This window comes from Macaca fascicularis, chromosome 1, assembly GCF_037993035.2.
Source record: "Macaca fascicularis isolate 582-1 chromosome 1, T2T-MFA8v1.1".
NCBI lineage: Eukaryota > Metazoa > Chordata > Mammalia > Primates > Cercopithecidae > Macaca > Macaca fascicularis.
In genome coordinates this window covers 197146331-197287952 of record NC_088375.1, presented here as the reverse complement: position 1 = coordinate 197287952, position 141622 = coordinate 197146331, and the positions used below count along the sequence as shown (strand labels likewise).

Genomic DNA, 141622 nt, shown 5'->3' with positions numbered 1-141622 from the left:
GGTAAGCAGTAATAAAGTATATCATTCCCAAGAACACTGCCCAGCTCCTCCTCTTTCCTCTCTCTCCACCTTCCTCCCAGGGGGCCTGCTGTGTCCTCTGGAGCCCCATACCAGCAGAAACACACCTATCAGATTCTCCACCTTGTTGTGAGTGAGTTCGGGGTCCTCTAACACACACCAGGGATGCCACCCCCTTTGCCCAGCAAAGTCTGGCAAAACCACTCATTCTCCCTCACGAGGGTGTGGCATCTGCCTCATTCCACACCACCCCCCTGCCCTCCCTTTTGTAACTGTTCCTCCTGTTCTACCTTCCTGCTCTCCTCACCTAGGTTATTTCCCTCATGCCCTGCTGTGCTTTCTTTGCTCACACAGGACCTTGGCATCTGTCTTGAGGTCCTCTTCTCTGTGGCAGACTCAAGCATCACGTTGGGGACCTCATTCTCTATGTCAGTGCTACTCCCAACACCTCTGGGACCTCCTGGACTAGGTCGATACTCTTGTCCACTCCACTTTCGTCTCCCATTCACATGACCACCCCCTCTTGACCTCACCAAAACTACTCCATCCCTGAAATCATAGGCTTCAAGATCCTCAGACCCCCAACTCTAACCTTCTGCTCCCAATCTCTCATGCCCTTCCTTCTAATTCAGATTCTTGGCATTTCACCTGCCCGATGACGATTTCTGCACTGGCCTTGCCTCCACATCTTAACTGCCCCACAAACCCCCTGCCAGTTCCTGCTGAGCTCCTCTGGACAGTCCTCCAGCTACCTAGGACAGTGCCACTGCAAATCCACAGCCAGCCTCCACTGGAGCTTCAGCAAGCCCACGATGACCATGCAGACTTCCCCTTCCAGCCCCTCCCAGCCCCTCACCCCCTCCTAGCCCTCATCATCAAGCAGCTAAGATGGCCAAGATTGACCCCTTTCAACTCCCTGCCCCTAAACTTAAACTCTTGAGCCCTGCACAGAACCTCTTTCTCCCCAGATTTTCTCCTTGGAAACAGCGATGAAGCTGATAAAGCAGGAAACTGGGAGTTGTTTTGCATTCTTCTCTCTCTCACCTCCCACATCCATTCTATTGGCAAATTCTGTTGGATCTGCCCCCAGAAACTTTCCTGCTTTAAGCCAAATTTGCTGCTTACCTGGACAATTGTTAGTGTCCCTTCCAGGTTGCCCCATTCCCACTCTATCCCCCACCAACACAGGCTTCACGCAGTAGCCAGAGTACACTAACAATTATAAAGCAGATCCCATCATTTTCTCCCCTGCTTAAACCTTCCAGTGATTTTCCATCACACTTAGAACCAAATTCAAACACCATCCCTTATAAGGCTACATCCCTCCAGCTTCATACATCGCCTCTCTCTCTACTTCAGCCCTATCAGGCTTCTTTCAGTTCTTTGGTAATTCCAGACTCTTTCTCATCCCAGGGCCTTTGCACGGGTTCTCTGCCATCTTGTCCTTCCCATAACTCTTCATATGGGCCATTTCTTTTCTTCCTTTTTTTTTTTTGATTAAAAAAATTTTTTAATAGAGGTGGGGTCTCACTATATTGCCCAGGCTGATCTCAAACTCCTGGGCTCAAGCAATCCTCTCACCTTGGCCTCCCAAAGTACTGGGAGTGGGCATGAGCCGCTGTGCCCAGCCTCTTTTCTTCCTTCCAATCTCCACTTAAAAAATATTTTGTTAGAAGGGCCTCCCCCACTATTTCATATCACAGCTTCCTTTCTGTTGCAGTATATGTTGTATTTGTTTGTTGGTTTTATTTTGATTTTAGAGACAGGGTCTCACTCTGTTACTGAGGCTGGAGTGTAGTGGCACAATCATAGCTCATTCGTCCACCTCAGCCTCCCAAGCAGCTGGGACTACAGGTGCGTGTCACAATGCCCAGCTAATTTTTTACTTTTTTTTTTTTTTTGTAAAGATGGTGTCTCACTGTGTTGCTCAGGCTGGTCTTGAACTCCTGGCCTCAAGTGATCCTCCCACCTTGGCACTGGGATGACAGGCATGAGCCGCCATACCTGGCCCTATTTTGCATTTTGTAGCCATTTACTCGCATGTTCCTGTGCTAGACTCCAGTTCCCAGTCCTTCCATGTGAAAGAGTCCCCTTCCTTTCCACAGTTCTCACTCTCCCGGCATGATCCACGGCTAAGGTCAGCAACAACCTCCTTATCACCGCAGTCTGTGGTTCCTTTGTCTTCTTCCTTCTCTATCCCTGTGTAATTCTTGACACCTCCACCTTCTTGGAATGCTTCTCTCCACTGTCCTGGTTCCTGTTTCCCTGTATATCTGTCCACCTGCCCTCCCAGCCGTTAACTGTGGACAAACCCAGGGTGATTCCCGGCCATCTGCCTTTCTTGTCAACCATGAACTAATATAGCAGAAAGCGAAATTCCCAATAGTAAGAAAAGTAAGTGTCAAGTTGGCTAGGCCATGGGAAAAACATTGTACTTTTTGTTTCTCTGCAAGTATTTTTTCAGTGGGAATAATACTGAAATCGGTAGACTTTGAGTAAAGCAGATTACCTTCCATAATGTAGGTGGGCCTTATCCAATCAGATGAAGGCCATGAGAGGAAAGAATGAACTTCCCTGAGCGAGAAGAAATTCTGGCTTTGGACTTGAACTGCAATACCAGCTCTTCCTTGGGTCTCCAACCTGCCAGCTCATCCTTGCAGATTTTGGATTTGCCAGCCTTTATACTCATGTGAGCCAGTCCTTAAAATTCAGTCTCTCTTTCTCATTGGCTCTGTTTCTCTGGAGAACCCTGACTAATAGAGTAGGTGCTAAATAAATCTTAACTTAAAAAATTCCAAACTCTTTCCTTAGTGAAATCTGTCTCACAGATCCAAATATGAGGTCTGAGAGTCAGGACACCCAAGTTCTAGTTCCAGGTTTGCCACTTGCTGGCTGGATGATCTTATCCAAGTCTCCCGACGTCTGTAAACCTGCCTGTCCCTTAGTCTTTCCCACCTCCATCAACAGCACCTCCAGCTATCCAGATAATCAGATTAAAACCCCAAGAAGTCATTCTTCTAGATTGCTGTCTTTCCTTTATTCCCCGTTCCTGATCATCAGCAAATTGTTTCACTTCCACCTCCAGAGTGGATCCATGTGTCAGACTCCATCACCTGGTCCAAGCACCACTGTCACCTGCTTGGGTGATGCCTCAGACCTGCTGCTTATCTCTCAGCTTCCCTTTTTCCTCCACAATCCACAGCAGCCAGGGTGATTTTTTAGAAATATAGATCAGATCATAGCACTTGTACAGGTTTCCTATTGCTGCTATAACAAATTATAACTTAGTGGCTCCAAATAACACAGGCTTATTATTTTACAGTTCTAGAAGCCAGAAGTCTAAAATAGGTTGTTAGGGCTGCATTCCTTCCAGATACCTTAGGAAGATCTGATTCCTTGCCTTTTCCACCTTCTAGAAGCCACTTGCATTCCCTGGTTCACAGTCCCCTCCTTGCATCCCTTTGACCTCCACTTTTGTTCTCACATCTCCTCTGACTCTGACCCTCTTGCCCGCCTTTTATAAGGACCCTTGTGCTTCCACAGTGCCCACCCAGATAAGCCAAGATATTCTCCCCATCTCAAGCCTTAATAGCATCTGCAAATCTCTTTGTGATGTGAGGTAACATATTCACAGGTTTGGGGGATTAGAATGGAGACATCTTTGGAGAGTTGTCTACCACAGTACTCTTAAATCCTTCCAGTGGTTCCACATTGCTCTTAGAATTAAAGCCAGACATCTCACCTGACTTATAAAACCCTCAGGAACCTACCCCTGCTACCTCATTCTGCCCACCTTGGCCTCCTTGCTGTTCCTTGAGTGCACCAAACCCAATTCTGCCCCAAAGTCTTTCTTTTGCTTTTCCTTCTGCTCTGAGTGCCCCCTCCCAGACCTGCATGTGGCCTGCTCCTTCTTGTCGTTTAGGTCTCAGCTCAAGAGTCACTCCTCAGAGAGGCTTTCTGTTGTCTAAAGTAGCTCTAGTAGATCATCTCATATTGTTTCCTTCATAGTACCTTATCTCTGCTTGACGTTTTCTTGTTCACTGTAGATTGAGCATTCCTTATCCAGAATGCTTGGGACCAGAAGTGTTCCTGATTTCAGATTTGTCTGGATTTTGGAATGTTTGCATTTTGCTGATTCAGAATTCCAAATCCAGAAATCAAAAATCCAAAATGCTCCAAAGAGCATCTCCTTTGAATGTCATGTCTGTGCTCAAAAAGTTTTGGATTTTGCAGCATTTTGGATTTCGGATTTTTGAATTTGTGATGCTCAACCTAAATTTGTTTGTTGTCTGCCTGCTACATAAGAATGCAGGCATCTTCAAAGCTGGGACCTTCAGGAGATTGAGACCATCCTGGCTAACATGGTGAAACCCCGTCTCTACTAAAAAATACAAAAAACTAGCCGGGCGTGGTGGTGGGCGCCTATAGTCCCAGCTACTCCAGAGGCTGAGGCAGGAGAATGGCAAGAACCCGGGAGGCGGAGCTTGCAGTGAGCTGAGATCCGGCCACTGCACTCCAGCCTGGGCGACAGAGCGAGACTCCGTCTCAAAAAAAAAAAAAAAAAAAAAAGCTGGGACCTTGTCTTTCCTGAATCCCCAGCACTGGAACTCAACCAGTATGTGCTGCTATGTCAATGAGTCCCAGTTTTCTCATTTTCACTATGGGTATAATAATACCTTTTGACTCATCAAGTTTCTTTGAGGAGCAAAGGAAATAAAAATAGCTACAGTTTTTAGTGGCCAATGATGAGTTAAGCACTGCACCAGGAACTTTACACTTAAGATGCACTGTTCATGTCTTAGTTCAAGGCCATGTGGTTGCAAGGAACAGAAACCCTCTCAAGCCAGTTCAAGAAAAAGGAGGCTTATTGGAAGGTTGTAACAGACAACCTGGTAAACATCCAAGGAGAGGGTAAAATGTGGGAGAGACAGGCTGCTTATCACCCTGCATCACTCCTTCCGGGGGCAGCATGGTCCCTTATCACCACTTTTTTCTGTGCAGCTGGGCCTTCTCTCTGAAGACTAGCTGCTTCTGCTTCCACATGGTCACTTATGGCTCAAAATGGCCTCAACTCTCTGTGAGCTTATGGCGTAGCTGCTTCGTAGCTACTGTCTCTCAGAGGCCTAAACCTCATTCCAGGGAGAGAGAGTCCAGTTGCCCTGGATTGAACACCTTGTTGACCCCTGGTGCCATCACCTGTGGACAAGATGATGAGGTCATGAGCCCTGTGTGGCTGCCTGGGCATATGCCCTCAGAAGGGACTGTGGATGGGACACCATCCCAAAGAAAGAAATATGACTGGGCAGGCACCCCAAAACATGTCCGCAGTAGTGCAAAGCACTGAGCACACACTCCAGCTCAGCTCTCAACTGACATGAGTTCCGTCTTTTCCAACCACCTTTTCAGCTACTAGTTCAGAGTCCTCTGGCTCCCTAATAAATACATCTCCAGCTTGGTTCTTATCTTCACACCAGTCAATACTTTAAGTTGCCTGCGGCTTATTTCCAGCACATGTATCCTGCTAGTTCTTCAGATTCAACCTAAGAAAAGCTGGATTACTCTTCCTCCAGAAACTGGCTCCTCTCCATTTCCTGCCTCTGACACAGCCTGACTCTTCCAGGCAGCCTCACGCTGAGCCCTTGGATCTGCTATTGGCCATCTCAGCGCCTTGGGAAGAGGTCTTTGCCTCCCTGTCATCTCCCTCCACCGTCGGTCTCCATGTTAACCCATGGCACAGCAGAGCAAGACAGCTGAGGTACTTTGGAGTCAGACAAACCTGGGTCCGATCCCAGCTCTACCTCTTAATCTTGTTTTGTTTTGTTTTTGTTTGTTTGTTTTTGTTTGTTTTGAGACAGGGTCTCGCTCTTTCACCCAGGCTGGAGTTTAGTGTCACCATCATGGCTCACTGCAGCCTTGACTTTCTGGGCTCAAATGATCCTCCCGCCTTGGCCTCCCAAGGAGGTGGGTCTACAGACACATGCCACCAGATGTGGTGACATCTGGTTAATTTGTCTATTTTTTTTTTTTTTTTGGAAAGACAGGGTCTCATATTGCCTAGGCTGGTCTCAAACTCCTGGGCTCAAGCACTCCTCCCTCCTCAGCCTCCCAAAGTGCTGTGATTACAGGTGTGAGACACTGTGCCCTGCTCCTTTTAATTTTGCGATCTTGGCAAATCTCTCTCTCTCTGTCTCTGTCTCTCTCTCTCTCTTTTTTTGAGACTGAATCTTGCTCTGTCGCCCAGGCTGGAGTATAGTGGCGTGATCTTGGCTCACTGCAACCTCCACCTCCCGAGTTCAAGCAATTCTCCTGCCTCAGCTTCCCGAGTAGCTGGGACTACAGGCATGCACCAACACTCCCGGCTAATTTTTTTTGTGTGTATTTTTAGTAGACACAGGGTTTCCCCACATTGGCCAGGCTGTTCTCAAACTCCTGATCTCAGGTGATCCACCTGCCTCAGCCTCCCAAAGTGCTGAGATTATAGGCGTGAGCCACTACTCCTGGCCAAATCTCTTGAACTTGATAGGTTAAGTGTCCTCATGTGTCCAATGGTGATAATTATAATTTCTGCCTTACAGGGTTGTCGTAAGAACTGATATAATGCATGTAAAGCCTGCAGATCCACATTTTCTCAGTGATTGATTGATTAGTTTCCAGCAATGTGCCAAGAAAACAAAGATAAGTAAGATATGTCCCTGGTTTTAATAAACCTGAAGTTTCTTAACAAGTCTGTGTCAAACATGGTAATACCTTTCTTACTCCCTGCCTGACAAGGCCCTTCTGGCAATACATTATTAAAATTAATGGTTAACTGTGTTATATAACATTAATTATATGTAAGTATACATTATATATAATATGTAAATGTATATTATACATAATATGTAATTATATATAACTAGTCTCCAGTTATAAGAGCAATTTGTGATTTTTTAGAAAACATAAGGGAGGGTTAGAGTTACCCTAATCCCTCCATTGTGGTAGAATTCATTCCTTCCAGATATGCTGCTTGGCAACAATTGTATCACACGTCACATACGTCTGGATCAAGTGTTACTTTGCAAGTATTCAGCTATGGCATTAAAGATCCTTTCAAGAACCCTTTTGAATGGCTTCTCTAGGTGACACAGCAAATGGTGAGTAGCGACACACATTTATCCTCTCCTCCATTATTAGAGATGTGGGTGGGTTTTTCTCTCAGTGATAAATAATGCAAAATAAACATTATTATTCAGGGGTTCACTTTTTATTTATTTATTTTATTATTATTGTTATTTTAGATATGTTATCTTGCTCTGTTGTCCAAGCTGGAGTGCAGTGGCAAAATGTCAGCTCACTGCAACCTCCACCTCCCAGGTTCAAGCCATTATCCTTCTGCCTCAGCCTCCCAAATAGCTGGAATTGCAGGCGCCCACCACCACACCTGGCTAATTTTTGTATTTTTAGTAGAGACAGGGTTTCCCCATGTTGGCCCAGCTGGTCTCGAACTCCTGACCTCAGGTGATCCACCTGCCTCGGCCTCCCAGAGTGCTGGCATTACAGGCGTGAGTCACCACACCTGGCCAAGGATTCACTTTAGTCCAGATCTTTTATACCTGTTGTTTTACTTTGTGCTCACGACAACTCTGTGAGCACTGGGGTACATTATTATCCCCATTGTACAGACAAGGAGATAGAGGGCTTGGCCAATTAGGCAGCTCCCCTAAGGTGGCCCAGTGGCAGCCTCTGGGTTTGGATCCACGTCTGTGTGAACTGTTTTTTTTTTTTTTTTGGAAATGGAGTCTCACTCTCTCGCCCAGGCTAGAGTGCAGTGGCTCGATCTCAGCTCACTGCAAGCTCCACCTCCCGGGTTCATGCCATTCTCCTGCCTCAGCCTCCCGAGTAGCTGGGATTGCAGGCGCCCGCCACCATGCCCAGCTGATTTTTTGTATTTTTAGTAGAGACAGAGTTTCACCGTGTTAGCCAGGGTGGTCTCAATCTCCTGTCCTCGTGATCTGCCCGCCTTGGCCTCCCAAAGTGCTGGGATTAAATAGGTGTGAGCCGTGCCTGGCCTCTGTGAACTGTTAATACCACCTGGCTCAACCTTGTCCATGGTTAGTGCTATAAACTCGATTTATTTTTGCAGTGCTGCTGTGAGTACTTTCAAGGCTTTTTGTCCACACTGCAAACATGCTCTCCAGCCTCCAGAACAGTGTCCGGCATGTGGTATGTGCCTGATAAATATCAAACTAATGACTGAAAACGGTGGCAGTATACGAGCTTGCCTTTTTCACTATGATAGTACCTACATTGGGGATTCTCAATAAAGAAAAAAGATGGAAATGTTATTGTAACTCTAATTTGCACTTCTGCTGGGTGTGGTGGCTCACGCCTGTAATCCATGCACTTTGGAAGGCCAAGGTGGGGGGATAACTTCAGGCCTGAAGTTCAAGACCAGCCTGGCCAACATGACAAAACTCTATCTCTACTAAAAACACAAAAGTTAGCCGGGCATGGTGGTGGGTGCCTGTAATCCCAGCTACTTAGGAGGCTGAGACAGGAGAATCACTTGAACCTGAGAGGCGGAGGTTGCAGTGAGCCGAGATTGTGCCACTGCACTCCAGCCTGGGCAACAGAGTGAGACTCTGTCTCAATAATAATAATAATAATAATAATAATTTGCACTTCTTTGATTATCGATGAGATGAAATGTGTTTTACAAATACCCACCACTACATATTTATAATTTCTGGCTTGTGGATTTTGCTATCCATATTATTTGCCCTCATTGTCTCTATCATGAGACCCCATTAATGTACTGGGGTCTCTGTGGGGTTTTTACCCCTTAAGTTGTGTAAGATTATTATATGGCAAGAATATTAACTATTTGCTTGTCACGTTAATTGTAACTATTTCCTCCAACCTGTTGTTTGCTTTTTATCTGAGATTACATTATTCTCTCCCACAGGATTCCTGAGTATGCATCTCCTGGGTAAACCATGAGTCTCAAAAAGTAGGCAGCAAACTGGACCCAGTGGCACACGTGTGGAATCCCATCGGGCCTTGGGAGGCCAAGGCAGGAAGTTGCTTGAGGCCAGGAGTGCAAAACCAACATGGCAAGACTCCATCTGTATAAGAAATAAAATAAATTGTCCAGGTATGGTGGTGTGTACCTGTTGTTCCAGTTACTTGGGAGGCTGAGGTAGAAGGACCACTTGAACCCAGGAAGAGGAAGATCCACAGCCTGGGTGACAAAGCGAGACCCTGTCTCAAGAAAAAAAAAAAAAAAAGTAGGTAGCAACTGTATCTCGGACTTTTCCTCTCTCAGACCTTTGTCAGGGGTCTGACCACAAAGTCGTGTTTTTTGTTTATTTTTGTTTTGTTTTGTTTTGTTTTGTTTCTTTTTCTTTTTTTGAGATGGAGTTTCGCTCTTGTTTTCCCAGGCTGGAGTGCAATGGCGCAGTCTTGGCTCATTGCAACCTCTGCCTCATGGGTTCAAGCGATTCTCCTGCCTCAGCCTCCCAAGTAGCTGGGATTACAAGCGTGTGCCACCACGCCCGGCTAATTTTGTATTTTTAGTCGAGACGGGTTTCACCCTGTTGGTTAGGCTGATCTCAAACTCCCGACCTCAGGTAATCCACCCGCCTTGGCCTCCCAAAGTGCTGGGATTACAGGCATGAGCCACCATGCCGGCTGTTTTGTTTTGATTTTTGAGACAGGGTCTCGCTCTGTGGTCCGGCTGGAATGCAGTGGTGTCATCACAGTTCACTGCAGCCTCGACCTTCCAGGCTCAAGCCATCCTCCCACCTCACCCTCTCAAGTAGCTGGGACTACAGGCTTATAGTCCACCACATCCGGCTAATTTTATATGTTTTGTAGAGACAGGGTTTTGCCATGTTGCCCAGGCTGGTCTCGAACTCCTGGACTCAGGCAATCCTCCTGCCTCAGCCTCTCAAAGTTCTGGGACCATGGCCGTGAGCCACCACACCCAGCCGCAAAGTAGATTTCTAATAAAATTTTCTCCAGGCTCACCCAGCAAAAGTGCACTTGATGGACACTGTCACTTCTTTTGAGCAAGGCTCCCCAAGATAGAAGGCATCACCATTTCCATTTTGCTGATAAGAAAACAGAGGCACATAGAGGCTAAGTGACTTGCCCATGAGCACACTGATTGTAGTGGTCAAGCCTGGATTTATATCCTGTGCTTCCTCCATCACGTGGAGTTGCTGGGGGTAAAGCCCAGGTCAGCGACAGGCAGCTGGTACAAGTCCCAAGCCCCTTTTCCTTGCTGGGTTGGACTCATGGCCTTGGCTAAGCTGTTGTTCTGCCCAGTGTCTAAGAGAGAGAGAGAGAATAAGTGTGTCTATGTGTTGCATAGGATGAGGGGAAGCAATTGGACTGAGACTGCATCGTGGAAGGCCTTGGAGGCTGAGCCTGAGAGTCAGATTTCATTCTGTAGAATACGTAGAATAAGCATAGTCAGATTCTCCACCACATCCTCTCCCCTTCCCAGAAAACAAGAACCAACCCCACCCTGACTGTGGAGCCCATAACTGGGAAGCCTGAGACCCTGGGCACTTGAGAAACACCTGACCATCAGCTCTCGTCTACCTCACAGAGGAGGGAACCAGGCCCAGTGAGGGGCGGTGACTCAGCCAAGCTCACACTCCAACTTAGGGATTGGAACCCAGGTGTCCAATGCCCAGCTGAAGACCCTATCTTCTAATCACTCAGCCCCTCTAAACACAACCAGGGTATCTGTGAGCTAGCGTGAAGCACTTATTCTCTCACTCACTTATTTCATTTATTCAATTAGTATTTCTTCCTTTTTCATCATCTCTGAGAAGCTGTGACTATTCAATGAATATTTATTAAGCACTTACTATATTTTAAGTTCTAAACTAAATCAAAACTAAAGCTAGAAAACAAATAAGACAAATGGTCCCTGCCCTCAGAGGTAGTGCAGAGGAGGTGACGAGCACGTAATACAGGAGAGACAGTTCTGAGAGACACTGCTCCCTTTGGGATAAGTCGGAGGCAGTGGGAGCCCTGAGCAGAAGTGGAGGGGGAATCAATATTCCTGGAGAAAGTGACTCTCAGCTGGGATCAGACGGCACAAGTTGGTCAGGCCAAGAGTAGAAGGGAACAGCCTCCTATGGAGACCCAGTGCTTGTGGGAAGGCCTGGAGGCTGCAGGTAAGTTGTCATCAGAAACCCACAGGAAGCAGGTGACCATGGGGTGTCTGCCATGAGTGGGAGTAAGGAGAGGTGAAGCCTCAGTGAGCAGGGGCTGGCCAAGGAGGGCCCTGAGAGCCGCGTTAAGGAGTCACTTCTTCACCCAGAGGGCAATTAGAAATTCTTTTTATTAGTAGGGGTGTTGCACAATCTGGTTTCTGGGAGAGACAGGTCACTGCCATTGCAATGTAGAGGGCAGACTGGAGGGGAATGGCATAGAGGCAAGGAAATCAGTGACAGGCAGGTGCCATGGGCAGTGGGGGAGGTGGGGCTCAGTCCTGGGTTCCCTGGAGACCAAGCTGAGAGCTGGCCTGGCCTGGCAGTGCGGGAGTGACTGAGTCCAAGTCCCCCAAGTGTTCGTGCCAGCCCTTCCTCCTGCCAGCCTGCCCCAGACATGAGTTACACAGGGTAGGCTGGACAGCTAACCAGGTTCAGGTGTTCTGGCCCCTGGCCTCTGTGGGGAAGGGGTGGGTAATGGAGAGCCCCATCCCCACCCCCTCCTGCAGAGTAAGGCCTCAGTGCAGCCCTCTAGTGCAGTTCATCCTGAACCAGCTCAGGTTTAAGGAAAGGGAGGTGGTGGTGGAAGGACGGGGTGACTGGCAGGAGGTGGAGCAAGCAGGCTCCGGCCGGGCTCCTATGCTGGGACTGTTCATATGCTGTGTGTGTCTGTGGATGTGAGTACTTGTCAGGTGTGTGTGCATCCTCTTGCTATCAGTAATATGAACCTGCATCAGTATGTACGTCCAGGCAGTGTGCATGGTTGTACATGTAAATCTGTGTGTGTGTGTGAATCAATGAGCATGGGTGTGTGCTTGTGTCTATGCATGTGTGTCTGCATGGTTCTGAGTGTGTATGTGATCTCACTTTGACTCTGCTGTGTTCCTCTTTTTCTGGAAGGGGATGAGGAGGGTTGGGATTTGCTAACTCCCAGCCAAGGCATTACTTCCATTCCATGCCTGGACTCACCAGGCTTGTCCCCACCCCCAGCTGCCCCTCTGTGAAGCACCCTCCCAGTTGCACCAGGCTGAAAGCTGATTTCTTCCAGAAACTTTGTCCAGCTTTTCCAGGTACCTGATTTGTCTGTGAAGAGTTGAACCCTGAAGTGGGGCAGGCCAGGATCTCTGAGGCAGAAGCGACTCCGTTTCACAGGGATACACATGCATACCCAACACGTGCATTAGCACAGACATGTGTGCACACATGCAAGCCATGTGTGAGTGTAAATGTGCATACACCTTCATGTTCTCTGGGCACTAGGCCAAGAGAGGTAGAAAGGGTCCACTAGGGCACAGGTGCCCCAGAGAGGCCTGGGGGCCCTGTCCTATGTCTTGCACCCTGCATGCTGTGTCAGGTCTGTATCCAGGGACTGTGCAGGTGAACGGATGTGGGCCTAGTGGAGAGCAGGTTTCCGTGTGCAGCATCTACACAGGAGCCTCGGGGTCACACTGAGGCACAAGAACACATGACAGCTTCTATGTGTGACCATGGGACTTGTATAGTCAATGAGCCTCCAAGATATGATACTCCCACGCCAGGACAGCCACACACACACACAGAGACACACACACACAGACACACACACACAGAAACACACACACAGACACACACACACAGACACACACACACAGAGACACACACACACACGGAGTAGCTGTGGTCATCTGGGCCTGCTCAAGAGTGCAGTGGGCAGAGCAAGGGCTTTACAGTCAGATAGGCCCAGCTCTGCCACTTACCTGGCTGTGTGACATTGAGCAAGTCACTTAACCTCTCTGAGTCTCAGCTGAAGATCATGTAACATGGTGATAATAATTATACCTGCCTCATAGAGTTATGATGAGAATAACAGGTACAAATTCATTTATTCCACATATATTTATTGAGTTCTTACCATGTGCTAGGCACTAAGGTTACAACAGTGAACAAAACAGAATAATCTCTGCCCTCATGGAGTTTACATTCTGGTACATACATACTAACATGTGGCCCCGATTCTATGCCTGGCACACAGCAGGTGCTCAAAAAAACGGTTATTTCTCACCGTCTCCTCACACCCAGCAGTATGTCGTGGGTGAGAAGCCAGGCAGCAGCCTCTTTCTTCTCTCCCGCTTCCATCTGCAGTTCTCGACTCCAGCCCCAGTACCTTGCAGAAGCCTCTGGCTCCTGTTTCAAGAGTAGGAAGAGGGTGGGCAGACAGCTGCAAACATGGCAGTTGAGCAATAGGTAAAAGCATAGTAGTAGCAATGCTGCCCTTGGCCTTGGGGATTTGATGATAGGAAAACTGAAGGAGGCTGGTAAAGCAAGAGGGTGGTGTCTGGGATTCTGCCCCTCCTTGTCCAGGCAGGGCTTCCTCCCACTGAGGTGAAGGCCTAAAGGGGAGTGTTTGCCAGAGAAGGGAATTCCTGAGGTGCAGTCTGCCCTGGAGTGGGGACAGGTTACCTGGCTCCAGGATCCAGTCAACCAGCCCTCACTGAGCACCTACCGCCAGGCCCTTTGGAGACCATGATGTAAACGGGTCTTCTCCATAAAGCGTCTACCCTACCCGCTTTGCAGGGGAGCACATCCAAGCTGGGAGGGGCTACGCGTTTGGCAGCAAATCACAGAGCAGGTCAGCAGCTGAGAGGAGCTGAGCCCAAGTCTTTTCTGTCCGACTCTAAGGCCAGCATTGACTCTAAGACAGAGGAGAGAAGGAGGAGGAGGCCCCAGTTGGCCCAAGGCCCCAAGGCACCAGCAGTGGGAGGGACGGGGCTGGGGAAGAGGGGATCCTCCCCAAGTGGGACTCGGATTCAGGCCCCCAACACACAAAAGCTGAGCTGGTTCTGGCGGGGAAGGGGGTTTCCCAGCTGTTCTGGGGTCATTGAAATCTAACACAAGGACAATACTTCCTCCACCTGCTTTGGGGGTCTGGGTTGAAGGAGCAGGGACTACGACTCCCAGACAGATGGAGGGGCAGCTTGGGAGAAGTGGGAGGTTGCATGGTGGACCCCACAGGCCCCTCCTCCTGCTCTCTGGTTCTGAGTGCCTCAGCCTCACAGCAGTCTGCTACGATGCCCATGCTGGAGGGCCAGGGGGCCTAGTGGAGAGGTCAGCTGAGCCTGCCTGGAAGGCCCCAGGCTGAGGAGGTCCTGGGCTGGTCTGACCAAAGCCACCTGTGGCTGGTGGAACTGGAGGAGGTGGGAGAGCAGTGAGAGGTGCTCTTGTTTCCAGGCTCATGGCCCAGATCTGGGGATTGGGGTCATAGACAGGAGGTGTCAATCAATGAACTCTAGATGGGGGAGTCATCACTCTGACCATTCACCCCCGCTGATTGCCACCCCCCTAGAACCTCCCCTTCTACCTGCTGCTCCAGAGTTCCTCCAGAGGTGACTAAAGTGCACATGGCAGTGCACTAGGAGAGGGGTTTCCTATCCGCACCTCTCCACCCCTGGCCCCCAGAGTCGGGTGGGGCAGGTCCCCACTGCAAGAATGCACCCAGTCTGCCTAGGAGGCAGGGAGCGGTTGACTTCCTCCCCCAGACCCACCTCAGCAAGTCCAGCCTGGTCCCCATGAACTCAGGCCTCCCTCCACCCCTCCGATCCCTGGTCCCTTGGCTGGGTGTTCCATGTGCGGAGCTGAGTGTGCATGTGTGAGCTGAGAGGAGAGTGCAAGTGCAAGAGAGTGTACATGTGTGCAAGTGTGCAGATGAGTGTGTGTGCATTAAGGAGTGTATGTGTGCATTTGTTTGCCTCCATGCATGTGTTAGACCAGGTTGCTGAGCACACATGCATGTGCAGCTTATACATCTGTGTGTGAGGGGCAAGAATCACAGAACCTCAAGTTTCCCTGGGACCCTGGAATCTTTCAATCCCCACTGTAGGAGCAAATACATGTGTGGCCGTGTGTCTGTACATAGGGGAAGGGGGAAATGCCACCAGGAGCCATGACAGACACTCTCAGAGTGCCAGCTTGCTGCCAGGTCAGGCGCCTAACATGCAAGATTTTAACCAGCACAATAGCCCTTGGAGGTAGGGAAGATAACAGCCCACTTCATAGGGTCTTGACTGGAATTCGAGACACGGTCCAGGCCCTCCACCATAGGAACCCTCACCATGACCTAGGAATGGGGGTGTGAGGCTCTGAGAGGGGACAGGTGTAGGCGTGAGTGTGCACACTAGGCTGCGTGGGGTAGGCGAGGGTGGAAAGTGGGCACATCAGCGTCTCGGCACAAACCTGGGAGCTGCATTGAGCACAGGCTATGGTTGCAGTGAAAGTGAGTGAGGCTGTGAGTGTGGGTGAGGACAAGGGAGCCTGCTGCGAGGGTCTTGGGGAGGGAGAGAGAGCAAGGGGATGTGCGAGTCTGTGTGCATCTGAGTGAGGGTGTGGGAAACGCATCGAGTTTTTTCCTTTTTTCTTTCTCTTCTCTGCCTTCAACCAGGAACAGATGTCTGAGCAGTCCGACGAATTGGAAACATCTGAAACAACTGTCCGAGCTGAAGTATAATAAATAGACCTTTCATCACATTCCCTAGAAGGGGGTCGCTGGGGACAGGTTCCAGGGGGCGTTTAGAGGGGTTGGGGGTTGAGAGTGGCCCGAAGATGGGTGAGTGGAAGGACAGACAGACTGGTCTCCGCTTTCCCGGGGAGGGCAGACTACCCTGGGAGGAAGGGAAGACAGACCTGCCCTTAGCACCCCTAGCATACGTGGTCTTGGTTTTCCTATCTGTGTAGTGGGCTTGGTGTTCAGTCTGTGTAGCCGGCCTGGTCTGGGACCTGGCCCCCTAAGGAAGAAGTTGTTTTTTTGTTGTTGTTTTGTTTTGTTTTGTTTTTGAGATGGAATCTCCCTCTGAAGGGAGAAGGCTGAAGTGCCATAGCACAATCTTGGCTCGCTGCAACCTCCGCCTCCCAAGTTCAAGCAATTCTCCTGCCTCAGCCTCCCGAGTAGCTGGGGCTACAGGTGCGTGCCACCACACCTGGCTTATTTTTGTATTTTTAGAGATGGGGTTTCACCATGTTGGCCAGGCTGGTCTCGAACTCCTGACCTCGGGAAATCCACCCGCCTCGGCCTCCCAAAGTGCTGGAATTACAGGTGTGAGCCACCACGCCAGGCCAGGAAGAAGCATTTTTAACTTGGAAACAGGCTGACAGTCAACCAGACAATGGGGCTCAGGGTCAGAAACCAGGCTCTTGCCCCCTGCCCCTGCCTTTCCTTGGGCCTGGCGTCTGCACTGCCCGCCCCACCCCACCCCCCACACCTCTCAATGCACACATGGGGCCTCCTAGATCCCTAGAGCTTACTTGCCTTAAATGTTCCAAAGCGAGATGCACTGTTCGTCCGCCTCCCCCAGATGTGTTGGTTTGAAGGGTTTGGTGAGACTATTACAACTGGGGCTGGTGGAAGCAGGCAGGGGCCTGGAGAAGGGAGCTCAGCTGTGTCAGACAGAGGGTGTTCTGCCAGGCCTCACCGCCACCCTCATCACGACTGTATCCCAAGCCCACATCTGCCACTGCTGCAGAGGCACATTCCTAAGAACTACCCAGGAAGTGGTGACCCAGAGGCTTTATTCTCACAGGAGCCAGATGCATCACCCAGGGACCCCAGAGAGGGAGAGATGGGCAGAAGTGAGCCCAGGGAACCAGGGTCTCTAGTCCAGGCCCCCAAGAGACTGGTGTGGGAGGAGGACAGACCACAGGGCTCAGGATGGACAAAGGTCTTCCAGAAACTTGGGCTCCAGGGATTTTGATCTCAGAGACCCCAGGGGCTGTGCTTCAAAGGAGAGAGCCTTGGGAGCCTGTCCCTAGCCTGCCAGTTCTTGCCCGGGTCTTTTCTGTTCAGTGGTTCTCTACAGTAGCAGCAAAGAAAACATTCCCCTGAACCCCCAAAGCCAGATGACAGAAGGTAGACAGTCCTGACTTTACTACAGATCCCGGAGCTATGTGACCTTGGCCACCTCTGTAAGCTGCTGAGCATCACCTCTGTGAAATTGGTGTACATTAACTCCCATCTTTGCTACAAAGATCCCATGCGATGAAATGCAGAAGCTGGTAAGCAATCGATGCTCCAGTCAACACATATTGACTGGTCTGGTATCGCAGCAGAGCTTATAATCCCAGCACTGTAGGAGGCCGAGGCGGGAGGATCACTTGAGCCCAGGAGTTCCACGTGGCCAAACCCTGTCTCTACCAAAAATACAAAAATTAGCCGAGTGTGGTTGTGTGCACCCATAGTCCCAGCTACTTGGGAGGCCGAGATGGGAGGATAGTTTGAGCCTGGGAGGCAGAGGTTGCAGTGAGGTGAGATCATGCTATTGCACTCCAGCCTGGGCGACAGAGCCAGACCCTGTCTCAAAACAAACAAACAAAAACAAAAACAAATATTGACTGGCAGTTTGGTATGGCCAGGCCATAGGCTAGACCCTGGAGTTGATAATGACCTCAAAGCCTTTGTGCACACTGTGCCTTCTGCCTGGAGCCCCTTCCTCCTCATCCTCACCTGGTTACTTCTACTCATCCCTGCAGGTCTCACCTTGGAAGTTCCTGCCTCAGGAAGCCTTTTCCCAACCCATTGCCTGGGCTAGGACCTCCTGCCTTGTGCTCCCGTAAAAATCCTGGCTTCTCCCATTACAATAGTCATTACACATTATCTCAGTCACTTGGTCAAGGATGACTCCCCACCCTGTCCCCGAGGCCCTAAGACTTTGAGCTTGTTGAGGGCAGCACTGTGTCTACCTTATTCTCTGCCATATACCCGGTGCCTATCAAATGTTTGGCATAGGGCTGGTTAGGTTTTTAAAGCTAATATATGTGTGGCATTAATTTTGGGCCAGGAGGTGATTTATCTTTTTCTTTCTTTCTTCTTTTTTTTTTTTTTTTAGAAGCAGGGTCTCACTCTTTCACCCAGGCTGGAAGGTAGTGCAGTGGCATAACTCTTGGCTCACTGCAGTATTGAACTCCTAGGCACAAGCCACCCTCCCACCTCAGCCTCCTGAGTAGCTGTGACTACAGGTGCACACCACCATGCCAGCTAATTTTTAAATTTTTTTGTAGAAATGGGGTCTCACTATGTTGCCCAGGCTGGTCTCAAACTCCTTGGTTCAACTAATCCTCCTTTGATCTCTCAAAGTGATGGGATTATAGGTGTGAGTCAACTGCACCTGGTGAAGGTGGTATTCTATGAGATTTACATAATAATTCATTCCATCTAAAAATCCTATGAGGGGCCGGGTGCAGTGGCTCATGCCTGTAATCCCAGCACGTTGGGATGCCGAGGTGGGCAGATCACCTGAGGTCAAGAGTTCGAGACCAGCCTGGCCAACATGGTGAAACCCTGTCTCTACTAAAAATACAAAAATCAGCTGGGCGTGGTAGCGCGTGCCTGTAGTCCCAGCTACTTGGGGGACTGAGGCAGGAGAATTGCTTAAACCTGGGAAGCGGAGGTTGCAGTGAGCTGAGATCACACCCCTGCACTCTAGCCTGGAGACAAGAGTGAAACTCCTTCTCAAAAAAAAAGAAAAAAATAATAATCCTATGAGAAAGATACTATTATCCATGTTTCAGAGAAGGTAATTAGGCCTCAGGTTATTTAGCTGATAACGAATGAATGAATGGCATAAAATAAGGTCACCGCCTGGTGAGGGAGACAGGTAGTTGTTAGGATAGAGAGAGACGAGTTGCAGCCCAGCAGCTCTGGGAGCCAGAGGAAAGCTCTAACGTAGGATTGAATGAAAGGTAGACTCATGGAGACTGAGTGGCCTAGAGCTCAGGCCCCAGGCCCCAACAGCTGGTAGATCCTGTTCTGGCTCCTCCTCAAGTTGCTCATTCTGGTCCCTGTAGCCAGGAACATGATGGGGCCTCTCCTCTTCACATTGCCCTGGTTCCTGCTCTCTTCCCTCCCTCAAAACCCAGGACCCCTCCCCGGCCACCAACCAAAAGCCATCCTGCCCAGCTTAGGGGGTTCAGATCAGCCTTCCTGGGGCTCGGATTCCCTAACCTGCTGTGGCCTTGGTCTCTACCCCTGCACCTTCCTTGTCTGCTGAAGACACCATGGGGTCAGAGCGCCTGGGCTTCTTGCTCCTTCTGCTTAAGTAAACAAATAAACCAAAGGTTCTCAGTTTGCATGGGAGAAGGTGTCCTCCCTAATCCAAGCCAATGCTTCTCTTTGGCAAGGCCCCTGCCCGCCACCCCTGAGAGTCTTCCTGCCCTCTCACCCCTTCCCAGAGCCCCTTACCTTTGAGAGTCAGCCTTGGGCTCCAGCACCTGAGACTTCAAGTCACCAGAGGTGGTTCCCAAAGGACCAGATCAACAAGGCCCATCTGACAAAAGTCAGATGCCATGAGGACTTCCAGAGGCTGGAGCCAGGACTAGGCTAGGTCTCTCCCTGGGTGATGTCACAACAGCTGGGAAGGCCTGGAGGGAGGGCCTGCCAGGCAGGGCCTGGGCATGGTGCTCTTTCAAGGCTCCTCCCAGCTGGGAACCTGAGGGTTCTTCACACTTGAGCTTGCACTGAGATTGAGGACACGCCCGAGTGTGTCTGAAGTGGTGTGCCCCAGCCATGTGGACTGTGAACAGGTGTCAGTGTGTGTGCGTGTGCCAGTTGTGGGTTGACATATACATGCCTGAGTGTGCCCACAGAAGTGTGCTTGAGTGTGTAAGAGACTCTATTTTTATTTTTTTGAGGCAGAGTCTCACTCTGTCACCCAGTGCAGTGGTGTGATCTTGGCTCACTACAACCTCCATCTCCTGGGTTTAAGCAATTCTCCTGCCTCAGCCTTCGGAGTAGCTGGGATTACAGGTGCGCGCCACCACACCCGGCTAATTTTTGTATTTTTAATAGAGACGGGGTTGCATCATGTTGGCCAGGCTAGTCTCAAACTCCTGACCTCAAACGATCCTCCCGCCTCAGCCTCCCAAAGTGCTGGGATTACAGGCGTGAGCCACCGCACCTGGCTGTAAGACTCTCAAGTGCCTCCCTAGGGTGGCTGTCTCTGTGTGTCCATGTGTGTTAGTACCTGGGGGGCACACGTGTGTGTGTGTGAGTGTAAGTGTGTGCATGTCAGTAACTGGAGGGAGGGTCTCACATGGGTCTCCGTGTGCCTACGTGACTGTGACGGGGCGTGTTTATGTGCGGTGACATGTGACCGGGAGCTCCGGCAGCCTGACATTCACACCCTGCCCGCCCCTGGCAGCCCTGCCTTGCAGGGCTCAGACTCTCGGAGAGCATTTTGGAAGGTTTGAGAAGGTGGCATCCTGGCCCCTTGCAGTCACCCAGACAGACACACTGGGTGGGGAGGAAACTGGAAACCGGAGCCTTCGGAGGCTCCCATGGGCCTAACTCGGTTACACGCTCATTACTCAATTTCCCCACTGTGAGCCCAATGCTGCTGGCACAGGGTGGGGTGCAGCATGCGCCCCTCCACCGCAGCTCCGCAGCCCTCCCGTGGGGTGTGGGGAAGACTGAGGGAGAGTCCTCAGCCCTCAGGGACCCCAGTGTCAGGAGAGAGATGACTCTGCTTTGGGGGAGGCCTAATAAGAAGAGTGGGTGGTCCTAGAGGATTCCAGAGGTGGACAGTCCATCCTGTGAAGCAGATAACGTCAGCATGGCCTCATCTCACTTGTCTCCACGCCGATCAGCCCCTCCTCTCAAGGACTCCTCTCCCCTCGGGCTAGCACTCGGTGCCAGTGAGGGCACAGCCATCTCCCGTGGCTGAGAGCCACCCAGGAAGTAGGAGGGGCCTGACTGCTCTCCCCTTCAGGAGATGTGAGGTGCAGAGATGTGCAGTTCCTCACACCCCCAAACCTTCACCCTTAGAGGTCCGGTTTGCAAAACCCAACGCCAGCCTAATGAGAAGCACATTGTCTCCCAGAAGACGCTGGGAGGAGAGGAGAGGGCAGCTCCCGCACTCTGCCATCCCGGGGAGGGCCTCCAAGCTACAGGGAAGAAGGCCAGCTGGCCCTTCTGCCCACCCCTTCTGGTATCCCCCGCCCTCCCTTGCTCTGTCTTCCCTTACCACAGGGTCCCCAGCCTTTCGCCTTCCCTCCTGGGGGGTCATTTGGGAGCCAGATGTGGAGCTCCAGCCTCTGGGAGGGAGGAGCACAGAAGGGGAGAGAGAGAGAGTGGCCTTTGGAATCAAACAGATGTAGACATTGGAATGCGGGCTCCACAACTTGCTCACGAACTCTGATCCTGGGCAAGTTTCTGAAACTTTCTGGGCCTTTGTGCCAACACAACCACCTCCAAGGATGACCTGAGGATGACAGCAGATCTCTAAGGCCACACCTGGGAAGCAGTGCCTGGCATATCACAGGTGCTCCACACTTGGAGGTGCTACAGGGACGTCGAGGAGGGAAAAGACATGGGGGAGTTTCCTAGCCAATGCTGAGGAAGAAAAGCAAAGGCAAAGGAGCAGGCCGTGTGAGTGGAGGCAAGAGCTGGGTGCTGAGTGCAGGAAGCCTGCGGGAATTCCAGCTCTTCCCCTGGTGCTCCCTAGGGTGTGGGGCAGGCAGAGCCAAGGAGAAGCTGCAGGGTGGGGGCCAACCGCCTGGGCTCAGCTCCCAGCTCCTCACTTACTGGGTGTGACCTCAGACAAGACAGTCACAATCCCCTCTCCAAGCCATGCGTGCCTCCTTTGCAAAATGGAGAGGATTATAGTACTTACTGCTACCCCAAAGTTGTGGTGTAAGAAGGAAATGGCTATAGTGTGCTTCCATCTGTGCCTGCCTCGTAGTTAGTCTGCAAAGAAATTTCTCCCCTCCTTCTCTCTCCTCAACCCATGTAAGATGACCTATTTACTGACCCAATTACATTACACACAGTGTCTTATTCTACCCTTAAAATACCCTATGAACAACCCAGAGGTCCATCAGTGGGTGAAGGGATAGTACACGGCCATCCACACTGTGGACTACTACTCAGCGGTGAAAAAGGATGAAGTGGGCCACATGGTGGAATCTCAAAGCATTCTGAGAGAAGCCAAACACAAAATACCACATGCTGCATGATTTATTTTAATGAAATGTCCAGAAAAGACAAATCTATAGAGAAAGAAAATAGGGCTGGGCGCGGTGGCTCACACCTATAATCCCAGCACTTTGGGAGGCCAAGACAGGCTAATCACTTGAGGTCAGTAGTTTGAGACCAGCCTGGCCAACATGGTGAAACCCCATCTCTACTAAAAATACAAAAAAAAAAAAAAAAAAAAAAAAGAAAAGAAAAATTAGCCGAGTGTGGTGGTGCATGTCTGTAATCCCAGCTACTTGGGAGCCTGAGGCAGGAGAATCGCTTGAACCCGGGAGGCGGAGGTTACAGTGAGCCGAGATTGCACCACTGCACTCCAGCCTGGGTGCCAGAGTGAGACTCCGTCTCAAAATCAAAAACGAAAACTTCATTGAATTGTGCACTTAAAGTGGGTACATTTTACCTGTGAATTTTATACCTGAAGAAAGTTATTTAAGAAAAAAAAGCTATGAGATCAACATATATTAGCCCTTTGCCCTTAAAAACTTCATAGTAGGTTTCTGGAATTCAGTGCCAGGTTTGTTTGCCTCCAAAGCTCATGGTCAGGTTCTTTAGTTTGGGAGACAAAAGGAAAAACAACAACGTGAGGTGAACTTTTTTTTTTTTTTTTTTTTTTTTGAGACAGCGTCTCACTCTGTTGTCCAGGCTGGAGTGCAGTGGTGCAATCACAGCTCACTGCAGCCTCGACCTCCCGCACCCAAGCCCTCCTCCCACCTCCACCTCAGCCTCTCAAGCAGCTGGAAGTACAGACGCACGCCACCACGCCCGGCTAACTTTAATTTAATTTAATTTTTTGAGACAGTGTCTCACTCTGTCTCCCAAGCTGGAATGCAGTGGCACAATCTCAACTCACTGCAACTTCTACCTCCCAGGTTCAAGTGATTCTCCTGCCTCAGCTCCCAGAGTAGCTGGGACCACAGGCACATGCCACCATACCTGACTAATTTTTGTATTTTTAGTAGAGACGGAGTTTCACCATATTGGCCAGGCTGGTCTCAAACTCCTGATCTCAAGTGATCTGCCTGCCTCAGCCTCCCAAAGTGCTGGGATTCCAGGTGTGAGCACCTGGTCAAGGTGAACATTCTAGGACTCCAGTTTGTTTTCCACTTAGTAGCCAGGAATTGGCTCATAGAAGTGAAGTGATGAATAAGGAAGAGGAGCCTGGACCCCAGAAACAGTCATCTCCAGGGAAGAGGTCCTGCCACTCAGAGTCCTGTTCTGCTCATGGGGAGTGGGGGCTTCCCAGGCACCACTGAGCTCTCTCTGTCCCTTCTCCCTTCTGTCTCTCTGTCTATGCTTCTGATACTACAAAGTAAGGATTATTATTCCATTTTGCAGACGAGAAACTGAGGCTCAAGTAGATGAAGTAGCTTGCCCAAGCCCACACGACTGGGTACCAGGTGTGACTTTAAACGCAGCTCAAAGTCCCCAAACCTGTTTTTCCCACCATGCCAAGCTGCCCTGGACCTCTCCCCCATTTCTCTTGGTCTCTCTGTGTCTACTTCCTTCTGCATCTGTCTTCCTAGCTCCGTCTTCTGTCTGTCTGTCTTTCTTTGTCTCTCTTGGCTTGCCTCTGTCTCTCAGCCTCTCTGTCTCTCCCTCTGTGTCTCTGTCTCTGCCTCATTTATTTTTTAATAACCACAATAATGAGAAAAGCTCCTTCCCGACCCTCCTGGGGAGGGAGACAAAAGGAGGGGAGCCCGGGGAAGAAGGGGAGGGATAACCTCCCCTCTTGCTCCTGAGAAATTTAATAAAGGGCCTGAGAAAGTGCTGGGCTCCACGGCCAGCCAGTACCCTGGGAAAAGGGGCGGCCCCCTCCCCCACCACAGACACCAGCTCTGCACGGGCCTGGGGTCATGGAGGGAGTGTCTCGGTGCTGGGCCCCCCTTCTCCAGCTCACAAGCTTTCTCTCTCCCCTCCCTGCTGGTGGGAGCAGTTCCCCCGGCTAATCCGTCCCTGAATATGGTCCATACCAGACTCCCTCCCCTTGACCCAGACCTGCGGCTTTCCCAGGAGAGCAGCCCAGAGGCTCCGAGGGGAGAATCAATCACAGAATGGTAGCCTCTGGACTCACAGGAGGTCAGGCGGTGCAGCCGCCTGCCTCTGCTGTGTCCAGGCCAGCTCCCCATGAGGCCGTGCCCAGCCCCCTACCAACATCGGTACAGAGAGGGCTGGGCCTTCCCACCCCCATCCTGGCTTGCAAAGGCACCTGATGCCAAAGTGCCTAATTGGTTTCTAGCCAGAGACAGCCCAGGATCCCAGGAGGGAGAAGGTTACCAGGACTCCCGCCTCTGCCTCCTTGAGGGCCAGCATTGGCCAAGATGGAGAAAGCAAGTCACAGCATCCTTCAGTCCGGCCCCGGCCTCACCTCTCCCTACATGGGTGGTTCATTCTGGCAGGGGCTTAGCATGTCAGAGTGGAAAAATGCCCTGGTCCAACCTCTGGGAGAACCAAGGGGATGAGAGCTGCTGGTTGATAGGTGAGAAGGGGGGCTTCCCAGGGGGCCGGGAAAGGAGGCCTGGCTGCTGCCAGGCTGCTCAAATGGACCCACAGAGAGGAGCCGTGGGGTTGGTAAGATGAGGCCAACTCATCAGACGAACACTGAGGCCAAGTCCCACGGTGCAGGGAGGCCAATCCAGCTCTCCACCCAGGAATGCACTCTGGGCTCCTTTCAGCCCAGAGAGACTGTGGGCCCCCGGGGCTGCCCAGGCACAGTCATCCTGCTGTTCCCAGGTGTCCGGACAGCCTTTCCCATGCTGGGAAACCACACTCTGGCAGAGCTGACAGCATCTCCCACCTGGCCAGGAACCAGAGGGAGGGGCTGAGGGCCAGGGCCTAGGACTGAGCATGCATTCACATGCTCATTTGCTGCGCACTACCCTCTAGCAAGCTGTGCTGCTGAGTTGCCAGGATAGGGAGTAAGAACAACAGCTCATTCTCTGGGGGGCTTACAAGGTGCCAGGGACTGTGCTAATGCATTATCCCACTAGACCCTCACAGCAATGCAATGTGCATCTGCACTTTAAAGATGAGACAATTAGAGGTACAGAGAAGTTAGGTCACTTGTTCAAGGTTACAGCCAATCCATAAGAAAACCACCGTTCCAATTTGGCATTGAATGGAACACAGCATGTCCAAGGGACAACAAGACACCCTTTCTGTCTCAAGAAGCTCACAGACAAGAGAAGTGAAGCAGGGTGGAGTTGCAGGGAAGGGGCAGGCAGAAGAGTGGGAGCCAAGGGACAGAGGGTTCCAGAGATGGCCTGAGTTAGGACTTAGTCCCACCTCCTTTGAAATGGGAAGGCAGAGCAGTGGCCTCACAGGAACTGCCAACAGATTCCAACTGCTGACAGACTCTGCACAGACTAACTGCCTGTCCACCCAAGTCCCAGGTGCCCAGTGGGCAGCCAGAGCAGGCCACACTCCTGCACACCTGGGCCCACCTTGCCTGGGGCCACAGGCACAGGAAGTGAAAAGGAGCCGAGAGATGGAACCGGAAGACAAACATTTGCAGCTCCCAGCCTGATTCTGCTCTGTGCCAGGGCCTGCACTGGGCATTGTGGGGGTGTTAGCTGAGGCCAGCTGGGCAGCGCCCTGCCTCACCTTGAGGAGCCAATGATGGAGCATCCTAGAACCTTCTCAGAGAACTGTGGCCATGGGGAGGGGGATGCACTAGGCACCAAAAGGGAGGTAGCCAACCCCAGGGGTCTGAGCTCCCAAAGGCTCTCTCTTGGGGTGTAGGGCAGTGCAGTGAGGGAAGGCCTGGCTGCATCCTTTTTTTTTTTTTTTTTTTTTTTTTGAGATGGAGTCTTGCTCTGTAGCCCGGGCTGGAGTGCAGTGGCCGGATCTCAGCTCACTGCAAGCTCCGCCTCCCGGGTTTATGCCATTCTCCTGCCTCAGCCTCCGGAGTAGCTGGGACTACAGGCGCCCGCCACCTCGCCCGGCTAGTTTTTTGTATTTTTAGTAGAGACAGGGTTTCACGGTGTTAGCCAGGATGGTCTCGATCTCCTGACCTCGTGATCCGCCCGTCTCGGCCTCCCAAAGTGCTGGGATTACAGGCTTGAGCCACCGCGCCCGGCCTGCATCCTTTACTATATCTGAAGAAGCAGAGGTGGCCAGCAAAGGCCAGAAGAGTAAGACATTTCCCAAGTACCCCATCCCCACTGGCAAAGCACTTGAAGACCCTTTCTTGTCCGTTCAGATAATTTTGATCCTCTAGTCCTTAAAAGAGGAGTTATAGGCCGGGCGCGGTGGCTCAAGCCTGTAATCCCAGCACTTTGGGAGGCCGAGACGGGCGGATCACTAGGTCAGGAGATCGAGACCATCCTGGCGAACACGGTGAAACCCCGTCTCTACTAAAAAATACAAAAAACTAGCTGGGCGAGGCGGCGGGCGCCTGTAATCCCAGCTACTCGGGAGGCTGAGGCAGGAGAATGGCGTAAACCCGGGGGGCGGAGTTTGCAGTGAGCTGAGATCCGGCCACTGCACTCCAGCCCGGGCGACAGAGCCAGACTCTGTCTCAAAAAAAAAAAAAAAAAGAGGAGTTATAATCTCCATTTTAAAATAGAAACTGAGGCCGGGCATGGTGGCTCACGCCTGTAATCCTAGCACTTTGGGGAGGTTGAGGCAGGTGGATCACTTGAGGTCAGGAGTTGGAGACCAGCCTGGCCAACATGGTGAAACTCCGTCTCTACTAAAAAAAAAAAAAAAAAAAAAAAAAGTAGCCAGGCATGGTGGCGCCCGGCTGTTATTCCAGCTACTTGGGAGGCTGAGGCAGGAGAATCACTTGAACTCAGGAGATGGAGGTTGCAGTGAGCCAAAATTGCAGCACTGCACTCCAGACTGGGCAACAGAGCGAGACTCTGTCTCAAAATAATAAAATACAATAAAATAGAAACTGAGGCCCAGAGAGATAATGAGATTTGCCAGAAGACACACAGCCAGCGAAGAGCATCACACAGAAGCTGTGTCTCCCAGCTCCTTGCCCAGTTGTGTGGAGACCCCTGGTTTATGCTGAAGGTGGCAGAATTTTGGGGGGAGCTGAACGGATTCTGACCCCCACTCTCCCCAGTGGGCAGCTGCAGGTGGCCAGGCACAGCGCCTGCCTCGAGTGTAGCACCAGCCCCGTGGTGGCTGGTGGGCAAGCGGAGGTTCTTTGGAACACGTGTTTCCACTTTCACTGGAGCTGGGAACTAATAGCAGAAAAACCTGTGAAGCTGCTAATGGGATAATGGAGAAAGTATTTATTTATTTTTCGAAGGAGGCCTGTGAGGATCTGGGGCAGGCCCAGTGTGAGGCCACGGAGGCGGGAGGTCAGCCCACTGTTAACAGGGATTAAGCAGACACCGTGGAATGAGGGGGTTTCCGGAGCAGAGGCTGGCAGCAGGGCCTGGTCTGGTACTCCCAACGACTGCTCTCCCTGGGGATAGTAAGGCCGGACCCGAGGGCTCCAATCACTTCTAGGTAAGGGGCTCCATGCTCCCCGCTTTGCTCTGCATCTGCTTCCTGCTATCCCGCCCAAGGTGCAGGCGCCTATGGGGGGTCATCACACGGGTCTCCTGTCCCCAGGCGGTGTGACCCTGGCAGCTTGCTGAGGGATGTCTGGGTGGCTGCCTGCCTCCATGCGCAGCTCCGGGAGGGAGGTGGTTCATATTGCACCTTCGGCCGGAGCCGCAACCATCCCCAGGAAGCTAGTTCTCCTTGAGAAATGTCTTCATGAGCAAGGTACAATGGGTCTGCCCTCGCCCGTCCCCACTAGTGAGCCAGTTGTCGTCTCTCCAGCAGATAGCACTGCCCTCGGACCTCCCAGTCCTAGCCCACCTGGAAGCCCCTATTAAGCTTAAGGACAAGAAGTCCCTTAGCTGTCCAGCAGTGCCATGGCTCTCAGTCTGTGGCTGTGGGAGAGGTGCTCAGAGGTAGAGAGGAGGCTGAGCAGGCAGGACCCCAGGCTCCCGGGCTCCTGCCAGAGCAGTCCCGCTTTGTTTTACATGTTGACATTCCTCACATTTCTCTCCACAATACTAAGGTTTCTACTTCTTTAAAAAATAAAAATAGGCTGGGCACGGTGGCTCACGCCTGTAATCCCAACACTTTGGGAGGCCGAGTCAGGTGGATCACCTGAGGTCAGGAGTTTAAGACCAGCCTAGCCAACATGGTAAAACCCTGTCTCTACTAAAAATACAAAAATTAGCTGAGTGTGGTGGCGGTCAGCTGTAATCCCAGCTACTTGGGAAGCTGAGGCAGGAGCATCGCTTGAACCTGTGGTGGAGGTTGCAGTGAGCCAAGATCACATCATTGCACTCCAGCTGGGCAACAAGAGCGAAACTCTCTCTCAAAGAAAATAACAAATATAAAAAGCATTTAAAAATCTTTGCTCTTTGCCACTCTATGGAGGTGAAATAACTCAGGACTCAGAGAGATGGGACTTGTGAAGATCACACAGAGCTGGAACTTGACTGCAAGTCGCTGGCCTCCTGGCCCAGAGGTGGTCCCACCACCCTCTGATTAGAGTAACCAGCGAGACTTCAGGAAAACCAGAGAGAGGCTAGAAATGGTCCTTTAGGGAGTGGAGAGCTGGGAAGAAGGGCTTTGGTTGGTGTTCCCAGAGCCCCTGGAAAGTTGTTTGATCTCTCTGGGCCCAGCACAAGGTGGCATTGAACATTGCGGGTGAGGGCAGTGAGGATGGCAGGGACCTGCATGCAGTTGGGCTGGAGAGCTCCTGCCTTTGAGGCTGACCCAGACTGCAGATGAGGTCCTTCCTTCCTGCAGGGCAGCCCTGCTAGAGGCCCCTTCTTTCTGGCCTGTCCAATAGTGAGTAGTCCTGGCCCAGGCTACACGGTCCTTTGTTTGTCCAGGCCAGCCTGGGTGTCTTCTCTCAACCCAGCCTGGGAAGGCTAAGGGTCTGGAAACGCCCACCCTGTCTGCTTCTTCCGCTGTGCCTGGTAGGTATTCCAAGATTCCCGGTGCACCTGCCACGTTCGGGGGATGCCTGGCTGCTCATGACCTGAGAGCTCACCCTTCTTGGCTGCCAGTGCCTCTCCGCTAGGAAAGCTCTTGCATTTCAGATCAGATGCAGGCCCTCTTTGCCAAGCCCTGTTCACTACAAGTACATTGTATTTCCATGGGAACATGCACTGGACATCTGTCAGTTCAATTTCTAACCTGTCCCCCATCCTCCTCACCCTGCTGTGCTGGTTCCTCGTGCATTCTTTTCCTTGGGGAAGCAAGGGGAGGCATTTGGGGAGGACACCCCTCTGCCTCCATGCTGTTTGGCTCTAGGACAATTGGCCGAAGTTATTCCTGGAGACTTAGGTAGACACTGGGAAGAACTTCCTGACCAACGGGCTTAGAAACTGAAACAGGAGTGGGAGGAAGGTGGTGAATTCGTTGGCCCTGGAGACATTCTATGGGGCCTAGGTGTGTGGGTGGTCTTGAGGGGCTGTTTTAGACAGAGGCAGGTCACCTCTCAGGGGCCCTACTCCTAAGCCCAGCTGCAGGCCCAAAGTCCGTGCTCATCCCTGTGTTTGACAAATATTGGTCGAGCATGTCCTTGGTGCTGGGCATTCACTGATGTCTAGAGAGCAGGGAGCAAGAGACACAGTGCCTGTCCATCCCCGGTCAGGAACAAGTGACCAGAAAACTTCAAGATAGTGCATTGTCAGTGCTGTGACAGACAAAGAATCAGGTCTGGACACCTCACCTGGTCTAGAGGGGATGGTGGTATGGGACTCCCCAGGGGTCCTGGTTAATGGCCTCAGGAGCGCTTCCTTCCTAGAAGAGGGGAGGTCTCTGCTTAGGCTGGAAAAAGGGGGAGATGGTGAACAGAGCAAGAGCTGGACTCTAAAATCCTGGGACCTGGGAGCCATCGAAGTATACCCCGAAGCTCAGCTGCGGCAGCATCAGTGAGGTATTTATTTATAAATAAGTGAATAGCCCAATGAAGAGAAAAATAAAATCAACAGATCACATGAATATCCAGTAACCAGGTAGACATCCCTGTCAATTTGACATATTTAACCCAGTGCTTGGCACACAGTAGGACCTCCACAAACATCTGTTAAAGGAACAAGATATTTGGTCAGTCTGGAACTCAGTATTCTCACTGGCCCTCTTTCTCCTCCAAACCTGCAACCTTTCTCAGCTTAGAACCCTGCCAGGAGAGGATCAGCTGCCAAACCATCCCAAGTCATGTATTTACCTGGCCTTGCTCCAGAGCCGTGTCCTACAAAGAAGCAAAAACAGTGACAGCAATGTGCACTGAGCGCTTCTCACGTGCAGGCACCGTTCTCATCGCCTTACCCATGTTGCCCCACATAATCCTCACAAATGCCATATGACATAGGCACTGCCATGATGTCATTTTACAGGTGAGGAAATGGGAGCACAGAGAAGTTATGTGCTTCACCCGAGGTCACACAGCTAGTACATGGTTGATGGAAAAAATCACATTCTGTGTAGCTCCAGGGTGTCAGGCATCGTTGGGCCTTTAATTCTTAGAATAACTAAGAGAAGCAGGTATCAACCTTCCCCTTTTACAAATGAGAAAAACCAAAGCTCAGAGAGTTAAGCATTAATAACTTGCCCAGCCTGGAAGCTGCTCCTCTGGAATTTGGCTCCCAAAACAGTGCTCTCCTCCCCCCTGCACCCCATCAGCACCCCAGGACCTTTCCTGAACTGGGGTGCAAACAGCTGCACCCTGCCGAGCTCCGGGAGGGAACCAGCTCCAGGAGGCGAGCTGGCCCAGTGACTTGCCAGCAGGATTTATGTACTGTCCAAGGAGGACAGTTTGGCTGCTGTATGAAAGGCTGAGCAGAGCTCCAAGATGGAACTTATTTCCATTAAACGATCGCAAATGTCAGACAGCACGGCCTGGGAGCTCCTTGTGCACGCACCCAGGCGGCTGGAGGCCAGGCCGCCTATAACAAGCATGCCCGCTGACCTCATGGTTACTCCTAATGCAATTAGAGCCCACTAAGAGACAGAAGGTTCCAACACGGAACCCGAGCAGCATGCTCTCCAGGGCACGCAGCAGCCCCTCCCGCCTGAGAGATGGCACTGGGACAGAGGGTGTTGTTCTAATGAACTGAATGAGATCCCTTCCAATGCAGATGGATGAAGAAATTACCTGCAGATGTGACTATGCACAACCATTGTGACTGTCCAGGCTGTCACGCAGGCTCGGGGAGCCAGGGCCTCATGGAGCAGGGTTCCTCCCATACAGCCCCCTGCCTGTGGGCAAGGGCAACTTGTGCCAGTCTGGGTTGATGAGTGACTGCTGTCTCCCTTAGGCCTCCCGGCCATCAGTGCTTCTCGGGCCTGTGTTGTCCAGAAGCTCAGCTGGTAGTATAGGACTCCCCAGGGGTCCTGATTAGTGGCCTCAGGAGGCCTTCTTCAGGGGAACCTGGGAAGCTGCCAGTGGTCCTCTGTGCACACTCCAGCGGGGCTGAGTCCCCTTCCACGTGCACTGCAAAGTCCCTTCTTGGGTCTTTGAGTCCCTATGCATTTTTGGATTGTATAAAACCATTTTTTTAAAGACAGCTATAGAAAAGATTCCCACATTGAAGACACACGATCCATGAGAACATTGATTGATTGATTGATTGATTGATTGATTCATTCATTCATTCATTCATTCATTTATTCCAGCACCCACAAAGCTCCAAACTGTTCCTGGCTGGGACAGAAAAGAGGAGCAAACCTGGCCCCTGTCCTGGAGGAGTCCAGGGAAAGGAGATGGACGTATAAATAGCCAGTTACCCGAAAGTGGGGTGGGTTATGATACTGGAGCGTGTGATACAGTCAGTCCTTACTTAACATCGTCAATCGGTTCTTGGAAACTGACATTAAGCAAAATAACATATAACAAAACCAATATTTTCCTCATGGACATTGAATGAAACAAAATGCTGTTATTTGAGGACCTGCTGTATGTTGTTTCCCTTAAAGTCAGTTTCCAAGAACCTACCAACAACGTTAAGTGAGGATTTACTGTACTCTGGGGACTCGGACGAGGGAGGTGACTTGACCTGGTGGTGAAAGAAGACTTCATAGAGGAGGTGATGTTTAAACTGAAAGGTAAACGGAACCTCCCAAGATGGATGAAGGGAGAAGGCATTCCCAGCGACAGACCCCCCGTGACAAAGGCGTGGTGCAGAGGAGGGCATATTGCAGAGCACGGGAAGACGAGGGGCTCAGGGGCTCACAAGGGGCCTTGGACACCAGGCTGAAGACCCCGGGAACCTCTGAAGGTCTTCTGGGGCAAGAGGACAACGTGTCTCAATTTCCATGTTAGAGCGATCCTCTTGGCAGAGGGTGTGCTGGAGGGAGAGAGGTTGGAGGCAGAGGCCAGCAATTGTCCAGGCAGGGAGAAGGGAGAGGAAAGGGCAGATTCATGAGAGGTTTGGACAGTACCACCATCTTGGGGACTTCTATGCTGGGGTTGGATGTAGTGGGGAGTGGTGAGGAGGAAAAAAAGAAGAAAGAGTTAGGAACCATGAGGCTGATGGGTGAGAGGAAGCCCACATGGGGAGGGGTAAAAGGATCCTGCTCCAGGCATGGCTGCCAGTGGTTAGGATTCAGGGAGCCAGGACATCCATGTTACCATCCTGGCTGCTTCCCGAAGCATTGTGAGAGCTCCTCTTCTCCACTGGGCACCTGTTTCCCCACACCAAGTCAGAAAGCTCATTCCCACCCCTCTTCCATCCATCTCCTCCCAGCATGGAGAAGATAACTGGGAAACATTTGGGGAAGGTGTGAGGAGCTCTTTGGATTTTCTGAGACCACCTGGTTCATGATGGGTGAGGGACAGAAAGTCCCAAACCCAGGCTTGCTGTTAAGCCCAGCAACTTCCTCATCCAGCATCCTTAGGGGCCTTTCCATACCTTCCCCTCCCCTGGAGCCTCCACACCACCCTGGTACCCCTCAGCAAATGACCTTGCCTCTTACCTGCCACCCCAAAGACACTCTCACCCCTCAAACTCACTGTCAGGTTTCCGTCCTTCCCTGTCCTGGTCCTGAGCCAGCCTCTCCACCTGTGCTCGGGAACTCTGTGCCATCAACCATCCCTTCCCACGCTGCTGTCTTCTGCCCCTCAGCTGACAGAACAGGGTCCTGTCTCCTCCATTCCCAAGTGCCCCCTGCATCTGCTTCAAGCTACTGCCTTCTTCCTTTCCCTCTTAAAGGGCTTTCTACATGCATCACTTCCATATCCTCATCTCTTTCACCCTTCAACCCACTGCAAACTAGCTGCTGTGCCTCCACTTCCAAGAAACTCTTCTTACAGAGGCCACAGTCTATATGGGCCTGTCCTCATCCTACGTGTCCTCTCTGCATCTTTATCACCTCGAACCCTCCCTCCCTCCCTCCCTCCCTCCCTCGCTCCCTCCCTTCCTCCCTCCCTCCCTTCCTTCCTTCCTTCCTTCCTTCCTTCCTTCCTTCCTTCCTTCCTTCCTTCCCTCCTTCTTTTCTTCCTTCCTCCCCCACCTCCGTTTCTTCCTTCCTCTGTCTCCTTCCTTGGCTCCAGCCCCCCAGTACCTGCTGGTTCTCCTCTCACCCTCTCTGCCATCTCCTTGGGCAACATCATGCAGGTTGGGCTTCCCCAGCAAAGCCCCTCGGATGCCTCTCCTCTCTGCACACATTCTCCCGAAGCTTGATCCTCACTCCAGCCCTGACTTCTCTAGTGATCTCCAAACCCATCGAAGAAGCCAGCAGATGTCCCCAACCCCATGTTTCATATTCTGTCTCCCCTACCCACCCATTCCCCACCTGTCCCTGCCTTGCTCAACAGCCAGCAAACTGGAGCCATCCACCTTTACTCTCCCTACATCAAATGTATCACCAGGTCCTGCTGATTCAACTTTCCAGATATCTCTGGGATCAGCTTCTCTCCATCTCTGCTGTCATCACTGTAGCCTGGTCTGGTATCTCACACCTGGACAGCCTCCCAGTCTTCTCTGCCTGAAATCGTCCTCTAGGTCCCTGCAGAGCTGGTCTCTGCCTTCCCCTCTGACCTCATGTGCTTCCATCCCCTTTCTCTCTTCATTCTGGTTGCCCTGCTTCCTGCACTTTCCTGAATACACCAAATTGGTTCCCACCCCTGGACTCTCTGGAAGGCTCTCCTGCCAGATCAGCAGTTCTCAAACTTTTGGTCCCATGACTCTATTACACTCTTAAGAACTGAGGGGCTGGGCATGGTGACTCACACCTGTAATCTCAGCACTTTGGGAGGCCGAGGTGGGTGGATTGCTTGAGTTCAGGAGTTTGAGACCAGCCTAGGAAATATGGCAAAACCCTATCGCTACAAAAACTACAAAAATTAACCACACGTGGTGGTGTGCACCTGTAGTCTCAGCTACTCAAGAGCGCCTATATTCCCAGCTACTCAGGAGGCTGAGGTGGGAAGATCGCTTGAGCCCGGGAGGTCAAAAAGAAAAAAGAATTGAGGACTCCAGGCCAGGCGTGGTGGCTCATGCCTATAGTCCCAGCACTTTGGGGGGCAGGGATGGGAGGGTTGCTTGAGGCCAGAAGTTCGAGATCAGCCTGGGCAACATAGCAAGACCCCATCTCTACTAAAAAGAAAATCAGCCAGATGTGGTGGCGTGCACCTGTGGTCTCAGCTACTCAGGAGGCTGAGGTGGGAGGATCACCTGAGCCTGGGAAGTTGAGGCTGCAGTGAGCTGTGATTGTGCCACTGTACTTCAGCCTGGTCAACAGGGTGAGACCCTGTTTCCAAAAAATTAGAAAAAATAATTGATGACTCTAAAGAGTGTCCGTTTGTGTTTATATGGGTTATATCCATCACTATTTACCAACAGAGAAATTAAATTGGAGGATTTTTAAAAACAGAATACAAGCCAGTCTCAGTGGGGTGCGCCTGTAGTTCCAGCTACCTGGGAGGCTGAGGAAGTAGGATTGCTTGACCCCCGGAGTTCTAAAAGAGCCTGGTCAACATAGTGAGACTTGGTCTCAAAAAACAAACAAACAAACAAAAAACCCAAACATGAGAATATTCAAGAACAATTCCCATTAGCTGTCAGAGTGATGACATCATCATACATCACAGGGCACCTGAAAACTTCCTTGTTGACTGGTGAGAGAATGAGAGTAACAAATAGCATCTTAGTATCATAAAAAGTTTCACTTGCAAAACCCCTGAAAGGGTCTTGGAGTGCCCAGACAGCGCTGAGCACAGCTGCACCAGATCCACACGTCCCCCTAGTTCACTTCATTTAGGTCTAAGCACAAAAGTCACCTCCTCAGAAAGCCCCTCCGTCCCCTCACCCTTCCCTCAAGTCATTCTATCCTGTTACTACTTGCATGTTTGTCTCTCTCTCTTTCTCTGGAGACAGGGTCTTGCTCTTTCAACCAGGCTGGAATGCAGTGGTATCACCACAGTTCACTGCAGCCTCAACCTCCCAGGCTCAAGTGATCCTCCCACCCCAGCCTCCCGCATTGCTGGAACCATGTATGTGCCACCAAGTCTGGCTAATTTTTTTTTTTTTTTACTTTTTATAGAGACAAGGGTCTCCCCATGTTGCTCAGGCTGGTCTTAAACTCCTGGGCTCGAGTAATTCTTCCCCCGTGGCCTCCCAAAGTGCTGGGATTACTGGTGTGAGCCGTGTGCCCGGCTTGCATGGTCTTTATAGACCTTATCACCATCTGAAATTGTTTTATTCCTAATTAATTTTGTTCCTCCCCACTAGAATGCAAGCTCCATGAGGACAAAACCCAGATTCCTTTGTTCACCTTGGAGCCCAGCACAGTGCCTGACACACAGTGTCAAAGATCTTTAAATGAATGAATTGTATCAAAGCAGTTGTTCTCAGCCATTGCTCTCTATTAGAACCACTTGTGAGGGAGGGGGTTTTAAAATTCCTGCATCCCAGCCAATTAAACCAGAATCTTAGGGGGTGAACCTGAGTCTACCCAGACATCAGTGTTTTATAAAGTTCCCCAAATTATTTCAATGTGCAGCCGAGAATAAGAACCACTGGTCTAGATTCTTAAATCCTCACTGAGGGAGAGACTGTTTATTCTTCACTGGACCAGAGTTACACAGGATATAAATAAGGACAACTCTGTCTTGCTGGACCAGGCAGCCAGGCCCAAGGGCAACTGGACGGAGGAAGCTATTCAGCTCTCTGTGGGTGAGAACTACCCTCCTTGGTCCCGGGCTGTGGATCAAAGAGATGGGATCGGCCGCTTGCACAGACGGCGCTGGTTATTCTCTCAAACACGTCTGCACGGCTTGCTGCACTGGGAGCATTTTCCCCCTTGCTGTGATGCAGGATTCTGGTGCTTTGGAGACTTGCAGGGAACAATGATGATTTCAGTGGACAGAGATAGAAATGATGCAGGTCCCCAGATTCCCCCAGGCAAGGAGGAGGCTCACTTGGATGGCCTGGGCGCTGAAGTGTAGCCGGGAATTGACACGCCTGTGCTCCCACCTGGGCAATGCTTCCTGCACTGAGCGATCACCAGAACTTCCCAGAAAGGCTGGAGTCAGCGATCATCCAACCCAAAGCAGCTCTTAAGGCTAAGATGCGTAGCGGGAATTCCTGATTCCGAGCAAGAGAAGAAAATTTGCCCAGCACTTGTGCCAGGTGCTTTTCACACATGGGTTCAATTCATCACAGTGGTTCTCAGAGGGGAATAATGGTGTCCACTGCACAGGAGAATAAACTGAGGCACAGAGAGGGTAGGTGATTTGCCTGGAGTCTGATCAGAGTTAAAATCTCAGATAGGCTATGTTACCTTTGAGAAGTCATTTGACCACCATCCCCCTAAATCAGCATCCTTGTCTGTTAAACAGGGGAAATAGCACTTACCTCGCAGGGTTTTTTAATGGATGTGAAAGTGCTAGGAGTAAGCATGAAGTTGAGAAACTTCCAGGAGTGGCAATCACAGTGTTATTCTTATTGGCTCCCAAATCCTTTTGCTTCTCAGAGGAAAATTGCTTCTATTTCTATGACATGGTTTCATGCTCTTAAAAAACACAACAAAACAAAACAAAACAAAACAGGGTCTTGCTCTATCACCCAAGCTGGAGTACAGTAGTGCTATCATGGCTCACTGCAACCTTGACCTCCCGGACTCAAGTGATCCTCCCACCTCAGCCTCCCAAGTTGCTGGGACTACAGGTGTATGCCACCACATCCAGCTTATTTTTTATTTTTTTGTAGAGACAGGTTCTTGATATGTTGCCTAGGTTGGTCTCGAACTCCTGGGCTTAAGCAATCCTCCTGCCTCAGCCTCCCAAAGTGCGAGGATTACAGATGTGAGCCACTGTGCCGAGCCCTGATTTCAAGCTCTTTTTACATGCATTAGCCCATTTCATTTTTGTAGCAGCTCTATGTTGAAACTTTTGCCTACCCGCCCTCTTTGTTTGATGAAGACCCTGGGGTCTAGAGAGGTCAAGTCACACACTCAGGTCCCACCGGAGTGGCAGAGCTGGGTCAGGAACTCCGATGTCCCGACTCCCTGCCCAGGACCTTCACCACACAGAAGCAGCCACAGAGGGCTGTGGCTTACCTTGGCCTCGAGGAGAGGTTACACCCTGGGTTCTCTGGGAAGGAGGGAGGCGGGGAAGCCTGGGGAGGGAGGGGATGCTGAGAGGAGGGTGGAGCCGTGTCCTTGATGTGGTGGCTGGGCCTCCGTCAGGGCTGTCGCCACAGTCCTAGGGTTTGGCTCAGATGGTAATCACCATTTCCGCCAGTGTGGCAATGCCGGGTGGATCTAGGTCCGCCAGCCTTGCCAGGGAACCCAAGCCAGGCTGGCTGGGAAAGGGAGGATGCTCTGCCCAGCGTGGTCTGTGGGTCTTTGCTGTTGGAATAGGGGTCATCTTCTCCCTGTTTCACTTCCATCAGCCAGCCGAGCTCCCAGGTAGCCAGTGACTACACCCTCAGCCCAGCTGGTACCTGACAGAGGAGGAAATGGGCCTCAGCCCCAAGTCCTCCTCCAGGGGGAGGATAAAACCTATAATTAATTAAGAACCTACTGTGTGCTGGGCTTCATCCTCTGTGGTTTGAATGAATTAGTTCATTTCATTTTCAAAATAGCTCAGTGAATTGGGTCTTCTTATCCTCATCCTACAGGTAAGGGCAGTAAAACTCAAGGCCCACATCCTAGGTGGGTGGAGCCAGGATTTTGCCGAAGCTCACAATCTTTCTAGGATACCGCGGCTTTACAGGAGGCCGTGGCTACCAGCAGCCAGCCAGCTCTGCCAGAGACCACTGCCACCCCTTGCACCATCCCACCGGGTAGAGCAGAGCCCACCTTCTCCGTGCCAGGCAGCTGCAAAGGCCCCTGCACCGTTTCTACCACTTGGCTCAATTCCCAGATGGGGCTGAGCCCCTTGCTGAGCTGGTAGGGGTATAAGAATGGATAAGAAAAAAAATAAAATTTCCTGCAGGAACTGGATTTAAATAAAAAAAAAAAAAATAAGCCGAGTGTCGTGGCTCATGCCTATAATCCCAGTGCTTTGGGAGGCCAAGGTAGGCAGATTTCTTTTGTTTATTTACTTATTTATTTATTTTATTTAAGAAATGGGGCCTCACTATGTTGCCCTGGCTGGTCTCAAACTCCTGGACTTAAGTGATCTGCCCGCCTCGGCCTCCCAAAGTGCTGGGATTACAGGTGTGAGCCACCGCACCCAGCCCAGCTCAGGTGGATCTCTTGAGCCTAGGAGTTCAAGACCAGCCTGGACAACATGGTGAAACCCTGTCTCTAGTTTTTTTGAATTTAAAAATTAAGTGGTAAAGGGAAGTACAAGTACTGTGCTGAGAAAGAAAAGGTTATTTTCATCTAGGGGTGTAAGAAGAGATAACACAGAGGAGATGGTGTCTGAGTGGGGCTTGGAAAATTAAGAAAGTGGGTCTCTTTCCCATAGCAGGAAACAATGTCTTGCCTTTGAGGTGGAGGTGGAAGTTAGGGGATGTTTTCTCTAGCAAAGACCCCAGCTCCTCCATAAGAGCAGGCAGCTTCTTCCCAGCAGAGTGCATTGACTGGAAATCTTTTCTGGAAAATGATAAGAAGGGGCCAGGAGCAGCTGCAGATGACTTAGTGAGCTGGGATTGACAGGCACCTCTTTAGGGCCTGTAGAGATACTGTCACATAATGGGATTGGCCGTAGCCAGAATAGTGGATAACAGGGAGCCTTTGGGAGAGGGACAAGGCCAGATGCCTCAATGACAGGTAACTAACCTGCTCTGCAAAGGCTCAGACTTAAACTTGGAGAAGAAAGGGTCTGTCCACAGTGCTGGGGCAGCTACAAGCAGTAGGTACAGAAAGAAGCTGGGCAGAACTGGCAACATAATTTGCAGGGCCCAGTGCAAAAGGAAAATTATTTGAAAACTGTTCAGAATTTCGAGAATGACAGCAGAGCACGAAACCAGCCTTGGGAACCCTTGTAAGCGTGGGTCACAGGCACATGAAGCCAGCCCTGAAGTGTGAGCTGGGGAAAGCAAGCAAGGGATAAGGCCACAGGAAGGGCAGCCACAGCAGCCTTCTGACCTAATGGTCTGATCAAAATGAAGAGAACCCATAAACACAGGTGGGTAATCCTGAGACACAGCCAGGACCACACTCAACCTTTCCTAGATGCACCACTGAGGCCTTTGTAACTCTCCCAACCACCCAGTCCACCCCAGCCACCCAGCATTCTCCAAGAGTACAGGTCTCGCCCTATTTGGAGGAGAGAGGGCATTTAAATTTCATCTCTCTGTGTTAGGGGAGCTCTAAATGCTGGGAAAAGATGTCATGCTTGGAGACCATCTGGGGAAAAGGCCTCTGGAGCTGTTTCTTTAATTTACAAAACTGACAACTGAGGGTAGGGGCCTTTGGTAAGTACAAAGGGTGATGGCCCAGAAAAGAATCAAAGTATTAATAACGGGCTCGGCTGGCACCGGCCTCCTGTCCCCTGCCCTGGGGTTCATGTGGCTGGGAAGCCTGATGTCTCTGTTTCAACAGTGGGATCAAAATTGGCTTTCAGAGCAACATAAGCCAGGGGTAATTTTTAGCACAGACGTAACTTTCTAGTTCCTTTTTCCTACCCCTCATTTTTCAGTTGCCTTTAAAGAGGCCGCAGAGAACTGAAAAACAAATCCAAGTTTAAAGAGACAAGTGCAAAAATGCAAACTGGGCAAGGGGACAGAGCCGCCAGCTGGACAAAATGTGCCTGGAAAACAGCATCCTCTGCTTGGCAGGTGCCAGGGATTTATGGTTGAGTTTTGCAGACGTTTCATCACGTTACGAGCCAGCTCAGGAGACCCTCATAAAACTCTGCTTATATGAAAGAACAAACTAGCTGATAAAAGTCAGCTGTTGCCTATAAATGCACTGTGGGAATTGCAATTGAGTAGCGAATTTATTAGTCTGGGCTCTCTGTGCAAATTAAGAACTGCTCCACACGTTTCAATCAGAAGAGACGAGCCAGAGCAGAGAGGGTTGTCCCCCGCTCACATGATGACCAACAGGACACGCTGACCCCCACCCCCATCACTTACTCTACTAGAGACCAGAGGGAAGACTCTTGCTGAAACTTAACTCACAGAGGAGCTAGTCTCACATTCCACTATCTCGCCTCCCACAAAAACCCACAAAAACCATCAGTCACTCTCTCCGTCCACTGCATTCCCCACACATCCTTCACAACAGCCCTTCTCACGAAGGGCTTGCAGATTTGCGTGGCCTACTAAATCATGGACTTCTTTGATTTACCTCTGTATTGCTAATGATGAGTTCTGTGCTGGGCACACAGGGAGGCCTCAGAATGAATGGATATGGATGCGACAGACTCTCAAGTCCCCTATACATAAGTTATGACTATCCCACCCCAAACAGCATAGACGGGCCGGGGGAGCAATGCCGAGGTACCCGTTGGACTTCAGAACTGGCAACAAAAAGGGGGAAAGAGGCCGGGCGCGGTGGCTCAAGCCTGTAATCCCAGCACTTTGGGAGGCCGAGACGGGCGGATCACGAGGTCAGGAGATCAAGACCGTCCTGGCTAACACGGTGAAACCCCGTCTCTACTAAAAAATACAAAAAACTAGCCGGGCGAGGTGGCGGGCGCCTGTAGTCCCAGCTACTCAGGAGTCTCAGGCAGGAGAATGGCGTGAACCCGGGAGGCGGAGCTTGCAGTGAGCCGAGATCCGGCCACTGCACTCCAGCCCGGGCGACAGAGCAAGACTCCGTCTCAAAAAAATAAATAAATAAATAAATAAAAAGGGGGGAAAGAGGTGCAGCGAGGGAGTTATGGAGGCGTTTCTTCCCCAGAGAAGGGCAGTCTTTGTGGCTACTCTACCCAGCCATCAATCTCTGTGCTAACTGCTGCTTTTTCTCAGGATGAAGGCTCTTTCTGAAGGAATGACCCTGCAACAGAACGAAGGGTACTTATTAAGGATTCAGATATCTAGCCCCTCCCCGCACATACTAGATTGGAATCTCTGGGCTGGGGCCCCATAGTCTCGGAAAAATGACTTTCCTTTGGTCTATGCGGAAACCAAGAAGGAGCCTTCCAGGAAGGGTGGGGAGGAGGAGAGTGCCTGGAAGGGGTACCCCTGTCATTCCTTCAGAATCACTGGCTTTCTCCTATCAGGCCCTGAAATCAAGGGCAAAAGTGTAAGACTCTGGTAGACTGTGCTAGGATTTGCTCCAACCCTCTTGGCTATGGGATCAGAAGGGAGGGTAACTGGCAAGGTTGTGGCTGGCCTGGAAGAGGCTTGGATACTTTGTGTGCCACAGCCAAGCCCTACGGAGGTAGCTCTGCACTGCAGGATCCATGTCCTGTGCAGGACTGGGTATCAGAAAACCTCACCCTTGTTACAGCTGAGTAGATGGTAGGCATGCTCTTGCCTTCTGTGGCAGAGAAGGAACAGTGGTGTGGGGGAAAGCACCTTTCACCAGAACCAGGCAAGCCCTGGAGCAAATGCTGGCAACATCAGTGACAAGCTGTGGGCATTTAGAGAATTTACCAGGTCTCTGTCTCGGTCTCCTCATCTACCTAATGGAAGTAAGCATACTTGTTTCAATATTTGTTAGGGTTTAGAAAGATGTTAAAGAGCCTAGCACAGAGCTATACAGTTAGTGAGTGGCTAATAAAGCTTAAGTGAATTTCAGTTCCTTAAATGCTCATAAATGTACCCAAAGCCTTCACTATCTCCTCTTGGTTAAACCTTACAACCCTGTAAGGACATATCATCACTTCCATTATACAGATGAGAAAACAGACTTAGGGGAAATTACTTGCCCAAGATCACACAGCTAGCAAAGGCTGAGCTGAGACTTGAACCCAGGTCTAGGTTCTCTCCTTCCCCTCATCCCCAAACCTACTCCCTGAAATGTGCGCTCTTCCTCCCTTCTCATAGGGAAATGGAATTATAAACGATCCAGTGTTTGAGCAGGTTGGGAAGGCATCTGGATTCTCATCCCACTTAAAGACTGGTGTAATACAGTCCCCATAAAGCCGGGGCTCTCCTTGGGCAGACAGGAGACCTTCTCTTTAGGGCCCAGGCAACCCAGCACCTTGAGACAACCCTTACTCTGAGAGAAGAATCTGAAGGTCAATTTCTAGATGTGGATGGGGAGGGACAGGATAGAGGGAAACCAAAATTCTTCATTTCATCCCAAGACTGTCTTACACTGACAGAGAAAGGGGTTCTGACCCACCTGAGGGAAAACAGAACAGAACTCACATTGGTGTCTTCATCCATAAGCCAGTGGCATACATAAAGGAGGAGCACCAGAAGTATTCCCATTGTGGTGACTCTCCCTGAATTCGTTTATCAATTTAATGATTCCAATAAAAGATACTGACAATTTATTTTCTGTTGTTGTTGGAAGGTAGTGGAATTAGCTAAATGGAAAATTCCAGGGGGTGGAGGGGAGGCCTAATGAACAAGAGTGGGAGTACAGGGGGGTTGCTACTATAAAAACCAATAGGTATGAAGACTTTGGAAACAGATGTCCACCCTAAGGGGCTATTTTAAGTAAATTATGGTTTACCCACACAACAGAAATCTATGCAACTGTTTAAAACAATGTTAGGAAACTCTTATATATATAGGACGAAGTCCAAGATACAGTAAGAAAGAACAAGGTGAAAAAGTGGGTATATGGTATGTTAGCCTTCATATAAAAATGGAGGTTTTTTTGATGTAGTGATTATCTATTGCTGTGGAACAAATGGTCCCCAAACTTAGTGATTTAAAACATCTATTATCCCAGTTTACATGGATCAGGAATCCGGGCACCGCTTAGCAGGCTGCCTTTGGCTTGGGTCTTCAAGAGGCTGTAGTCAAGCTGTCAGCAGGGGCTGTGGACCCATTAGAAGGTTCAACTGTGGGAGGGAGGATCTGTTTCCAAGTTCAGTCACATGGTTGTTGGCAGGCACTGGTCTCTCACATGAGCCTCTCCACAGGGCTGCCTCAGCATCGCAGCTGCCTTTCCCCAGGGTGGGTGATCCCAGAGACAGAGAGCACCCAAGATGGAAGCTGAAGTCTTTTTTACCTATTTCAGAAGTAACATCCTACCACTTTTGTAGTATTTTATTCATCAGATGTATATCTGTGGCCAGGTGTGGTGGCTCATGCCTGTAATCCCAGCACTTTGGGAGGCAGAGGCAGGCAGATCATGAGATCAAGAGATCGAGACCATCTTGGCCAACATGGTGAAACCCTGTCTCTACTAAAAATGCAAAAATTAGCTGGGCATGGCGGCACACATCTGTAGTCCCAGCTACTCGGGAGGCTGAGTCAGGAGAATCACTTGAACCCGGGAGGTGGAGGTTGCAGTGAGCCAAGATCACGCCACTGCGCTCCAGCCTGGTAACAGAGCGAGACTGTCTCAAAAAAAAAAAGTCCATCTGGAAGGGGAGGGGAGTACACAAGGGCATGAATACCAGAGGTGGGAGCACTGGGGGCTGTCTTTGAGGATACCTACCCACCACACTCACACAGGCATAGTATTTCTGGAAAGATACACTAGAAACATTCAATATTGGTTGCCTTCAGGGAAGGAAATTGGGAAACTCCCACCTCAGCCTCCCAAATAGCTAGGACTACAGGCACACATCCCCACACCTGGCTCGTATTGTTTTGTAGAGACAGGGTTGCCCAACTAGTCTAAACACCATCCTCCCACCTTGGCCTCCCAAAGTGCTAGTATAGGCAAGAGCCATTGTGCCCAGCCTAATAGGTATGCTCTTGCATACCTATTTTACAATATTGATGTATCACTTAAAAAATAAACCAGGCTGGGTGTGGTGGCTCACGCCTATAATCCCAGCACTTTGGGAGGCTGAGACAGGCAGATCACTTGAGGTCAGGAGTTCGACACCAGCTTGGCCAACATGGTGAGACCTCGTCTCTATTAAAAATACAAAAATTAGCCAGGCATGGTGGTAAGCACCTGTAATCTCAGCTACTCAGGAGGCTGAGGCAGGAGAACCACTTGAACCCAGGAGGCAGAGGTTGCAGTGAGCTGAGATTATGCCTCTGCACTCCAGCCTGGGTGAGAGTGAGACTCTGTTTCAAAAATATAAAATTTATTTTAAATTTAAAAAGAACAATGAAAAATATGGCATTTTAACAGACAAAATACTAACAGGGAACAAAATAAAAACAGTAACAATTATACTTCAATACTATATAGTTATTACTAGCACCATAAACATGCTTGTTTCTACTTAGCCATTACTTGCTTCCATGAGGGAGGTTTAAAAACCTCTTTATTACACATGCATACACATAAGCAAGCAACTCCCATTTGTAGAGCAAAATACAAACACTTGAGCTGGGATTCACAATCCTCTTCACAGTTTGGTTCCAGTCCACCCTTACTGACCCATTTCCTGCCATCCTTCCATCCATCTGTGAACTCGTTATTTGCGATACTGAACTATTATTTGCCAGTTCTGGAGGGTAAAGGCAACAAGCACAATGCCTGGCACACAGCAAACTTTCATCAAGTGCTGGCTTCCATTCTGCCTCAAACACGGCCTTTGTTTAGACTGTCTCCTGTGCATGGAATGCCCCGCACCCCTCTCCTAGCCCCAAGTAAAATTCCCTCCAAGGCATACGGCAAATGTCACTGTCATCAAGGAGTCCCACAGGCAATTAGTTATCATCTCTATTCTCCCATAGCACCTGTTTTTACCTTAACTCTGACACTTTTATTATTGTATTACAACTTAAATCTCTGCCATCCAAAGTCTGGTCCTTGGACCGTTAGCTGGGACCTCGTTTGAAATGCAGAATCTGGGCCCCATCCCAGACCTACAGAATCAAAACCAAAATTTCCACAAGATATCAGTGATTTATTTGCACATTCATCTTTCCCTGGTGGAATTGTGAGCCTTTCTAGGGCTCTCTTTTATTTCTGTCCCCAGAGCCCCACATAAGACTTGACGCTCAAACGCTTTTTAAGTTTTATTTGCAATACTTATATGATAGATTTTAATTCCTAGAAAAATAAATACATATTATTAATAATAATTATCTGGCAGATAGATAATAGTACATTTCTATGTAGCGTTTTAAATTTTCATAATCAGAATGTATTACTTTTACAGATAGGAAAACAAAAAGATTTGGGAAAATGCATGTAAAATGTAAGAAAAAAGGTAAATTGTAGATATAATACATTCACAAAAGGAATATAACTGTGTTGAGCTATATTTATAAAAAGATGAACAAATTATATTAGGTTTTTAAAAAAGACAACCTAACAGTATGTATTGATGATACCATGTTTGTCCTTTAAAAAAATTTGTGAATTAGCCGGGAGCAGTGGCTCACGCCTGTGTTTCCAACATTTTGGGAGGCTCAAGTGGGAAGATCCCTTGAGCTCAGGAGTTTGACCTGGGCAATATAGTGAGACCCTATCTATGTTAAAAGAAAAAATTTGTAAATAAACACTGAAAAGATACATATCAAAATATCTCTAATGAAGTTTGTTTTACAATTTTCTACATTTTACATTTTTTTCTAGTTTTCCTATGATCTTTATAAAAGCTTATCACTTACAAGAAAAAAAGTTATTTTCATTTTTTAAAAACATCTATACCCTTTACTAAGTCCCTTTACATTCAATGACCAAGATTTCTACAACACCCTGGGAAGTTGAAAGGTCTGAAAGTAACACAGCCATTACATAGATGAAGGCAGCGGGCCTTGGAAATGTAACCCTGATGGACTGACTCTGGGCTGGCGTTCTCCCACCCCTGCAGGTACTACAGACTCAGAGGAATGTGGCAAGTCAGATGCCAGCTTTGGCCAAAAAACCTCCTGTCATGTCAGGAGTCTCACCATGCCCAGTTACTTCCTCTGAGACAGTAACAGCAATAGGGGAACACTTCAAAGACAAAGCATTCAGAATGATTCATGCTGCACCACCTCCCCCTGGTGGCAGGCTCTGGAAATTGGCTTGAGGATAACTATTGCAATTGGTCACTATTTTTAAAATATATTTTCTGTCAAAATCACCCTTATTTCTTTAAATCATCAAAATCACTTTTTCTTTTGTCAAGGATTCAGATATTGACAAAAGACACAAAACCAGGACCTGGTGTCAACCAGACAATGCTCTGGATGATGCCAAAGGCAGTGTGGCTCTTTGCCTCCTGTCCTTGCTTCCCCACCTCTTCAAGTCTACAGTGGAGGCAAGGCACTATGTTCTTCAGCACCGTCTTTCCTGCTGTGTCTCTATCTCCATCCACTTCCCTGAGCCTCAGAAAAGGGCAAGGTGTGGCTCACATACTCTCAGCCATGGCCTGGCATGCTGCAGCTCCAACATCAGACATCTAGGCACTAATCCTCCCCAAGACCCAGTCCTCAGGTTCAAGGCACTGATATTTCAAATATGTGAGACTGAAATACTGACGTTTCTTTAAAAACATCAGGGTTTAGAATGTCAGTCTTCCACTGTGGTGCCCATGGTCTCCAGATACGCACAGCTTCCTTACTGTTCCAGGAAGAAGGAAACACTCAATAGGATATCTGAAATAGGAAGAAAGAAAAAATGGCATCATCACCTCTCCCGAGAACATAAAACACAGAGGCACAGCAAGGGTACCTTCCTAAAGCTTCCAAAGAGGTAAGCCACAGGGAGAGAAAGGAGGAGAGGAGACACGAAGGAAGAACACAAACCAGTACCTTGTACAAGATCTTGGTGTTCGTCTTTTGAAATTCGGTCCCAGGCCTTGGGCAAAGCTTGGATGTTTGCCAAGTCTCCCCACCGGATAGAGGAAAGAAGATACTTTCTATTCAGGTACCTTTCTGGAAGTTAAGGACTGCTCAAAAGAAAATGAAATATGCTGAAGTTAAAAAAACACCCTGGTGAGAACCAGAGGGAGCTATAAAAATGAAAGTGCAGATATCCTTACATTTTACCAGGTGGGCCTGATTCACCTATGCTACAAATATTTCCTGAGCAACTGTTTACTAACATGGCTTTGTGCTACAGGGAAAGAGAAATGAAACCATCTCTGAAATCTGGGATCTCAGCATGGTGAGGACAAAACCAGATCCTGAAAAGAAAGAACAAAAGTGACATGAGAGGTAAAGCTAGTGGAGGTTCAGAGGATAAATACACCCAATTCAGAGGAAGCAGGGACACCCCAGCTGGTAGGAAACACAAATGAAGGCACAGACGCATAGAATGAATTCAGGGAAAGCAAATCTTCCAGTCTGCTCAGCATGGACACCACATGGAAAGCAGTCAGAAAGGCTGAAAGGTGGGCTAAGCCAGAACAGAAAGAACACTGAGTACCAAGGCAGGGCTCTGAACTTTATCCCATTAGCAACAGGAGCTATTCCTATACTGTACAGTACAATTCTGATCCTAAGGAGCAGGATCAGAGCCAGACTTCCTGAAGAAATAGAGGTCATTAATTGGAGTCAGCTTAGAGGAAAAGAAACTAGACAGAGAAACCCGTCAAGAGGCTACATGCAATTAAGAATCCAAGTGAGAGGTAAGAAGCCATGTAAGCAGCAGAGGGGACAGAGAAGGAAAATCAAAGAAGCACCAGGGAAACAGAGGGAAAGGACTTGACGAGTGACTGTGTAAACACTCTAGCACATAGCAAGTGCTTAGTAATGTCAGCCGCAGTTCTTGCTCCTTCTACCCATGTTCCTGTTGCTGTTACTACTGCTGCTACTAACACATTTAAAAGGGAAAATAAGCTGGGCGCAGTGGCTCATGCCTGTAATCCCAGCACTTCGGGAGGCCAAGCTGATAGGACCACCTGAGATCAGGAGTTTGAGACCAGCCTGGCCAACATGGTGAAACCCTATCTCTACTAAAACTACAAAAATTAGCCGGGTGTGGTGGCAGGTGCCTGTAATCTCAGCTACTTGGGAGGCTGAGGCAGGAGAATTGCTTGAACCCGGGAGGTGGAGGTTGCAGTGAGCCAAGATCATGCCACTGCACTCCAGCCTGGGCAACAAGAGCAAAACTCTGTCTCAAAAAATAAATAAATAAAAGAGAAAATAGGGTGGATTCTACAACTCAAGGAAAAGGGGGCTGAATTTGACGGCTAGATTGAGGAGTTCAATTTTAAACTTGAGTTTGCAGTTCCAAGAACAATCCAGTTGGAGGCATCTGCAGGAAACCAAAAGTCAAGACTGGAGACAAGAAAAATTCACATGAAGGCAGAAACCTAAGCCAAAGGCTAAAATCAGGTATCAGACAAGAATTGAGAGACCAGGCATGGTGGCTCACACCTGTACTCTTAGCACTTTGGGAAGCCAAGGTAGTAGGATCATTGAGGCCAGGAGTTCAAGACCAGCCTGGTCAACACAGCAAGACCCCATCTCCTAGGCAAAAAAAAATTTTTTGAGAGAAAAATGTTAGAGCTTCAACTAACTGGTCTTTCTGCTTTTACCCTTGCCCCTACTACCCCAAATCTTACCCTAGAACGAAGCCAGAATGATACTGTTAAAAACATAGGTCTTATCCTGTTACTCCTTAATCAAAAGTTTCTAAGAGCTTTTTCTGTCACTCAAATGCTTTTTCTTTTGGTGGGGGTGGGGGCGGTTTGAGACAGGGTCTTGCTCTGTCACCTAGGCTGGTGATAACACTCAGGCTGGCGATCATGGCTCTCTGCAGCCTTGACCTTCCAGGATCAAGCAACCCTCCCAACTCAGCCTCCTGAGTAGCTGGGACTAAGCTGCACACCATCATGCCTGGCCCAAAATTATTATTATTATTATTATTATTTTTTGGAGACAGAGTTTCACTTTATCACCCAGGCTGGAGTGTAGTGGCACAATCTCAGCTCACTGCGGCCTCAACCTCCCCCAGTTCAAGCAATCCTCCAGCCTTACCCTCCCGAGTAGCTGGGACTACAGACTACAGGCACATACCACCACGCGTGGCTAATTTTTGTATTTTTTGTAGAGATGGGGTTTCACCACGTTGCCCAGGCTGGTCTCAAACTCCTGGGCTCAAGCAATCCTCCCACCTCAGCCTCCCAAAGTGCAAGGATTACAGGCATGAGCCACCACGCCCGGACCCCAAATTCTTTCAAAGACCTTCAAGGCCCTAGAAAGTCGAGCCCCTCCGTCTTTCTACCCTCACCTGCTATTAGGCTCCTCCTCATACTCTAGTCTAGCCTCCTCACTATTTCCTGAACAGACCAGGAATGTTCTTACCTCAAGGCCTTTGCATTTGATGTTTCCTCTGCCTAGTAGCTTTCTCTCCCCAAATAGCTCTTTCCCTTACCCTCTTCAGATCTTTGCTCGAATATCACTTTCTCATCAGGCCTGCTCTGACCACCCTATTTTAAATCACAACCCCACCCTCACTCCTCACTTTCCCAGGTTTATTTTTCTCCATAGCACTTATCGCCATCTGGCACTCTACTTTCCTTTTTTAATGCCTGTCTCTCTGCACCAAGAACAGTGCCTGACAGGTAGCAGGGACTCAGTAAATTATTAGAGGAAGGATTATACAAAGGAATGCAGGAAGAATCCAGGTTCAGGAACCAAAGAGAACTGACTCAAACTATACAGTTTTCCAATCTTGTGAAAACTGAAATTTGAAAGACTTAGAACAGCTCTGGCCGTGACCTGAAATGTGTGCAAAGGATACGACTTTCGATAATGTCTCTCAATATCCTGCAACCATTCCAACATGTCAGCCACAGAGGGGCTCACTGCTGAAGGCTGCAGGACAGCATCAATGCCAACTGTGTCTGCATGCTGCTCATAGATCTGAAACACTCGCTCCACATGGCTGCTGACCACGTCTCGCACCTTGAGGAGGATGGCTCTGCAAGAAACAGTCTGACGTTAGGCAATATCATGAGACAGGTATAAAGGAAGGTTTCTCAATTTTGGCACTACTGATATTTTGGACATGATTCTCTGTTGTGAAGGGCTGCCCTGTACATTGTAGGACGTTTAGGAGCATGCCTGGCCTCTACCCACTAAACGACAGGAGTAAACCACACCTATACCCTTCATAAGCCATAATAACCAATAATGCCTCTAGATGATGCCAAATGTCCCCTCATAGAAAAACCATCTCCAGTCGAGACCACTGGTCTAAGGAGATTAGTGACGGTGCCTTGGATGTAGGGGTGGCTCAAGACTCAAGAAAGGGGCTGGGTGCAGCGGCTTGTTGCCTGTAATCCCAGCACTCTGGGAGGCTGAGGCAGGTGGATCACCTGAGGTCAGGAGTTTGAGACCAGCCAATGTCCCAAAACCCTGCCTCTACTAAAAATACAAAAATTAGCCAGGTGTGGTGGTACATACCTGCAGACCCAGCTACTTGGGAGGCACGAGAATCATTTGAACCCAGAGGCAGAGGTTGCAGTGAGCCAAGATTGCATCACTGCACTCCAGCCTGGGTGACAGAGCGAGACTCCATCTCAAAAGTAAATATAATTTTTTTAAAATTAAAACTTAAAAAAAAAAAAAGCCAGGTACAATGGCATGCCTGTAATCCCAGCACTTTGGGAGGCCAAGGCCAGAGGACAGCTTGAAGCCAGGAATTTGAGACCAGCCTGGGCAATATGGCAAGACGGTCTCTACAAAAATTTTTAAAAATTAACCAGGTATGGTGGCATGCTCCTGGAATCCCAGTTACTCAGGACACTGGCAGGAGGAGTTAGAGGCTACAGTAAGCTATGATCATACCACCGCACTTCAGCCTGGGCAACAGAGTGAAATTATCTCTAAAAATAAAATAAAAATAAATAAAAGACAAAATATTAAGTAAAGCACTCATATTGTTTCGTGAAACAGTCCAGTGATATATGCATGTATGTGTGTCTATGAATGATATAAAATATTTCTTCCTCTAAGTCAAGGTCCAAAGTCTGAAAGCCACTGAACTAGAAAAAACCAAGTGCCTCTTGGGTGGTAGGCTTTGACAGGCAGTGTTCTATTTTTCAAATTGAGATATAATTCACATACCATAAAATTCACCCTTTAAAAGTATACAACTTACAGGCTGGACGCGGTGGCTCACGCCTGTAATCCCAGCACTTTGGGAGGCTGAGGTGGGCGGATCACAAGGTCAGGAGATCGAGACCATCCTGGCTAACACGGTGAAACCCTGTCTCTACTAAAAATACAAAAAATTAGCCGGGCGTGGTGGCGGGTGCCTGTAGTCCCAGCTACTCGGGAGGCTGAGGCAGGATAATGGTGTGAGCCCAGGAGGCGGAGTTCGCAGTGAGCCGAGATCGCACCACTGCATTCCAGCCAGGGTGATGGAGCAAGACTCCATCTCAAAAAAAAAAGTATACAACTTACAGTAAACCTGTTCTGTTAATACAATGGTATATAAATGTCATTATAGGCCAGGTGTGGTGGCTCACACCTGTAATCCCAGCACTTTGAGAGGCTGAGGAGGGTGGATTACTTGAGGTCAGGAGTTTGACACCAGCCTGGCCAACATGGTGAAACCCTGTCTCTACTAAAAACACAAAAATTAGCCAGGTGTGGTGGCAGGCACCTGTAATCCCAGCTACTTGAGAGGCTGAGGCAGGAGAATCACTTGAACCCAGCAGGTGGAGGTTGCAGTGATCTTGCAGAGGTTGCCGTGAGCCAAGATTGTGCCACTACACTCCAGTCTGGGTGACAGAGTGAGACTCTGTCGGAGGTGACAGATAGATCTGGGAACCATATGATCCTCTACATAACTTACCCATCATTTCCTGAGCTGCTTTACCTCTCTGATCTTATCTTTTTTCTTTTTTTTTTAGAGACAGAGTCTCACTCTGTTACCCAGTCTGGAGTGCAGTGACACAAACATGGCTCACCGTAGCCTCGACCTCCTGGGTTCAAGTGATCCTCCTGCCTCAGCCCCCTGTGTAGGCCCTGTGCGACCACAGGTGCACATCACCACACCCAGATAATTTTTTTATTTCTTATAGAGTCAGGGTCTCACTTTGTTGCCTAGGCTTTGAGACCAGGCTGGTCTCAAACTCCTGGGTTCAAATGATCCTCCTGCCTTTAGCTTCTCAAAGTGCTGGGATTACAGGTGTGAGGCACCATACTCGGTCTCATCTTTTTTTCGTTTTGCTTTCCTTTTTGTGGAGAATGGGATCTTACTATGTTGCCCAGGCTGGTCTCAAACTTCCGGGCTCAAGTGATCCTCCTGCCTCTGCCTCCCTAAGTGCTGGGATTACAGGCTGAGCTGCCATACTCAGCTGATCTCATCTGTTATCAGGCCTCTGCTCCTGTCATACTTTTCTCTTTTTTTGACACAGAGTCTTGCTCTGTCACCCAGGCTGGAGTGCAGTGGGACAGTCTTGGCTCACTGTAACCTCTGCCTCCCGGGTCCAAGAGATTCTCCTGCCTCAGCCTCCCCAGTAGCTGGGACTACAGGAGTGCACCACAACACTCAGTTAACTTTTTTATTTTTAGTAGAGACGGGGTTTCACCATGTTGGCCAGGCTGGTCTCAAACTCCTGACCTCAAGTGATCTGCTTCCCAAAGTGCTGGGATTACAGCCATGAGCCACCGTGCCGGGCCAGTCATACTATTCTCTATGCACACTACTCACACCCACGTCTTGACTCTGTTTACACCTTTTCAACCATTAGGTTTTTAATATCACTTCCTCCCCAGAAGCTTCCCCCCTCCACACAAGCCATACTTATCAATATCTTAGGACATCCCACAATTTAATTCACTGATTGTTTATTTCTTCTATTCAACTAAGAACAGGAACTAAGTCTGGTTCATTGTTGTATTCCTGGCACCTTGTGCTTGGCATCCCACAAGGTGCCTAATGAATGTATTTTGTACAAATAAATAAAAGGAAAGTCCTCATCTGTGACAGTTTCCTATTAGTCTATGGCACAGACTCTATATACTGGACCTTTCTTTTGTTCTGGTTCAAGGAAAGGCCACACATGCCCTGTCTCTCCTCTGTCCTCAATAACCTATAACTCTCAGCCTGGGCAACATAGTGAGACCCTATCTCTACAAAAAAATTTAAAATTAGCTGGGCATGGAAGTGCACGCTTGTTGTCCCAGGTACTTGGGGGGTTGAGGTGGGAGGATCACTTGAACCAGGGAAGTCAAGGTTGCAATGAGCTGTGATTGTGCCACTGCACTGCAGCCCGGGTGACAGAGCAAGACCCTGTCTCAAAAAAAAAAAAAAAATCTGTAACACAGATACTGGGTCTGACAACAAGCATATCAGAACTTGGAGACGTGCTACTACTGGGCACAAAGACACCAACCTACAGCAGAACAAAGTGGTGATTAAGAGCTCTAGCTTTTGGGTCAGGCACACTTGAGTTAGAATCCCAGCTCTACCCTTTTCTGGCTGTGTCACCAGGGGCAATCTGCTTGAGCCTCAGTTTCCTACCTGCAGGGAATTAAGTGCAGTAAAGTCACAGATATGTTGAAGAGCCTTTATAATGTAATATATATAAAGCCCTTAGCTCTAGCACCTACTAAGTTTACACAGCTCCTCATTGCCTTTTACCAAAGAAAACTATAGGGCAGAGCTAATAGGCTTTCTCTGCTCCTTTTCTGTTCTTCTTTTGTGACTTCCACTAAGCCCACCACTGCCATGCCTAGTCTCTGACAAGGAAAATGCCAGAAAATGGCTTTCTGACAGAGGTCTCACTGCCCCAGATGGTAAGTGAGGAAGGTTGAGATACCTCCAAATGCCACGCTTTCAAGGAGAAAAACACCTTCTGGACTGATACTAGCTACATATAAAACACCTCGTTTTAAAATCCTTCCACCAGGAAAGAGCACTATGGAGCTGCTTACAGCCTTTCCCCTAGCTTGTCCAGGACGATGTCACCAGCAGCCAGCTGCTTGCGCCTCAGCCGCTCTTTTAAGTCTGGGAAGGCCCGAAGCGCCGGCACATCCTCGAACCGCAGGTTCTGTGCGGCCTGCAGCTGCTCCGCCAGGTTGCTGAGGGAAGACAGGAGGGGCTGGCAGTCCTGCAGGGCACTCTGCCACAGGCCCTGCTGCTCCTCCACCACCAGGAAGCACTTCTTCAGGGCCTCCTGCACGGCAAGCAGAGGCCGGTCTTGAGTCATCTTCTGCTGAAAAAGATAAAAATAGAAAATAACCACGTTGGGGTGGCAAGTCAGTCCGGGAGGCACTGGGTCGAGGGTGGGCGTCATTTCCGTCCTCGTGTTCACACAGGAGTTGTCTCACCTCCAGAAGTGGTTTTTTTTGTTTTTGTTTTTTTCGACACGGAATTTCACTCTGTCGCCCAGGCTGGAGTGCAGTAGCGCTATCTCGGCTCACTCCAACCTCTGCATCCCAGGTTCAAGCAATTCTCCTGTCTCAGCCTCCCGAGTAGCTGGGAATACAGGTGCCCGCCACCACGCCCGGCTAATTTTTGTATTTTTAGTAGAGACAGGGTTTCGCCATGTTGGCCAGGCTGGTCTTGAACTCCTGACCTCAGGTTTTCCGCCCGTCTCGGTATCCCAAAGTGCTGGGATTACAGGCGTGAGCCACCAGCCCCGGCCCTGCCTCAGCTTTCTGAAGGAGATCCTGGCTTCCCCTTGGGAAGGGTAACCTGGATAGGGCAGTCTCCTGCTTCAGAGGATTCCCGGCGGCCAATCGCCGTCTCTTCTCTGACCTACAGTCCTGTCTCCCCTGCCCGAGGCTGCCGGTCGCGTTCCTGAAACCAGCGGAAAAACTTAAAAGTCAAGACACCCAAAGCGTGAGCACCACGCGCCCATAGTCTCTCTGCGCATGCTCACAGGCGACCGCCCCCAAAGCTCCTCCGCAGGCCTGCAAGGCTATTGAGTCGCGAAAATATATCATAGTACCGAAATTACTTCTGGGTACTGTAGTCCAACATGTGGATTGGCCACTCGGCTTGAAGCTTCCTTGGGACTGGATGTTGGGACCGTCCAAACACGGCGACTTCTCATTTGTCAGCCTGCGGCAGTTTAAATTGGGTGGCAGTGGTGGCATGTCCTCTTAACTGTGGAGTCTTTTCCTCTCAGCTTGCGCCTTCGGCTGTGCCTTAATGACACTTTTGACATTGTGTATCACAACCAACTGGCAAAAACTAGTGAATCACGGGCTCCTGACGTGGCAGCTCTCGCTGAGATGCAGGTGGACATCCTAGGTGCCCAGGGAGGTCGGGCACATTGGGGAGTCGGGTGAAGGAAACCCTGAAACCGAGAGGCTGGAAGCCCAATTTGCCCATCATAAAAACACCTGCTGCGGGAAAGCCTACATGAGGTACGGGTTGTCGTCCCCTCTCATCTTGGCCATCTAACTGATGGAGATCCTTAGGCACCCAGCAGACTCGGGTGTCACCCCCACCACCCACTGCCCAGGGCTGACCTTGGGCGGAAGAGCGACATTCAAATATTTTTTGTATATGGAGCAACAAACCAGGGTGGAAGAGAGAGAGAAAGGACTTTCTAGGAAGGGCCAGGCTTGCCAGGGTTTCTATGCTTGGACTGCTCTGTCCCCAAGCTCGCTGGTGCCCATCAGGAGCCTGCTTGGCACCTTTGCTTATTTCTTTGATTGTTCCTGAACTCAGAGGGGGAGAGGCAAGATTATCACTCCCATAGCCTATAACATGCACGCTTAAACACAAACAACCCCTCTGACATGGCTTCATTCCGCATCCACAGGTGAAAAGCACCAAATCCAAACAATCAGGCCACAAACCTGTCAAGAGCTCGCCGGTCTGGCCGTCCAGTCGTCGCCCGCCTTGAGACTCAGCCTGAGCTACAGCTTCGAAACTAGCCTCTAGCCTTGCTGGGTCTCAGCACAACCCTTGAGCAATCCAACCCTGTGGCTGTGGGCAGATGCAAAGATGCACAGTTAGCACTTCCGACAGGACTGCGGCTCAGCGGGGTTCGAGGTCTACACGCCCATTCCCAGGCCCACGGCCAGAACACCCAGAGCTGCCTCCTGCCCTGGGCTCCCTGGAGTGTGGTGGCCGCGGCTCACGCTGCAGTCACCGCGTGGGCAGCTGCCAAGCGCCACTACTCGCACCTGAAGTCGCGGCCCCGCGCTGCACACCCAGTCGAGGCGCCAAGACGCGAACTGGACGGGAGTGGCCGGCCCGCGGGCAAGCGAGGAACAAGAGGGTTCTCCCCACTCGCTGCCCAAACTGGCCACGGGCTGGCGCGCCCACCCCAAAGCCTGCACCCCGGCCCCGCTCCCCTGTCATTCCGCCTCGACCCCTTCCAAACCCTGTCGGGGCTGCTCTGTCTCCGCCGACCCTCCACTTGCCCCAAGTTCGGCCTGGGGAGCTTGGGGCCCTGAGGAGCGCCGACGTAGGCAGCCAACCAGTCAATCAGTCAGAGTGTCACGGCGGCCCCTCGGCTACTCAGTGGCAGCCAGGCCTGGAAGAAGCAGCCGCCGGCCCCGGAGCAGAATCCTACAGCCGACCTGACCTAGTCCGCTCCTAGCCCTTCAAAGATTGGGGTAATGAGGACCCGCCGCAAGGCCTGCCGGGAGTCGCAGTTTGTATAGTTTGCAGCCGGCCAGGGCGGAGCCGGGTGGGTTGGTGGGGAGGGCGGGGAAACAAGCCTGGACCACAACTCCCAGGAGCACCCGCGACGGCGGCGCCCGCGCTGACGCACTCCGGCTATAGGGAGCGCATTGGGCGGGAGACCCCGGGCAGGTAGGAACTTGCTTGTGATTGGATACTGTGGGACGGCGGTTTCTCATTCGTCAGCCTGTGGCTGTGGAGTTTGAATTAGGTGGCGGTTGACGGTAGAGCCGCTCTCTCTCACTGGCATAGCGAGGTTTTACTCAGTCCTTGTCGCGAGACCGGAGGTACGTGCCTGGCGACTTATTCGGGTGGTCCCCATCCGCCCTCCTGGTCCCTACCTGGTTCCTTGCCTCCCTGCCCCATCTCCGCCGCTCCCCGCAGCCTCCGCCGAGCGCCATGGCTCCTAGGAAGGGCAGTAGTCGGGTGGCCAAGATCAACTCCTTACGGAGGCGGAAGCTCGCCTCCTTTCTGAAAGACTTCGACCGTGAAGGTAAAGGGGCCAGGCCGTCGCGGCCTCCTGGGGCGGTCGCGGGATGCTGGCGGGTGGGGACACGAGCTGCACACATTCACCCGCCCCGTGACCCGTGTCCTGTCGGCTCTGCCCTCCCGCAGTGGAAATACGAATCAAGCAAATTGAGTCAGACAGGCAGAACCTCCTCAAGGAGGTGGATAACCTCTACAACATCGAGATCCTGCGGCTCCCCAAGGCGCTGCGCCAGATGAACTGGCTTGACTACTTCGGTAAGAGCTGGAGAGCTTCCCTGGGCGGAGGCCGGGAGCCCCGTGGGGTTAGGTAACACCCTTCAGAAAGGACTCGCTCAGATGTCACCTTTTAATGAAATCTGACATGACCACTTATGGAAAATTGCAGACCCTTTCACTCTCTGTCTCACTTCCGTAAGTCATGTGTCTCCATCCTTTTCTCTAAAGGCCTAGGTAGCAAATATTTTAGGCTACTTGAGCCGGTGGGAGGGGTCTCTGTCGGACAACTTAGCTCTGCTGTTACAGGTCCAAAACAGCTATAGTGAATGGGCATGGATGGGCTGTATTCCAATAAAATTTTAGTTGTGGATACACTGAAATGTGAATTTCACATAATTTTCACACATCAGGAATTTTATTTTATTTTTTTGGAACAGAGTCTCACTCTGTCACCCAGGCTGGAGTGCAGTGCAGTGGTGCGATCTTGGCTCACTGCAACCTCCACCTTCTGTATTCAAGTGATTCTCCTGCCTCAGCCTCCGGAGTAGCTGGGATTACGGTCTCCTGCCACTATGCCCTGCTGATTTTTGTATTTTCAGTAGAGACGAGGCTTCACCATGTTGGCCAGGCTGGTCTCGCACTACTGACCTCAAGTGATCTGCATGCCTCAGCCTCCCAAAGTGCTGGGATTACAGGAGTCAGCCACTGTGCCCAGCCAGAAAATAGTATTTTTAAAAAATATGTATATTTTACCCAACCCATTTAAAAATGAATGAATAAATGACATGGTTAGTTAACCAGAGCTCAGATGAAAGAATAACCCAAAGCAGCTCCTTATGCAGCTTATGGAAATTGCTAACTTAAAAATGGGCACATCAGGCTGGGCGCAGTGGTTCATGCCTGTAATCCCAGCACTTTGGGAGGCTGAGGCGGGCAGATCACCTGAGGTCAGGAGTTCGAGACCAGCCTGATCAACATGGAGAAACCCTGTCTCGGCCGGGCGTGGTGGCTCAAGCCTGTAATCCCAGCACTTTGGGAGGCCGAGACGGGTGGATCAGGAGGTCAGGAGATCGAGACCATCCTGGCTAACACGGTGAAACCCCGTCTCTACTAAAAAAAATACAAAAAACTAGCCGGGCGTGGTGGCGGGTGCCTGTAGTCCCAGCTACTCCGGAGGCTGAGGCAGGAGAATGGCGTAAACCCAGGAGGCGGAGCTTGCAGTGAGCTGAGATCCGGCCACTGCACTCCATCCTGGGCGACAGAGAGAGACTCCATCTCACAAAAAAAAAAAAAAAAGAAAGAAACCCTGTCTCTACTAAAAATAAAAAAAGTTAGCCGGGTGTGGTGGCGCATGCTTCTAATCCCAGCTATTCAGGAGGCTGAGGCAGGAGAATCGCTTGAACCTGGGAGGTGGAGGTTGCGGTGAGCCAAGAGCCCGCCATTGCACTCCAGCCTGGGCAACAAGAATGAAACTCCATCTCAAAAAAAAAAAGGCACATCAGTTTTCCTGGCCAGAGAAAAATCCCAGCCTGCTTCCCCACTCCCTTATTAAATGTCCAGAGAAATGCAGGAGGCTGTACTTTTCTGCTGGGTTGCAAAAGTTTTCCTTATTATTAATTATCCAGCATGTAGTCTCCTTGCTGGATAGAAATGCATGTTCTGTTCACATATTAGACGTTGAATGATCCTTTTGACTTGTCCTTTTATTTATTAATATTAAGCCATTCATTTGCTCATTTCTACAAATACTGAGCATGTGTGAGTCACAGTGCTAGGTGCTAAAGATGCACTGGGGAATAAAACAGACATTGTCTCTGCCTTCAGAAACATACAGGTTAGTAGAAAAGAGCTATTAGAAAAATCCACATACAATTATGTAATTAAAAGTATAGGTACTACAAAGGAGATAGAATAGAGTAGTTGTCAGTGAGCATATTGTGATTTCTATGCCGGATGGGCATTGTACCAAGTGTTTTACATATATTAACTAATTTTTCTTCATAACTAATAATATCCCTATTTTTCTAAATGACAAGATTAAGGCACAGAGAAATTGGATACTTTGCTCAAGGCCTCATAAGCTAGTTAGTGGAATAGTCTGTTTGAACCCAGGTATTCTGGTTTCATAGCCTGAGATCTTAACTGTTTTACAAGATACTGTGAGGGTTTCTAGCAGGAGGATCTAACCTAACTTTTTATTCTACATGTAAATCTCACAAAGACCTTTTCATTCAACACACATTTACTGTACTTCTATTGACTGCTAAATTTTTGCCAGAAGCAAAGGATATCATCTCTGGAATTCAGTCCAAGGCAAGGATGGACTGTTTAAAAAGCTCTGAGTGGTTACTGGGTATGATGAGGGTGAGCAACTTACTCCACACTTTGCAGCAACCTGCTGAGATAGAAAAATAAGCAGGCTAGGCACAGTGGCTCACACCTGTAATCCCAGCACTTTGGGAGGCCGAGGCAGGTAGATTGCTTGAGCCCGGGAATTTGAGACCAGCCTGGGCAACATAGCAAGACCCTATCTTTAAACTTTAAAAAAATAATTAAAATAAAAACACATTTTTTTTTTAAAGAAAAATAAGCAGAGGGCAGGGCATGGGGTGGGGCTTCATACCTGTAATCCTAGCACTTTGGGAGGCCAAGGCAGGAGTATCACTTGAGCCCAGGAGTTCAAGACCAGCCTGGGCAACATAGCAGGAGACCACATCTCTATTTGAAAAAAAAAAAACCTGGACAACTTGGCAAAACCCTATCTCTACAAAAAATACAAAAATTAGCCAAATGTGGTGGCGCATGCCTGTAGTCCCAGCTACTTGGGAGTCTGAGGGTAGAGGATCAGTTGAGCCCAGGAGACAGCCAAGGTGGCACCACTCCACTCCAGCTTGGGTGACAAAGCAAGACTCTGTCTCAAAAATAAATAAAATTTAAAATATATTTTTTAAAAAGATAAGCAGAATTTTGGGGGTGATGTTTGAGCTCAGTTTTGAAGGATGAGTTAGAAATTTATCAAGTACGGAGGAGAATTTCAGGCAGAGGAAATACAAAGTACCATGGCAACAAGTCCTGAGAGTCAGTGGCACATTTGGGATATAACTTGGAGAAAGAATAGATTAGATGGTGAAGGTCCTTGAATGTTAGACTAAGAGCTGTACCAGTTTTAGAAAGATAAATGGTACTATTAGGCAGATGATTTATTGTTAAAATCTAATAGTAACTACAACATTCTTTTTAAAGCCCTTGGAGGAAACAAACAGGCCCTGGAAGAGGCGGCAACAGTAAGTGACCTGTCCTATTTTCCAGTCAGTGGTTACTTAAGTCTAGTCCAGTCCCCAGATCCAACTTATAGGTGCTTACTGTGGAAGAGGTTTCATAAAGGGACATTATCTGTTTGTGTCAACTGAAAAATTAGAGTTGGGCCAGACACTGTGTACATGAGACCCAGATAGTTCTGAGTCCTACAGAGGGTAGCAGTTCTATTTTTGACCAATTTCTTGCAGTCCTTTGTCCTGAACTCTACAGCAGAAGTAGAAAGTCTCAAGCCCAAGTTCCTTTAAGCGCCTGAGTCATTGCACTATGCACTGACCTGCTAGATGATGAGGCTGTTTCATCATGTTGTACTGTAGAAGCAGTGCTCTTGCTTGGGATGCTCAGTACTCCCCAACCCCTCTCATCTCCTTCCTCCCAGCATCAGTGCCAGGATTGAAGGCAGTAAGATGGGGATGCAAAATAGAGCATTTAAAGCTGCACCATCCAGTACAGTAGCCACCAGGCATATGTACCTATTTCAGTTAATCACAATTAATAAAATTAAGGAATTCATTTCCTCAGACATACTAGCCACATTTTACGTGTTCGGTAGCTACATGTGACTAGTAGCTACTCCATCAGAGAGCACAGAAATAGAACATTGCTACTCTTGCAGGAAGTTTTATGAGACAGCATTGGGAACTAGTCCATACATGGGCTTCACAGAGTCCTTAGGCACTCTAAAATCATATACAAACAATGCGTGTGTGCACGCTTTTGTGTATCTTTCTGTCAGTTTATTGTAGCCTTGATCAGATTTACAAAGTAAACCCCAAAATTGACATATTTTGTTGAGTTGATCAGAATCATTTGGAATCTCAGGGTCTGAAGGAGTCTGACCACCAAGGGTACAATAGCAGATCTCCACCAGCTTCATTCAGAAGGTAAAGTTAATGAGGAGCCAATTATCAATTTGGAAAAAATTGGAGCATTTGGGGATGAATACTATAGGAGAGAGGTAGGGATTACTCACCCCCCTACACACACTGAGCTCTAATGTTTTAAAAGTTAGTTACCTCTGAGATGAATTATGCTTACTAGCTAATGCAGTTCCCTCTTTTTAAATTAGACATACAGAACTGCAAATGAGAACTTCTAATGTCAGATGAGACAGCCATTGTTACCACACCAAGTTGAGAGAATTCTAGCCTTGACTAATACGATTTAAAACTCAAGAAAGGAATGATAGAAAATCTATAAAAGCTCTTAGTTGGGAAGTGTACTGGGGCTCCCAAGACCACCTCCAAGTTTGGTGATTCGCTATGAGGATTCACGGGGCTCAGCATACAGTACACCCATGGCGATGATTTATTGCAGTGAAAGGATACAAAGCATAAATCAACAAAGGGGAAAAGTGCTTCCCCTTTGTCAAAGTCCAGAGGAAACCAGGCTTCTAGGAGTCCACTCCCTATGGAGTCACACAGAACATGTTTAATTCAACACATATGAAATGCTGTCTACCAGAAAAGCTGATTAGAGAGTCAATGCCCAGAGTTTTACCTGGGGGCTGCTCACATAGGCATCCTCTGCCTAGCACATGTCAAAATCCTAGACTTTCAGAGGGAAGCAGGTGTTCAGCATGAGCCATATTGTTTGCATGAAGTTTAGGCACAATGAGGCATTCTTGCTAAGGAAAGGTGGGAACCTTTCTGAAATCCAAGTTCCCAGATGCCAACCAAGGCCAAGCTTGCAAATAGGCCTTTCTATGTGTATCAGTCTCAGGCCTGCTCTGTTAACTCTCCTGCCCAGTAGATGACCAGTGGCCGGCCACTACTGATGACTCCAAAACATGCCAGTTGTTTCTAGAGATGGCAGAAGGTTGGCAGGAATGCCCCTACTTTCTGTTCCATCAAGCCTGGCAAACATCAGTAATTTATTACAGCACTATTTCTTGCTAAGCCTAAGACAGCCTCAGAATCCTTCTCTGAGTACGTCAAGCAGTGCCTACCAGAAATGAAAGCTGTGCCATTCCAAACCTGTAATGATAATTCTGATATTTACACGTGTTCTATAAGGAAAGGACAGAATCTTGACTGCTCTTTGTAGTGTCCATACTTACTACCATATGAAAGAAAACCTAATTTGAATGGTGACTGGAAGCCTTTTTGAAGGACCCAGGATCATCTTAGAAAACCTTACTGAGACCCTGTAGATTTATCAAAAAAATGGTAAGCCTGACACCCCACCAAGTGTTGTAGAGGATGTAGATCATTAGGAACTTGGATTGTTTGCAAATGGGCTGTAGACAAGGGTAACCACTTTGGGAAACAATTTGGCGTAATGCGAAGGCTGAATATTTATGTAACCTATAATCCCTGTCATGCCCTCTCCAAAGGATAGAGCCAAGGGGAAACTTGGACATGTACCTCAGACACATTTAAGACAGTTCAAGGTAGCAGTGTTTATAATAGGAAACTATTGATGGAAGATGGACAGATCCATTGTGGTATAATCACACAGTGGGATATGATATAGCAAAATGAAAACTAACTACAACCACAAAGAGTGGTGAAAACAGCCAAGACTAAACAAAATGCTTAAGTACACACTTGTGAAAAAGCACATCTATGTGCACACACATATACACACATTTGCATGTATCTGTGAGCACATGCACATATACCTTTCGATTAAACAAGTGGAATGATATGGTTACCTCTGGGGAATGACAGGGTTAGGAGACTCATCACCTTTGGGAGAAAGATAAGAAAATGGAACAAGGAATGAATAAAGAGCCAGAAGCAAGTTATTGGCAATGTTTTAGGTCTTGGGTTGTGTGGTGGGTTTATGGGAGTCTGCTGTATTGTATATTGTATCACTAACATTTAATAGTCTTATGTATCAAATAAGAGTTTTTTAAAAAATTTATCTTGAAATATTTTTCCTCGTATTTTGGTGGAATAAGCCTGGTGCTTTCTGGCTATGTTTGTCACAGGCTGACCTGGATATCACTGAAATAAACAAACTAACAGCAGAAGCTATTCAGACACCCCTGAAATCTGCCAAAAGTGAGTACCTGTCAAAATTCTTTGTTGAACAGAAAGAACCGAGGCTCAGGTTGCTTGGTTGGCGGCTCAGGCAGGGCCTTGTTGGTAGAGCCTCTTCCCTTTAAAGTCTGGTTCTTAATCTTGTAAATCCAAACATTTGCTTTTGGATGGTGCATTTAGTTAATTTTTTCCCCCTGAACAGCAACTCAAACTAGAAATTTAGTTAACTGTGTGCAGGACTGCTACTAAGCAAACTCAAGAGCCGTGTGTGAGCTAAAGTGAAAGGGAAAAAGCTGTGCTGGAAACCAAACATTGTGGCCTGCTTACTTTCCCCTGGGTTAAATAGATGGCAAGATTTAGAGCGCAGTTAAAAGACAGGTAACACCAACTGAGACGCTCCCTGGTGTAATCAGCAAAGTTGAAAGAGAATTGAAAAAGGAATGACTTTCTCTGCATTTAATTCAAAGTTACTCAATTCAGCCCAGCTGTGGTGGCTCACACCTGTAATTCCAGCACTTTGGGAGGCCAAGCCATGAGGGTTACTTGAGCCCAGGAGTTCAAGACCAGCCTGGGCAATTTCTCTGAAAAAAAAAAAAGAAAGAAAGAAAGGAAAGGAAAGGAAAAAAAAGAAAAAGTTACTCAATTTCATGATCTATCTGCATAAAATCATCTTACATACATGTCCCGCACTCTGAGAAACACTGTCTTATAGGAAAAGTTGTATGGGAAACCAGGTTGTGACTAGTGAGCAGGGAATCGGATCAGGATGAATTGTGACATAGATTTAATGTCACTGTCATTAAGCTATGATAGTTTGATGCATCCAACTCTTATAACAACATCCTGACCCATGGCCAGGATTTCGGGGCTACACACCAGGGCACCTCTACATTGGGCAGGGCAAACTCAATTACTCAGAATGCTGGGCTGTCCCTACAAAGCATCATATGGGGTTTCTTAACACTCTGATTAGTTTCCTTTGTCTAAACCCTCTTTCTTAAAAAGTCTTCCTTATTTTTAGTCCATTTCTTCATTGCAGCTTCAGATTGCATACGTTTTATTCCTATAAGAAATGTGAATGCACAAAACTTTATTCTCATCAGAAACACCACCCTGTTGAAACTGTTTCTTACAGCACGAAAGGTAATACAAGTAGATGAAATGATAGTGGAAGAGGAAGAAGAAGAAGAAAATGAACATAAGAATCCTCAAACTTCAAGAGTAAGTGGACACTGAGGTTGGAGGCTGGGGGTTATCACAAGGAAATACAAATGCATAAAATACACTGTTGTACACCAGAGCTCACAGTTCAGTAGAGATGATCCTACTTTACATGGCAATGACAAAAGTGATAATTGGCTGGTGTGCAAAGTGTGTGGAACACAGAAGAGGAAGCTAGCAAGTCTCCCCTACCCCACTAGGACATGGGCAGGCCTTTCAAGGTGAGTGAGAGTCTACTACTAGCTGGAGAAGAAAGGAAAGAGGAACAGTATTCAGGGTAAATGGGGGAGGGGGAAACTGGAGATGAAGAAACCAGTTGGAAGCCTATGAATTCTTGAACTGGTATGCTGACACTATAAAATGAAGGGAAGGTTTTGAGATAGGTTTTAGAAAGAAGTGGCATGGTTGGTGGAGAAAAGGAGGAATCAGAGACAACTGCACGGTTTCTAGCTAAGGCAGCTGCCATCCAGTGAAGTGTGGGATCCAGGCAGCAGAGGTGCTGGACTGGGGGTAAGGGGAGCACATGTCAATTGCATGACATGTTGACTATTCATTACTTTTCCAGGACATCTAGGCTAGACAGAAATTTCAGCCTGGAGCTCAGGGAGAAGAGAGAGATCGAGAGATTCACTGCCTCCCAGGTCTTAAGGTGTTTGTCCCAGTGTGGGAGTGGAGATGGTTGTGCTGGGAGAGCAGGAAGGGAGGGAGTCTGAGAGTGGACACTAGAGGGATGGTAGAGAGAGGGGCTCCTAAGGCAGACTGCCAAGGAAGCTAGAGAAGCAGGAAAGACGGATCCATCACGGAGGACAAGGGAGGAGAGAATATATGGAAGATAAGGAGTGATTCTTACCAGGGACCTCCCAGGCCCCAGGAAGGGAGCACTGCAGGGTTTGCCTTTGATTGGGCACCTGGGATGCCCTGAGTGACCTTCACAGCAGCCCTTTATGTAAAGTAGTGGGGTACAAGCCAGGCTGCAATCAATTCAAAAGAGATTTACCTTTAATCTTGGCCAAAATCCTCTATTTTGACAACCAAGCCAGTAGAAGTCCTTATTCAATTAGTTATGTTCTGAACATTTTAAGTCATTGAATTCTGAGATACACCTTATTATATTTAGTATTAACTATCCAAAGTTTGTTCTTAACCCTTTATTTAAAAAAAAAACAACCTCCTTACTCTCCTTACCTTTCCTCTTTGCTGGGTGTTTTGTAACCTTAGTCTCGTTTGATTGTGACTGCAGGTCAAAAGGTGTCCTCCATCCAAGAAGAGAACTCAGTCCATACAAGGAAAAGGCAAAAGGAAAAGGTAGTGGATTTCTAAAGTTGTGGTGTTTTATTGGAGAGCCATATATATCATGGCAGAAAGTGAGGGGCAGTGAAAAAAGCTCTGGTGGCTAGTGTTTGAATGCAGCTTAAAATCACTAAATCCTTGAGTGGCCAAGCTGGAGGGGTCTCTAGAAATGGCCTAAACCAAAACTATCTCCAGTACTTTAATGTACATTCTCTATCCTTCCCCACTTTTTTTTTTTTGAGACAGAGTTTCACTCTCGTTGGCCAGGCTTGAGTGCAATGGCGCAATCTTGGCTCACTGCAACCTCTGCCTTGAGGGTTCAAATGATTCTCCTGCCTCAGCCTCCCGAGTAGCTGGGATAATAGGCATGCGCCACCACACCCGCCTAATTTTGTATTTTTAGTAGAAACGGGATTTCTCCATGTTGGTCAGGCTGGTCTCAAACTCCCAACCTCAGGTGATCTGCCCACCTCGGCCCCCATTTTTTTTTAAGTATAGCAAGAACTGCCTGTTATGTTTCAGTTCTTAATAGCCCATGTGTAGAGCTACCCCATAGTTTGTCATAGAGTGACTGTCACTTAATTATAATTGGTTTCTTAAAATGTTTTGTCCAGTCCTGCAAAGTGAAGAACCTCTATGGGCTTGAGTTGATTATGCTGGACTCTACCATAAGCCATGTGGGGGAAGATAAAGCAGCTTAGGAGAGTAGTCACTGGGATGCATGTCTGTGGAGGAACGAATGCATTTCTCTTGAGCAGTGCAGCAGCTGCATGGCACGAGGACAGAATTCCAGCTGGGGGAGCCTTCACATGAAGAGGCTGTCTCCTTGATTAAAAAGTCAGATTCTGAGGCCAGGCGCGGTGGCTCACGCCTGTAATCCCAGCACTTTGGGAGGCCGAGACGGGCAGATCACGAAGTCAGGAGATCGAGACCATCCTGGCTAACACGGTGAAACCCCATCTGTACTAAAAAATACAAAAAACTAGCTGGGCAAGGTGGCGGGCGCCTGTAGTCCCAGCTACTCGGGAGGCTGAGGCAGGAGAATGGCGTAAACCCGGGAGGCGAAGCTTGCAGTGAGCTGAGATCCAGCCACTACACTCCAGCCTGGGCGACAGAGCGAGACTCTGTCTCAAAAAAAAAAAAAAAAAAAATTAGCTGGGTGTGGTGGTGCATGCCTATAGTCCCAGCTACTCGGGAGGCTGAGGCAGGAGAATCGCTTGAACCCGGGAGGCAGAGGTTGCAGTGAGCCAAGATTGCACCATTGCACTCCAGCATGGGCAACAGAGCAAGATTCCATCTCAAAAAAAAAAAAGAAAAGTCAGATTCTGGAGGCAGGCTGCTTCGGTTCAAAGTTTTGGCTCCATCCTAATTGGATATGTGATCTTGGGCAAGTTTTTAAAACTCGATGCACCTGAGTTTCTGCATCTGTGTGTGAGGATGGCAGCAGTGCTGGCTTCCCATGTTGTTAGAAGGGTCATGTAAGTCGATGTGCGCGAGGCGCCCGGAGCAGTATCTCACAGTCAGTTCTCCACATGTCACTCCTGTGCTGCTGCCTTCGTGGAACTTGAGAGCTGGCATAACTGATGGCCGTTTCTTACCTGTAGGTCAAGCCGTGCTAACACTGTTACCCCGGCCGTGGGCCGATTGGAGATGTCCATGGTCAAACCAACTCCAGGCCTGACACCCAGGTTTGACTCAAGGTGAGTATTGAGGGGAACACTTCGATTTGATGGGATTCCAACATTGAGCACTACTCAGAGAAGGAGTGTCTAAGAAAATACTCCTAGGCCAGGCACGATAGCTCATGTTGTAATCCCAGCACTTTGAGAGGTCAAGGCAGGCAGATCACTTGAGGTCAGGAGTTCAAGACCAGCCTGGCCAAGATGACGAAACCCCACGTCTACTAAAAATACGAAAATTAGTCGGGCATGGTGGTGTACACCTGTAATCCCAGCTACCTGGGAAGCTGAAACAGGAGAATTGCTTGAATCCAGGATGTGGAGGTTGCAGTGAGCTAAGATCACACCACTGCACTCCAGCTTGGGCAACAGAGTGAGACTCTGTCTTAAGAGAATAAAAGAAAATAGTCCCAAGTCCTTGGCCTGGGGTGCCTTGTCAGAGGACAGTGGCCAGCTGGGTTTCCTGGTGTATGCCTCTCCCTTAAGTGTAGTTTCACCCATCTTCAGTGGCAAAATGATTCTTTAATGGGAGGGAGGTGAATATTCTGCCTGGGATGACTAGGAGGCCTCTAAGTGACGTTTTTGGCCTTTTCTGATTCAAATCAGAAGGTTTTTATTTTATTTTTAAAATATATATTTATTTTGAGGCAGGGTCTCTCTCTAATGCCCAGGCTGGAGAGCTGTGGCACAATCACGGCTCACTGCAACCTTGACTTCCCAGGCTCAGGTGATTCTCCCACCTTAGCCTCCCAAGCATGCCACTGTGCCCGGCTAAGTTTTTTTTTTGTAGAGATGGGGTTTTGCCAGGTTGCCCAGGCTGGTCTCGAACTCCTGGGCTCGAGCAATCCGCCCACCTCGGCCTCCCAATGTGCTGGGATTACAAGCACGAGCCATCACACCAGGCCTCAAATCAGTTTTTTAAAGATAAATAGGCACTCTTCCGCACTCTTGGTAGAAGTAAAACTTGATACTGCTTTTTTGGAGGCTGGCATAAGCAAGGATATTGTTGCAGCATAAGTTAATACCTTCCAAAGAATCTAGTAGATTAAACAGGAGATGCTGTATAGCTATTAAAAAAGACTGGATCTGTGTGTGCTGATAGGGAAAGAGCGCCATGATCACAAAGCATCTCCGAGCAGGTTGCTGAACATTGTGCTGTGTGATCCCATTTGGTTTTATATACATAGAAAGTTTCTGGAAGGACAGATAAGGAACTCAGAGTGGTTACCCCTGGGGAGGAGAGCAAGAAGTAGTTATCTCTAGTATGGGGGAAGTGTGGAAGATTTATTTTCTACTTTTAATTGCCACTTTTTTTTTTTTTTTTTGAGATGGAGTCTCACTCTGTCACCCAGGCTGGAGTGCAGTGGTGCGATCTCGGCTTACTGCAACCTCCACCTCTCAGGTTCAAGTGATTCTCCTGTTTCAGCCTCCTGAGTAGCTGAGATTACAGACACATGCCACCACGCCCGGCTAATTTTTGTATTTTTAGTAGAGACAGGATTTTGCCATGTTGGCCAGGCTGGTCTCGAACTCCTGACCTCAGGTGATCCACCTGCCTCGGCCTCCCAAAGTGCTGGGATTACAGGTGTGAGCCACTGCACTCAGCCAATTCTCACTTTTCTTTACAGTTTGTTTTTTCACATGAGTATGTAACAAAAGGCATTTAGGGAAAACTAGGTAGCAGTATTTTAACTGTCTTGAGAAATTAGTATAATGATGTAATCTCTAAATCATCCTCCTTTGCCTCTGAAAAATTCCTCTTGATGGAAGCAGCCATGCCTGGAAACAATTAACCAGCTTATTTCTGGCTTTGTGGATGGATGGATGACTGGCACCCATATGGAGCTTTGGACCTAAACTTTATGTGGATAAGAGTTGACTGTTTGCAAGATGTATGTTCAATAATTACAACCTTCTTTCTCCAGCTGTGTTTAGTCATTACTGCTTTAAAACAGTTTTTTTTTCCTAAATTTAGAACATGCTTTCTTAGGAATGTGTGACTTGAAAACTGCAGCTTGAGACCAGAGTGAGGTTAAAATGACCTATAGAGTCTGGTGTCATCCAATTGCCAAGCTATCTTCACAGAGATTTTCCCATTCTAGGGTCTTCAAGACCCCTGGCCTGCGTACTCCAGCAGCAGGAGAGCGGATTTACAACATCTCAGGGAATGGCAGCCCTCTTGCTGACAGCAAAGAGATCTTCCTCACTGTGCCAGTGGGCGGCGGAGAGGTGAAGTATTTCCAAGGGAAGCCAGGCCACAGTGTGCCACTTAGTCAAGCATTTCTTTTCCCTGGGCCCTCACCCACACTTCACCCTCAGAGTCCTTTCAGGGCGTGGGTCCTGATCTCCACATTTCTGCAGGACTCAGAACCCAGTTTTCTCTCCCAGGTTAGAGGCCCAGACTGCAAAGATCGTTGCTCAGCTCTGGGTTCTATCTGTTTTTCTAGGGGTTTTTTTGTTTTTGTTTTATTTTATTTTGTTTTTGTTCTTGTTTTTTTGAGATGGAGTCTCACTCTGTCGCCAGACCAGAGTGCAGTGGTGCAATCTCGGCTCACTGCAACCTCCACCTCCTGGGTTCAAGCGATTCTCCTGCCTCAGCCTCCCAGGTAGCTGTTACTACAGGCACACGCCACCATGCCCAGCTAATTTTTGTATTTTTGGTAGAGATGGAGTTTCACCACGTTGGACAGGATGGTCTCGATCGCTTGACCTCGTGATCCGCCCTCCTTGGCCTCCCAAAGTGCTGGGATTACAGGCATGAGCCACCGCGCCCGGCCTTTTTTTTTTTTTTTGAGATGGAGTCTCGCTCTGTCACCCAGGCTGGAGTGCAGTGGCCGGATCTCGGCTCACTGCAAGCTCTGCCTCCCGGGTTTACGCCATTCTCCTGCCTCAGCCTCCCGAGTAGCTGGGACTACAGGTGCCTGCCACCTCGCCCGGCTAGTTTTTTTGTATTTTTTAGTGGAGACGGGGTTTCACCGTATTAGCCAGGATCAATCTCCTGACCTCGTGATCTGCCTGCCTCCGCCTCCCAAAGTGCTGGGATTACAGGCTTGAGCCACCGCGCCCGGCCCCTTTTTTTTTTTTTCTTTTTTTTTTTGAGACAGAGTCTCCCTCTGTCACCCAGCCTGGAGTGCAGTGACACGATTTCGGCTCACTGCAACCTCCGCCTCCCAGGTTCAAGTGATTCTCCTGCCTCAGCCTCCTGAGTAGCTGGGACTACAGGCACACGCCACCACACCCGGCTAATTTTTGTATTTTTAGTAGAGATGGTGTTTCACCATATTGGTCAAGCTGGTCTCGAACTCCTGACCTCAGGTGATCCACCCACCACGGACTCCTAAAGTACTGGGATTACAGGTACGAGCCACCACGCCGGCCTCCATCTGTTCATCAACTAACATTTGCCCACCCGATTGTCACAGGCCCAAGAAGTAGACATGGGGCCTGCCCTTGAGAAGCAGCTCAGTGGTCAAGATGGGTTTGCAATCATGGTATCTGTGATATGTGCAATAATAGAGATGTTAAAGGGTGGTGCAGAGGAGGGCACCATCGAGGTATGTGCTTAGTCTAGAACCGGGAGCATGAGCTGTGCCTTCAGCTTTGTATAACTTTAAGGGATTCTGAAACAGGCTAAGCTTAGTGTCTCTGGCTTCATGGAGCGAGCTGCTGACCTCAGCCCTTGTGAGGGGAGGATGGTTTGTTTCAGACATACTCTGCAGGGCATTTCTTAGATAATGTACATGCCTTTTGTGCCCAGGTAATCCAGCCTCCTCCCCAGTGATAGCGCTGCTGAAGTCATTGTCTCCTTAGGGCTCATATACTTCCTGCCTGTCTTGCCACTTCTCCATCCCAGCCATTCCCCACCACTAAGTGCAGGATATCAGGGGGATCCTTTGGGGCACACTGCTGGATGGGAGTTCCTGCCCTAAGGGCCATGGCCAGTTTAACCCACTCCCGTCTCTATACAGAGCCTTCGATTACTGGCCAGTGACTTGCAGAGGCACAATATTGCCCAGCTGGATCCAGAGGCCTTGGGAAACATTAAGAAGCTCTCCGTAAGTCTCATATTCGTCTCCACACATAGGATGCCTCCAGTAGCTTTCTTGGGCTACCTTTGTTTAGGATTGTCTTTTGGGCCTGGGCTAATACTTTCTACTTAAATTTGTGTTGTCTTTCTTCCCCCAAGAGAGTTTGACACTTACCCTACTTAGATAGCAGCAATTCTGTTCCTCAACTGATGTTGAGTTTTGTTCAATCCCAGGGTGCCTGCCACAGAAGTTCCACTGCAAAATCAAAATTCTGCCTCATTCAGGCAGTTAGTGCTAGGGTTATGTTAGGTCACTATTGGCCACCAGGAACTGAAACCTAGAATAGCTCAAGAATGAGGGTCGGAGCTTGTTATCAGGAATCTTACAGAATCGAAGAGCGAGGTGAATGGCCAAGCCTCTGGAGTGGTGGGGCCATCAGCTGAGGCCTGTGTGCTCATTTCTCTCACACATCTTCATTCCTCCCTCTCAGCAGATAACCTTCTCCACAGGCTCCAGGTTCCGTGCTTACTTAACATTGTTTTGCATGTGGCTTTGAGTAACCACACCTCCAACCCTAACTTTATTGCTCCATTTCTGAACTGTTCAATTTCTTGTCTTGGTTTAAATTCTCAAGAGGGCCAGGCACAGTGGCGCACACCTGTAATTCCTGCAGTTCAGGAGGCTCAGGTGAGAGAAATTGTTTGAGCCCATGAGTTCAAGGCTGCAGTGACCCATGATCGTGCTGCTGCACTCCAGCCTGGATGACAGAGAAAGACCTCAGCTCTAAAAGTAAAGTAAATTATCAAGAGAAATAATTTAATTGGCTCAGCCAGGGATGAACCTCCTTGGTCCAGTCAGCCATCATCTTGGGTGGTGGATGGAGCACTTAGTGTAAACATGGCAACCTTACCCTCACCCTTCTGTGGGGTCTGAAGGGTACATCCAAGGAAGGAGACAAGGTGGGGCTGGTTTCCCAAACCTGTCTTTCTGAACATAGGCCCAGTGCTGAGATCCCACACACACCTGGCCACCCAAATCTTGTGACTGTCATCCTCTAGCTAGACCTATTGCAATGTTCTTCTCAAATAATCTCCTATGATACCTTTACCATCTCACTTGAGTTGTTATTTTACTCCCTTGTTCAGATGAGAAACAGGTTCAAAAAGGTGAATTCATGTGTGATACGGATAGAGAATGGAGGAGCTGAGGCTCAGTCAGACCTGTGCTCAGGCTGACTGTGGGAGGCCAAGGGGCAAGCCTGCCAAGTGCCATCTTCTACAATGATCTCTCTCCTTTTCTTTCTAGAATCGTCTCGCCCAAATCTGCAGCAGCATACGGACCCACAAATGAGACGCCAAAGTTGACAGGATGGACTTTTAATGGGCACTTCTGGGACCCTGAAGAGACTTCTTCCCTTCAGGCTTATTGTTTGAGTGTGAAGTTCCAGAGCAAGGAGCCGTGTTCCTCTAGGGGACTTCAGGAATTCAGACATGCTGTTCCCACACCAGTTAGGTAGAGCTGTCTGTTCACCCTCCCATCCCAGCTGACCCCAGTCACTGCTTGCTGGGGCCATGCCGTAGAAGCTTCCCATCAGTCTCCCCGCTGAACCCTCCCTGCCCTCTGAGCTGCTGCCTTCTGCCTCCTGCAACTCGACATCCTCTTCGCCCTGCCCTGCCCTGCCTGCAGTTGAGGGGGCGCAGTTCTCAGGAAGACTGCGTCCACCACCCCTACCCAGAGAACCTCTGCATCTGGTATTTCTGCTCTCTGTGCTTGAGACTGGGAGGTTTAGGCTGAGATAAGTGAGCTCTGGGCCATGAGAGGGTAGGTCCCCAAGGTAGGGGAACTGTACAGATCAGCAGAGTAGGATAGTTGGCAGCAGGGACCTCGGTAGGGAACATGCCCATCTCCCCTCTGGCACTCATCACATCTCCCCTACCAGCCCTCCTCCTCCTCCTCCTTCGGGAGGTGCTAAATGGGACTTTGGGATCTTTCACCTGCTGTGCCCAGTAGTTCTGAAGCCTGCTTGCGGAACAGTGTTTTATGTTTATCCCTGTTTACTGAAAACCAAATACTGGTTTGGAGGCAACTTCCATGTCTTGCTCTTCTGCCTCCCTAGTTAGTGGAAATTTGGATAAGGGAATTGTAGGGCTTAGATTCTGGGGGTTTTATGTCATTGGCCACAGAATAACTGTCTCTAAGCTATCCATGGTCCAGTGGTCGCTGCCAAGTCAGTAGACTTCAGAGAGCACTTCTCTCCTATGGGGCTTATGGGGACAGGGGGCAGATGTGACTTGCTTGGTGGCCTCATTCCATGTGTGCCTGTGCCTGGGGCATGGACTTTGTTAAACAGCCAGCAGTGAGGTCCTCATTCTCCAGCCAGCCTCTCTGTCCTGGAGAATGATGAGCTGTGTTCTAAGAATTTGAGAACTAGAGTCCTCACCCCCAGGCTTGAGGGCACATGACTTTCTCATGTAGGGCTCTTTGTGGTATCTGTTGTTTTGCAACAAGACCATTTTAGTAAAACAGTCCTATTCAAGTTGTATTCTTTTAAGTTCTTTTATTCTCCTTTCCCTGAGATTTTTGTATATATTGTTCTGAGTAATGGTGTCTTTGAGCTGATTGTTCTAATCAGAGCTGGTACCTACTTTCAATAAATTCTGGTTTTGTGTTTTCTTTTTTAATCACTATTCATCCTGCCTGTCCTCTCCAAGCTGTGCTCCATGGACTAGGGAGGCAGCAATTGGTGTGGGGGTCTTTGCACATCTGCTTTTCTCAGAAGATATGAAAACCTTTGCTTCGGACAGAATCATTCTGGTATCTGAAAAAGGGGCTTACTACAAGATCCAGAGCATCAGTACCTTCAACCCCCATCAGAGCACCCCCAGCACCTTCATTCCATGAGCTAGAAATTTGTATCTGGGAGGACAACGCCTAGGGTCTCTATAATTTGTAGTGGACTTTTGTTGACCAGGAACAAAATGGGGCAAGAGTAATTGGGTGATCATGAGTCTTACTTCCCCAAGTTTCTGAGGCCCTGGCAGATCTGCCTTCCCAGAACTCTCTAGGCTGAAAATGATCAACCTAGAGCTAATGATGCAAGAGAAGACAACCTGGGGGCATACTTAGCCAGGTCATTGGGCATTAACAATTTATAGACTAGGAGCCTTCTGGTAGTGACAGCATTTGGAAGAAGGGTTACTCAGTGCAAATAAGCAACCCAGACTCTACGTCATCAGGCCTAAAGAGCCTGATACCAAGGAAACACTTAGGATCCAACATGCTTTACCCAGAACCAGGTTCATCCCATTTCATTCAGTCTGCACCGCTGCCTAAATCACCTCGTAGGAAATGCATGTTATGCAGCAGGTGCCTGATTAATGCCTGGGACTGAGACATGACAGTTCTTCATTTCATATAAGGGGCTGGCTTGGAAAGTAAAGAGTTCCCCATCCCAGGATTGATTGATTGATCAACTTTTGAGACAGTTTCACTCTTGTTGCCCAGGCTGGAGTGCAGTGGTGTGATCTCGGCTCACTGCAACCTCCACCTCTCAGGTTCAAGCAATTCTCCTGACTCAGCCTCGCAAGTAACTGGGATTACAGGCGCACACCACCACGCCTGGCTAAGTTTTGTACTTTTAGTGGAGACAGGGTTTCGCCATGTTGGCCAGGCTGGTCTCCTGACAGGTGATCCACCCACCTCCGCCTCCCAAAGTGCTGGGATTACAGTTATGAGCCACCATGCCCAGCCACATTCTAGGATTTTTTAAAAATTTTGTTTTTTTATCATTTGGTATCTTTTGTTGATTTGATATATTTTGCAGAACTTATGTCCCTACTCTCCCAGGATTTTTAAGTACAGGCTGAACTATGTCACAGGGCTGGACAACCTAAATCTCACTGCCAGCCCCCAGACATACTTTCACACTCAGGTTGGGTTTGGGTTTTGTTTTGTTCTTTTTTTCCCAAATTAGTTGCTGACCATTTAAATATGGGGCGATTACACAAAGATTGCTAGCCTCTGAAAATAAGATCTGACAGCACGGGTTAACAGTTGGCTAGAGCTCAGTAGCAGCTTTCCTTGGCCCACAGAGAATCCTCTTCCAGTTCAAAGCAATCCTGATGAGATTACTTCTTCCCTTGATGTTACCTGCCTCATCTCTGTAGGCAATTTAGTTTTTACTGTCTGCTGTGGAGAGAAAGCATAGAAAAGTAGGGCTGCCCCAGGTTGAAGGGAGAATGGAGGCCTGAAGTCCCTCCCTAGGGCCCCTGAGGCAGTTTTAAGGAACCCCAGAGGTCCAGTCAACAGTAAGTTCATTCTTTGTCCTACAGGGCCCCTGTTATTTCCAAAAGCCCTACTTGGGGCTTCCTATTGAGAGGATTACAAATGTATTATCTTGTGAAGAGTTAGATTACATTACTCATATGAAGAGTTAGCTCGGGTGTGTGTGACAGGACATCACCTAAGCATTTCTCCAAAGCATCAGACATGCCTTTTACCAGGAGGAATATCCCCGGCCCCACCCAGATAATGAGTTCACATACCACTGCAGGGCTTAGCTCCACGATATATCCCCAGACCTCTGAAAAACAAAGCATGTCTCAGTGCCTACCTGTGTACACACCCTGGTGGGTCTGTTTTCTAATTTTACACAGTATCATAGCTGTTGACCCCTACCTAAAATTCAGCATGCCACATGTACTCAAAACTTTCATAGTAGATATAATTCCTGTGGCTTCAGAAATTGAAGGACTGAGAGACACTCTTGAGAGAGGATTCAATCAGAATTGGGGGCTACACTGGGCTCCCTGCTAAAGGGGAGTCTGGAATCCAATTTGCTTTGCCTAAGGTGTCATCTCCCTTTGCGGGATTAAACATCTGCTCAGCCCTGTATCATCCCAGCCTGCATCACCCCACCTGTCAAACAAGCCTCTGCCATCCCCTCCCTGCCAGCTGTAACCTGCACTTCTTGCCTTCTACACTTTGCCATCATCCTTCCCTCAGCTGATATTAGGATCTGCATGGTTCATCTTTCCTGATCCTTGGGTGGTGGATATGGTGGAGGACAAACATACCCTTGGCACCAAGATACCAGGAAGACCACAGCTCCATCTGCAAATTTTCAGTACCCACAAGCACACATATGTCACAATATGCTAAGAACCATCAGGATGGAGACAGGTGACCATCTTCAAGGATACACCCTTCTAATCGAACGCCAAGGTCACCCTGGCAAACCTTCTCCTCTTGACCCTTCATAAGTCTCCAGGTGAGGGTCAAGAAGGAGTGCTGGCCGGACACAGTGGCTCACGTCTGTAATCCTAGCACTTTGGAGGGCCGAGGTGGAAGGATCACCTGAGGTCAGGGGTTCGGGACCAGTCTGGCCAAAACAGCAAAACCCCATCTCTACTAAAAATACAAAAATTAGCCAGGTGTGGTGGCACATGCCTATAATCCCAGTCACTTACTGAGGCAAGAGAATCGCTTGAGCCCACGAGGCAGAGGTTACAGTGAGCCGAGATCATGCCACTGCATTCCGGCCTGGTCGACAGAGTGAGACTTGTGTCTCAAAAAAAAAAAAAAAAAAGGAGTGCTGTGGGCTGGGTGGAGGAAGGAGAAGGGGCCCAGGGGAAGCCTAAGTGAAAGGGGAGGGAAGGTGTTACAATGGGGAAACAAGTCTGGTTTAGATTTTTTCATTTTCCTCTTACACTTCTACAAGCAGTCTTGATCAAACACATTTCTTGGAGCTAGGCTTGAGATACACATAATCTGATCCCAAGACGCTGACAGGCAACATGAGGTCATTCATGAGCCCAACCAACTTCTGGCTTCTGTTGCCCCAAGACCGCAAGGAGCTCAACTAGTAAACTGGGGTGGGAAATATCCTGCGAATAGCAGGATTTTTTCAAGATGCTGGCAGACCGTTCCATTTCAATGGCAAAGGGTACAAAAAGATTTAAAGAGAGCTGCAGGTGGTGCAGTGTGAGTTTTACTCACTTCCTGAGCAACGGGGTGGAGGTAATGCTAGGAACTGAGACACCCTCCTGTAAGGTCCAGAACACAGGCATTGGCTACCAAAGGCAGCGAACACACTACCCACTTTCCCCTGGGAGCCTGCTCATACCTCCTCGGGAACAAAGCCAGGCAGAGCCCTTCCCTGAGCCCCCAAACACCTAGAATTCATCCTTATTGCCATGGCTTTTTACTTAACATGGGTATTTTTTACTTAACTGACTCACCCATTGGGCAGTGAGGCCTTAAGCTGCCAGAGCCAGCCATCTAGTAGGTGCCTGATCCATGCACAGTGAATGGGCAAATACCTTATCAAGCCAGATCAGCAGGCCCACTGCCTAGAGAAGTTCCATTCCTGACCACATGTCTACCTGGTGCCTCACACCAGCTAGGTAATAGTAATAATAATAGTAACACTAATAACAAGTGGGCACTTCCTGTGTTCTGTGTGCCAGGCACCGTGTTAATGCTGGGGTCCTGCATTCCCTGGCTGCGTGCCTCTCCTGGGGATGACTTCAGCGGAGCAATGCTGCTAACATCTCTAACCCACTCCTCATTCATTCCTCCCCACCAGAGGGTGGCTTCTCAAGTGGAATTGAGGGACAGCAGGAACAACCTGCTTGACTCAGTGCCATCTGGCTTCTCCTGCAGATCTGCTTGCCCACAAGAAAGGTGCACCCCGCTCTGCTCCCATCATGCAGGCAGGAGCTGAGGGGGCAGCTCTGCCCCTGCAGTGGGTGTCTGCCCCACCCGGCTCAGCCTGGGACTGGGTGGGTCTAGTTCAGGGGAATGATGGGAAACACACTTTGTCCCTGATGCACAGCATCTCATTCATTGAAGACGTACATGTTAACATCTCTGAAACTGGGATGCATCTTCCGGTTGGATGGCACAACATAGTTGACTGTGATGTTTCTTTCTTGGTAGGACATGTTACACTCAATGGCATCTTAGATTCAAAGAAACTTGGTAAGCAACATTCTCCAGTTAGCCTTATCAAAGAGCTGATATTTTACTCTCCACCTGTCCCAGGGAATTAGTACTTAACTGGCTCTGAGCACAGGAAGTGGGGGAAGGAGTATGATTTATCACCACCCCCACCACCCTACCCCTTGCCCTAAGCACTTTCCATGTCCTGAGCTATGCAGATGAGGAAGACGCCTTCCCCAGCCTAAAGAACATGAATGGCCTGGGCCACGGAGAGGAGAAGCACTAGAAAGCCAACTGAGACATGCAAGGACTCATGTGGTCCAAGTGTGTGCGTGCATGTGTGCCCATGTGCACATGTGTGCACATGCATGGGCTCTCAGGCCTTGCCCATGCACCCTTTGGCTCACACCCACAGCCTGTCCTGGTCATTGTCTCAGCCCACTCTTCCTCCTTTCGCTGGACTCCTCAAAGATTCCCAAACTCCACTCCCCAATCCTCTCATCTGGCTTCTGCCCTGACAACAAAGTCGCCGTTACGGGTTGAACTGTGCCCCCCACCAGGCCTCTATGTTGAAGTCCTAACTCCCAGTAGCTCAGAAGGTGACTGTATTTGGAGACAGGCCTTTAAAGGGGTGATTAAGTTAAAATGAGGCTGTTAGGGTGGGCAGGTAATGGACCAGTCCAATATGACTGGCATCCATAAAAACAGGAAATTGGACTTACAGAGGGAAGATGATGTGAAGAGACAGAGTGGGATGATGGCCACAGGCAAGCCAGGGAGAGAGGCCCAGAGCAGAAGCTTCCCTCACAGCTCTCCGGAGGAAACAACCCTGTCCACATCTCGATCTTGGACTTCCAGCCTCCAGAGCTGTGGGACGGCAAATCCCTGTTGGCAAAGCCACGGGTGCTGTGTTACAGTAGCCCAAGCAAATGAATACACTCACCGGTAACATCCCAGTGCCCACACTGACAGCCACTGCTCCCTCCTCTGTCACTTGCTTTCTCTGTTTTTTGTTTTGTTGTTATTTGTCTGTTTTTCTGCTCTATCACCCAGGCTGGAGTGCAGTGGCACAATCTCAGCTCACTGCAACCTCCACCTCCTGGGTTCAAGTGATTCTCCTGTGTCATCCTCCTGAGTAGCTGGGATTACAGGCACCCGCCACCATGCCCGGCTAATTTATGTGTTGTTAGTAGAGATGGGGTTTCACCAGGTTGGCCAGGCTGGTCTCGAACTCCTGGCCTCAAATGATCTACCCACCTCAGCCTCCCAAAGTGCTGGGATTACAGGTGTGAGCCATCGTACCCGGCCATTTTCTCTGTATTTAACACCAAAACTTGCTCTTCAGCAGCACTGGCACAGCTCCTCCTGGCCTCTCCCACTGCTCCCCTTCATCTGGGTGCCTCCAACGCTGACGTCTCCCCTCTCCTGCACATGCTGGCCGGGTGACCTCCTTCTCACCGCGGCTTCCACCCCCATCTGAACGCTGATGACCCCAAAACTGTCTCTAACTTAACATCTGTGCTCCAAGGTTCAGACCAGATATCCACCTGCCTCCTAGACATCTCTGCTGCACATCCCACGGGCATCTCAAACACATATCCAAAACTGAGTGCTGGGCATCCTTTCCTGGTCTCTGCCCTCCCTGGTACTGTCTATCCCAGCAAAGGACCCCACTGTGTCTGGGACACCTCCCTTATTCTACTGCTCCTGAGACTGGGTGACAGACTTCTCTACACACCCAGGGCACCCAGTTCCCCTCAGTACCCGGGGTCACACTGTCCTGCCACGGATCCTGGGACATCTTTCATGGCAGGAGCAGCGTTGGACTCACCTCTATGCAAAGACATCTCAGATGCACACTCTGGACATCCCTGTCCCCGAGGAAGGGGGCAGAAACCCTTCCACACCAGCTATACAATGATCAAGAAACGGTCACTCAAAGAGGCACCCTATCACAGACAAGTTTTTATTATCCTGCATAGAGAACCCAGGAAATATAAAAACATGTCCAGAAGGAACCCCCTCCGACTGGCCCCCTCCCTCCCAGGGTGAGCTCAGACCAGGGTAATGGGGGCTTGCAGGCCACCTCTGTCCAGCGAACAAGTTCCATATAAAAATAGATCTGTAGAGGGTTCCCAGAGAGCCATCGCCCCGCATCACGCCTGTGCAGGGCTGAGGCCGGGGACCCATCAGGATTCTGGGACCTCACTCCTCAGTGGAGGGGAGATCTACCCTGGACACCGAAGTCCTGCCAACACAGCCAGGGGCCCTTCTGCAGGAACAGCTGGAGTAGCGGGAGGAGACTTTTCCCTGCAGAGAATGACTGATGTAGCTGGAGATGGGGATGAGGCTCCATCCACACAAGAAGGGATGCTGGTCCAGGCTTCCCAGGAGGGGTGGGGAAGGCGGATCCTGGAGGGCACCTGGCCGGGGGCTCCCCCAACCCTGACAAAGGTGGTAGCAACATCTTGGTCTCCCCAGTTCCCCCAGAGTCACTGAGCTGGGGCAGGTGCTCAGGAGACGGGGAGGCAGGGGGCTGGGGGATATTCCAAGAGCAGAGGAGCTGCTGCTGGCAGGGTGGGGCCAAAGGCACCGCTGTGAGTCACTGTCCCCCACCTTGGGGTGCCCTGCAAAGATGCACTGCACCTTCCGCCTCTGGGCTCTTTCTCATGCTAGCCTCTCTGCATGGACTCCTCTTGTCTGAGGCCTGCCATCTTGCCTGCCGGACACTCCACGCACCCCAAGGAAAGAACCTTCCCTTTCCCACCTGCAAGGCCTTGTTCAACTTACATCTCAGCTTCACACTTCACGAGAGCGGCTATCTCCCCCTCCAGCCCACCCACCCACTGATCCAGAGGGCTCCTGGGGGCCCTGGGCACCGGTGGATGGTGCCCTGGAATTACTTCTTGGTACCTGAGCTCTTCTCCTGGTCTAGTCTGAGCCCCCCAAGGGCAGGCTGTGTGTCTTTTTCATCTCTTTTCTCTACCCCTTGTCTTCTCCTTCCCGCTCCATCCCACCCCACCCACACACAGCCAAGCACAGCAGACAAGTGTCAGGGGTGGCCTGAACAAACTCAGCCCCTGTGGCCCTGCCAAGATCCAGCTGCCTTCCTGCTACCCTACAAAAGCCCTGGCATCCTGGGCCCCACCATTCCCGGGGGCCCTTGTGGATAAGGAACTCCATGGTGGGCTCAGCACAACCACTCCTGCCAGGGCTCCACGAAGTCAGAGCAGGGAGGGGCTCCATGGAAGGCTGGCTAGTGCCCAAGGCACGGAGCTGGCTGGAGGGGGTCACCTCTAGAGTCCCCACGGGCTGTACAGGGAAGTGGGGGTGCCATAGGGCAGGACCAAGGACTCTCTCTCCAGAGCCAGCTCATCCCCGGATTGGGTTCTGACCCCAGCTCTGACCCTGACACCTCACTTGGCCTCAGTTCCCCCATCTGTACACTGGGGGTTAGACCAGCCTGTTTGAGAGAGAGGACCCGTCTCTGAGTCTCCTCTTCACCCTCCCCAAGGCTGGAGAGAAAAGCTCTTGGGTCCCTGGGGAGATGACATGGCCCTTTATGCTTTTCCCAGATGTCCTGGCCACTGAGTTCATAAAGGAATGCACACGAGGGCCTCGTAGAGCCCCAGGGAACACCAGGGCCTTGCATGACCCAGCTTGGTCAGGATTCTTGGCCTCACCCTGAACTGTCAGCTCAAGGCAGGGGAACACAGAAACCAGCTCCTGAGTCTAGGGCTCTTGGGCGTCAGCCCCTGAGCTGAGCACCATCTTTGCCTGCCTGGGCCTTGGCCAGTATCCAGTCAGCCCCTGCCAAGGCACAGGGAGCTGAGGACGATGCGTCTCTGGTACAGCCCCCGAGGCCTGAGCCACCAGGCAGCTGCAGTCACTGCCAGGTAGAACAAGAGCCCCCTGGGACCCACGCTGTCTGACTGGTCAATGGGTCTGTGGGAAAAGGGAACACCCCACGGGGTAGGCCCCAGCCCCTAGTGGGTATGAATGGCAGTAGGGCATGAGCCAGGGCAATCTCAACCCACTGTCTTCCCTCCAATCCCTGCCCCAGCTCTTCTCTGAGACCCCGAATTTCCTCCTGCTGTTATCTCAGGGGTCCTCTCTAGGGACTTGAACCTCTTTTCCGGGGCACTGAGTTAGTGAAGGTGTTCAGACTGGTGAAAATGGGAGGGGCAGGCAGTGAAAGCGGGGAAGCTGGGGCCCCAAACCAGATCTAGGCCCAAGCGGAGGAGGAGAGTCCCTCCCACGCTGCTGGAGCACAGCTTGCCACGGTCCTTGGGCAGGGCTGGGGGTCTGGACCCCCACCGGAGTCCTGCCTTGAAGAATGGGGTCCACTCACACCTGCACCCCCTGGCCCTGCAGCTGGAGCACTCGTGCCTGCAGGGCGCTGATCCCGCTGAGGAGGGCCTCTCGATGTTCAGCTGAAGAGATGCCTAGGCTCACCAGGTCCCTGAAACAAAGGCTGGTCACACTCAGCTGGCTTGACCCCAACTTCTGCTCCTCCCATGAAGGCCCTCCACTCTCCCTCCGCTTCTCTGGACAGGTTGGGACTTCCCAATATAGGCAGGGGCAGGGCCCCTGGTATCCCCTAGCCCCGGCCTTGACCTTGGTGCCTCGGACTCACTGGGCGGTCATCTCGGCCACGGCCTCCAGGCTCCCATAGCCAGCAGCTGCGAAGCTGTCCTTGTAGCGGCACAGGTCCAGGGCCTCCAGCCACGCGCCCACAGAGCCAAAGGAGGGGAAGGTGGAGAAGGCACGGTCCGCTAGTGGGGTGGGAGGCCTGCGGGTCAGAGGAGCTGTGCTCAACCGACAGCTGGGATCTGGGCCCAAACCTGGTGGTCTCCCAGGGAGAGGCCAGCTGAGGATGAACAGGAGAAGGGGAGGGTAACCAGGCCCTGGGGCTGGACCCAGCTCACATGAGCACCGTGCTTTCCCGAAGAGGTGAGGGCTTCAGGTTCTTCAGGCAGGTGGAGGCAGAGCCAGCTAAAGGTATTGGAGTATCTGGAACAGTCTGGGGTAGGACATGCCTAGGACTGGTTGGTGACTCATATTTGGAACAACGAATATTAATTTCACATATTTGATTAATTGGGACTACAAATGTGTTAGGGCTATTACCACATCTATTTCTCCAGTCAGAGGTCATTGTACCCAGGGATGCAGGCAAAATCCAGGAGACGTGGAAGTGACCAGGAGGATGTGCAGTGCGGTGGGCCTGGGCAGGTGGGAGAGCTACAGCCCTCTGGGGCAATGGGGTGAGCGATCGCTCCTGGACAGGTTGGGGGGTAGAGGTGGTGGGTTTGCACTTGAGTCATGCAGGAAGACCCTCCATGGACAGGTGAGAGGCTGGCTGTCTCCTGTGGGAACATACCTGGGACAGGTAGTCGGGGCACAGTTGGGGGGCTCTGGGTCCTGCACCATCTTGCTCAGGATGCTGTGGATCTGGGAGAACCTGGGCCGCTCACCTGGGTCCTTCTGCCAGCAGTCGAGCATTAGTCGGTGCAGTGGGGTAGGACAGTTCCTGGGAGGTGGCAGCCGGAAGCCATCCTCCACAGCCTTGATCACCTGGGCGACGGGGATGGGGAGCAGAGAGGAGGCTCCAGGTTTCCCCAGGACACGGTGCGCGCACACACACACGCACACACACACGCACAGACACACACACGTGCAGACACACAAACACGCATGCACACACACAGGCATGTGCACGTGCACACACGCGCGCACACACGCGCACACACACACGCACATACACACATGCGCAGACACACAAACACGCATACACATACACACACACACACAACACACACAAGGAAGACTCAGGCAGTGGCCAGGCAGAACCAGAAGCAAGCAGACGGAGAAGAGGGGCCTGGGGCTGGAAGGCTGAGGGCCAACGGGCAGAGGTCAGGGAGCTGGGGCCTGAGGTAAGAGGGTCAGAAGGCATGGAGCTGGAGTCACCAGTTACTCACGTCTTGGCCAGACATGTCCCAGTAAGGCCGCTCCCCAAAGGCCATCACCTCCCACATGACGATGCCAAAGCTCCATACATCACTGGCGGAGCTGAAGTGGCCAAACTGAAGCGTCTCAGGGGCGGCCCACAGCGCCGGGCTCCGGCCACTCTGTAGGAGCAGGCAGGTCAGGGGCAAGGAGGAACTGGATGACACACAGGTTTCCCCACCCGACTGAGCCCTAGATCCAGCCCTGAGTGTCATCCTCCCAAGCAACCCCCAACTCCAGCTTCACATCTGGGAAAGACACAAAAGCTGACCTCAAGGGGAGGTCCACTCGCATTTATGCCAAGACCAGCTGGGTGGAGGGGCAGGGAAGGGAGTGAAGTGGGGAGCTAGGGGTTCCAGCGCAGCTTGGCGGGAATCAGAAGGCACAGGCAGGCTTGGCTGGGGGCACCCTCACCATAGTGGTGTAGACAGCCTCTGCTCGGTCCCGGGGGCCCCGCCCGAAGCCAGAGATCTTGCAGACAAGGTCGCTGCTGACCAGCACACGGCGAGCTGCCAGGCCCCGGTGAACGTAGCCCATCTCTGACAGATACTTCATGGCTGATGCCAGCCCAGGCAGCAACCCCATCAGTTGCCCAGCCACCAGCTGCCCCTCGTGCCGCTGTGGAAGGAGGAGACTGAGGCCAGGGCTGTGGGCTTGGATCCCCTGGTGTTGTGTGACGCCAGGGCAGTCACCCAGCTCTCGCCAGGCTTTAGTTCACCCTGTGACCACAGGTCAGCCCGGCCAGTGGGGATGATGCCAATTCCAAGCCCTACCAAAGAGAAAAGTGAGGGACCCCTGCCCGCTTTACAGAATAAAGTGGTCATTGGCAGCCCCAGGGCCACTCACCCTGAGGAAGCCGTCCAGGGCCCCATGGCTCATGTACTCGGTGACAATCATCAAGGTGCTTCCTGTGCCCAGGGATGGGAACACACATGCTAAGTTGACTACTCCACCCCGCGCACACACAAGTTTCCCCCCCGGTGCCCCAGACCGGGCCTCGAGAGCCAGAACCAGCACCAAGCTCCCTAATCTCGCCATCCTCCTGCCCAGCCCAGGGTCCACTATGCCGAGGAACAAAAGAGGAGACATCTTAGGTGGACAAAGGCCAAGGTCATGAGCTGCAACAAGCTTGCTAAGAAAGATCAGTCTTTCTAGGAGTGATATTCTAGGGGGTCAGAAGATCACTGAAAGGTCAGAAAGGTCATTCTGGCTGGGCATGGTGGCTGTAATCCCAACACTTTGGGAGGCCGAGGCAGGTGGATCACAAGGTCAGGAGATCGAGACCATCCTGGCTAACACGGTGAAACCCCACCTCTACTAAAAATACAAAAAATATATATATATATATTAGCCGGGCATGGTGGTGGGTGCCTGTAGTCCCAGCTACTCGGGAGGCCGAGGCAAGAGAATGGTGTGAACCTGGGAGGCAGAGCTTGCAGTGAGCCAAGATCACGCCACTGCACTCCAGCCTGGGCAACAGAGCAAGACTCCATCTCAAAAAAAAAAAAAAAAGAAAGGTCATTCTGAGCCAGAGTGGCCACTCTAGGAGAAGGGCCACCCTGAGTCAGTGAAAGCTGAGGTCCCTGGCTGAAGCTCCCTCCCATGGCTGAGGGAAGGACCTGGAGGGGCAGGGGCACCCCAAACTCCCACCCCATCATTTCCACCCACCATACTCGTGGGCTGGGCAGCAGCAAGGGAGCACCGGGCCCTACCTCGGGTGACAACACCCTCCAGCCGCACGATGTGGCTATGGTCAAACTGGCCCAGAGTGAGGGCCTCCGCCAGGAAGCCAAGCCTCTGTGAGTCGGAGGTGCTGTCCCTCAGCGTGTGCACGGCTACGGGCAGCTCCTGGCGACCGGGGAGCTGCAGGCAGCCACAGCACAGCTCCCCAAACCGCCCTGTGGGGAAACAGCACATCAGATACTGCCAGAGGCCACTGCTCTGGCTGAGCTGAACAGGCTGAGCCAAGGAGAAAGTGACTCTGACCAGCCTGGCCAACATAGCGAAACCCAGTCTCTACTGAAAATACAAAAATTAACCAGGCATGGTGGCGCATGCCTGTGATCCCAGCTACTTGAGAAGGCAGGAAAATCACTTGAACCCAGGAGGCGGAGGTTGCAGTGAGCTAAGATTGTGCCACTGCACTTCAGACTGGTTGACAGAGCAAGACTCAGTCTCAAAAAAAAAAAAAAAAAAAAAAATGACTCCAGATCATGGACTGTTTCCAGTTTAAATCCTGGTAAACTAAGTACCAGCAGTGTGACCTAGAATTCCATCTTGTTCCCTTTCTTGGCCAGTCTCCTCTGTGAAATGGGGATTCCTCCCTGCCTTCCTCAGTGGGGGGAGGTTTCCAAGTCTTAAAGAAAGGACGGGGCACATGCCAGCGTGCCAATGGCCATCAAACCCCATGTGACCCAGGACGGATGACAATGACATCTATTCTTCCAACCCTGCTCCTTTCTGGCTTCTGTCTGGAGACAGTGTCAGGGGATAATGTCAGGCTCCCAGTGAAAGCAGCTGCCGTCTCTGAGCACAGAAGGTTGAGGATTTGGAGTCAGGAAGAAAGGCTAGCAGGAGACTGGCGCTTAGAGAGCAAGAGCCGACAGCCAGGCCCTGTGAGGAGTGCTGGGAGGTCCCCACATTAGCCCCCAGAAGGCAGATATCATGCCCATTTCACAGATGAGAAACCGCGGCTCTGAGCAAAAGAAGGCCATGCCCCTGATCGTGCAGCGGGTCAGTGGGAGGGCTAGGACTAGAACTCAGTTATGTCTGGCCCCCAAGCTTGCAAAGGCCCCTCCCCACGGCCCCATAGAGGCCTGGGACTAAACTGCCAGTGGTAGTGTGCAGAGGTCTGACCTTGAGGACCAGAAGAGGGTCACAGACCCCTCTGCCATCCTCTTCCCTATAATCAGGCAAGCCAGGGACTTTCTGGGTGGAGGGTGGGCTTGGTGTGGAGGCAGGGTTTCCAGACACGAGCAGGGACTTGGGTGGAGGTGGGCTTCAGGATAGCGGTGTGGACAGAGTAGGGGCGGGGCCTGTAGAGTGGGTGGGGCTTCCAGATGGGGACAAGTCTTCCTGGGCACCCAGCTTGCCTGCTCCAAGCCTCCTCTCCAGCGTGACGCTTTTCGCATCCAGTTCCTTGGCAAACAGATGCACAGCCTGCAGTGGGTCCCCACAGCTCTGGGGGTCCAGGAATGTGCGACGTGTTGGGACTTTGACTGGGAGAGAAAGAGATGAACCTAAGGAACGGGGCCTCTGCCACTGGGGTGGACAAGCGGGCTCATGCAGTGGAGCAAGGCAGAGGGCTGAGGAGTGAGGCAAGGTGGAGCCCGCCCCTCCCCAGCCAGGCCCAGCCAACTCACAGTGGAAATACAGCTCCTCTTCATCATGGGCGTCCCCTCCTCCTTTACCATAGCTGCAGGGCCTGGCAGGGAGTTCAGGATCATTCTTTCAGCCAGGCCACCCCAGCCCTTCCCATTGCAGAGCACTGAGGGCAGTGCCCCTTGGTCCCTTCAAAAGACAAGGCCTGTGCCCTGGGGGAGGGACCTTCCTGTCCAGCTGGTTTAAAAGTTTCTCTGTGGTTTGACAACCTCCCCATGGCACAGATACAACCGTAGCCCTAGACCAAACCCTCACCACCACCACCATCCCTAGCTACTTTCACACAGTGAAAATTATTGCAACTCCAGAGGCACCCAATCCATACCCTGACTGCAGGCCCCCAGCTGACCCCAACCTGCGGTTTTATGAAAGTGTGAATGAGGCAAGCGGACCCAGCACTCAGGGGCAGCTTCTGGTATGGTCAGGAAAACAAACACGGAGAGTTAGCCACAAGCCCACTCATCAGTGCTGGCAAAGAAGGGCGGTGTACTGTGGGGACATGGGACAGACAGCCCTGACCTGATCTGAGCTCATTGTGGATGGCTTCCTGAGACAGAGGCAGCCACGGGCCAAAGGACCGCATCACAGTCAACAAAGCCACAGGTTGGCACTTGGAGCCCCCAGGGGCAGGGCCTTGCTGGCCCAGATAAAGACTTGAGCTTTGATTCTGGGAGCAGAGGAGAGCCCCTGTGGAGTTGAAGCAGAGGAGTGCAATGATTTGATTTCTACTTTAGAAAGAGCTCCAGTTGCAGAGTGGAAGCTGTCGCGGGTGTCACCACAGGAGAGGAGCTGGCAGTGCTTCCAGCTATGGGGTCAACATGGGCATGGAGAGAGGCAGAGGACTCGAGTGACATGAAGGTGACAGGGGCCACAGGGCTGAGAGGTTGCTGGATGGCAGAAAGGAAGAGGGAGAAGTTGCCCACAGAGTTCATGGTGGTGCCATTTACTGGGATGAGGAGACAAAAAGTTCATATTTAGACATCTGAGTTTGCAGGCCTAGGGGATAAGCAGGGAAGATAAGAAGGGGGTTCAACGTGTGTGTATCTGGAACTTGGAAGAGAGGCCTGCTCTGCAGATACAAATTAGGAGCAATGAGCATGGCCCAGGGAGAGGATGGAGTCTGAGAAGAGGGACTAGGAATAAGTCTGAGAAACCCCAACATCCAGGCTAGAGGAAGGAAGCACCAAGGACAGTACAAAAGAACCACCAGAGGAACAGAAGGAGAGTGGAGGGAAACTCGGGCAGGGTATCACGGAGACCAAGGACAGAGAAAGTAGAGGGGGTGGTAGAGAGAAATCACATAAAGGTACAAGGAGGAGAGACCAAGGGAGGAGTTTCCGAAGTTTTCACGACAGAGATGATCACATGTAGATACAGATGGGAAGGAGGAGCAAGGCTGTCACACGGGGGGAAGCAGCCACCGAAGGGTGTTGACGGCCTGGGCTCAGAACCTGACTGCACGGACCTGCTTCCCAGCTCCTCCACTCGGTAACTGTGGGACTGGGTGGCTCCGTTTTCTCTTTAATAAAATCAAGATAAAGATAGGCCTGCCAGACAGCAGCATGTCAGACAGCTTACCAAGCCTCCACACATGTTCACTGTTATGGGCGGAGAGGGGGACATTAGGAGTAATAGTGGGCTCCCAAGATGGCAAAAGGGTGGGGTTCGGTCATAGATGGAAGGACTGATCCTGGCTGGGAGGATCACCTCCTCTAGAGGAAACGGGGTGAGGATGGGTGCAGAAGCAGGCAGGTTTGTAGGTTTGGTGGTAAGTAGCTCAGGGACCAGTGAGGAGGCTAAAGAACAGGTGTGACAGGTGTGGCCAAGACAGCAAGCTGCAAAGACAGGGAATCTGCAGGCCAAGAGGGGTACTGGATTAAGTATTGGGGTGAGGCCAGGCATGGTGGCTCATGCCTGTAATCCCAGCACTTTCGGAGGCTGAGGTGGGTGGATCACTCCTGAGGTTAGGAGTTTGAGACCAGCCTGGCCAAAATGACGAAACTCTGTCTCTATTAAAAATACAAAAAAAATTAGCTGGATATGGTGGCACAGGCCTGTAGTCCCCGTTACTTAGGAGGCTGAGGCAAAAGAATCACTTAAACCGGGGAGGCAGAGGCTGCAGTGAGCTGAGATCGTGCCATTGCACCCCGCCTGGGTGACAAGAGCAAGGCTCCATCTCAAAAAAAAAAAAAAAAGGTAACGAGGCGAAGCATTCCAGGGGGATGGCCAGGAGGAACAGAAGAGATGATTCTTGGGAATGAGAAGTCAAAGAACCAAGGGGCAAGGGATGGGACAGGCTGCCTGGCAGCTACTGAAGTCACCCAGGGTGGTGACAGGATTTCCACGAATGAGGAGCAACATCCAGGAAAGATGGGTGGAAATGAAGTGGGGAAGGTTGAGTGGATGGAGGAGCGAGAGAGGGTGCGTGGTGTGGAGAGGAGAGAGGCTTCCACTGGACCACATGGGCTGGTGAGAAGTGGGCAAGCCAGGGTGGAATGGAGAGGAGGGAAACTGGAGGTGAGGGACCACGGCGCAGAGCAGGTCCTACACATGGGACGGTGTGAGAGGTGCTGCAGACAGCCCGCCAGGCTGGGACACGCATGCTGGCAGAGAACGCCTCTCTACCCCTCCACGCTAAACCAGGCTCACTCTCCCCATTTCGGTGCAGCTGGATTTGGAATCCCGCACTGGCTTGCTCCCCCTCTGTAGTGCACCTGTCCCCAGGGCACTCCTGCCCTGCAGAGCCTCTGCCCGGAAAAGGAGCTCTTGGCTTGCTCATCTCCCTCTGCCTTCTGCCTCTCAGAGCCCCTCAGTGCAAAGCCAGGATGAGATGCTCTTGGCATCTGTCCATCCCTGCTTTTTCTTTCTTTTTTTTTCTTTTTTTTTGTTTTTGAGATGGAGTCTCGCTCTGTCGCCCAGGCTGCAGTGCAGTGGCCAGATCTCAGCTCACTGCAAGCTCCGCCTCCCAGGTTTACGCCATTCACCTGCCTCAGCCTCCCAAGTAGCTGGGACTACAGGCACCCACCATCTCGCCTGGCTAGTTTTTTATATTTTCAGTAGAGATGGGGTTTCACCGGGTTAGCCAGGATGGTCTCGATCTGCTGACCTCGTGATCCACCCATCTCGGCCTCCCAAAGTGCTGGGATTACAGGCTTGAGCCACCGCGCCCGGCCCATCCCTGCTTTTTCAACAGGTCCAGCACATGGACCTTCATTCTCCATGAGCAAGGAGCTCCCTACTCTTGTCCTGCCCTCCTGATTTGCCTGGCCCAGGCAGAGCTGGCTTCTAGACTAGCGAGACAGTGTTCTCTCCCACTCAGTCACTTTCAGTGCCTCATTCAAGGCCAAGCAAATAGCCAGTACCAAATGAACACCCATTGTCCATCCGGCTGCCAGGCAGTTTCGGGATGCTGAGATGTGGCTCCCTGGCCCACCCACCTCTCTCCTCTGCTTTCCCACTCCATCCCATCTCATGCAGAATTTCTAACCTCTCTGGTCTGCTGATCTCAGCGCAGCCTGGGACCCATCTGGGTGACTCTGCCTGCAGCAGAGTGTAGCCCTGGGGAGAAGGGGAGGATACATGCCAGGAGGCCTCTGCTGCCTGCAAAAGGACTAGAATCTTCTCTGAACCAGACTCAAGCTCTACGTCTTTCCCCTTCCTCCTATTCCCTTTCTCTGCTCACCCTCCTGCAAGCTTCTTTCTGCTAGGGGTGGGAGGTTTCTGCTTTATGAATTGCCCTCCCTGTCCTGCCCCTCCCACACACATACATACACAAGATTTCTGTCTTTTCCCCCTTTTCCTGTGTTCAAGGGCCTCAAGAGGCCTGGGGGCCTCTGAGCACCTCCGGAGAATCCTAATCACACTGGAGCAGCCAGAGCTTGATTCCTTCCTCAGTGATGCCTTCTGACATTTAATGAGTTAAGGCGCTAAATCCCCTTCATCCCAGAGCGGCTGATCTAGCTGCAGTGCTGGCTGCCACAGGAACAGTGAGCGGGGGAGGGGCCAGAACGATGCACACCTATATCTGTACAGCAGTGTGCTTGCGGGTACAAATCTGCCTGTGTGGAAAGCGGGCAGAGATACCTGTGAGCACACATTACTGTGCACGGGACATGGCACACCAGGGGTCACCTAGGCTGGGGCCAGCCACCTACCTCCTCCAAATGGCCAGCACACTCATCACGGAGCCCAGGACGAGGAGGGCTGAGATGGTCACTACGGTGACGACAACAGCGGGGCTCTGGTCCCTGGACCCTGAGGCAGCTGGGAGGAAAATCACGAGGTTGAGGCGGGCAGAGGACCAGGCTCCTAGGCAAGCCCCGGGGCAGACTCCTGTCCTCACCCTGTAGCAGGATTCCCACAGCACCTCTGCACTTGGCACTGTCTCCCAGCCACAGAGGTGCCAAGGCAGTCCCACTGACCACAGTGGCACCTGGAGTCCCAAGAGCTTCCTCTACTCTCAGGGCAGGACACCTCCACGGCAGCCCAGCTCCTGCTCAGAGAGACAGGCAGGAGTCCAGACAGGCAGGGCCAGGCCTCTCTCTATGCCTTTCAGATGAGCAGTGAGAGATTCAAAGTCACTCTGCAGGAGGAATGACCTCTGCTCTGAGCTCCCTACGCCCCATCCAGACCATCCACCAACAATAATAAAAAGGGCTAATGGTAACTGCACCTTACTCCATTCAAGACACTGGGCCATTTGCCTTCACTATACTGTCTTGTTTCATCATCACAATAATCCAGGAAGGCATTACCGTCTCCATCTTACAGCTGAGGAAACTAAGGTTGAGAAATTACATAATTTGCCCAAGATCACATGGCTAAAAAGTGGTGAACCTAAGATTTGAGCATGACTCCAAAAGTCTCTGCCTGATTCCAAAGTTTCTGCTTTGAACTATTTCCCCAAGAGAGCAGCCCAGAGGACCCTCGCTCTCAGCCCTATTCATCAATCTCTCCAACCGACCCATCCATCCATCCAACCTACGTGCCCAGTTTGCATTAGTACTGAGGAGACAGTGATGAATCTGGAGGGGTGCATGAACCTATGGGTGAGATAGAAACAAAAATCTTAACTGTAGGATGGAAAAAGAAACAGAAATGAGCAGAGCTGAGCAGAGGCACAATAATTTCTTCCTAAAGTCAATGAGGAAGGCTTCACAAAGAAAGGTGCCATCTGAACTGGACCTGCAGATTGGAAGGATTTTTGATGGTGCTTTGATGCACACGCTGGGTCTGAAAATGGCAAGTCGTCCCATGTGTCTGGGAAACAGACTGCACGAAGGCGGAGAGTGGCAAATAGGAAGCTGGAGGGTGGGAAGACGGAGGGAACTGGGGGAGCCAGAACCTGGAGGGCCTTGAATGCTAAGCTAAGGAGTAAAAACTTTCTCCTGTGGGCAACAGGGAGCAGTGGAGAGAGTTCCTGCCCAAGAAGAAAAGGAATGAGGGCGTCTGCTGAGGTGAGAGTGAGGATGGAGAGGAGGTGCTTGAGAGAGGTGAAGGTTTGGCGTAACTATTAGGAATGGGAAAAGTACTAAGTGGCCCTGAAGACTGAACTGAGATTGGAAAGTACACCTCTGCAGGCAGCTTCCGCGTGGGACATGGGGAGGAGAAAGGTCCAAGTCTGGGGACTAGCAGGTGAACGCAGCAAGACGCCCAGGGAATGAGGGCTGGCAGAGTTAGGGGGTATTTCTGATGAGCTCATCTGCAGGGGCTGGGTAGAGATGGGTGTGGGGCCCGGAGGAGCTAAAAGCCTTGAAGATGAGGTAGGATCCAGTGAGCTGTCTTTCGGATGTCACAGAGCATGTGAGGAGGAACAGAAGAGGAGAGTTAGAGACCAAAAATGCTAGAGTCAAAGAGGGTATTTCAGAACCCAGGGTTCCAGAGGTAAAGAGGGTCAAGGGTCTGGGCATGGACAGAGGGGAACAGAGTTGCCAAGAACTGCTTGAAATGAGGCATCCATGTGGACACAGAAATGGAGAAGATGCCAGCAGTGGGCAGCCTCTGAGATGGCATCCCTACCTCCTGGTATCCATTCCCCGTGAGTGCAGGCTGGACTCACTTCTAATGAACAGAATATGGCAAGAGTACTGGGGTGTCATTCCCAAGATGAGTAAACAAGACGAATGGCTTCTGTCTTGGGTGCCCTCTCCCTGGCTCACAGTCTCTGGAAGAACCTAGCGGTTGTGGTGAGCAGCCCTAAGGAGAGGCCCATGGGGCAAGGAACAGCGTGCCTTAGCAGCAACCAGCAAGACCCCGAGGAGGGAGGTGAACTCTCCCCCAGCTAAGCTCCGAGATGATCACAGCCCCTGAGGACAACTTGACGGCAGCCTTGGAAGAGACCCTAAGTCGCTGGCACCTAGCTGAGAGGCACCTATATTACCCATCCATGGAAAAATAAGATATTCAATATTTGTCGTTTTCACCTGCTAGATGTTGCAGCAACTTGTTACATAGCAACAGGTAACTAGCACAGTGGTGACGCATAAATGTTCACCAAGACCTTGACTGGGGGCCGGGCATGGTGGCTCACACCTGTAATCCTAACACTTTGGGAGGTCAAGACAGGAGAACTGCTTTCAGCCCAGGAGTTCGAGACCAGCCTGGGCAACATAGTGAAACCCCAACAAAGTAAAAATATTAGCTGGGCATGGTGGCGAGCGCCTGTGGTCTCAGCTACTTGGGAAGCTGGGGTGGGAGGATCACTTAAGCCCGGAAAGTTGAGGCTGCAGTGAGCTGTGACTGTGCCACTGTACTCCAGCCTAGGTGACACAGTAAGACCCTATCTCAAACAAACAAACAAACGAAAATCTCAGTTTGGAGACACAGCTCATGGGAAACCACACTCTGCAGATTAGGAGAACCATAGCCATGGCCACAGGAAGGGGGGCTGGGGATCTCAGCAGTCTCTACCAACTGAGAGGTACCCAATGAATGCAGACCATCAGCCCTTCTCCGCTGACAGCCCCCAGCTCCTGCCCCCCACACGCCCACTCCAGAAAAACCTGCCCGCCTTTGTTCAGATGGCTTCCTCTCCCCAAAATGCCTCCCTGCCCATCTGTACACATTCAAATATTCCCCAGCTTTAATCTCCTCTTTCCAGCACCTGGCCGAGGTCTAACACTTTTTGCATTCAGGCAAGAAGTGTGGTCTTTCTTCCCAGAACTCAGACCCCTTCAACATTTTATCTTCACCTTGCTTTGGGCTCAGAGCTCTTCCTATCTTGGATTAGAGTCATGTAGCAGGTTGGAAAGAATTATTATCTTGACAGCTGGTGCCAGAATGCCTCTTAGGGGGAACCGCCTTTGTTCAGGAAAATATTTTCATGAGCTGCTCAGGGTAGATAGAGGTGAGATCCTGAGGGCCAGGTTAGCAGCAGGCAAAGCAACAAGACAGCTAAACTGCTCTGCACACATCAGGGAATTGGGGAGTGGGTGGGGAGAAGAGGAACCAGGGGAGGGAAGTAAAGGAGGAGGGAGGAAAGCACAATATTGTGGAGAAGCCAGAGATGTTTTCAGATGAGGATATTCAATGTCCAGTTTTTGTTTGGTTTTGGTAACAGCTTTATTGAGATATCATTCACATAACATGTGATTTACCCACTTAAGGTACGCAATTCTTCCTCCTTTTTTTTTTTTTTTTTTTTTTTGAGACAGAGTCTCACTCTGTGACCCTAGGCTGGAGTGCAGTGGCACAATCTTGGCTTGCTGCAACCTCTGCCTCGCGGTTTTAAGCGATTCTCATGCCTCAGCCTCCCGAGTAGCTGGGATTATAGGTGCCCGCCACCATGCCCAGCTAATTTTTGTATTTTTAGTAGAGACAGGGTTTCACCATGTTGGCCAGGCTGGTGTCGAACTCCTGACCTCAGGTGATCCACCTGCTTCGGCTTCCCAAAGTGCTGGGATTACAAGTGTGAGCAACCGCGCCTGGTTGCAATCCTTATTTGTTGTTTTTATCACTGCAATGCAACCCCTTCATATCCATCAACCTTCAGTGAAGTCAGCATCACGCTCTAAGGCCTGGTGAGGAAAGGGACAGTGTCCCATGTTTGGGTCTCTATCCAAACTGAGTCTCTATCCAGCTGAGACATGGGTTATAGCTGTTCACAAACCCCTCTCCTGTGGGCTCCTCCAGGACAGTTTCCCAATCTAATTCAAGTCGGTGAACAGGCATTAGTCAGTGGATTCCAAAGTCATTAATTAATTAGGCTGTAATCAAACTGTTCTGCAGGCTCCCTTAATGGCACAGATAACTCCAGATAACTCTCTATTTGTCTCCCTGCCTCAGCCCCGTGCAGGGTTCTGTCTATCTAGGTCCCTGTCCACTCATACACACTACTTACCCTCCCCCGGGGTCTGTACTTCAATGCTGGGGTTAAAGCTCTGGGCCTCCCAGGATGGCCCCGGGGAAGCAGCCCGGATCTGAAAGACGTAGCGGGTAGCTGGCTTCAGGTTGGTGACAGTGACTGTGGGCGCCCCTGTCTTCACCATGGAGTAAGTCTGCTCACTCTGACCCTGGAGAGAGATCAAGAAGTGAAGCCCACCAGCGCCAGGTCCGCTGTTCTAGGAGAACAAAGGGTGAACAGGAACAGGGAGGCAGGAGAAGCATCCTTAGGTGAACGTGGGCTGAGTGGGAAAACCCAACCCCAATCATCTTGGGGGTTCCCAGGGATCTTTCCCTTGGATCCTCAGCCCCTGTCTTCACTGCAAGCTCCCACCCACACTCTGTGGCACTTGTAGCTGAGAATAGCCCCACCTCTGCGTAAGAGAAATTTTAGAGAAGATGCCAGATCCTCCTTCCGGGGGATGATAGGATGAGGGCCACCAGGGCCTGTCCATCCAGGCTGAGCTGGGCCAGTGCCCTAGGCAGGCCTGAAGCCTCAGAGGACAGAATGAGAGAATGAGCCCTAACCCACGAAAGCCCCCAATGGCCCACAAGGCTTTTCCTTTCCTTGATGTCTGATTTTCACAACTGTCCTGCAAGGCTCAGAGGACAGAAAGTATTATCTTATTTCTTTGTTTCACAGATAAGGAAACCCAGCTTAGAGGGGTAAAGACTCCCCCAAGGCCCCAGCTGGAGCTATCACTGATGAGCGCCTACTCAGTGCCAGCTTCTACATGAGACTCTTTACCTTCCGTGAGCCTCACAATGGCCCTGTGGAGTCAGCATTTCCACCTCCTTTTTAGGTGAAGTTCACATCAAGGAAGGGGCCGGTGCGCCCTCGGAATCCCTGCAGAGCCTGTGTTTTTTCCTTAACATCATGCTGCCCCCCACTCCACCCCAACACACCTGACAATGGCATACTAGAGATGCTCCTCCTGTCGTTTCGTCCCTGCCCACACCTTATTAGAGTCCCTGCCATATTCACAGCCCTGGAAGGTTACTCTCCCCGCTGATATTCTGTGGCTCCAGCTTTTTGACCATAGCATTCAGGAATTGGGACGAACTTTGACCCAAGCTGGGCCAATCAGAATCTCTCTTCCAGGCATCTCAACAATCCATTGAAAGATGGAGAAGCAGTGGCTTCAGGACCTCCAAGGTAGGGCAGGCTAGGGGCAGGGAGGAGGAAGGAACAAGGCTGCCCACCTGGGCATTGGCAATGTGCTGCAAGCAAGCCCCTCTGCAACGTGGGCTGGACTGGTGTGCAGAGAGAAAGGTTGAGATGAGAAGCACTGTGGCTCCAGAGAGGAGCTGCCGGACACCCGCCCAGGTCCAGCAAGGCTTCTGCTCATCAGGCTCCATGAGGGTGCCCTGAAGCCTTTCAAATATAGCACTTTTATACCTGATACTTGTTTCTTTTTTCTTTTTCTTTTTTTTTTTTTTTGTTTTTTGAGACAGAGTCTCGCTGCGTCACCCAGGCTGGAATGCAGTGTGGTGCAATCTCGGCTCACTGCAACCTCCGCCTCCCGGGTTCAAGCAGTTCTCCCTGCCTCAGCCTCCTGAATAGCTGGGATTAGCAGGGAGTAGCAGGCACCCACCACCATGCCTGGCTAATTTTTGTATTTTTAATCAAGACTGGGTTTCGCCATGTTAGCCAGGCTGGTCTCAAACTCCTGACCTCAGGTGATCCACCTGCCTTGGCCTCTCGAAGTGCTGGGATTACAGGCGTGAACCACCACGCCCGGCCTTGTTCCTTCTTTTTTGTTGTATTTGGGGTTTTGGTGGGTTTTCTTGAGACAGGGTCTCACTCTGTTGCCCAGGCTGGAATGCAGCAGTGCAATCACTGCTCACTGCAGTCTTGACTTCCTAGGCTCAAGCGATCTTCCTGCTTCAGCCTCCCAAGTTGCTGGGACCACAGGCGCACACCACCATACCTGGCTAATTTCTTTTTTGTAGAGGTGGGGGTCTCACTTTGTTGCCCAGGCTGGTCTTGAACTCCTGGCCTCAAGCCATCCTCCCGTCTCAGTTTCCCAAAGTGCTGGGATCACAGGTGGTAGCCACTGAGCCTGGTCCTTGCTCCTCTTTTTGAGGGTTTTCATGCTCAGCAGCCTGGGAGCATCCACCCACCTCAGCCTTGGGACTCTCGTCTGTGCCCTGATCCTCAAAGTCCATTCAGTGAGTCCTTTCTAAGCATCTGCTTCCCAGTGTCCTTTGCTGCTGTCCCTAAACATCAGCATTCCTCAAGGCTCTGTCCTGGCCACTCTTCTCAGACACATTCCCCTTCTCGTTTCTCTCCTCCAGTCCCCTGGCAGCAGCTACTGTCTCTATGCTGAGAGCCCCCAACTCACACTCTCTCTCTCTCTCTCTCTCTCTCTCTCTCTCCAGGCCAGATCTCTCCCTTAAGGTTCAGCAAGTCCACCTGGATCTCTCACAGGCCACCTGAATGCTAGATGAGCAAAACCAGGTTCATCATCTTGCTCCAAGCCTGTGCTTCCACCTCAGTGCTTCTCCATCTCAGTCAGTGGTACCTCATACTCTGGGTTACCCAGGTTAGACACCCAGTAGTGACTCAGGACTCTCTCCTCCTTCTCACTCACCCCCAACACTCACAGGTCTCAATAGACTCCTAGTATTCAAAAACTATTTTCAGCAAAGGAGTCCCTCATGTCATTGAGGAGTGAGTGAAGTTCTGACACATGTAGAAGCTGAAAGAGGTTTCACTTTAGTGAATATAATTTGCACCGAAGTGAGAAACAGTTTAATGGTAGCTTGCATATCAGATTTAAATATAATAAATTGGCCGGGTGCAGTGGCTCACGCCTGTAATCCCAGCACTTTGGGAGGCTAAGGCAGGTGGATCACCTGAGGTCAGGAGATCGAGACCAGCCTGATCAACATGGAGAAACCCTGTCTCTCCTAAAAATACAAAACTTAGCCGGGTGTAGTGGTACATGCCTGTAATCCCAGCTACTTGGGAGGCTGAGACAGGAGAATCGCTTGAACCTGGGAGATGGAGGTTGCAGTGATCTGAGATCACGCCACTGCACTCCAGCCTGGCAACAAGAATGAAACTCTGTCTCCAAATAAATAAATAAATAAAAATAAAGATAATAAACTTATGGGGAAAAGAGCAGATTGGGATGTGACTCCATTTGTTACATCACAGCTAAGCTGCAACCACAGATTGACAATGGATACAAGAGGTCAGCAAAAATCAGCACAAGTATCCTATGGGGATCAATTGGCTATATGGAGTTCACAATCAAGAGTTCTGTACATATTTTATTATCACTGTAAATGCTGTGCTACACATTTTTTATATGATTGGAATTATAATAACTCATACATTTATTGTTCTGGAAAGCTGGCTGTTAAACATCTACCAGCACACCACCACACCTAGCAATGTGCTCCATGGTCAGGCATTTTTGTAAAATTAGAAACGATATGATCTTTCTGTGTCCTTTTTCTTTAAAAGGGCTCTACATATGGTACGTATAAGATTCAGCCACACAAAATCTGGGCCGGGCCCCAGAAAAAGCTCTTTGTCAACTGAAACACTAGGTGACATGGGGACAATGGAGATGGTTGGTGATGGAGATAGACCTGAGCTGAGAGAGGAAGAGCAGGAGTCCGGGGGAGGACGGGGAGACTCGAGCCTGGGGCCCCTAGGAGACGGGCGGTTCTGTTTACAAAGGGAGTAACAAGGGCTTTTGCTGGGAGGACTGCCTGAAGAACCGGAAGCGCGGTGGGACAGGTGCGGGGCAGGCTCCAGGTCCCTCCCAGACACGCACTCACCTTCTCGTAGTATCGGATCTCGTACTCCGTGCCATTGGCCCCAGGGGCTCCGGCAGGGATGGGCTCCCGCCACGACAGGGACACGCTCTGGGGTTCCACTCGTTCCCTGCGGATCTCATCCTCCTCCCAGGGCGCTGAAAGTAAGTAATGTGGGATTCTCCACCTTGCCCACCTGCACGGCAGGGCTGGGGGTTGGGGGAAGAGGGTGAGGCGTGCGTGGCTGTGGGACGGAACTAGAGAGGCCTGGGGCGTGGTCTAAGGGGTTGTGGGCGGGGCTAGGGAACAGTCTGAGAGGCGTGGCCAAAGGGGAGGAGTCTGTGGGACCAGAGGAAAGAGGCCTCTCTGCCCGCACAGCCCTTTTGTTTATTGTCCCGTAGAGGAAAAGTATTAGGCCTTCTGCTGCTTGCCCACCCCTTACACCCCAGCTTCTCTCATGGTGGTTGGCTCTAATGCTCCAGGCTCTTTCTATACTTGCTGCAGCTTGGAGACATAAGAGAGCATTTAGAGGCAGAAAGACCTGCTACTTAATAATTCCAATGGTCTGACCAAGAGGTAATACACTCGGCCGGGCGCGGTGGCTCACGCCTGTAATCCCAGCACTTTGGGAGGCCAAGGCGGGTGGATCACGAGGTCAGGAGATCGAGACCATCCTGGCCAACACGGTGAAACCCCGTCTCTACTAAAAATACAAAAAATTAGGCGGGTGTCATGGCGGGCGCCTGTAGTCCCAGCTGCTGGGGAGGCTGAGGCAGGAGAATGGCATGAACCCGGGAGGCGGAGGTTGCAGTGAGCCGAGATCGTGCCACTGCACTCCAGCCTGGGTGACAGAGGGAGACTCCATCTCAAAAAAAAAAAAAAAAAAAAAAGAGGTAATACACTCAACAAACTAGAAATAGAAGGAAATTATCCCAAAAGAATAAAGGACATATATGAAAAGCCTACAGTGAGTATCATACCCAATGGTGAAACACTGGAAGCTGCCTTCCTTCCAACATCAGGAAAAGGGTAAGATGTCTGCTGTCATTACTTTTATTCATCATAATACCAGAAGTTCTAGCCAGAGTAGTTAGGCAAGAAAAAGAAATAAAAGGCATCCAAACTGGAAAAGCAGCAGGAAATTTATCTCTGTTTACAGATGACATGATCTTATATATAGAAAACCCTAAAGATTCTACACATGAAATTGTTAGGCCAGGTGTGGTGACTTGTGCCTATAATCCCAGCACTTTGGGAGGCTGAGGCAGGCGGATCACGAGGTCAAGAGATCCAGACCGGCCAGCCGGGTGGATCACTTGAGGTCAGGCCGAGGTGGGTAGATCACTTGAGGCCAGGAGTTTGAGACCAGCCTGATCAAATGACGAAACCCTATCTCTGCTTAAAAAATACAAAATTAGGCAGGCATAGTGGTGCACACCTGTAATCCCAGCTACTTGGGAGGCTGAGGCCAGAGAATCGCTTGAACCCAGGAGGTGGAGGTTTCAGTGAGCCAAGATTGCGCCATTGCACTCCAGCCTGGGCAACAAAAGCAAAACTCTGTCTCAGGGGGAAAAAAAAAAAAGAGAGAGCGATGGAGATCATCCCAGCCAACATGGTGAAACCCCATCTCTACTAAAGATACAAAAATGAGCTGGGTGTTGTGGTGCATGCCTGTAGTCCCAGCTATTCGGGAGGCTGAGGCAGGGGAATCACTTGAACCTGGGAGGCAGAGGTTGCAGTGAGCCAAGATCGTGCCACTGCATTCCAACCTGGGCAACAGAGCAAGACTTCATCTCAAAAGAATAAAATAAAATTTAGAACTAATAAACAAAATACAGCAATGTTGCAGAATACAATACCAATGCACAAAAATTTGTTGTGTTTCTATACACAAGGAACAATTCAAAAAGGAAATTAGGAAAACAATCCCACTTACAATAGCATCAAAAATAATAAAATACTTAGACATAAACTTAATCAAAGGGATGAAAGACTTTTATACAGAAAACTGTAAAATATTGCTGACAGAAATTAAATAAAACACAAATAATTGGAAAGGTATCCTGTGTTCATGGAATAGAACACTTAATATTGTTAAAATGTCTCTACTACCAAAAGTGATCTACGGATTCAATGCAATCCTATCAAAATCCCAGGCATTTTTTTGCAGAAATACAAAAAACATCCTAAAATTAATATGGAATCTGAAAGGACCGTAAATAGTCAACACAATCATGGGAAGGAAAAATAAAGCTGGGCCAGAGGCAGTGGCTCACACCTGTAATCCCAGCACTTTGAGAGGCCAAGGCAAGAGAATCACTTGAGGCCAGCAGTTCGAGACCAGCCTGGGCAACACGGTGAGACTCTATCATTTACAAAAACCAACCAACAACAAAACCTACACACACACACGCAAAGGTAGAGTCCTCACATTTCGTGACCTCAAAACATATTTCAAAGCTACAGTAATCAAAACAATATGGTACAGACATATAGACCAATGAAACAGAATACAGAGCCCAGAAATAACTCCTCTCCATGTATGGTCAAATGATCTCCCACAAGAGTACCAAGGTTATGCTATACAGAAAGGATAGTCTCTTCACCAAATGACACTGAGAAAAGTGAATATCCACCTGCAAAAGAATGAAGTTGGATGCTCACCTAACATCATATAAAAAAAATGAACTCAAAGTGGATTAAAGACCTAAATGTAGGATCTGAAATGATAAAACTCCTAGAAGAAAACACAGGAGAAAGCTTCATGACACTGGATTTGGCAATGATTTCTTGGATATAACACCAAAAGCACAGGCAGCAAAAACAAAAATAGACAAATGAGACTACATCAAACCTTTGCAGGGCAAAGGCAACAATAATCAGAGTGAAGAGGCAATCTTTGAAATGGGAGAAAATGCTTGCTAACCATTTATCTAAGGGGTTAATATCCAGAATGTATAAAGAACATCTAGAACTCAACAACAAAGACCAAATAACTCAATTAAAAAATAGAGACAGCGGGAGTGGAGAAGGAACAAAGAAATCTATGACTGACTGTGATCATTTAGTTGTAAACAACACTGCACTCAGACCAGCTTGAGTAGACATTTCTTCAAAAAGGATATACAGGCCGGGCAGGCGTGGTGGCTCTTGCCTGTAATCCCAGCACCTGGGGAGGCCAAGGGGGCAGATCACCTGAAGTCAAGAGTTTGAGACCAGCCTGGCCAACGTAGTGAAGCCCTGTCTGTACTGAAGATACAAAAGTTAGCTGGGCGTGGTGGTGTGCACCTGTAATCCCAGTTACTTGGGAGGCTGAGGCACAAGAATTGTTTGAACTTGGGAAGCGGAGTTTGCAGTGAGCTGAGATTGCACCACTGCACTCCAGCCTGGGCAACAGCGTGAGACTCTGCCTCAAAAAAAAAAAAAAGATATACAAAAGGCCAAGAAGCACAGGAAAAGATGCTTAATATCATTAATCATCAGGGAAATGCAAATCAAAATCACAATGAGATATCACCTCACATCCTTTAGGATGACCACTACCAAAAATATAGAACATAACAAGTGTTGGCAAGGACATGAAAAAATTGGAACCCTTGTACACCGTTGTGTAGCAATGTAAATTGGTAGGAATGTAAATTGGTGCAGCTGCTATGGAAAACAATATGGAGGTTCCTCAAAAAATTATAATTACTATACGATCTAGCAATCCTGTTTCAAGGCATATATCCAAATGAACTGAAATCAGGTCTTGAAGAGATACTGCTCACCCATGTTCATTGTGGCATTATCCACAATGGCCAAGAGGTGAAAGCAACCTAAATGTTCATAAGTGGATAAATGGATAAAGAAAATATGGTGTATACTCCATGGAATACTATGCAGCCATGAAAAAGTATGAGTTCATGTCCTTTGCAGGGACATGGATGAAACTGGAAACCATCAATCTAAGCAAACTATCACAAGGACAGAAAACCAAACACTGCATGTTCTCACTCATTGGTGGGAGTTGAACAATGAGAACACATGGACACAGGGCAGGGAACATCACACACTGGAGCCTGTTAGGGGTGGGGGTGGGGGGAGGGACAGTAGTAGGAGAAATACCTAATGTAAATGACGAGTTGATGGGTGCAGCAAACAACATGGCACATATATACCTATGTAACAAACCTGCACGTTGTGCACATGTACCCTAGGACTTAAAGTATAATAATAAAAGAGTAAAAAAAAAGAAAAAAGAAAAAAGAATATGTAGTGTATACATACAAGAGGATATTATTCAGTCCTTAAAAAGAAGAAAACTCTGTCATATGCTACAGTATGAATGAACCTTGAAGACATTATGCTAAGTGAAATAATCCGTCACAAAAAGACAAATACTGCATGATTCCACTTATGTGAGGTATCTAAAGTAGTCAAACTCTTTGAAACAGAAAGTAGAATAGTAGGCCAGGTGCAGTGACTCATGTTTGTAATCTCAGTGACTCATGCCTGTAAACCCAGCACACTTTGGTAGGCCAAGGCAGGTAGATCACTTGAGGCCAGGAATTCAAGACCAGCCTGGCCAATGTGGTGAAACCCTGTCTCTACTAAAAATACAGAAATTAACCAGGTGTGGTGGGGGGCACCTATAATCTCAGCTACTTGGGAGGCTGAGGCAGGAGAATCACTTGAACCCAGGAAGCAGAGGTTGCAGTGAGCCAAGATTGCACCAGTGCCCTCTAGCATGGTTGATAGAGTGAGACCCTGTCCCAGCACCACCCCCCCCCAAAAAAAAGGAAGTAGAATGGTAGTTGCCAGGGGAGGGTGGTGGGGGTAAAGGGGAGTTGTTGACTGGATATAGAATTTCAGCTTTGCAAGATGAAAAAGTTCTACACCCCAGGTATGAGAGCTCATGTCTGTAATCTCAGCACTTTGAGAGAACCAAGGTGGGAGGATCGCTTGAGCCCAGGAGTTCAATACCAGCCTGGACAACAAAGTGAAACCCTGTCTCTACAAAATTAAAAAAATTAGCTGGGCATGATGCCACACACCTGTGGTCCCAGCTACGTGGGAGGCTGAGACAGGAGGATTGCCTAACACCAGAAGGTCAAGGCTGCCACTGCACTCCAGCCTAGGCAATACAGCGAGACCCAGTCTCAAAAAAAAAAAAAAAAAAAAAAATTAAAAAAAGGAAAAGAAAAAGTTACAGAGATCCATTGGACAACATATCTAGTTAACATTACCATACTATACACATAAAATGGGTTAAGATGATACATTTTATGTGTTTTTTACAATAAAAAAAATGATGCCCAGGTCACAACCCAGAGCAAACAAATCATCATCTCTGTAGGCTGGAGCTCAGGGATTAGTTGCTTTATTTTTTAAGTTTCTTGGTGATTCCAGTGTGCAGGCAAGTTTGAGAACAGCCGGTCTAGATGACGTCAGATGAACAGCAGCATACACACACATACACACATGTATGGGAGGTAATAAGGTCTGAGGTTAGTGTTCAGCAAAGGGGTTTCCAAGAGAAGATGCCAGGAAGGCAGTGGGAGAAATGGTTCTGGGGCTCAGAAAAGGTGTCTGGGAGAAAGATGGAGATGCAGGAGCCATGAGAAGGTGAAGGGATGAAACCATCCAGGGAAAATGCATAGAAAGAGAAGAGGAAAGGCTTTCAGGGAATAAGCCTGAGAAACGCCAACATTTAAGAACCAGGCAAAGGAGAATAAGCTTGACAAGAAGCAGCCAGAGAGGCAGGAGGAAGACCATGGTGATGGAAGCCCAGGGAAGAGAACATTTAGGAAGGTTCCCTCCTGACTTTTCCGGTGGTCAGCCCACTATTGGTCCACAAGCAAGTGATCTTACTCCCTGATCCTTGGTTTCCCCATCTGTCAAATGGGAACAATGATGACACCTCCTAGGCTTGCTGTGGGAATTTTATGAAGTCATGTGTATGAGGGACTGAGCATTCCAGCAAGAGGAGCGGGCGCTGGGCAATGTCTTACGCTGACAGGAGACAGAGTAAGATGATGATTCAAACTTCCCACTGGCTTTCATAAAGTGGACGTTCCTGGTGCCTTCCGGGGATTGAGGAAAGTACTGATCAGACAGTAATAAGGCAAGGGAGTGGAGACAGGGAGTAGGTGGCTCAGGCTCTGATAAGTGCGTGGATGTGGTTTCTAGTCTTCAATGTTATATACAGCTAGCAGCCTCCACTCCATGTCTTTCCCAAATTCCAATTAAAACATAAAGACACAGTAAGAGTTGAAAACCTACACCCTCACCATAAACTAGTCTTGACAGCTGATCGCCAGAATGGGCGCTGGAGAGAAGAGTGGCACATTTCTACTTTGATTAAGCCAGTGGGACTAGATCAAAAAGTGCAATTGTAATGAATCCCCAGTCTACACTGCCCACAGAGTAGCATTGCCTCCCATTCTAAAAATAACTCGAAAAATCCTTTATTCCTCCATTCAGTGTCTGACCCTTTAAAAAAAAAAAAAAAAAAAAACCAGGTCTTTGTCAAGTGGACAATGCCCAGCCAGCACTCTACTGCAGAGCTGCTTTCGAGGAAGAGTGCTCTTCCCTATCCCCCAGGGGCGCTTCTCAGCCAAAATTCACTTTGAGATGGCAGCTCCCAGAAAAGACCTGAGCACAAAGGTGAGAGGAGTGATGAAGCATTCTAGGAGGTGGCAAAGTTCCTTGTGAATTCAGATAGGGGCAGAGATGGGGAAGGGAGGCTAGACATGTCAATTTTTTTTTTTTTTTTTTTTTTTTTTTTTGAGACGGAGTCTTGCTCTGTGCCCCAAGCTGGAGTGCAGTGGCGCGATCTCGGCTCACTGCAAGCTCCGCCTCCCGGGTTCACGCCATTCTCCCGCCTCAGCCTCCCGAGTAGCTGGGACTACAGGCGCCCACCACCTCGCCCGGCTAATTTTCTTGTATTTTTAGTAGAGACGGGGTTTCACCGTGTTAGCCAGGATGGTCTCGATCTCCTGACCTCGTGATCCGCCCGTCTCGGCCTCCCAAAGTGCTGGGATTACAGGCTTGAGCCACCGCGCCCGGCCGACATGTCAATTTTTGAGCTACATTTGTGGAAAGTATCAGATGGCCAGGATAGAGAGGATAGAGAGGTAGAAGATGGTTCCATTTCAGCTCCGAAGAGATAGTTAGATGAAAGCCTGATAAATCCTGCTAATGGAGTTAAAAACTAACACCCAGCACCTGCTCTCCAGCTGTAGCTTTGGGATAGGAATCAGCCAGCACCCAAGTGGGGCCAAAGTTGCAGCAGATACTATTGGAAACCTAGTCAATAGCCTTGTTCCCTTTCCTGCTAGTTGAGCTGAATTTTTGGTTCAGAGTCTGTCTCCCCATAGGTGACTTGGGTAAATTCTGGTTGTTCTAAGACATTTGTGTGCACTCATTCCCTTTGCCAATGAATGGTTTAGGGTTGGGCTTACTGTCCAGTTCTGGCCAACAAAAGAAGTTAGCTGGAGACATGGGATTCAGAGAAGTTTCTTGCTTTTGAAAAGATACCTGCAAGGAAGAAACAGTTCTTTTTCTGCCTCTGAATGGTAAGGATGTGACGTCTGGAGCTGCTGCAGCCGCCTTGCTACCATGAGGGAACCAGCCTATGTGATAAGAATGGCAGAATGGACAGACAGAAAAAACCTGGGTCCTTGAGGACACTTTTGAGCTGCTGAATGAACCAAGCTCTAATTCTAGCCCTCTTATGTGAGCTAAGAAATCATTTAAGTTAAAGTCAGTTAGGGCCCAGCATTGTGGCTCATGCCTATAATCCCAGAGCTTTGAGAGGCATAGGTGGGGGTCTTGCTTGAGGCCAGGAGTTAGAGACCAGCCTGGGCAACATAGCAATACTCCATCTCTACAGAAAAATTTAAAAAGAAAAAGAGAGTTAGCTGGGCATGTTGGCACATGCCTGCAGTCCTAGCTACTTGGGAGACTCAGGTGGGAGGATCACCTGACCCCAGGAGTTCGAGGTTGCAGTGAGCCTATGATCATGCCACTGCACTCCAGCCTGAGTGACAGAGTAAGACCTTGTATCTAATAATAATAATATAATAATAATAAAATAAAATCAAACTGAAATTTATTGTTACTTGCAGCTGAAAACCTCATAACTAATTCAAAGGGCAATTCACGCATCTTTTTTGTTGTTGTTAACAAACACCAGCTATCTCCTTACTCAAGAACAAGTAAATAGAAAACACCAGAAATTGGATATATGAAAAAATATTTCAGAATAAGGGAATAGCAACATTATTCTGAAGACTCAGGAGAAGCAGATCTTGAAAAGTGATTTAATGTGATAGAGAGTAAGTAAAACGCTCTGGCACTTTAAGAAGAAAGAAAACACAGTCTCCACCAACTAGGTACAGAAGGTCATAAGGAGAAACCAGGTGGAGAAGAAAAAGAAACAAGATGAGATGAGATGAAAATGGAGAAACTGAGAAGGCCTGGGTGAAGAAACTAAAAGTGCATCAGCAAAATTGAAATATTTAAAATAAAATTCATTACAAATACAAGGAATTTTAACAAAATCACAAGTAGAATGCAAAACGAACCCCTCTCAGTCTTCGGAACATCAAGTAAAAAATAAGAAGGAACTACAACACTAATAACTCGTGATGGTTTAACTGATGATTGTTTTACAATGGTGTAAAAACAATACAACCGTTCTGTTTTTGCACTTTCAATACAGTATTCAATAAATTACGCGAGATACTCAATGTAAAATACTCATTGTAAAACAGGTGCTTTTGCCCACCTGTAGGCTAATGTAAGCGTTCTGAGCATGTTTAAAGAAGGCTAGGCTAAGGCATGATATTTGCCAGGCTAGGTGCATTAAAGGCATTTTCAACTTATAGTATTTTCAACCTATAATAAGCCTAATGGGACATAAGCCTGTCATTAAGTTGAGGAAGATCTGCATATAGATAGATAGATAGAGATATAGATATATAAAGAGAGAGAGAAAAACAACTACACTATAAAATAGTGCACATTGTTTTAAAGTAGCCATGAAATAGTTTAAAAATTTTTACCATGTACGAACCTCCATGAAGCACTACAATCAGCAACATAAAGACAAACAAAATAAAAGCAAGTCATCTGGAAATAAAAGCACATCCTCTAAAATAATTTGAGTCAAAACTACAACACTAAAACACAGAAATGTTAACCCTGGACTAAGCAATGGTTTCTTAGCGATGACACCAAAAGCACAAGCAATCAAGGAAAAAATAAATAAATTCGACTTCATCAAAATTAAAAGTTTTTGGCCAGGCACAGTGGTTCACGCCTGTAATCCTTTGGGAGGCTGAGGCGGGCGGATCACGAGGTCAGGAGTTCGAGATCAGCCTGGCCAACATAGTAAAACTCTGTCTCAACTAAAAATACAAAAAAAAATTAGCCGGGCATGGCAGTGTGTGCCTGTAACCCCAGCTACTCGGGAGGCTGAGGCAGGAGAATTGCTTGAACCCAGGAGGTGGAGGTTGCAGTGAGCCGAGATCGTGCCACTGCACTCTAGCCCATCTGAAAAAAAAAAAAAGCTGGATGTGGTGGTGTGCACCTGTAGTCCCAGCTACTCCAGAGACTGAGGCAGGAGAATCGCTTGAACCCAGGAGGTGGAGGTTGCAGTGAGTTGAGATCACACCACTGCACTCCACCCTGGGCAACAGAGCAAGACTCCATCTTGGGGGAGAAAAAAAGAAGAAACTAAAAGATTTTGTGATTGAAAGGCTATTCACAATAAAGTGAAAGCCAAACCACAGAGTGGGAGAAAATATTCACAAATCACGTATCTGACAAAGTTTGTATGGGTTAAATTGTGTCTCTAAAAAAGATATGTTGAAGTCCCAACCACCACCCCCTCTTCTCAGAATGTGATCTTATTTTTACAGAGGTAATCAAGTTAAAATGAGGCCATTAGGGACCAGGCGCAGTGGCTCATGCCTGTAATCCCAGCACTTTGGGAGGCTGAGGCGGGTGGATCACGAGGTCAGGAGTTTGAGATCATCCTGGCTGACACGGCGAAGCCCTATCTCTACTAAAAATACAAAAAAATTAGCCGGGCACAGTGGCGGGCGTCTGTAGTCCCAGCTACTCAGGAGGCAGAGGCGGGAGAATGGCGTAAACCCGGGAAGCGGAGCTTGCAGTGAGCCAAGATCGTGCCATTGCACTCCAGCCTAGGCGACAGAGCGAGACTCTGTCTCAAAAAAAAAAAAAAATGAGACCATTAGGGTAGGCTCTAATCCAACATGACTGGCATCTTCATGAAAAGGAGAATTTGAACACAGAGAAAAACACCTAGAGAGATGATGATGTGAAGACACAGGGAAAAGACAGTCAAGTGACTAGAGTGATGCGTCTGCAAGCCAAGGAACACCAAGGATTGCCAGGAAACATGAGAAGCTGAAAGAGCAGGAAAAAGTCCTCCCCTAGAACCATCAGAGAGAGCATGGCCCTGATGACACCTAGATTTTGCAATATATTTGTTTTAGGCCAGCCAGTTTTTTGGCATCTTGTTACAGCAACCCTGGGAAACTAACACAAGGGTCTAGTGTCTCTAATACATATCTATAGTTATAATATCTTATAACTTAATGACAAAAAGAAAACCTACATAGGAAAAGATGTTCCATATCATTAATTATTAGGGAAATGCAAATCAAAGCCACAATGAGATACCACCTCACATCTGGTAGGATGGCTACCGTTTAAAAGACAAACTAACAAGTATTGGGAGGCGGAGAAACTTGGACGCTTGTACTTTGCAGGTAGGAATACAAAATGGTACAGCTGCTTTGAAAAAGTTGATAATTCCTCAAAAGTTTAAAAAGTTACTATATGTATTAGTCAGCTCAGGTTACCATAACAAGAAACCACAGACCTTTAATAACAAAGGTGGCTTTCAGGCCAGGCATGGTGGCTTACACCTGTAACGCCAGCACTTTGGGAGGCCAAGATAGGCAGATCACCTGAGGCCAGGAGTTTGAAACCAGCCTGGCCAACATGGGGAAACCCTGTCTCTACTAAAAACTACAAAAATTAGCCAGGCGTGGTGGCATGCACCTGTAATCCCAACTACTCGGCAAGCTGAGGCATGAGAATTGCTTGAACCTGGGAAGCGGAGGTTGCAGGGAGCTGAGATTGAACCATTATACTCCAGCCTGGGTGACAGAGGAAGACTGTCTCAAAAAATAAATAAATAAATAACAAAGGTGGCTTTCCTAACAAAAGCCACCTTTGGCTTTCATAACAAAAATTTATTTTCTCACACTTCTGAAGGCCAGAAGTCCCAGGTCAAGAGGTCAGCAGATCTGTAATCTGGTGAGAGCTATTTTCCTGACCAGCCACCTTCCCACTGTATTCTCATGTGGCCTTTCCTCTGTGCACACACGGACAAAGAATGAATGAGCTGTGCTGTCTCTCCCTTTTCTTATAGAGATACCTCCTAACGGATTAGGGTCCACCCTTATATCTCATTTGACCTTAATTACCTCCTTAAAGGGACTCTCTCCAAATATAGTCACATTAGGGTTTAGGGTTTTAACACATTAATCAGAGGTAACATAATTCAGTCCATAACCATATGACTTAGCAATTCCACTCCTAGGTACCTAGCCATGAGAACTGAAAATATACATTTACGCAAAAACATACATTCATTAATGTATTATGAATACATTAATATTCATAATAGTATTATTCATAATAGCCAAAATGTAGAAACAGCCCAATGTCTATCAACTGATGAATGAATTAGCAAAACTGTGGTCTGTCCATGCAATGGAATGTCATTGAGCCATAAAAAGGAATGAAGTGACCGGACGCGGTGGCTCACGCCTGTAATCCCAGCACTTTGGGAGGCCAAGGCGGGCGGATCACAAGGTCAGGAGATGGAGACCATCCTGGTTAACACAGTGAAACCCCGTCTCTACTAAAAAAAAAAAAAATACAAAAAAACTAGCCGGGCGTGGTGGCGGGCTCCTGTAGTCCCAGCTACTCAGAAGGCTGAGGCAGGAGAATGGCATGAACCTGGGAGGTGGAGCTTGCACTGAGCCAAGATCGCACCACCGCACTCCAGCCTGGGTGACAGAGCAAGACTCTGTCTTAAAAAAAAAAAAAAAAAAAAAAGGAATGAAGTACTGATACATGCTACAACATGAATGAACCTTGAAACCATTATGCTAAGCGAAAGAAGCCAGACATGAAAGTTCACATATTGTATAATTCCATGTATTGAGATGCCAAGAATAGGCAAATCCATAGAAACAGAAAGGCTAGTTGTTACCAAGAGCTAGAGGAGGTGGATAGAATGGTGAGTGACTAATGGGTTTCCTTTCAGGGTGATGAAATGTTTTAGAATTAGATAGTACTTGTTGCACAACTATGTGAATATATGAAAAATCACTGAATTGTATATTTAAAAATGGTGAATTTTATGTTATATGAATTATACCTAAAAAAAACCCTATAATACTAACAATGTGATAATATCATGTATCAAATGTATTGGAAGTGACAAAGCTATACTCAGAGGAAAACTCATAGTTTTAAAAAACTTAAACAAAAAATAACTAAGCACTGGACTTGCCTAGAAAAAGACTTCAGAGGTTGGGCGGGGTGGCTCACACCTGTTATCCCAAAACTTTGGGAGGCCAAGGCAGGTGGATTGCTTGAGTCCAGGAGTTCAAGACCGGTTTGGGCAACATAGTGAGACCCCATCTCTACAAAAAAATGCAACATTAGCCAGGCATAGTGATGCACACCTGTAATATCAGCTATTCGGGAGGCTGAGGCAGGAGAATCACTTGAACTCAGGAGGCAGAGATTGCAGTGAGCCAAGATCATGCCACTGCACTCCAGCATGGGTGACAGGCAGAGTGAAACTCTGTCTCAAAAAAAAAAAAAAAAAAAAGACTTCAGGAAAGCAGGATAGAGGTATTAATAAAGATAAAATCATAAAATATAGCCAGGCATGCTGACCTGCACCTGTACTCCCAGCTACTTGGGAGGCTGAGAAAGCAGAATCACTGGAACCTGGGAGCCGGAGGGTGCAATGAGCTGAGATCATGCCATTGGACTCCAGCCTGGGCAACAGAGTGAGACTCTATCTCAAAAAAAAAAAAAAAAAAATCATAAAATAAGTGATGAAAATAAAGAACAATGGAATTGATAGGTTCAAGAGCTGACTCTGTGTCATAACCAATAAAATTAACTTCTGGCAAGGATAATTAAGAAAAAACAGAGAAATCACAAGCATGCAACAGGAAGAAAGAGAAAGTGATGTTAACTCCAGGTACTGAAGAAATATATATACATTTCGGGCCGGGCGCAGTGGCTCAAGCCTGTAATCCCAGCACTTTGGGAGGCCGAGGCGGGCGGATCACAAGGTCAGGAGATCGAGACCACAGTGAAACCCCGTCTCTACTAAAAATACAAAAAAAAATTAGCCGGGCGCGGTGGCGGGCGCCTGTAGTCCCAGCTACTCAGGAGGCTGAGGCAGGAGAATGGCGGGAACCCGGGAGGCGGAGCTTGCAGTGAGCCGAGATCGCGCCACTGCACTCCAGCCTGGGCAACAGCGTGAGACTCCGTCTCAAAAAAAAAAAAAAAGAAATATATATACATTTCTAATAATAAATTAGAAAAAGAATGCCAAAACATTTTCTAGGAAAGCACAGATTTATAAAACTGATCAAGAAGAAGTTACAGTAAAGATTAAAAATATCAAACTGCCAGGCACGGTGCCTCACGCCTGTAATCCCAGCACTTTGGGAGGCCGAGGCGGGCAGATCACCTGAGGTCAGGAGTTCAAGACCAGCCTGATCAACATGGTGAAACCCCATGTTTACTAAAAACACAAAAATTAGCTGGGCGTGGTGGTGGGCGCCTGTAATCCCAGCTACTTGGGAGGCTGAGGCAGCAGAATCACTGGAACCTGGGAGGTGGAGGTTGCAGTGAACTGAGATGGTGATGGTACTCCAGCCTGGACGACAGAGTGAGGCTCCATCTAAAAAAATAAATTAATTAATTAAAAATAATAAATAAATAAATCAAACATTCTCTCCAAAAATGGCATAGAACCCAGAAAGTTTCCCAGGCAGTTTTTCATGCTTCAAGGAATATATAAATGTTATTAAAACTGTACCAGAGCAGAGAAAAAGAAATTTTTCCCAATGTCTTTACCAAAGCCAGCATCACCATAGTGCCAAAACTTAACAAAGAACACATTACAAAACACTAATCTCTCTTAGAAATGCAGATGGAAAAAAAATCTTATGATATAAGCAAATGAACTCAGCAAAACATCCAAAGAATAATATACTCATATCTAGTAGGGTATAATCCAGGAGTGCAGAGAGTTCACATTGAAAAATCCATTAATAGAATTCATCATACTGACAGGTCAAAAAGGAAAAAAATTGGTCATATTGAAAATGCTTAAGAAGCATTTTATAAAATTAGCATCCATTTCTGATTTTAGAAAAGTTCACTGAAGCATTATATGGCCTAGGGGTTAAAGGCACAGGGCTTTGAGGTCAGACAGACCTGGGTTCCAAGACCAATCTAAGATGAGTTTCATTGCTTTTTTCTCTTTTTTTTTTTTTTTTTTTTTTTTAGGTGGAGTCTCGCTCTGTCGCCCAGGCTGGAGTACAGTGGCACGATCTCTGCTCTCTGCAACCTCCACCTCTGGGGTTCAAGCAATTCTCCTGCCTCAGCCTCCCCAGTAGCTAGGATTACAGGTGTGCACCACCACTCCTGGGTAATTTTTTTTTATTTTTAGAAACAGGGTTTTGCCATGTTGGCCAGGCTGGCTCGAACTTCTGACCTCAAATGATCCGCCTGCCTCAGCCTCCCAAAGTGCTGGGATTACAGGCGTGAACCACAGCACCCAACCCCATTTCAATGAATTAATGTAGAAAATCATATTGCACAGTGACAAACACAGCGACACTCATTCAGTGGAAGCTTAGTATTCTTATTGAGAACATGGAAATAGAAGAGTATTTCCTTAACAAGGCTTCTAAATCTATCTGTGTCAAAACAGTTAAGATTGTTAATATAAAATGCCAGATAAAAGTTAGTATTACATATACCATTATGCATTGCTAAATGATGGGAAGATGTTCTGAGAAATGTGTTGTTAGGTGATTTCATTGTTGTACAAACATCAAAGTGTACGTACACAAACCTAGACAGCATAGCCTATGACACACCTAGGCTACAACCTGTACAGCCTGGGTGACAGCATGTGACTGTACTGAATACTTCAGGCAATTGTGACAGAAAGTACTAAGTGACAGGAGTCTTTCAGCTCTATTATAATCTTACAGGACCACCATCATATATGCCATCCATTGTTGACCAAAATGTCTTCATATGGTGCATGAATGTATTAAAACAAAAGGGATTTTATAGGTAGATAGTTACAAATATGAATACAGAGATCAAGATAGACAGGAAAAATTTTCTGGAAATATATACTCTAAGATATTAATAGTTGTTTATATCTACGTAATAAGATTATGGAGTTTTTTCCTTTTCTATACTGAATTTTTAAAAATATGATCCTTTTGTAGTTCGTAAGTGTGATGATTGGGGATTCACACTCGTGTGAGATGTGTCACCCTCAAACCTTTTCACGTCAGCAAAATACTCATCTGACATGAAAGAAAGATGGAAAAAAAGAATTTTTAAAAATGTAAATGCAATAGCAAACGTTAAATCACAATAGAGACAGTAAAAAACAGCACTGTTTCAGAAACCCAGACAAGCTGGGAAATCTCCAAAAGGCAGTGGAAATGGATTAAGAGCTCAAAATGATAAGGGAAGTGAAGTGACAAGATTTGAGAATCAGAAAATGAATGTACAACCTAAGGCTTAGAGATATTTTTAAGAGATATATTTGAGCTATCAGAAGTTCTAGTCAAAGCAGTGGCTGAATAAAACTTTTTTTTTTTTTTTTAAGAGACATGGTCTGGCTCTGTCACCCAGGCTGGAGTGCAGTGGCACAATTATCACTTGCTGCAGCCTCAAACTCCTGGGCTCAACTGATCCTCCTGCTTCACCCTCCTGAGCAGCTGGGACTACAGGCACACATCACCATGCCTGGCTAATTTTTAACATTTTTTTGTAGAGACAGGGTCTCACTATGTTGCTCCTGGCCTCAGGCTCCCAAAGTGCTGAGACTACCGGAATGAGCCACTGTTCCTGGCCTGAAGAAAACTTCACCCGAAAAAAAAAAAAAGTTGTGCAAATAAAAAGGTTTACTCAATCAAAAGAAATCCATATTGGTGGCCGGGCTCGGTGGCTCATGCCCGTAATCCCAGCACTTTGGGAGGCCGACGCAGGCGGATCACGAAGTCAGGATATCGAGACCATCCTGGCTAACATGGTGAAACCCCGTCTCTACTAAAAACACAAAAAACTAGCCCTAAAAATACAAAAAACTAGCCGGGCATGGCAGTGTGCACCTGTAGTCCCAGCTACTTGGGAGACTGAGGCAGGAGAATGGTGTGAACCCGGGAGGCGGAGCTTGTAGTGAGCTGAGATGGCGCCACTGCACTCCAGCCTGGGTGAGAGAGCAAGACTCAGTCTCAAAAAAAAAAAAAAAAAAAGAAAAAGAAAAAGAAAAGAAATCCATATTGGTTAAATGATTATTTTCGGCCAGGCACGTGGTGGCTTATGCCTGTAATCCCAGCAGTTTGGGAGGCAGAGGCGGGCAGATGACTTGAGGTCAAGAGTATGGCCGGGCGCGGTGGCTCAAGCCTGTAATCCCAGCACTTTGGGAGGCCGAGACGGGCGGATCACGAGGTCAGGAGATCGAGACCATCCTGGCTAACACGGTGAAACCCCATCTCTACTAAAAAATACAAAAAACTAGCCGGGCGAGGTGGCGGGCGCCTGTGGTCCCAGCTACTCGGAAGGCTGAGGCAGGAGAATGGCGTAAACCCGGGAGGCAGAGCTTGCAGTGAGCCGAGATCGGGCCACTGCACTCCAGCCTGGGCGACAGAGCGAGACTCCGTCTCAAAAAAAAAAAAAAAAAAAAGAGTTTGACACCGGCGTGGCCAACATGGTGAAACCCCATCTCTACTAAAAACACAAAACTTAGCTGGGTGTGGTGGTGCACACCTGTAATCCCAGTTACTCGGGAGGCTGAGGCAGGAGAATCGCTTGAACCCGGGAGCCAGAGGTTGCTGTGAGCTGTGATCACACCACCACACTCCAGCCTGGGTTACAAGAGCGAAACTCCATTTCAAAAAAAAAAAAAAAAAAGTTTGGCTGGGTGCACAGTGGCTCACGTCTGTAATCCCAGCACTTTGGGAGACTGAGGCGGGCAGATCATGAGGTTGAGAGATCGAGACCATCCTGGTCAACATGGTGAAACCCCGTCTTTACTAAAAAATACAAAAATTAGCTGGGTGTGGTGGTATGCACCTGTAGTTCCAGCTACTCAGGAGACTGAGGCAGGAGAATCACTTGAACCCGGGAGGCAGAGGTTGCAGTGAATCGAGATTGTGCCACTGCACTCCAGCCTGTCGACAGAGCAAGACTCTGTCTCAAAAAAAAAAAAAAAAAAAAAAGTTTATATTCAACAGTAAGTTAAGTAGGTTAAAGAATTACTCTAACATCCGTGTGCATACGTGTATATGTCATATGTCCAAGTTACGTAGAAAAGAATGAAAGTAACCCTGGCCTCAGACTTCTCCTTGGCAACACCACTACCAGAAGACAGAAGCGGGATCACAGAAAGAAGGGATGCAGGGTGACAGGCTGATCCTATAGCCTCGATTAGGAAGAGAATCGGAAACCATACCACTCGCTTATCTTTCTTGTAAAGAATACAAGCATACTTGAAGGTCCACCCCAGCTGAGAAGCGAATCAAAAGAAACTGTCAGGAATGAAGGCATGGTGTAAAAAGGTTGTAGGTCTTCACTTATTCACCTCATGTCCAGACTCAGAGATGTGTTAGCTGGTGGGTTCCATCGCCCCTACAGCCTAACTCTACAAGCTTCCTTGCCCTTTCCCGGGACCAGGAAAGGAGGTGGCCGATGCAGCAAAACCATGCAGAGGCCAAGTGGTGGAGGTAAGGGACACAGGACGGGATCCTGCTTCCCGAGACAGAGGGAAGGAAGTAAATTCGGCTTCCTACTGACATTTTTTAAAGGGAAGTTAAGAGATTAAGGGACTTTCCACCTCTTTTTCCCTGAGAAATCAGCGGCAAGGCCAACTGCAGGGCTGTGAGAGGGACAGAGGCTTTGTGCAAGGCGTCCAGGAGACAAGCGAGCGCCCAGCGGCTTCCCGCAGACGCACAGAACGCGCGTCTCCCCTCTGGCCCGGTAGTAAGGGGACGCCTGCATCCTCAGTCCCTCTCGCACACTGGGGAGGGCGACTGACGCTGGGGCGTCCGGGGGGTGACTTTATGTCCTGGAGAGGGGCGGGTGCGTGTACAGAGGTGGCTTCTCTGGGGCGGGTGGGTGGGGCTCCTGCTAGACCGACCGGGTGGCCCCGAAAGGGCGCGGGGACCTCAGGGTGGGGGGCGCGGGCGGCCTTACCCCCGGGCCCGGTGGAGACGGTGACCTGCGCGTAGGTGGCTCCCGCGGCGGCCGCCGGGCCCGAGACACCGTTGAGTGCGGCCACGCGCACAGTGTAGCGCGCTCCGGGCCGCAGGTGCAGCAGCGTGGCGGCTCGCTCCCGCAGCCCGGCCTGGCGCGGTACGAAGGCCACGCGCGGCCCGCACGGCTCGCACGCGCCCGCCGGGCCCTCGCGGCCGCAGCGCAGGCACAGCAGCGAGTAGGTGACGTCCGAGCGGCCTCCCGAGTCGGCCGGCGGCAGCCAGCGCAGTCGCAGCGCCAGCGGCGAGCGGCTCAGGCTGTACTGCAGGTCCCGCGGCGCCGACGGCGGCCCTGAGGCGGCACAGGGGCGGGGCGGTCAGGGCGGGGCGTGGGTGCCCGTGACGGGGCGGAATGCACGAGGGGGGCGGGGGCTGGTCCACCCCCCGTGAGGCAGGAGAAGCAGGGGCGCGAGGGTCAGTCGGGGAGGCGGGAACGGGGCCGTTCATCAAGGGACTGGGTGGATGAGGGGGGACGGGAGACGGGAGGGACAGTGGCGTGGGGTCTGTCAGGGAGGAGGGTAGAAGGGAAGACCAGAGAAGGAACAGGGATGGATGAGCGGCAATGGGCTGTGGGAACCAGTGAGTAGAGGGGATAGGACAGGGGTGAGGGGTCTGGGGTGGGAGGAATGGGGGCGTGGGTTCAGTCAAGGACATTGGAACAGACATGGTCAGTCAGTGAGGGGTCGAGGGCAGATGAGCCCGGGGCGAGCGGGAGCAGGGGCTCGCCCCTCCCCCAGGGAAGGGTCAGGGATGGGGGCGTGGGATCCCTTGGGAGGTTGGAATGTGAGAGTGGTGGGGCGGTTGGTGAGGATTTGGGAGGAGGTTAGTGAGGAGCGGAGGATGGGAGCATGGGGACCAAGAACCGATGGTGCGAAGGAAGGTCGGGAGCCCCCCTTTCGGCTGGAGGGTAGGCAGGGTGAGGAGAGGGCGGCGGAGGGGCGCTCTCCTCAGTGATCCACCAGGCATCCTAACCCCATCCTCCGTCTGGACTCTCGCAGTTGTTCTGGTTCTTCTCATCAAAGGCCCTGGCCCCCAGGGCGCGCCCAGGCTCCGCTCCCCATACCCCGCCTTCCGGGCGCTGGCCCCCATGTCCGCCCTCCTAGGCCCCAGTTAACCCCTGCCTTCACCACCACCTGGATCAGGCCTTCCTCCTTGGCCACCCCCCAACCCACCCTCCGCAGTGCAGCCTGGAGGGGGACTCACGGGTGCAGGAAGCAGAGGGCGGGTCGGTGGGCGAGCGAGCATAGCTGTCCTGGCACACGCAGAAGGTGGAGGCGTTTTCCAGGGCCCGGCTGTGCTCTGGGCACGGTGAGCAGAGGGGCCGCCGCGGGGACACCTTGTAAAACCCTGGGGGACAGGCTGCAGGGCATGGCTGGTGAGAAGAGGGGGCTCCTCCACAGTTTCTCCCCACTTTCCTGACTGGCCTGGTTAGGGCAGCGTTTATCTCCTCAAATTGCGATAGAAAAACAGGGAACTCAGCCACTCCAGTCAGCACTGCCCCGTGGAGTGACTCCTGAACAACCCATTTCCTACCCTTAGAAAATGCTCAGTGTGTTCGGAATGCTTTGCAACATTTTACTTTCAGCCGGTCGCGGTGGTCACTCCTGTATTCCCAGCACTTTGGAAGGCCAAAGCCGGAGGATCACTTGAGCCCAGGAGTTGGAGACCAGCCTGGACAACATGGCCAAACCCTGTCTCTATGTATTATTTTTTAAATTACGTCTATTAATGCATTGAATCCTCACAACCATCTGTGAGGTTATATACTTTATCCTCTTTTTATTTTATTTATTTATTTATTTTTGAGTCTCCTTCTATCACCCAGGCTGGAGTTCAGTGGCCGGATCTCCACTCACTGCAACTTCCACCTCCCAGGTTTAAGCGATTCTTCTGCCTCAGCCTCCTGAGTAGCTGGGATTACAAGCGTGCACCACCATGCCTGGCTACTTTTTTTGTATTTTTAGCAGAGATGGAGTTTCACCATGCTGACCAGGCTGATCTCGAATTTCTGGCCTCAAGCGATCTGCCCACCTTGGCCTCCCAAAATGTTGAAATTGCAGGTACGAGCCACTGTGCCTGGCCCTTTATCCCCTTTTAAAAATGAGGGAGCTAAGGCTAGGAGAGGTGAAGTTGCCTACAGCTACTGTCCCACAGCCTGTGGGATTCCAACCCAAGCCCACATCACACCACCCTCAGGACCACTGGAAGAAAATGAGTAAAATTCTACAGTCCTGCTGTGAGGAAGAGAGGGGAGGAGAGGTGCCCCAAGAGCTGTTCCACAGTTACCCAGGGACAAACACACAAGCACGCATGCACACGCGCACGCACACACACACACACACCCCCTCCCACCACCACAGTTAGTGCGTCATAAATTCCCAACTGAAAGTAAAGCCAACCAGGTGGAGGGGGGTGGGTAGAGAGAGAAGGGCCAGTAAAAGTTCCCTCGACCATGAGTCAGACCTAGTTCCAGTCTTGACACCTACTCAGTTTGCTTCTCTCACTTCTCAGAACACAGGTTGTTAAGATCACAAGTGTTTCTACCTGAACAACCTGGGTTTGTAGCTGAGTCACACCACTTATTTGCTGTGTGGCCTTGAGCACATCAGTTGACCCCTCTGAGCCTTGTGTTGAGTACCTACCTCAAAAAGGTTGTTGGAGGATTGAGATAAAACATGTGAACTACCTAGCCCAGTACCAACCACATTTTCACAATAATGGTAGTAATTACTGTTCCTCCCCCACAGGCCTTAAGTGATAACTGCTAAACACCCACTTTAAACAAATTTCTCACCAGCTGGGCCAGGTGGCTCCCGGCCCTACCTCTCAGAGCTTGGGTGGTCCTCACCTTGTTCCCTGGCCCTGTCCTCTAGTCTAGCTGGCTGCTCTCCAGCTCCAAGAAGACGCAGTACAACAGAAAGGGTGCAGGCTAGCCCTTGGGAAGAACTTTCCGCCTGTGTGGCAGAAGAGGGGAGGGGACTAGGATTTCCACTGTCTGGAAGGCATAGGTTTGAGAGGGTCCATCTCGCTCAGAGTTCTGGGCAACACAACTCTGGGGAGGGGCTTGGCAGCCCAGGAGCCTTCAGAAGCCTCCTCTGCCTGCAGAACAGAGCAAGGGCCAACTATCCCTGTGGTCTGGTGGGTAGCAGAGACCCAGGCTGGGACTTGGAAAGCTTGGGTTCTAGTGTTGGCTGGGCCACTCCTTGTGCCTCTCTGGCCTCAAGGAAGCATTGGTCAAATAGGAATAATAACCATGCCCTGCCCACCTCTGTTGTGAAATAGGAGAGCAAGTGAGAGCCTAGATAAATGATCTGTTCACAGGGTTTCACAGCAAAAGGGGAAGAATGCTGGAGGCTCCCTCCCCACAAGTGTATGAGGGTGGCTGCTGCGCTAGAGGTGGGTGGGCCCATCAGTGACCACAGTGGTATCTCTGCTGTGTGAGGCTCTGCTTAGAAGGAGTTTGTGCTGAAGAGCAGACTCAGGGATTCCTGACTGCCAGCCCCTCCCTCTCTTCAAGGTCAGAACTTCAGAGATAATGTAGCTCAGCTCCCACTGGCCTGGTCCTCCGGCAGCTTCCCAGCAGTAGCCACAGTCTTTGTCACATACTTTATCATGAGGCACTCACCCGCTTCTGAGGCCGCCTTTGTTGAACAATGCTGGCAGAAAGTGCCTCTTAGGATGAGCCCACATTAGCTTCCCTGTCTGTAATGCCCCTTGTGCCACCCCATCACAGGGGCTCATTGTGCCCTATGGAGCCTTAGAGAACATATCTGCTTAGGTCCCTTGGCTCCAAGGCAATCCCACTAAGTTGTTTTCTGTTTGTTTGTTTGTTTGTTTGTTTGTTTGTTTGTTTGTGGCAGGGTCTTGCTCTGTTGCCCAGACTGGAGTACAGTGGCACAATCATAGCTCACTACAGCCCCCACCTCCTGGGGCCAAGCAATCCTCCCACCACAGCTTCCCAAGTAGCTGGAACCACAGGCATGCTGTGCCACCATGCCTGGCTAATTTTTTTGTGTGTAGAGATGGGGTCTCCCTGTGTTTCCCAGGCTGATCTTGAACTCCTAGCTCAAGCGATCCTCCTGCCTTGGGCTCCCAAATTGCTGGGATTACAGGTGTGAGCCACTGCACCTGGCCTTAGCAGAGAATTAAAGATACTGGTTACATGCCCTGATTTTTTTCCCCCAAAGCAAACCCCAGTTCTTTCACTAATTTCTCTAGTGGCTAACAGAGGGAGAACAAAAGTCAAGGTCACTAAAGAGAAACAAAAAGTGGAAAAGAACATCTTAGCTCTGTTTACCCCTTATCCATCTACTTTTAGAGGGGAGCCCGTGTTAGCTGCAGAAGGCACTTGGAAGGCCTTAACTTTCTAAATACAAATCCAATCATTTCTCTTCCCTTCCTAATATCCTCCAACAGCTCCCCACTGCCAACCACTCTACCCATGGTACACTGAGCTCATCCTTTCACATCTCTGGGTCTTGTTCTATAACTCCTTATATCCCTTTTCTCCTGGCAAACTTCTATACTTCTCCAAACCCCAGTTCAAATAACATCTCCCTTGTGAAGCTTTCCTTGGCATTGTCCCCAGCTGCCCACTCCCCAAGGCAGAGCTGAGGCCATTACAAGTGGCCTTTTTCTGATCTCATCAGACATGGATTGGATTCCTGAGTCTCTTTGTCTCTCTCTCTCTTTCTCCCTCATTTCCCAGAGAAACCTCCTCCTCTCACTCCTGATCCATTCATTCAGCAAATAGTTTTTAGTGTCTATTAGGTAGGCTCTATAGATACACAGCAATGAATAAAACAGACAAGGACCTTACTGTCCGTTTGTACAGATGCCCTCCCTCCCACCTTATAGGGAGAACGGATGCCATCAGTCGGTAATTCCCTCAACATCTGCCCATCAAAACACACAAATGCCCCCATCCGCAACCATCTCCCATCTCCTCCTCCTTTTCAGTCCTAGAGGAGGGAATGAGCCACCTTCTGTTGAAGGCCAGCCCCTCTGTCTCCACCCTGGATCTCTCCCTTTAACCTCATCGAAGACTACATTCCATCAGTCGTCTCCCCTCTTGGTAGTGAAGCAGTAAAAAGTGTTCCCTTTTGGGTGCAGGCAATAAGGGCACAAACTAAAGAGTGTGTAAAAACAATAATAAAACTGACTAAAATCTGGCCTGCTTTTTATTAGCAACATGCACCAGCAATTCTAGCCCACATCAGTAATAAAATACTCCTGTCTCCTGGGACTGGGATGGGGATATGCCCATATACACACTTGGTACCCCAGTGGCTCTTTGTCCTTCAGCATACAAACAAGTCTCTCCCATCTATAATAAAACTCCTCTCTCAACCCAATGTTCTCCTTGAGATACCTCCTCTTCTCCTAATTCAAATCCAGGCTTCTAGACTCCCTGACTCAAGCTCTTCAACTTCCTTTATCCCTCAGTCTACTGCAACCTGGTCTCTCTGTCCATCACTCAGCTGCAATTGCTCTCACCAAGGCCACCAACTGGGCACTTTCTAACCCTCAACTTACCTGACTGCTTCCCAACTCTGTAGGCCATTCCTTCCTGGACACCTCTATCTCTCTTGGCTATCATAATATCACACTGTCCTGGTTCTCCTCCATACTCTGACCACTCCCTCTTAGCCTTTTTAATGGGCTCTGTATTTTCTACCTGTCCTTAATATTGCTATTCTATGAATCTTCATTGTTGGCCCTCTTGGCTTCTTACCCCACACATTCTGCCTGGTCTGTCCCAACCACACCCACAGCTTCAAGTACTGTCTCTCTCTTGCTGAGCTCCAGACCCACTTTCTAGCTACCTCCACTGGAATGCACCATGGACATCATAAATATGATGTGTCTATCCGTGTCCTGTGTTCTGTACCCCAGTGAATTATCCCTCTGTCCATTCAATCCCCAGTAGCATGTAAGTCAAAGTGGACTCCTTTCTCCTCCTGTAACACATGGTCACTAAGTGCTGTGGCTGCTAACTCATGATCCCATCTATCCTCATCTCTCAATGATCTCTGCTACTATCTTAGTTCAGCCCTTGTGCTCTTTCTCCTGCACTATTGCACCATCTTCCTTCTTCATCTTCTGGCTCCCAATCATTCCCTCTTCAATCCTTTCTTTGCAATTGCAGCTTGAGTGATATTTTGAAAATACAAATCTGAGCATGTCAGATCCCTGCTTCAAATCCTCCCCGTTGGCCTAAAGCATAAAGTCTAAGCTCTTTATCCCAACATTCAAGGCCCTTCACGATTTCCCCCTGCTCCTCTCATCCCCAACAGTTCACTCCCATACCCCCACATGCCCTCTGCTCTAACCACATTTAGTTACATAGGCCCAGGCATGCTGTGTTCCTTCCTGCCTCCATGCTTCTGCATGCAATTGCTAAGCTTAGAATGCTCTAGGCTGCCTGGGAAAAAGGACCTTCTCACCTTCCCTGGGAAGTCTTCTCTGGGAAGCCTTCTCCATGCTTAGAATTAGGTTCTCCCTTCCATGCTTCCTTAGCTCTCTGTTTATGTATCACACCCTGTAGTAGCCACTTTTTCACCCAATGCATTTTCACTGAACACCTACCATATGGCTTATCCTGTTATGGATGCTGGGGCTGCTGACACTAGGAAGGCCCAGTGCCTGAGCTCAAGAAGTTCCTAAACTAGTGTGTGGTCCTTGTAGTCCCACCTACTCAGGAGGCTGAGGCAGAAGGAATGCTTGAACCCAAAAACTCAAGGCTGTAATGCACTATGATCATGCCTATGAATAGCTGCTACACTCAAGCCCAGGCAACATAGACAGACCCCCATCTCTAAAAAAATAAAAGAAGGTCTTAATCTAGTGATGAAAACACACATAAGTAGATCACTGCATACCATGGGGTAAGTACAGAAATAGTTTTCAGTGAATACTGGAGAGTACAGAGGTGGATCCTAACTATATCTGGGGAGCTCAGGAAGGTTCATGCCTCCCAGTCTTTCACTAAATTACAATTTCTGCAGAGAGGAGATGGTGGCATTCATCTATATACATATAATAAGCCCTCAATAAATGCAGCTGGCACATCCTCAATTCATATTGGATGGATGATTGAACAAAGGGATGAGAGCAAATTTAGTCACTTCCTCCCGTCTTCCCACCACTCTGTGTATCCCTCTGTTATAGCATATATTTACCCTCTTGTGATTTTTAAATTTTTGCGTCTCTCCATCTAGACTGTGAACTTCTTGAGAGCTGGGACTATGTCTGACTCATTTCTGTTGCCCTGGCACCCAGAAAAGGACATGGTTTAGAAAAAGCATACCTTGATCTTTCTATATTAAGTATACACATTCATAACCCCATCCTCACCCTCTGGGTCCAAAGCCACAGGCAGGAGAGAGAATGAGAGGTCTGTTCCTAATGCCCCCACCAGCCTAAGAACCCAGCAAAACCCTCAACATGAAGGATTTCCCCCAGGGAGCACACTGATTGTAGTTCAGAGAGTGGGATGTGATCTTAGTAACCATCTAGTGCAACCTCCCAATCCCTCTCTCCAGCATAAAAATCCCCCCGCCAGTCTCTAACTCCAAGTATGTGGTCCGTGACTGGGATATTCCTCTCTGTATGCTACCAATCCCACTAGTCTGAAGCTTGGGCTGTTGTAGAGTTCTTCCTTATGCACAGGGGAGACCGCATGGTGTCATACAAAGAATGTGAGAGTTGGGCAAGCCTGAATTCAAGTCCTAGCTCCCCATTTCCTAACTTTGCAAGTGAGGTACTAATCCCTCTGAGGCTCTGTTTCTTCATCTGTGAAATAGAGATAAGAATGACTTCCTTGGCCAGGCGCCGTGGCTCACGCCTGTAATTCCAGCACTTTGGGAGGCCGAGACGGGCAGATCACGAGGTCAGGAGATCGAGACCATTCTGGCTAACACGATGAAACCCCGTCTCTACTAAAAAATACAAAAAAAATTAGCCGGGCGTGGTGGCGGGCGCCTGTAGTCCCAGCTACTCCGGAAGCTGAGGCAGGAGAATGGCATGAACCCGGGAGGCGGAGCTTGCAGTGAGCTGAGATCGCGCCACTGCACTCCAGCCTGGGCGACAGAGCAAGACTCCGTCTCAAAAAAAAAAAAAAAAAAAAGAATAACTTCTTTTAGGCTGGGCGAGGTGGCTCATGCCTGTAATCCCTGCACTCTGGGAGGCCTAGGTAGGTGGATCACTTGAGGTCAGGAGTTTGAGACCAGCCTGGCCAACATGGTGAAACCCGGTCTCTACTAAAAATACAAAAATTAGCTGGGCATGGTGATATATGCCTGTAATCCCAGCTACTCAGGAGGCTGAGGCAGGAGAATCGCTTGAACCCAGGAGGTGGAAGTTGCAGTTAGCCGAGATCAGGCCAGTGCACTCCAGCCTGGGTGACAGAGCAAGAGAGACTCAGTATCAAAAAAAAAAAAAAAAAAAAAAAAAGACTTCCTTTATTGCCATGAAAATAAACGAGAAGGCCTGTGTGAGGTGCCTAAGATATAGGTCCCTAATGCCTCCTTAGCTAGTCAATTTCACCTCCTAGTACGTTCACTCATTGGCCCTGACTGGACCCACTGGAAACTCCACAAACTTCAGGGCTTTCCTTGCGCTCCAGAGTCCAAGGCTTCTCACTGCATCCCGACCCCACCCCCGCCTCTCCTCATCTAGGGCACACTCTCTCTCAATTGCCACCTACGCTCTACACTCCCACCCCACGGCCCCCAACCAGCTGGATACCTTCGCAGATGTCACCACGCTCCTGGAATCCCGCGCTGCAGCTGCAGCGGCCCACAGGCACCAGCCACTCGCCGTCAGCGCCGCAGTGCATGCGTGGGGGGCTGCCAGGCTCACCTTCCGAGTGCGCCACGCACGTTCCGGCCACTTCCACCAGTGTGGAGAAGGCGCTCTCGGCTGCGGTGGCTGGGAACGCAGCCAGGCCCCGCACAGTGGCACGGCACTGCTTGTAGTAGACGCGTACGGAGACAAGCGCCACGCATGCGCCCACGTCCTGAAAGGCCAGGTGGAAACCCCGCCGGCTGAGTGGGCCGATCTCGCGCACCTCTGTGTTCAGCTTCATCTTGCGCTCACCCAGGTCGCCCTGCGTGAAACTCTCGTCCGCCGCGATCGTGTCGATTTTGCGGGGCCGGCTGCCGCCTAGGCGGGGACGCCCGCGGCCCAGGTCGGCCTCAGTTTCCAGGTAGTAGACGTTGAAGGTCTCCTTGCAGGTGCCTGCGGCGCCAGGGATGCTGCTGCAGTCACGGAGTGTGAATTGCAGCTCCACGAAGATGCGCTGCCCGCGGCCGCGGCTGATCCAGCCAGTCTGCAGCCAGTTGTCTTGGTTGGGCTCCAGCACATTGCACACTTGGTATGTGCGGATGGGACGGTCGTGTTCATCCACACCACTGATCTCCTCCCACTGGGGACAAGAATAAAGGGGTGGGCAGCCCAGAGCCAACGTGCTTCCAGGAGGTGGAGCGCTAGCAGTGACTCCTGACTTCTCTCTCACCACCATGCACACCCCGGAAATTCCCCGGAAATTGTAAGATGCAGCGCTGGGAGAAACTTTGGAAACAAATGATCCCAATCCTTATTTTTATAGATGGGGAAACTAAGGCCCCAGAGAGACAGCGATTTGACCAGGTATGCACATCAAGTTAGTGGTGGAGCTAGGAATGGTGTCTGTAGTCTCCTGACTCTCCGACCAGTGCCCTTTGCACTCCACCAGGCTGCTGTTACAGCCCACATCATCCCACCCCTACCCCAAGTCTACAAGCCTCTTTTAGGACTCCCAGTCTTGCTTGCTCTGTCAATCAATCAACAACATTTCTTGGAGGATCTACTACTATGTGCAAGCCACTGTCCTGTATTAGCTCCATCTGGATGCCAGGTTTCTGTTCCTAGACAGCCAGTTCTGTCCTCACTTATTCACTTTTTTTTTTGGACTGTCTTACTGCCTGAAGACTCAATGTTTTCTAATAGGCAACTCTGGCTTGAAGCCAGGGCTGCTGGAGACCACACACTCTGAGGAGCACTTTTGTCTGACGTAAACATGAGGAGCTGAGGAGACTGTGTCCTGGACCACCAGAGGATCCCTGGGACAGGGAGGGACACCTGTGCACTTACCCCATTACTCGGCAGTGCAGTCCAGCCCAGCTCGGCCTGGGAGGCTTTGGAATCCAGAAGGATGACTAAGGAGAGGGGAAGACAGAAATGTCAGAAATCGAGGTCAGTTTAGCAAGAGAGTGGAATCCTTTGGTGAAGTCCCTGTAAATTTGCTGAGAGAATGCAAAATGTGACAAATGATATGGACAAGTTTTTCCTACTTCATAAATCCCCAGGAGGGGGTGTGAATAGCTCAAATCCAGAGAGAGGTAGCCACAGTCAGTAGGGAAGGAGCCTGTATTCAATTCCTGGGGCTACTGTAACAGATTACCACAAACACAGTGGCTTAAAACAACATATTGTTTTTCTGTTACAGTTCTGGAGGTCAGAAGCCCAAAGCCACTTTCACTGGTCTAGAGTCAAGGTGTCAGCAGGACTGTTTTCTTTTGGAGGCTCTGAGGGGAGAATTCATGTCCTTACCATCTTCAGTGTCTGGTGGCCGCCTGTAGTCCCTGGCTTGTGGTCTCCTCCTCCATCTTCAAATCATATCACTTTAATCTCTGCCTCAGTCATCACACTGCCTTCTCCTCTGACTCTGACTCCTCCTGCACCCCTCATACAAGGACGATTGTGATTATTGGGCCCCTCCAAATAGTCTAAAACAATCTCTCCATCTCAAAAGATCATTAATCACATATGCAAAGTCCTTTTTGTCACTGAAGGTAACATTCACAGGTTCTAGGGATTAGGATATTGACATATTGGGGGTGGGGGTCATTATTCAGCCTTCTACAGGGTCCATGGCAAATACTCTAAGGTTGGCTCTCAGATTGGGGTGGGAGTCAGTGACTCTCCCCAGCCTTCTTAGATTCCCAAAGTTATAACTAAGTGTCAATTAGAAAGATAGAGAAAGTGAGTAGTGAATGTATCTGGGGATTCCTGTATATACCCCCCAATCCACTCCCACTCAGGGGTTTTTCTGAGGTCGGTGGTCCCCAGGCATGAAGACTTGAACATTTTTAGTCTGACTCCCTGGGCCTCTGAGAAAACAATGTAGAGAGATACTGCTAACAACTGGAGAAATAAAATCTCTCTTCTCCTCAGCCAGCCCTTTTCCCAGGGGCTGTCACTTCCACTGCTTTTGAAAGAATGTCAGGGGTCCTTTTATGTATACATCTATGACCCTTCCTACCAGAGAAGCTTGGAGTCCCTTTATTCCCCCAGGAGGCATTGGATCAGCAGCCTGCAACCGCTCAGCATGGATCACAGAAACTGGTTTGGACAGCAGAGCCCGCAGACCAGAGACAGGAGGCCAGGACATCCCGCAGTCTTGGAAGATTACCCTCTGGAGCTTAAGCCAGGGGGTGGGCCACCAAGGTGAGGGCCTCTCCAGAGGCATCAGCGACTGTGGGCAGGACCGCCGACAGCTTTCCGAGATCCGCGCAACTGACAGCACATCGGAATTGCACACTGGAAGGCATCAGCCATCCAGGGCCCCGACCAACCCCGCGGTCAACGCCTCAGATTCCAGCTCCTCCGGATTCTGCACCTGGATATGACGCCTCTGGATTCAACTGAGCGTATAGCTCCCCCAAATGCACAATCAGCGGCAAGACGCGGGCTCCAGTATCGCCGACAGCCTCAAACCCGGCAACGCCGAGCGCGCCCCGTAGACTACGCTCAGAATTCAGCACTGCGGACAGTTCCATGATCTGCACTTCGGGCAGCGCCCGGACCCAGCCCCCCTCGACCAGCATTCCACCTCATGCTGGCCACACTGTGGTCTCCTAGCCCCTGTGGTCCGGGCTCCGTCCGGTCTTTCCATATTCCGAGCTCACCTCCGCATCTCCCTGTCTCCACTCTTCATCTCCCCGCCCCCGCACCTCCCACCTCCAATCACTCAGCTTGTCCGTCTCACCGGCGGCCGCTGGACCTCTGCCTCTGGCTCCCGCGGTTCCTGGTCTCTTTCTTCCCCAACCTCCCGGGTCTCCAGCCCCCAAGCTCCTCAGCGCCCCTCTCTTCGCTATTGCTTGGCCACATTTTTCTCTGTCTCTCCAGTTCTTTGCTGCCTGCTTGCTTCAAGCCCCAGTACAGACTCTAGTCTCTCCAATGACTCCTTCCCGCAGAACCCCCGTCCCCAACCCCCTATCTTTTGGCATGCCAGGCTCCGAGCAAAGCCCACCAGTCTTCTCACCTTCCTCGGCGGTCCCAGGCCGCCAGGGTCCCAAAAGCAGCACGAGACAGAGCGGCATCCGGCAGAGGAACAGGCGCAGCGGGTGTGGACCGGCGCCGGTCTCCATGGTCCGCAGACCGAGCTGTCAGTGCGGCGGCGGCTCAAGCCGCGCCAGCCTAGCACCGCTGAGCAGTGCCCCCAGACCCCAGCGCCAGCTGGGGGCGGGGTCTCGCCGCTCGCCATCATCCATGGGGACCAATCACTAGGCACCGCCGCGGGATGCCCACCAATCCCCGCCAGCAGAGGGTGGGAAGGTGGAGTTTCATAGGCCAGGGGCGGAACACCCAACTGGTGGGGAAAGGAAGGGGTCCCGCAGATCCCCAAACCGTGGGGGGTGGGGCAGCCGTGGGAGCTGGCGGGGCTTCTGAGCGAGGGGGATGAGCTGGCGTCGGTGGCCCAGAGCGCTAAACCTTAGCTCCTCATTCCTGAGAAGTAGGCAGGCAACGTGGGCTTGGCTTAAAGAGGGGCGACCCTCGGGGAGGCAGCGACACTTGCAGCCTCTGAGCTAGTCTGGAAGCTCCCTTGTTCCCAGGACTTGGGGGGTTTGAAGCTTTATGTCCTGACCCCAAGCTCTGGGGAGCTCTTCTATCTCCCTGCCCTAGGTCTGTTCCTGTGTCTGAGGCTCCTGGTGTCTCCTGGCTCATCCCTCCCCTTTCTCTTCCCGCCCTCATCACATACATACACACACACACACACACACACACACACACACACACACACACACACACACAGCGGCAGGAAGGAGGGGCCGAACCCGAACCCGGGAGCTGCTCGGGAAAGGAGAGCAAAGTGAGGGACGGGGTCCCGCCCTACCAGCGCGCTGCCGAGGCTGGAAAACCATGTGGACGCTGGGATGGGGGCGGTGGTGGTTTTGCATGAACGATCTGTTCCTCAGGTTCTTGCTCCTGCTGTCAAGACACAAGCAGCACACCTCACAACCACCCCTGTCCTCAGTCTGCTCAGAGTCGGGGGTTCGCCTCTTTGATCACCCCACTCCGCCCACCCCAGGGGACTAGTGAACAGCACAGCCGCCAGGAATTGGAGATTCCTGCGAGAGAGGCGGAGCAATCCTGGAAGAGTTCAGCCGGCACTGAAGAAGCCGCAAGAAAACGTGGAACACGACCTCTGTCTAGTGAAGGTCATTTTTGTGCAAGCTGAGGGTTTAACACTTTGGTGGTGGGAAGGGCTGGGGCCCTCCAGGACGAGGGAGGCGGCTACTGAGCGCCACCATCTGGGCTGAACTTGAGGGGAGAAAGCTCCACCCACCTCGTGGCTTTTCCTAGCTCTTTTCTTGGGGCACCCACCCCCTCTCTATTTGGAAGCGAACATAGCCTAAGAAGCCTCGAGAGTGAATGTGAATCCTGTGACTACTTGGCCCCTGCGGTCTGAGTGTCTGTGCTTTTGCATATATGTATCCCTCACCCCTCCACCCAGCCCTCACTGGGCGCCATGCTCTGTGCTGCAGATGCCTGGTGAACCACTCTGTCTCTGCCACAGTCCATACCTCTTTGAATACCGAGTGTAAGGAGGATTCCTGGCATCGTAGATCGCTGGCCATTTACAACCTGCTTTCATGTGCCATTTCTGCGTGTGTTCGTGTGTATGTGTGTGAGTAAATGCACACGTGCTCACTCAGACATACTTGCTGGACAGTAGCAATAGGAGAAGTAGGTGGGAGGAATTGGTCTTCTTTACCTGCAGAAAGAAAAGTCATCAGGAGAGGCTGTGGCTTGGACACTACGGGAGACAAGCTCGCTGAGGAAGCAGAAGGAGGTGTGGCATCCCTCCAGTCCTTGGATGCAGGTGGAACCTCTAAAACCAGACCTACCTGAGGAAGGGTTCTCACACTGCCACCCCCTTTCCATCTTCATTCTCCTCACGCTCGATTTCTCCCCTCCCCCTCTCTCCAGCTCTGGGAGATGGTATTTTTAGAAGCTGCTTAGAGACCCGGGACTCCTTTCATTTCAAAATGAGTCCTCACTCCACCATCCCTCACTCCTCTTTAGAACCAGGTGCCATCCCCTTAGCAGGCTCTAAGGCACTAGTCAGGGTTTCTTACTGAAGCTCCAGGGACTTCAACCCAGAGGTTCTGACCCTAGGTGCTAAAACAAAATACAGACTTCCTCTGAACCTGAGAAGGACCTTTCAGAAACCAAGCAGATGGGGGAAATTACCCGGGGAAATCTACATAGGATGCTCTGGCAAACATCTGACTGTTGGAGTCTGGTTTCTACCCTCTTCCACCATACACACCTTCAGGCATCTGGGGTGAATTTCCAGACGGAGACCCTAGGAATAGGTGGAAAGAAGAGGACGAAAAGTCGTGAAATAATCCTTCCCTTTCTTCCTCTGAGCAATTCATTTATAATAAAACCAGAATGGAGAAGCCCCAGTGAATGCAGATATATGCAAATCAGCTGGATCTTAATAAGAGTTGCTCTAAGGCGGACCCCACTCTATCAGGAAGCTGCAGAACAGACAGCTCAGTAAAATTCCGGAGGGCCTTAGAAAGAAACCAACCCATTGTTTATCGGGACATTTAAGTGCTGGGGGCCAGTTAACTAATGGCTAGAGTTAGGTTCCTCCCAGGAATAGCAGTGGAGACTGGTGAAATTGGGGGGTGGGGGCAGGGGGTGGTATCTGTCCCTGGCGTTGAACCCTCAGCCCTCCAGCCAGCTTTGGGCTTTCTATCCATGGTGCTGAATCCAACAGGGTCTGGACACGCAGCTGGACCTGGGACTTCTCTGCTGCCATGTTCTGATCCTTGGCAGGATCATAAAGGGTAAGTAGTTTTGCTTCATAATCTTAAAGATTTTCTCTGCTTAATTTTCAAAATTAGTAAATTAAATGCTTTATATTTCCTTTAGCTAAGAATATACAGTGGTGGCTTCTACTCCTCCAGCCTATAACCAAAATCCGACAATTCATGTCTTCAGGAGATAAACAGCCTTCACTCCCTTGCAGAAGAGTGGAGGGGCCTGGAACCCACCCAGAAACATCTTGTTTTCTCTTTTGCTCCTCTCAGACTTCTACTGAAGTAGGCTGGAAGAGATACTCCTCTCTACTTCTACCTCACTATCTTCTAGGATCGTGGGGGAGGACACTTGATGTGGCTGAGCAACTTAATTAAGCACCCAAAATAATAAAAAGTGACCTTCCAGGGAGCAGATTTAATGTTACCACAACCTCCATCTCCAAGTTACTGAAAGTTACAAATCTAGAGGCTGAAGATTTGGCCTCTTCCTTTTGCACAGATACAGAAAGTATGGTGAGCCTGACTGGACAGAGGTTATCTCCTCTATAAAGAAGTTTAAGATTGTGTCAGAGGAATCAGGGTCAAGTCCCAATCTCAGGAAGAAGGATGGGGAGAGGCAAAGAGCAGTGGGAGCTTTATTGTTCAAAGCGTCATCTTTTTTTTTTTTTTTTTTTTTTTTTTTTTTTTTTTGAGACAGTGTCTCACTCTGTTGCCCAGGCTGGAGTGCAATGGCCCGATCTCGGTTCACTGCAACCTCCACCTCCCAGGTTCAAGCAATTCTCCTGCCTCAGCCTCCCAAGTAGCTGGGACTACAGGTGCACACCACCATACCTGGCTAATTTTGTGGTTTTAGTAGAGACAGGATTTTGCCATGTGGTCCAGGCTGGTCTCAAACTCCTGACCTTAAGTGATCCACCTGCCTCAGCCTCCCAAAGTGCTGGGATTATAAGCGTGAGCCACCACGCCTGGCCTCAATTGTATTTTCTTGGATAAAGGAAGCATAGAGCATTTAATTTACTAATTTTGAAAATTAAGCAGAGAAAACCTTTAAGATTATGAAACACAACTACTTACCCTTTATGAGCCTCCACCTCTTTCTGTGTAAAATAGGAGCAAAAACACCTTTCAGAGTTATTGTGAGGTCAGAATATAATTTTTACATATGGCCTAGCTCTGTGCTTGGCACGTAGCTCTGGTATATATTATTAATCAACTCCATGGTTAATTAAGGTTTAAAAAAAAAAACAGAAGGAAAAAGGAAAAGAAGTCTGGGCATGGTGGTTCACACCTGTAACCCCAGCACTTTGGGAGGCCGAGGTGAGTGGATCATCCGAGGTCAGGAGTTCAAGACCAGTCTGACCAACATAGTGAAACTCCGTCTCTACTAAAAATGCAAAATAGCTGGATGCGGTGGTGTGTGCCTGTAGTCCTAGCTACTCGGGAGGCCGAGGCAGGAGAATTGCTTGAACCTGGGAGGCGGAGGTTGCTGTGAGCCGAGATCATGCCATTGCACTCCAGCCTGGGCAAAAAAGAGAGACACTCCATCTCAAAAAAAAAGAAAAAAAAAAGGAAAAGAAGGGATAAAGGAAGGTTAAGTGGTGAGGTAGGAAGACAGAAAGATATATATATATATATATAATTAGAGAGAGAGAGTCGTAGAGGAAAAGACAGAATGAGAGAGAAAGAAAGAGACAGCTGGTTGAGGTGAATGTGGCTAGAAAGCACAGGAGTCTGAAAGAAATGTGCTTGAAGAGACAGGAATGTCATCAGGGCAGGTTGGCTGGCCAGCTGCCAAGTGGCATCAGAGGTGACATTTACTTTGAATTCATCATGGTCCAGGCTTATGAACTTGACTTTAACAGCATTAAGAGAGAATCTATCTATTGGGGAATGGAAAGTAGATCCTACTAACCCAGCTGCTATCCTGCTATCTGAGCCAGAGAAGCAATGTATTAATTTATGATGAGAAATGGAACTGCCAAGGGGGACAGAATGCTCACAATGGCATGTCCAGCACATTCTTTCCCTGTAGGAAAACATGTCCTGGAAGCCAATTTATGATGTGAAGACAGCTTTGAGAGTGGGAGGGGAGGGAGGTGAATGGTTTAAATATTTGATGGCATCAGGCTCTGATAGCCTTGTTCCTCCAAATCCCCAGAAGGGATAAACCTGCTATTGGCACCTGAGTAACTGTGTAGGGGCCAGGACTGGGACTGGAATGTACAAACATGTGCTTCTCTGACTCTCTCTCTCTCTCTTTCTCCCTAATGCATATATACATACACACACACACAGATACACACACACACACACACACATATACACACAACACACACACATACACAGACATACATATATTTATGTATGTATTAGAGACAAGCACTCTGTTGCCCAAGCTGGAGTGCACTGGTGCGATCATAGCTCACTGCAGCCTCAACCTCCTGGGCTCAAGCAATCCTCCAACCTCCTGGGTAGCTAGGACTACAGGCACGCACCACCATGCTCATAACTCTTTTTATTTTTTCTTTTGTAGAGACAGGGTATCACTATGTTCCCCAGGCTGGTCTCAAAGTCCAGCCTAAAGTGATCCTCCTGCCCCAACCTCCTAAAGCATTGGGATTACACATGTGAACCACCATATCCAGCCTTCTGACTCTATATTTTTATTCTAGCTCTAATTCTGGAAGCAGCCCATTTTTAGATTGCAGTTCTTTTAAATTTAAATCACCAAAGTAATATAAACTAATGAAAATTGTATAGGTAAAAATATCCATCCTTTCCATTCCAGATAGTCCCCCTCCCAAATTTAAATCCTGTTAAAGCCTTATATGTACAATTCCTGATATTTTCTACACACACACACAACTTTACAGAAAATTAATACATCTATTAGTAAACGGTGTTGATTATTTGCCCAATAGCTTTCCCCTTTCATATTTTATATTGCTGCCAGAGTCTCAGTTTTATTTGGATGTTCTTCTACTGTAGCTGTTTGCTAGCGAAAGATGATCCTCTCCCCAAGTTCAGGGATAAGTAAAGATTGCTATTTGCTAATCACTCCCATCCCATTCCATGTAGCGTGTGATTACAACCCTGGCCTTCTGAATCAGAAATTATAGGAAAAGTTTTCACTCCTAATAAACAGAGATGGATGACAGGCAGCATTCCACTTCTTCTCTGGATGTCATGTCTGCATCTGACACCAGGAGCTGCTGCCTGCCATTACAATATCATGAAGGGGGATATCTCAGCAATGGCAGTTAAGATTTTTCAGTTGTGTTTAACAGGAAACCAAATAAAACTGGCTTAAACAAAAATGAGATTTTATTGGTTGATACAATAGGATGGGAGTAGATCTGTGTAGAACAGTAAGATTTTGCATTGGAATTGTGGTAGAGTGCAAAATCACCAAACCTGGAGACTCTAAAAAGGAATGCAATTGAAATCCTAGAACTGAAAAATATAATAGTTGAATTTAGCATAGTAGATGGAACTGATAGCAGGTTAGACACAGCTAATTCTAGGATTAATGATGTGGAATATAGGTTCAGCATAAAAGATCCAGTATGGGAAGAGAGAAAAGAATTGAAAATATAGATAAGAGAGAAAGAGACATATGGGCCATGCCAAAAAGGCCTAACTACATGGAATTAAGAGTCCTAGAAAGAGAAGAAAGAGGAAAAATAGGAAAGAAGTACTATTTGAAAATTTTCCAAAATTGATGAAAGATATCAAGACACATACTCAAGAAGCATTATCAATTCCAAGCAGGATAAATGCAAAAAAAATTACTCCTTTTTTTTTTTTTTTTTTTTTTTTTTGACAGAGTCTCGCTGTATCACCCAGGCTAGAGTGTAGTGGTGTGATCTCAGCTCACTGCAACCTCTGCCTCCTGGGTTCGAGCAATCCTCCTGCCTCAGCCTCCCGAGTGGCTGGGATTACAGGCACGTGTCACCACGCCCAGCTAATTTTTCTATTTTTATTAGAGACAGGGTTTTGCCATGCTGGCCAAGTTGGTCTCAAACTCCTGACCTCAAGTGATCTGCCCACCTCGGCCTCCCAAAGTGCTGAGATTATAAGCATGAGCCACCGTGCTCGACCAAAAACTATATTTAAGCACTTCATAAGAGAAGTGCTGAAAACCAAAGACAAAGAAAAAATATTAAAAGCAATTAGAGAGAGAGACACACATTACCTTCAAAGGAACAACATTAAGACTGACAATGGGCCAGGCGCACTGGCTCACGCCTGTAATCCCAGCCCTTTGGGAGGCGGAGGCGGGCAGATCACGAGGTCAGGAGATTGAGACCGTAGTGAAACCCTGTCTCTACTAAAATTACAAAAAATTAGCCAGGTATGGTGGCACATGCCTATAGTCCCAGTTACTCGGGAGGCTGAGGTAGGACAATGGCGTGAACCCGGGAGGCGGAGTTTGCAGTGAGCCGAGATTGCCACTGCACTCCAGCCTGGGCGACAGAGCGAGACTCCGTCTCAAAAAAAAAAAAAAAAAAAGACTGACAATGGCAGAGTGCGGTGGCTCACGCCTGTAATACCAGCACTTTGGGAGGCCGAGGTGGGTGGATCACCTGAGGTCAGGAGTTCAAGACCAGCCTGGCCAACATGGCAAAACCCCGTCTCTACTAAATATACAAAAATTAGCCAGGCGTGGTGGCACGTGCCTGTAGTCCCAGTTATTCGAGAGGATGAGGCAGGAGGATCATTTGAACCCGGAAAGCGGAAGTTGCAGTGAGCCAAGAGTGCACCACTGCACTCCAGCCTGGTCGATAGAGTAAGACTCTGTCTTAAAAACAAACAAACAAACAAATGAAACAACAACAACAGCCCCCTCCACACACACACACACACACACACACACACACACACAAAACTTCGGCCAGGCATGGTTGCTCATGCCTGTAATCCCAGCACTTTGGAAGGCCAAGGCAGAAGGATCAGTTGAGGCCAGGAGCTCAAGAGCAGCCTAGGCAAGACCCCATCTCTACAAAAAAATACAAAAATTAGCCAGGCATGATGGTGTGCACCTGTAGTCCCAGCTACTCAAGAAGTTGTAGTGGGGGATCACTTGACCCAGCAGGTTGAGGCTACGGTGAGCTAGGATCGCACACTGTACTCCAGCCTGGGCAACAGAGCAAGACTGTCTCAATTTTTTAAAAAAAGGGCTGAGGCCAGGCACAGTGGCTCATGCCTGTCATCTCAACACTTTGGGAGGCTGAGATAGGAGGATCACTTGAGCCTAGCAGTTTGAGACCAGCCTGGGCAACATGGTGAAATCCCATCTCCACTAAAAATGGAAAAATTAGCCAGGCATAGTGGCATGCCCCTGTCATCCTAGCTACTCAGAAGGTTGAGGTGGGAGGAGAATCATTTGAGCCTGGGAGGTCAAGGCTGTAGTGAGCTGTGATCATGCCACTGCATTCCAGACTGGGAGACAGAACAAGATCTGTCTCGAAAATAAAATAAAATAAAGTGAAAAGACTGACAACTGACTCTTTCATATAAATGATAAAATCCAGAAGATGATGGAATGGCATCTTTAAAGTGCTAAAAGAAAGTATCAATCTAAAATGCTATACTCAGTGAAAATATTCTTCAAAAACGAAGGTAAAATAAGTATGTTTTATGACAGTCAAAATTCTTCACAGATCCACACTAAAGGCATACTAAAGGCGATTTTTAAAAAGAAACTCAAGCCGGGCGCAGTGGCTCAAGCCTGTAATCCCAGCACTTTGGGAGGCCGAGACAGGCGGATCACGAGGTCAGGAGATCGAGACCAGCCTGGCTAACACGGTGAAACCCCGTCTCTACTAAAAAAATACAAAAAAAAAAAACTAGCCAGGCGAGGTGGCGGGCGCCTGTAGTCCCAGCTACTCAGGAGGCTGAGGCAAGAGACCTAGGAGGCAAAGCTTGCAGTGAGCTGAGATCCGGCCACTGCACTCCAGCCTGGACAACAGAGCGAGACTCCGTCTCAAAAACAAAAAGAAACTCAAAAAGAATTACGAACATCCAGGAAAAAAATAAGATCAAAAGAAAGTAAATATGTGGGTAAAAATAAATTAACAATAACTGTATAAAGTGATAATGTCATGTGAAGTTCTAAATGCACGTAGAATTAAAACACATCACAAAAATAGCACACAGTGTGGGAGCAGATAAATGGAGTTAAAGTATTTTAAGGTACTTGCATTGTCTATGAAGTGGTAAAAGAATTATTTATGTTAAACTTTAGCAAGTCAAGGATGCATGCTGTAATTACCATGGTAATCATGGAAAAATAGTAACAAAAATGTGTTACTAACAAGCTAATGTAGAAACATTTGGAATAATAAAAATAATCAAAAAATATCTAGAAGAGAGGAAAAAAGGAACATCGAACATGTGGGAGAGATAGAATACAAATACTAGGATATCTTGAAACTCAGATGTATAAATAACTATTTTAAATATAAATGGACTGAATATTCCTTTTATTTATTTATTTCTAGATGGAGTCTTGCTCTGCCGCCCAGGCTAGAGTACAATGGCATGATCTCCACTCACTGCAACCTCCGCCTCCCGAATTCAAGCAATACTGTTTCCTCAGCCTCCTGAGAAGCTGGGATTACAGGCACGCACCACATTGCCCAGCTAATTTTTGTAATTTTTAGTAGAGACAGAGTTTCACCATGTTGTCCAGGCTGGCCTTGAACTCCTGACCTCATCATCTGCCCATCTCAGCCTCCCAAAGTGCTGGGATTACAGGAGTAAGCCACCACACCCAACCCCTAAATATTCCTATTTTAAAACAAAGATTGGGCCGGGTGCCGTAGCTCATGCCTGTAATCCCAGCACTCTGGGAGGCTGACGCAGGAGGGTCACTTGAGCCCAGGAGGTAGAGACCAGCCTGGACAATATGATGAAACCCCATCTCTGCAAAAGAATACAAAAACTAGCTGGGCATGGTGATGCACACCTGTAGCCCCAGCTACTTGAGAGGCTGAGGTAGGAAGATCATTTGAGCCTGGGAAGGTGAGG

At 49.4% G+C, this 141622-nt stretch overlaps 3 protein-coding genes and 1 non-coding gene across 40 annotated transcripts; 2 read left to right on the top strand and 2 right to left on the bottom strand.

Moving 5' to 3' along the window:
- Positions 1-45623: 45623 nt before the first annotated feature.
- Positions 45624-57107, bottom strand: AIRIM (AFG2 interacting ribosome maturation factor). 29 transcript variants are annotated; one of them, XR_012422388.1, is made up of 7 exons: positions 56895-57107; positions 56325-56454; positions 55466-55766; positions 54447-54727; positions 50299-50478; positions 47361-47483; positions 45624-47204 (listed from the first exon to the last, which is right to left on the bottom strand). XR_012422388.1 is itself a non-coding variant. In XM_074011794.1 (7 exons), the coding sequence occupies exons 3-7, from the start codon at positions 55568-55570 to the stop codon at positions 47167-47169; spliced, it is 714 nt and encodes a 237-aa protein (XP_073867895.1). In that variant the 5' UTR covers positions 55571-55830; positions 56325-56454; positions 56855-57107; the 3' UTR covers positions 45624-47166. The 29 variants fall into 29 exon arrangements, 16 of the variants coding, with proteins under 16 accessions (XP_073867895.1, XP_073867890.1, XP_073867893.1 ...); XR_012422390.1 differs by having other exon boundaries at positions 54447-54724; XR_012422397.1 differs by having other exon boundaries at positions 55475-55766.
- Positions 57108-57360: 253 nt separating this feature from the next.
- Positions 57361-75062, top strand: CDCA8 (cell division cycle associated 8). Its single transcript, XM_005588541.3, has 11 exons — positions 57361-57443; positions 57541-57649; positions 57772-57900; positions 61105-61145; positions 64112-64184; positions 65299-65384; positions 66625-66689; positions 68279-68374; positions 70456-70582; positions 72322-72408; positions 73687-75062. The coding sequence occupies exons 2-11, from the start codon at positions 57556-57558 to the stop codon at positions 73729-73731; spliced, it is 843 nt and encodes a 280-aa protein (XP_005588598.1). The 5' UTR covers positions 57361-57443; positions 57541-57555; the 3' UTR covers positions 73732-75062.
- A 6213-nt stretch (positions 75063-81275) lies between these two features.
- EPHA10 (EPH receptor A10) lies at positions 81276-131956 on the bottom strand. 9 transcript variants are annotated; one of them, XR_012422367.1, is made up of 18 exons: positions 131797-131956; positions 129624-129688; positions 128238-128916; positions 120693-120848; positions 119431-119781; positions 100888-101021; positions 97052-97223; positions 92868-92976; positions 88695-88756; positions 88425-88550; positions 87045-87230; positions 86179-86240; positions 85747-85950; positions 85305-85454; positions 84707-84900; positions 84252-84346; positions 83960-84115; positions 81276-83785 (listed from the first exon to the last, which is right to left on the bottom strand). XR_012422367.1 is itself a non-coding variant. In XM_045374153.2 (17 exons), the coding sequence occupies exons 1-17, from the start codon at positions 131900-131902 to the stop codon at positions 83671-83673; spliced, it is 3027 nt and encodes a 1008-aa protein (XP_045230088.2). In that variant the 5' UTR covers positions 131903-131956; the 3' UTR covers positions 81276-83670. The 9 variants fall into 9 exon arrangements, 4 of the variants coding, with proteins under 4 accessions (XP_045230088.2, XP_065380898.1, XP_045230097.2 ...); XM_045374153.2 differs by lacking the exon at positions 84252-84346; XR_012422373.1 differs by lacking the exons at positions 84252-84346; positions 86179-86240.
- On the top strand, positions 116442-116540 carry LOC123571224 (small nucleolar RNA U13). The gene has a single exon (XR_006695412.2). It is a non-coding gene; the product is annotated as a small nucleolar RNA U13 (small nucleolar RNA).
- Positions 131957-141622: the final 9666 nt, after the last annotated feature.

Bases quoted from the DNA above. Each gene is read 5' to 3' on its own strand.
- CDCA8 (XM_005588541.3), top strand. From the start codon at position 57,556: ATGGCTCCTAGGAAGGGCAGTAGTCGGGTGGCCAAGATCAACTCCTTA. The intron at 66,690-68,278 runs GTAGTGGATTTC...TCTTACCTGTAG, and splicing joins GGAAAAGGCAAAAGGAAAAG to GTCAAGCCGTGCTAACACTG. The intron at 72,409-73,686 runs GTAAGTCTCATA...TTTTCTTTCTAG, and splicing joins GAAACATTAAGAAGCTCTCC to AATCGTCTCGCCCAAATCTG.
- AIRIM (XM_074011789.1), bottom strand. From the start codon at position 55,570: ATGAGAAGTCGCCGTGTTTGGACGGTCCCAACATCCAGTCCCAAGGAA. The intron at 47,480-50,298 runs GTATCCTTTGCA...ACTTCCAGAAAG, and splicing joins GAGAGACATTATCGAAAGTC to GTACCTGAATAGAAAGTATC. The intron at 47,205-47,360 runs GTACTGGTTTGT...TTCCTATTTCAG, and splicing joins ACACCAAGATCTTGTACAAG to ATATCCTATTGAGTGTTTCC.
- EPHA10 (XM_045374153.2), bottom strand. From the start codon at position 131,902: ATGGAGACCGGCGCCGGTCCACACCCGCTGCGCCTGTTCCTCTGCCGG. The intron at 87,231-88,424 runs GCAAGCTGGGTG...GTTTCCCCACAG, and splicing joins GGAGAGGAGGCTTGGAGCAG to GGCGGTTTGGGGAGCTGTGC. The intron at 86,241-87,044 runs GTAGGGCCCGGT...CCCTGGGCACAG, and splicing joins GGAGGGTGTTGTCACCCGAG to GAAGCACCTTGATGATTGTC.